The sequence below is a fragment of the Cydia amplana genome, chromosome 26 (assembly GCF_948474715.1).
Source record: "Cydia amplana chromosome 26, ilCydAmpl1.1, whole genome shotgun sequence".
NCBI classification, from domain to species: Eukaryota; Metazoa; Arthropoda; class Insecta; order Lepidoptera; family Tortricidae; genus Cydia; species Cydia amplana.
Window position 1 is genome coordinate 2680033 of NC_086094.1, and position 144179 is coordinate 2824211.

General features: G+C 40.0%; 10 protein-coding genes and 1 long non-coding RNA gene across 11 annotated transcripts; 5 read left to right on the forward strand and 6 right to left on the reverse strand.

Annotated features, from left to right (window-relative positions):
- Positions 1-871: 871 nt before the first annotated feature.
- Positions 872-12474, reverse strand: LOC134660174 (uncharacterized). Its single transcript, XR_010097846.1, has 2 exons — positions 12396-12474; positions 872-1263 (listed from the first exon to the last, which is right to left on the reverse strand). It is a non-coding gene; the product is annotated as an uncharacterized LOC134660174 (long non-coding RNA).
- LOC134660312 (zinc finger protein 808-like) lies at positions 2387-4245 on the reverse strand. The gene is made up of 2 exons (XM_063516057.1): positions 4012-4245; positions 2387-2939 (listed from the first exon to the last, which is right to left on the reverse strand). The coding sequence occupies exons 1-2, from the start codon at positions 4218-4220 to the stop codon at positions 2387-2389; spliced, it is 762 nt and encodes a 253-aa protein (XP_063372127.1). The 5' UTR covers positions 4221-4245.
- On the forward strand, positions 5109-9113 carry LOC134660157 (UPF0547 protein C16orf87 homolog). The gene is made up of 5 exons (XM_063515888.1): positions 5109-5255; positions 5532-5699; positions 6210-6276; positions 7396-7529; positions 9035-9113. Exons 1-5 carry the CDS (start codon positions 5205-5207, stop codon positions 9080-9082), a joined length of 468 nt encoding a protein of 155 aa, XP_063371958.1. The 5' UTR covers positions 5109-5204; the 3' UTR covers positions 9083-9113.
- Positions 12475-13134: 660 nt separating the features above from the next.
- On the forward strand, positions 13135-39271 carry LOC134660149 (spermine oxidase-like). Its single transcript, XM_063515867.1, has 10 exons — positions 13135-13193; positions 23610-23786; positions 24734-24937; positions 25716-25932; positions 28700-28878; positions 34797-34945; positions 35442-35563; positions 36182-36291; positions 37558-37697; positions 39126-39271. The coding sequence occupies exons 1-10, from the start codon at positions 13135-13137 to the stop codon at positions 39251-39253; spliced, it is 1485 nt and encodes a 494-aa protein (XP_063371937.1). The 3' UTR covers positions 39254-39271.
- A 2626-nt stretch (positions 39272-41897) lies between these two features.
- LOC134660030 (gametocyte-specific factor 1-like) lies at positions 41898-46703 on the forward strand. Its single transcript, XM_063515730.1, has 5 exons — positions 41898-41905; positions 43003-43171; positions 44375-44500; positions 45279-45335; positions 46587-46703. Exons 1-5 carry the CDS (start codon positions 41898-41900, stop codon positions 46662-46664), a joined length of 438 nt encoding a protein of 145 aa, XP_063371800.1. The 3' UTR covers positions 46665-46703.
- A 2473-nt stretch (positions 46704-49176) lies between these two features.
- LOC134660031 (uncharacterized) lies at positions 49177-50705 on the reverse strand. Its single transcript, XM_063515731.1, has 3 exons — positions 50348-50705; positions 49928-50158; positions 49177-49403 (listed from the first exon to the last, which is right to left on the reverse strand). The coding sequence occupies exons 1-3, from the start codon at positions 50703-50705 to the stop codon at positions 49177-49179; spliced, it is 816 nt and encodes a 271-aa protein (XP_063371801.1).
- A 7509-nt stretch (positions 50706-58214) lies between these two features.
- On the forward strand, positions 58215-68369 carry LOC134659928 (4-hydroxybenzoate polyprenyltransferase, mitochondrial). Its single transcript, XM_063515624.1, has 6 exons — positions 58215-58510; positions 59466-59641; positions 60915-61062; positions 63412-63605; positions 65580-65768; positions 68187-68369. The coding sequence occupies exons 1-6, from the start codon at positions 58222-58224 to the stop codon at positions 68367-68369; spliced, it is 1179 nt and encodes a 392-aa protein (XP_063371694.1). The 5' UTR covers positions 58215-58221.
- A 4366-nt stretch (positions 68370-72735) lies between these two features.
- LOC134660322 (zinc finger protein 521-like) lies at positions 72736-74463 on the reverse strand. Its single transcript, XM_063516070.1, has 2 exons — positions 74192-74463; positions 72736-73491 (listed from the first exon to the last, which is right to left on the reverse strand). The coding sequence occupies exons 1-2, from the start codon at positions 74408-74410 to the stop codon at positions 72736-72738; spliced, it is 975 nt and encodes a 324-aa protein (XP_063372140.1). The 5' UTR covers positions 74411-74463.
- Positions 74464-75033: 570 nt separating this feature from the next.
- LOC134660032 (uncharacterized) lies at positions 75034-100508 on the forward strand. The gene is made up of 16 exons (XM_063515732.1): positions 75034-75174; positions 75798-75887; positions 76006-76128; positions 77588-77684; positions 78435-78518; positions 86786-86909; positions 87403-87529; positions 88654-88809; positions 90438-90595; positions 90722-90875; positions 91606-91717; positions 92950-93084; positions 94339-94467; positions 96980-97201; positions 98062-98711; positions 99417-100508. The coding sequence occupies exons 1-16, from the start codon at positions 75148-75150 to the stop codon at positions 100506-100508; spliced, it is 3480 nt and encodes a 1159-aa protein (XP_063371802.1). The 5' UTR covers positions 75034-75147.
- On the reverse strand, positions 79183-83376 carry LOC134660257 (uncharacterized). Its single transcript, XM_063515999.1, has 3 exons — positions 83068-83376; positions 79987-80165; positions 79183-79320 (listed from the first exon to the last, which is right to left on the reverse strand). The coding sequence occupies exons 1-3, from the start codon at positions 83338-83340 to the stop codon at positions 79230-79232; spliced, it is 543 nt and encodes a 180-aa protein (XP_063372069.1). The 5' UTR covers positions 83341-83376; the 3' UTR covers positions 79183-79229.
- Positions 100509-108611: 8103 nt separating the features above from the next.
- Positions 108612-112073, reverse strand: LOC134660033 (uncharacterized). Its single transcript, XM_063515733.1, has 3 exons — positions 111985-112073; positions 110288-110454; positions 108612-108874 (listed from the first exon to the last, which is right to left on the reverse strand). The coding sequence occupies exons 1-3, from the start codon at positions 112071-112073 to the stop codon at positions 108612-108614; spliced, it is 519 nt and encodes a 172-aa protein (XP_063371803.1).
- Between the last annotated feature and the right edge of the window lie 32106 nt (positions 112074-144179).

Below are 144179 nucleotides of genomic sequence, written 5' to 3' on the forward strand. Positions count from 1 at the left end.
AAGTACCTACCTATTTGTCACAAATCAAATAAAAATATAAGAATTGACATTCATAATGATCAAATATTTACAAATAAAAATAAATACTATACTTAAACAAGATATTGTAAGAGTTTAGTTAAAAGCAAACGAAAAACATTTAGTGAATACTAAATTAACCCCCAAACTATCTAGTAACACTCGTGTGATACTAACTCAAGTTGGCTCGTAGCGACTCAATATAACACGTGTGATTGTGGTGATACTAACTCAATTTGGCTCGTAGCGACTCAGTATCACACGTGTGGTACTGTAGAGCAATTTGCTTAGCATTAGTTTATGTATGGTTTTTTTTTATTCGGGTGAATCAACTTATTATGTCGCTCTTTGTCGTGGTTTTATACGTGCCCCTGGACAACTCTTAAAACACCGATTATTATTGTATTTACATTTACGAAACGGGTAGTAGTTAGTCTATGGTAATCAAGGTTTGCAACCGGTTTTCTTCATACAAAAAATACCGCTATTCATTACGTTCTTTTTCGTTCTTTGATTTATTATTTAATTTTTAATGGGACAATCTAATAATACGAAGTTGTTAACTAAATATATGATTCAGCCCTACGTAAAGAGCATAAAATAATTTAAAATATTGGGCTAAATTCCGAGCCCTGATGGTAGTTATAAACAAGGCTCGGAAACCGGTTAAATTTCCAAACCGTTATCATGGGTACATGACGCAAAAACTTTTAATTACGGTTTCGCTCGAAAAAGTGTTACTTTTAAACCGGTTTGAGGAAAACATTTCCATAAAGTTATTGCCAGATTAACCGGTTTAGAACAATCAAAACCGGTTTCTTCCTATGTCGGATGTTTACGTGACACACAATAAAGGTTACAATAAAGTTCTTAAAACGTTCGCGTTCTTATGAAAGTTCGGAGGAAAACCGAAATAAACCGGTACTTTCTAAACCGGTTCCGAGGCTTGGTTAAAAGCCATTTCCAGAAGAAGCCATGTCCCTTGGGAAACGGGACAGAAAACAACACAAGAAAAAACAACACTTAAAAGTTGAACCACCCATTTACTTAGTATATTGTGATGTGATGAACATATATTATGTATTACTAATTCTGATGCTTCTGTTATTTATAAATTATAACTAGTATAACTAAGTGGATAAACCCGTTGTCAGGGGGGCGAAACTAATCCTTTCGGCCATTCTCGGCTCCGTTCGGCTCAGCATTGCTCCGAGCAATTATTAGGGTTGGCACAACTTGACGTCCCTTTGTGTGCACGACCACAACAATAAATTTGATCCTAGTATTTCCATTATACACATTTCAAAGTGCATAATAAATTAGAAGATTATTAAAAGTAAATTGAATCTGTTGTGTGTGGCCCATTAGCGGATACTATAAGCACAGAATAAATAATAGTACTACCGTACAGAAAGGAAACTTCGTACAAAACTGAAGTTTGACAGCGGTTCAGGGACGAATCATGCTGTCCCTTATCTTATTGTTTTCGGGGGCCCTTGCGGATACACTTCGACCCATAGGGATCTTTTGTGCAATTACCCCCTAGAGAAGATCTGTCAACTCCCAATGTCCCTTTCTAATCATCATCATCATCATCCTGGCGTCAATCCCAGCTGTGCCCCCGCGCGGGGCGCGAGGACCCGGGGTCCGCCTTCCGACTCCTTCGTGTCCACTTTGCCCGATCTTCGGCGTCCCTGGTGGTGAGTCCGTTGGCACGCATGTCCTCCTTAACGACATCAAGCCATCGCTTCCTGGGCCGGCCTTTTCTTCCCGTACCGGGAGGAGGCGGCATGGCCAGGCATTTGTTACCCACGTAACTTGCCGGTCTGCGCGAGACGTGGCCATACCAACGAAGGCGGCACTCTTGCAGTTTGTCCCAATGTCCCTTTCTAATATATGGCACTATCCGTTTCGGCTATTTAGGGTTGTCAAAATTCAAGTATGTGGTCGTGCACGCAAAGGGACGTCAAGTTGTATCAACCTTAATAATTGCTCGGAGCAATGCTTAGCCGAACGGAGCCGAGTTTGCCCGAAGTCAGGAGTTTCGCACCCCCGGTTGAGGGTTCAAAACTAACTGTAAAAAAACCGGCCAAGTGCGAGTCGGACTCGCGCACGGAGGGTTCCGCACCATCAACAAAAAAGAGCAAAAACATCGTGTTGTTGTATGGGAGCCCCCTTAAATATTTATGTTATTTTATTTTTAGTATTTGTTGTTATAGCGGCAACAGAGATACATCATTTGTGAAAATTTCAACTGTCTATCTATCGCGGTTCATGAGATACAGCCTGGTGACAGACGGACGGACGGACAGCGAAGTCTTAGTAATAGGGTCCCGTTTTTTACCCTTTGGGTACGGAACCCTAAAAACTATGATATTTCGATAGGCTTTAAACTTTGCACACTCTCAATTACAATGGCTTTCTTTCCTTTCCTTTTAGGTACTTTATTACACACGTGCTGTAAAAAGAAATAAGCTCGTTTAAATGTTCTCTTACAATTATTACACTCATAGTTCCTACCATAGTTATTAGTGTGTTTTTCTTCCATATGTTTTTTTATTGTGATTTTCAGATACATTTTTCTACATATATGACATTGTACTTTAACTCTAGACCTATTATGTACTGGATATATACTAGATAGATCTGTTATTTTTGTCTTGGTATCACTGACTTTTATACCAGTGTTCTCGTCAAGTTTTCTCATAACTAGAGTGTTGTGGCCAGTCTTTTTGATTTCCAGTACACTATTTGAATTTAGAACGTTCTCGAACCATACTTGGTTTATTTTTTTTAATTCGCAGTACGGAGTCTTGGCTTGTAAGTTGAAGTGTTCCCTCCGTATGTGGTATGTGAGTTGGAACCTCTGGTTAAATGTTTTCTCGCACACTTGACACTTGAAGTTTGAGGCAGCTTTGTAACTGTAAAAAAAAGACAAATTTAGTTTGAGTAATTCATATTTTGACAAGTTTTGTTTTAGCTTAGCACCCCTGCATACAAATATGTATGCAGGGGTGCTAAGCTAATAGTTTTGTTGACTGTACACAGGAATCTTAAGTCATACAAAAAAGTATTTGCATACATTTTTTTTTATTTATTTATCATACAGTACACAACAATTTTTAACAATGTTATTTCTCGCCAAACTGCGATTGCGGTTTGTGGGCGAGATGGCGCTTATTAACACGCTTTTATTAGGTCGACATATATAATGGAATCTAAGGTAACTAACTAAGTTAACCATCTTCCAAGGATCGTAGCGTCATGAAAATTAGCAGCTGTATGTTCTGATGACAATACAATAATATGGTACTGTCGAACTGATCTGATGATGGAGCCGGAAGATATGAACTGGAACTTCATGATGGAACATCGTATCATAGCTGTGTTTGGATTTGTTAGAAAAGTCTTGTAATAAACTTTCACCACGATTAGGTTTCAAGGTCTGAACCGTGTTTTTCTAGTGTTTTTTAAATTTTTACATTTTAAACATACAATTATGCTATGCACTATGCACTAAATACTAAATTATGTATATGTTCTTATCTGTCCCTATATTTCAACCCAAACAACTAACTTTTTATCAAGCACTTCTTTATTGTGATCCATAGTGTGATCTCCACTGTAGACTACAGTTACATGCACATGTTTCAACGTAATTCGCGTTTTAAATGGCCAGAAACTTTAATAGCTATTTTATAACACAATGATCATAAATTCTGGTAGGTATTTTTTATGGCTAGGCCAACTAGATAAGGCTATTCCGTTAGTAACGGCGCATGTCGTTGCACATGCGCTGAAAACATAAATTTAATGCACTTTGCTCATACAGAACCAAGTAGATCAATAGAGTTCAACCTGGCCTGACTTCTTAAAACTTAGTGTTTAATGCACACCTTGTTTTTGATTTGTAGTAGTTTTTTACGTGATATAATTGTATGCGTCGAAACAAATATGACTTTTCATGCTTATTTTTAATGGATTAATATTTACCTGTAATCGCCATGGATGCGAGCAGCGTGTGTGACTAAGTTGCCCCGATTTTTAAAAGTTATTTTACACCACTGACATTTCAACGAGTTCGCCACACCACAAGTCCGAAGGTGTTTCGATACCGAGTATTTTGCAGTGAACAACTTATTACAGACATCACAAATAAAATGAGATTGGAGGCTGCTTGTTAAATCGTTATTTTGTGCCATATTGCAACATAATCAATCGGTCCGTTGGTTTATTTTACCACTATAATACCACTTTCGATGCATGCACGTGATAAGATAATGAATATTCCAAGTAAAATTACACTTCAAGGTCGCGAATACAGTAATTTATTTACCATTTATTATTTACAATTTGCAAGTTGAAAACAACTTTCGATTGGTGATTTGGATTGACTGGGTGACAGCTCACAGCGACGGTGTTGCTATTATCTTTGTTGCTACGCTTTGAAAAACACTGCCAAGACTGTTGGGCCAAACCCTTCCAAACCAGCAAAGCCATTGTCACAAAAGGTCAGTCTAGACGGGATGATCAAATTGACCGATTTGATCAGGAAAAAATTCTAGCGTCTATACGTCCACAATTTAATCAGTAATGTCCCGTTCGTGGTTAATAACCCATTTGTCCGCACAAAACGATTTGCCTCGTCTTTTTTGGTAAGGACGGCTAAGGAATGGAATGCGCTCCCGTCATCTGTATTCCCTGAGAAATATGACCTCGGCATGGGCGTACCCAGAATTTGTTAAGGGGTGGGGCAGAAGTAAATAAACTTATAAATCTTAGTCCAATTTTTAAAAATTCTTAACTTCGGGTCGGACAGCAGGGTGGGGCAGCTGCCCCACCGTGCGTAGGCCAATGGACCTTGATCTCTTTAAAGCTGGAGTGAATAGGCTATTACTGAACCGGTGAGCTCCATCTTAGGCTCTGTCTTCTCTTCACTTTCCGTCAGGTGTGACTAGAGCTTATATTTCGACCGCACCAGACCGCGTCCAGAGCGGTAGTCTGTTATGGCTCTTAGATTTATGGTGACATTTTATGGCTGTACATTAACTACTTTTGTACTCTGGCAACTTTTGTTGATGTTTGACGTTTTGACAGCTGCTTTGCTGATATTGTTTTCCTTTATTGGTTATATTGTAAAACTAAATTTAGATTTTATCCGCAGCTTTTTATTAAGAAATTGCAAAATGGTGAAAAATAAAATGATTGCTAAGAGCTGCCCGAAGTGTCATTCTCAGGTAAGATTTTTGACTCTTCATTTTAACCTATTATTATATTATTAATACCTGGGTGACCGAGCTTTGCTCGGAAAACATATAAAAACTCAAAAATGTGCGTTTTCCCAGAGATAAGACCTAGCTAGATCGATTTTTTGCCTCCGATAACCCCTCATATAGCAAATTTCATCGAAATCGTTACAGCCGTTTCCGAGATCCCCGAAATATATATAGATATAAATTAATAAATATACAAGAATTGCTCGTTTAAAGGTATAAGATGATATTTGTTATCAGGTGGCAGTCGCCTCGAAATCCTGTAAGTGCGGCCACACGTTCTTCGCGGCGCGGCGCGCGGCCGACGCGCTGCCCGCCGTGGAGGAGATGCGCCGGCGCACGAGCCGCGTGTGCCGCGCGCAACCGCAGTTCTACGACGCGGTGCATTACGAGAAACAGAAGAAACGGGTAAGACCGCGGTCTGGGGGCCATTTCTCGACCAAATAAATAAATATTCAATAAAACCTGTGTGTCGCTCCAAAAGTTTTATGGTTAACGCTGCCGCCGCAAGTCGCGCAATGTCGTGGCGGGCCGTATGTCATTGTTGTGAATAATGAAGGATGGAACAATACTATTTATCCGCTCTGTGCCAGTGGGGAGACAATCCTGACTTCGTGCAAACTCGGTTCCGTTCGGCTCAGCATTGCTCCGAGCAATTATTAGGGTTGGCACAACTTGACGTCCCATTGCATGCACGACCACAGATAAGATAATTACTTGATTTTTGATAACCCTAAATAGTCGAAAGGGATAGGCATGCCATAAGTTAGAAGAGGATATCATGATTCAACCCTGAATCGCTGTCAAACTTTGGTTTTGTAGGAAGTGCCTTTTCTGTACGGTAGTACTATTACTTATTCTGTGGTAAGACCGAGGTAAGATTTTTTTTTAAAACGAAATGTGTTGTTTTGTCCACAGTCACCTAAAAAGAGATCCTTGTCGCGGTCAATAGATGAAGAATATAAAAAGGAAAAGAGTGAATCAGGTAATTAAATTATTTATTATATGTATTTTTTAGAGTTGCACCGGATATCCGGTTACTATCCGGTATCCGGCCTATCCGGCCGTTATTTTAAAATCCGGCCGGATACCGGATAGTGACCTGCTATCCGGCCGGATACCGGATAGTAAAATTAACATATTTTGGGGTAAAAAATGGAATCTAAAAAACAGTCACGGTCATAATGCTAACGACACAGTAGATAGAAATGAATACGTAACCAATGTCACTTATTTGTTTACACAAAAATACGCGCGCGCACTTGTAACTATAAACAAACTTAGAAATGTTACGATCCTAGAAATGTGTCCGCGCGAACGTTCACTTCGAAACAGAGGGTCTACCGCGAACCACGTTCGAAATGCTACCTCCCTGTCACACTTACGTACGAATTTACACGTGCGACAGAGAGGTAACACGTCGAACGTGGTTCGCGGTAGCCCCTCAGGTCGAAACCTGCACGACGCGCACCTGCAAAACTCAAAATATAGGTATAGTTCCGCCGCCGGCCAAACAACTATCCGTTGCATCTCTAGTATTTTTACAGTACATTATGGTGCTACTTTACCGCACTATTGGGAATAACCACTTTCTGTGTCTATGTCGAAAATTAAAAGGGCCATATGTACTGTAAAACGTACGATACACGTGCGAATAGGTAATTCGCAACTAGTGTCGATCTAAAACACTCTTCGGTCGTGTGTTAATTTATCACAACTCGTTGCGAATTTCCTACTTTCCCCACTTCATCATCATCTTCCTCGCGTTTTCCCGGCATTTTGCTCATGGGAGCCTGGGGTCCGCTTGGCAGCTAATCCCAGTAATTGGCGTGGGCACTAGTTTTTACGAAAGCGACTGCCATCTGACCTTCCAACCCAGAGGGTAAACTAGGCCCGTATTGGGATTAGTCCCGTTTCCTCACGATGTTTTCCTTCACCGAAAAGCGGCTGGTAAATATCAAATGATATTTCGTACATAAGTTCCGAAAAACTCATTGATACGAGCCGGGGTTCGAACCCGCCTCCGGATTGCAAGTCGCACGCTCTTACCAGCGCTGTTTTCCTACTTTCCCCACTTGTATCGTAAATAAGTAGATATTTCCAGCGACGGCGCGCGCTCGGCGGCGGCGGGCGCTCCGGCGCGCCGCGCGCGAAGCGCCGCCCGCCGGGGAGCGCCCCCGGGACCCCACGCCGCAACTCCGGCCCGCGCAGCTCGCTACTTGCGCGCTCATACTACAGGTTACATTTTAAGCAGGGATGTTGCGAATATCCGCATCCGCAACCGCGGAACTTCCGCATTATTTTCAACATCCGCATCCGCATAAAATCGATGCGGAGTTTAATGCGGATGCGGATGTGGAACAGGTCGGTACAGGAACGTCTTAGCATCGGCGTAAGTGCTAGACTGCTAGGTAATTTAGTCATTAGCCAAAAAAACCTATTAGAATGAGCAGCCAAGCGTAACTTGTAAGTGGGACTTAATGTACGGATACCTTGGAAAGCGAGTCCGACTCGCACTTGGCCGGCTTTTTGAAATAAAAATTACTAAAATGTAATATTTGACGTTTTTTATGTATCTATCTTCACATCCGCATCCGCGGATGTAAGCCTTTAAAAATTGGCATCCGCATCCGCGGATGTGAGCCTTTAAAAATTCGCATCAGCATCCGCGGATGTCAAAAAATCGGCATCCGCAACATCCCTGATTTTAAGTTCTAATTCTTCAACTCGAATATCTTTGTAAACGTGTTACTAAAACATGCGGATTTCGTGTTTATAGAATAAACATTATAAAATTATTGCATTTTATACAATCGTGATATAATGGAGAGCTTTTCAGTCGAGTACCGTGTTAAGGCCACGCAGCTTGCTGAGTGGCCTTATTGGGTACGAGATTGAAAAGCATGATTATATCACTATTGTATACAGTACTTTTTCTACGAATCAACAAAAATAATAGTTTAAAATAGTAGAATCATATAGGTAAACAAACCAAAAGTATACAGTTAAGATACACGAGCAGATGCGATACCTTCATACTTGTACGCGCCCCGCGACCCCGGCAGGTTGGTCAACGACACCTTCTCGTAACTCATGAGGCCCTGGTACTTGCTCCTAGCTAGCCTAATCAATTTTTAGGGTTCCGTACCCAAAGGGTAAAAACGGGACCCTATTACTAAGACTCCGCTGTCCGTCCGTCCGTCCGTCCGTCCGTCCGTCTGTCACCAGGCTGTATCTCACGAACCGTGATAGCTAGACAGTTGAAATTTGTAGCAAACAGATGATGTATTTCTGTTGCAACAAACACTAAAAACAGAATAAAATAAAGATGTAAGTGGGGCTCCCATACAACAAACGTGATTTCTGACCGAAGTTAAGCAACGTCGGGCGGGGTCAGTACTTGGATGGGTGACCGTTTTTTTGCTTGTTTTGCTCTATTTTATGTCGATGGTGCGGAACCCTCCGTGCGCGAGTCCGACTCGCACTTGGCCGGTTTTTTTAGACAGTTTTTTTTTTTAGATTTTGGCGAGCTGTGATTGGTCAATTTCATTATAGTTGACTAAACCGTTTTGAAATGAATATTATAATTGAGTTGGGAGCTCATACAACTCTGATAGCGCTCAGTCAGAGCGGGACTCCGGTTATTAAATGCTCTAAGAGTGTACCTAACATGAATGGTGGTCTATCCAAATATATGATCCATTCCTCCATTTATGTAGGTAACTAATAATGCATTGTTTCAGGAGATCAACCGTAAAATGCAGTGCGTCACGTGGCAGCCGCAGCCTTAGTTCCTGTCGTGCCAACAACGACAACAACGTACCAATTATCTGGGCTATAATCTATAACCGTATTTTTTTTTTTGACGAATAAAATAGTTATTTGTTTTACAAGGGGGCAAAGTTGTTGTTTAACTGCTCGTGCTAATATTGATACCCGAGTAAGCGAAAGATTCCAAAATTGAACCACGAGCGTAGCGAGTGGTTAAAAAAATGGAATCTTGAGCGTTGCGAGGGTTTCAAAGCACGAGGGTTAAACAAAATTTTCCCCCGAGTGAAACACAAAATTTTTCACCACACCAACCCGAAGAAAATATTAACTGTGAGATATCAAACAAAATCAAACCAAATCAAATCCAAATGAATGTTATTATATTTATCATTCAAAATCATCATTTAAAAGTCAATTCTACCAGCAAACGTAAGAAAACAACTCAAAATTTGCATCTGATTACTTTGCCTCACATGTTAATAAAATGGAACTTTGCTATCCGTTTTCGAACAATCAGGACAGCCTTTACCAGTTGGTGTGGTGAAAAAAATTTGAGAAAGTTGCCCGAAAATTGCGAACTTCGTAGTTGGTGGTAGGCCCTCTGAGGCGGTTGGTAAACAAGGTGCGTGTGTAGATTTTGCTTCTGACTGTACATGTAAATATAGTTATTGTAATTATATGTTTAGTTTATTTTGTAATTGTATACTTTCATGTCAATGTCATTAAGTGTGATGGTTAATGATAACAGATGTAGTGCATAATTATTTTCCATCGTATTTTCACGGAAACGTACGAGCGTGTCTTGCTATTTCAGTCAGTCTCGGTACAAAAAGTACTGACGTTGGCAGAAGTAGCATGACTAATACGAACGTTTCCGAGAAAATACGATGGAAAACAATTGGCTACTTTCCTACTAGTCAAATCAGCTTCTTTTTTAGAACTGTCAAAACGATTTTCTAATATGGAATTTATATCGGTGTTCTACAGATTGCACTTTGGGGAGTGTGCTCAAGAGCTACACGAGCTTATTCCACCGTCCCCATTCTACCATCGGACTTTTAGACGCACGGCCGGTTTCCATCCTTACTTGGTAGATATTCCACGAATCCGCACGAAGCGCTTTGCTTCCTCTTTCCTTATGCGCACTGCCAAGGAATGGAATTCCTTGCCGGCGTCTATATTTCCGAGCTCATATAACCCGGCAACCTTCAAATCAAGGGTGAACAGGCACCTTCTGGGCAGACTCGCTCCATCATAGGCCACGTCTTCGCCCCGGCTAGTCTGTGGCCATGAGTAAGCCCATTTTTAATAAAAAAAAATATATATATGAATGCGTGTGTAGTGACGTCACGGTCAACTCACCTACTTTTTATATATCAATTCAATTTATTAAATAGAAATAGTATTTAAAAAGAACTGCTATCTATGTTTTTCTAATAATTATCTCGTGCTTTATTTCGTGCACGGTGTGAAATAATTTATTTTAAGTAGAGGAAAGTACCTACCCAATTATGCACTACATCTGTACCAGGGATGTTGCGGATGCCGATTTTTTGACATCCGCGGACGCGGATGCGGATATTTAAAGGCTCACATCCGCGGATGCGGATGCGGATGTCAAGATAGTACCATAAAAAACGTCAAATATTACATTTTAGTAATTTTTATTTCAAAAAACCGGCCAAGTGCGTCCTTCTTTACATTAAGTCCCACTCACGCTTGACTGTTCATTTCTAATAGTTTTTTTTTGGTTAATGACTAAATTACCTAGCAGTCTAGCACTTACGCCGATGCTAAGACGTTCCTGTACCGACCTGTTCCACATCAGCATCCGCATTAAATCCACATCGATTTTATGCGGATGCGGATGTTGAAAATAATGCGGCAGTTCCGTGGTTGCGGATGCGGATATTCGCAACATCCCTGATCTGTACCTAGATTAAATAATACGTACGTGTTTGTAAATATATTGTTAAATTCATGGTATAATAATATACTCCGCCTGGTACTCTCTTCCGAGATTCGCGAATGACCTAACTGTCACTTGCCTACGTCATCATGCTGTTTACAGATTCTCAAACTTTAAAATGTGGGAGAATTTTAAACAACGGTGAAAATTATTTTAACGGCATTAATTTTAAGTTATTCATGTAGAAACATAGTAAAATAAAACAAATCTATACTGCACTTTTCACTCCTACTCTTACAGTTCCGAATAGAGCAGCCAACCATTTTCGTAACAAAACATTAATTACCAAGCTTACGACGTGAAAAGTTTGGAAAACACTGCGACTGCTGACACTGAGCGAGAAGGAAATAACAATTAACACGCGTTGGACAAGGATGACGGTCAGGGACAAAATGGCGGATTGTCAAATGTGACAGCGCTATCCTGTGTTGCCAGTAGTGTAAACAGAATTACCCGAACGTCTGAAATTTCTTTCGTGAATCGGAAGATATTGCTAACGAATAATTAAAAATGACGTGTTATTGTAAAATTTAAGATAAGATACATATAAATGAAAATTATAAAATTATAAAGAAATATTTTAACTTATTAACCATAGATATAATGTACCCATGTAACATGTTATGTTGAAATAAAGTGGCAATGTTATTGTGACGTAGGCAAGTGACACTCTGGGAAGAGAAGACCATGTTTTATTAGACCATGGTTAAATTGAAACATAATACATGACCATTGAGATAACATGATTTATTATTATTGTATTGACCTTAGCTACTTTCTACTTATCCTGTTCAGATTTTACTTAACTGACCGAGCGTTAGCGAAGGTCTCTATTTCAGGAGTAGAATAGAATTCATTATTTATTTTTAGGGTTCCGTACCTAAAGGGTAAAAGCGGGACCCTACTACTAAGACTTTACCGTCCGTCTGTCTGTCACCAGGCATCTCATGAACCGTGATAGCTAGACAGTTGAATTTTTCACAGATGATGTATTTCTGTTGCCGCTATAACAACAAATACTTAAAACAGAATTAAATAAATATTTAAGTGGGGTTTCCATACAACAATCGTGATTGATTTGCCGTTTTTTGCGTAATGGTACGGAACCCTTCGTGCGCGAGACCGACTCGCACCTGGGCCGTTTTTATTTCTCGTTTGGCGTTGCCCCATGTACGTAGTCATGTTTGCTAAGCGCCCAAGTAATTTCGAATTATGTATGTAAGTTTTTCGCAAGTAGGTCTCCGACTTTATTAATATGACATGTTGCAAAACCACAGTGGGTAGACACTCCTGACTTCGGGCAAACTCGGCTCCGTTCGGCTCAGCATTGCTCCGAGCAATTATTAGGGTTGACACAACTCGACGTCCCTTTGCCCGACCACAGATAAGATAATGACTTGAATTTTGACAACCCTAAATAGCCGAAAGGGATAGTGCCTTAAATAACAAAGGGATATGATATATGATTCTTCTCTGAATCGCTGTCAAACTGGTTTCGTAGTAAAAGTGTCCCTTCTGTGCGGTAGTACGTAGATGGTAGGATCCTATTAGATGTGGTATACGCGTGCGTCCGTGAGGGACTAAACATAGGCAATGCGATACTGATTGGTCGAATTTATTTGTTGCCCACCATAATACATACTAATTTATGGCGGGGAATAAAAAAAATGTGAAACTGTGACAAGGACAAACAATAATAGCGCTTTCGCTGCTACTCCTACTGAAAGATACATAAGACTATCCCGTTAGGTCATTTCCCCCACCCCTCATGCCTGATCCAGTTAAAATACTAGATTCATGGTAGTACCAGGCATGGCTCACTCCGCGATTTCGTCGCTTTGCTACAGGTAGCTAAAAGTACAACCGTTCCACACCAATTTTGGTGCCTAGCCATAAGCCGCGCGTGGCGCTGTCGCCACCTAGCGGCCATATCTGTGCTGATCGTAACAGACGAGTTTTGTTAGAGAGTGAGTCTTCTGTACCTAGTACTATTATTTTATTATGTGGTATTACTATTATTTATTCTGTTGCATAACCCAGTCCCGAGATAATGTCCACTATAAAGGTCACTTGTGGTCTCGCGGCAATTTAGTTAAGTACATAATGCAGCTCCCACTACTCCTGTGTGTGTTTGGTTTGGCCGTCGCGGCGCCAGCCGACGGGTAAGTGATAATAGACATTAAGTCATTGTAATAAGGTTTAACTGGTTTAAGGTGCGTTGGGGTAAGGTTGAAGGGTTTTTCATGAGACTATCAGTTCGCCGGACGATATCAGCCTGTCGGCTAACCCTTAATGCATCATTTTTTGTATAATTTCCTAACAAATTGAAATAGATGGGTAATGTTACTAATGTTGTATAGATTGTGGGATAAATAAAGAAAAAAAAACAGTAGGTAATTAAAAATAATATATGCATATTGGGCCACGGACCTTGTAACCTTTTCTGCCACTTTTGTGTTATTTCTAGTCACGATCGCGAGCCCTTTTCATCCTTATAGGAGAAAAAAAGTGTCCTGGAATTTCCATACATTTTTCAAACTTTCCTTTTTGTTACCGCCACACAAAGTATGGTGAAATGGTAACACAATAGGAAAAAAAGTCTGGGACATTTTTTTATCCCATTAGGATCGATAGAGCTCGTGATTCGTAATGTTCAGATTCAATGTACGCCCTAGCCGTAAACTATGTCCGCTAGGGCCGTCTTAAACTATGCTGGGGCCCCAAATTCTTGTGCCCTTTTGGAAAGTACAGAAAGCTATTAAACTAACATTTTTTTACTATGATCTGTTTATTATAGGTAATCAAATATCCTGTTACTGTCTGTCTTTGGGGGCCTCCTGAGGATGGGGGCCCTGGCACAGAATAAATAATAGTACTAGGTACAGAAAACTCACTCTCTAACAAAACGCGTCTGTTACGATCAGCACAAATATGGCCGCTAGGTGGCGACAGCGCCACGCGCGGCTTATAGCTTTCCCCAAAATTGGTGTGGAACGGATGTACTTTTAGCTACCTGTAGCAAAGCGACGAAGTCGCGGAGTGAGCCACGCCTGGCCCTGGGCACGGGCCGCGTGTGCCCTTAGCCCCTTACGGTAAAAACGTGTACGCCCTAGCCGTAAATATGTCATTTTCCTCCCTTGTGACACAATCTAGGTAATACTTACTATTTTTTAATGACTGTATTGTATCATTTGTTATACCTAGGTATTTTTGGTTATCAATAAAAGCAAATCGGAGACATAATAACGTGTTATGTAAATATGCAAACAGGGTTACGGTACGGTCACATGTTTATGTAAGTTGATAACATTATATGTTATAAGTACCTAATAATTAAGCAATAGGATACCTAAAATTGCCTATTAATCTAAATTATAACAGTATACCTAGGTCACGATTTATGACGCCGACCTACATTCATAAAAGATATAAGTAATAATATTAAGTTAATGAATTTTTACTGTGGGTACGTAAAATGGGGTGAGTAGGGTTCGCGGGGAGAGTTGGGTTATGAATGGGGAGAGAAGGAATGAAGGGGGGGTGAGATGGAATTTTAAGGCTACTGAAGTATTTTAGGATGTACTGGCTATCTAGGAACTTCTAGAAGGGAGAGAAAGCACAAGACGCGTCCACTTGGTAACAATCATTTATTGAAAGAGAGCGAATAGAGCGATGATATGTAGGTATACATTAATCTGTCGCCGAGAATTGGTTCTACCCTCTTACCTAATTATACTCATATATTACAGCTACTACTACAAAAATAATGTCTTCCAATTTAAAATGGAGCTACTCATAATAAAAAAAAAATCGATCCAACAATCTTCCAAAATCACCTTTGTATGAAAAGTTGAAAACCCCTCTCACCCCAAATACGAGGCACTACGGGGGTACGGGGTGAGGTGGGTTTTCCTCTTTATCGTCAAAGTTATGAAATGGAACTACCCAAAATAAAATAAAAACTAAAATACAAACGTCCGGAACACTTATATACACCATTCAGTTTTCATATGTAAAAATAAAATGTTATCGAGGTTTGAATTTCAGTTTTGACCCAGTCATATATATACTTTCATATGTGTGGGTAGATGAATAAAGAGTCAGTCTTACAGCCAGCCTACGTGTGTCATTTATTCCTCCGTCACCATACCAAAGACAATACATATTTTACATGGCGCAGTCGAGTAAATCTATATAGGTACGTGAAATCGGAATTATATTGTACTAAATTACGGCCCGTATCCGGTGTAATAAGAAAATTGAGTGCGAAGTGTACAAAATAAGTGTATTTCCTATGTAAAATTAAACTAACCTACGAACAATGGAATACCTATACATAGCGGATACCTTATCTCGGGCGTGTCATAACAATCCGGGTGCTGACCTTGACACAGACCCGCGCGATCATCTGGAAGCGCAAGCGCAGGTGTGTGCGTTGACCGCATGCAACCCGCTCACAGATACACATTTTTATTAATACAGAAATGCACGCGCGAAGATAACGAACTCCAACACCTGATGAAAACGATAAAAAGCGGCCAAGTGCGAGTCGGACTCGCCCATGAAGGGTTCCGTATTTAGGCGATTTATGACGTATTAAAAAAAAACTACTTGCTAGATCTCGTTCAAACCAATTGTCGGTGGAAGTTTACATGGTAATGTACATCATATTTTTTTTAGTTTTATCATTCTCTTATTTTAGAAGTTAGGGGGGGGGGGGGGGGACACACATTTTACCACTTTGGAAGTGTCTCTCGCGCAAACTATTCAGTTTAGAAAAAAATGATATTAGAAACCTCAATATCATTTTTGAAGACCTATCCATAGATACCCCACACGTATGGGTTTGATGAAAAAAAAAATTTTGAGTTTCAGTTCGAAGTATGGGGAACCCCAAAAATTTATTGTTTTTTTTTCTATTTTTGTGTGAAAATCTTAATGCGGTTCACAGAATACATCTACTTACCAAGTTTCAACAGTATAGTTCTTATAGTTTCGGAGAAAAGTGGCTGTGACATACGGACGGACAGACAGACGGACAGACAGACAGACATGACGAATCTATAAGAGTTCCGTTTTTTGCCATTTGGCTACGGAACCCTAAAAAGGGATGGCCTATTAATAAAAATGATGTTGATTTAAATATACGTAGTTATTGGGACGTAAGAGATGAGTTGACCTTGTCTTATGGATTAATTTGAAAAGGCACTAGAATAGTAATCTAATACCTTTAAACGAGCAATTCTTGTTTATTTATATATTTATTTATATATATATATATATATATATTTCGGGGATATCGGAAACGGCTCTAACGATTTCGATGAAATTTACTATTTGGGGGTTTTCGGGGGCGAGAAATCGATCTAGCTAGGTCTTATCTCTGGGAAAACGCGCATTTTCGAGTTTTTATATGTTTTCCGAGCGAAGCTCGGTCACCCAGATATTACCTAAGTACTTGTATGCGCACTGAAATGTTAAAGAAAATTCATTTGAATCACTTAGGCGTTGAGAAGTGCAAGTTAAGGGCTAGAGAAACGATTTACTGGCCTAACATAAATTCGCAGATTGCTGATATGATTTCACATTGTCAGGCTTGTTTATCCTATAGGAGGTCAACTGTAAAGAGACGATTCCGCACGAAGTATCAAACAACCCGTGGTATAAAGTTGCGGCAGACATTTTCCATTATAATGGTGAGTCATACTTATTATGTCTACTCTACACGATGGGCTAACGCCGGCCACTCCAAGGGACGCAGCCATGCGGTAGAATGAGATAGCAATATCACTTGCTCCCTCTAACGCATAAATGCGTCCCTTGGAGTGGCCGGCGCTGGCCCATCGTGTAGAGGAGCCATTAGTGGTTGACTACTATAGTAAATTTATTGAAGATGGCAAAATTAAATCTTTAACATCAGAAAAAAATATTAGTCATTTGAAAACGATATTTAGAAGACAGGGCATACCGGTTATCTTCGTATCTGACAATGGGCCAGAATTTCGTTCTGAACTTTTTGAGCGTTTTTCAAGTGATTGGAAGTTCCAACATATTACATCATCTCCAAGATACGCTCAATCGAATGGTCTTGCGGAGCGAAGTACCTACCTATACAGACGATAAAAAACATATTAAGAAAAACAACTTACACTAATTCGGACTTCAATCTAGCACTTCTCGAATTTTTAAATACACCTATGAGTGACATACCTTCACCTGCAGAACTTCTAAGTATATAAAAGAAAACTTCGTACTCTTCGTAGCATAGTACCATGTGCGTCTACTATGTCTAAATCTAAATTTCAGCAAAATATTGTAAAAAAGTTGCAAGATAGACAGATAACTCAAAAACATTATTATGATAAACATGCTCATGATCTTCCAAATGTTATAAAATTAAGTGCCGATACTACATCTTTTATGTAGGTATATTATATTGTTGTACTGTTTAAAGTTTAAAAAAAATTGTTTTTGTTGTTCTCAACGAGTGTGATAGTTTGTCCATGTCGTGACGTCTATACATATGCAAGGTTGACAACCAAAGTAATATTATTTATTACCTTAATATCAAACCGTGCCCGAGTTCTAACGAGACATAACGACAAGATATCTCTGAAAATACACAACACAATACTACAGAGTGAGAGATGAAGTGATTTCAAGATTTATACTCTGATTCAGATTCTAATACAATGTACTTTCTATTCTGATTGTTTGGCGGAGATTCTGTCTCCGCCGCGGGCCTCCACAACTCCCCGTATAGCCCGACCCTGTCCACTCACAACCATTTGGCTTATTCTTGGCTGTTTCTATTCTAATTCTCATTCTTCATTCTTAATTATCCCTTCATCTCTCTAATCCAATTACTGGTGAACTACATTTCTAACACTCACCGATTTAAACCCGCAGGTCTTCTTTCTTTCTATGCAACTTACTTCCCGCCACGCGAACATTGTTCCGTTGGGAAAAAACGTCTTCTTCCTCCTACTGTCAAAGATTCGTTAACCGTTTTAAAAACATTCTGTCAGTGCTGCCAGTGTAAACAATTAAAACTGTCCAAGGCATACACTTACCTGCTATTTTGTTGAGGATCGCGTTCGTCGCGACAGTCCAAAGCTTAATAAATGTAATGCTGCTGTACAAATGTGACTAATTACAATTAGATTTTATATTAATACATATTTTTAGCGTCTGATCTCACATAATATAAATATATTATTATATCTCATAGGTTTAGTTAGATATACGAACTTTCGTTTTTTTTTTTTGGAAGGGTTTCCACGGAAGACCAGCGTCAAGGTATTCATAAGATACCTTGACATCAAGCTGAGTGGAAACCTTTTCAGTGACGTTTTAAACCGTTTTTGTGACATGTTTTTGGAAAATGTTGTTGTATATAAGCGTCCTGAATAAATTTTATTCTATTCTATTCCATCATTAAAAATAGGCCAACAAGTAAAAGCACTTATAAATAAAAAGTGGAAAAGTGGGATTATAGAAAAAAATGTCGGAATAAGATCATACCTAATTCGTTTGGAAACCGGAAATGAAATAGTTAGGAACCGTAGGCACGTGATTACCGATTCTGAACGACGCAACAATAATATTCAACACCGGTCCCAATCATACGATGATATTGTCATCCCGAACAAGCAGAATAATTTAAATTCTAGCTTATCCAACAATCCGTGTAACCAAAACAACAACTTATACACTGACCATCCAGCCTCACTTATACATTACTCGTTGAGGACAGTGAGACCGCCTGATCGCTGGGGTTACACCGACACACGCACCTACATGTACCTACACATACTTAATGTTCCACATGTTTGCGTGGATTATAAATAGTGATTGGGAGTTTTAGATGCCACACCGCGGTATATCAAGTTAAAATAGTAACATGGCTACACCTTATTTAAACCCGCGATACCTTTGAAACTGCTATTTAGTGTAGTTAATATACATATTCATATTTATAAAATATAATACAATTAATTAAATAAATTTTGGTAATTTTTCCCGAGTGGCAACCAAAACCCCAATCAATTTATAAATTGTATGGAGATGACACCTGTCACTGTACACAAGTTATGTAAAATGACTTTGGGAACCGATTAATGAACATTTCTCAAATAATTTGTACATTTTGATCACATCTTAGATTTCTATAAAAATTGGTATGCTGGTAAAGTACATGAAGCTGAACAATTTCCACCATATTTCCCAAAATGTCCGAGAAAGTTTGTATGAAACATTCCTTTTTAAACGGTTTTATTTAGCTTGACCCCGTATCTTCTTTGTATATACGTATATATCTACATATATGTGCTTCAAATCTTGCAATCGATTTTTCGACCACTTCTGCTTAACCGATTTCGATGAAATTTGGCATGCGTATCAAGTCCCCGTGATAATGACTTTTCTCAACCTTTGGTCTTCAAATCCTGATGCTGCAGAAACACTGCTTACCTTAACCGAGAGTCGTACAGATTTGCTAGTTTAACTATATTATTGTTGCTATGAAACAAATCCTTGGTGACTTACTTATTCCTGACCCCCAACTCTTCAGTTCTGATGCTGCACAGTTACTGCCTGCTTTAACCACCAGGATTGATACAGTTCTGATTCTAGAGTAGCATTTTAAGTATTGGGCAGGGGCACTTGCATTTAATAATGACCTCCAACTCCTCAATCGTGATGATGCAAGGTTATTGCCTGCCATAACCGACCGGTTGGAGAATGTGTCAATTTTAAAGTAGTGCTCTAAGTTTTAAGTAGAGGCATTTACGTTTCATATTGACCTCCTAACTCATCAGTTCTGATGCTGCAGGGTTACTGCCTGCCTTAACCAGCAAGATTAATAAATTTCTTATTTCAAAGTAGGATTTGAAGTATTGGGCAGGGGCATTTGCATTTAAAAATGACCTACAACTCCATAAAATATTATTGACAACTCCTCAGTCGTTGATGATGCAAGGTGGCCTGCCCACACTATATAACCCCTAGCTTAGAAAATATGCGAAGTCCCAAGTAATCATTTAAGTATGAGAGCGCCGAAGAAACTTAAGTTCCGTGTTTAAGAACTAACCTTCCAGACGCTTCGGGCCTTCGACCTTACGCGGTGCTCGGCTTTTAGCCTTCGCATTTAGATACTTATACTATAGTTCTCTTTTTTTCTGCGTTAGTATACTAACCTTCAAGACGCTTCGGACCTTTGGCCCTACGCGGATGTTAGATTAATGAATATATATATTTTTTTAATATTAATAAAAAATCAAAATCAATAGTCAACATTAATTGCAAAGGCATAACTTATCATTAAATTATTTATTTACCTTGATTCATAATTATGTAAAACTGCTAAATCAATAACTATTTCAGTTTTAAGTAAAGATAAATGAAATAATAAACAGATGTAATTGAAAGTAAAACTGTTTTATTAAATTAAATACTTAATCCAATTTATTCTCCTTATCATCAACAAATAAATACAATCACTATTAGTTTATAATTCAGTAAGAGACGATTTAATTAAGTAATTAATTAATCCATCTAATTAATCAAGTAAGTACATAATTATTACAATAATTACCAACATAGTAAATACTTAACTTTCAATATTCATTTGGCGATGATCAACTCAGTGCCGCCGCGCAGAGCAGAATGCTCAAAGTAGAATGATCAAAGCAGAATGATTCAATAATGGATCGGTCGGTCCCTTTTATACCCATTTCTACCTGGCAACTGGTTGATCATGCCACTTGTCATTCGATAAGTGACGTCACAGAAGTAGTTTCTCATGTACCTCGTCCATTTATCGAATTATGCAGAATAAAACTATTAGAACATCTTTTCAATAAACTCCGTTATAAATAGGTAATTATTAATCAGTAATATTAACACAAAATATAATCACTTCAAAGTAGTTTACAAATCTTAGTAGTAGGGTAACTTACTGTTTCTCTTGTCAACCGTGGTTTCGTATCGTAGGTACCTACCCACATAAATAACAAATTCTGCAAAATTCACGTGATGTTGTGTTAAGTGTTTAATTAGTGTAATATATTATCAACATTGGACGTCAAAGAGAAACAGGTCAGTTTTATACGTAATACAATTTGTACATAGAATAACAATATTCTAACACGGAGCTCGGCCTTCGGCCTTCGCAATTAAGACACTTGTACCATTGTTCTCTCTTTGAGCACTAACCTGCCGGACGCTTCGGACCTTTGGCCCTACGCGGAGCTCGGCCTTCGGCCTTCGCAATTAAGACACTTGAACCATTGTTATCTGTTTGAGCACTAATTTGCTGGACGCTTCGGACCTTCGGCCCTACGCGGAGCTCGGCCTTCGGCCTTCGCAATTAAGACACTTGAACCATTGTTCTCTGTTTGAGCACTAATTTGCCGGACGCTTCTGACCTTCGGCCCTACGCGGAGCTCGCGGCCTTCGGCCTTCGCAATTAAGACACTTGAACCATTGTTCTCTGTTTGAGCACTAATTTGCCGGACGCTTCGGACCTTCGGCTCTACGCGGAGCTCGGCCTTCGGCCTTCGCATTTCAGACACTTGCACCATTGTTCTCTGAGCACTAATTTGCTGGACGCTTCGGACCTTCGGCCCTACGCGGAGCTCGGCCTTCGGCCTTCGCATTTAAGACACTTGAACCATTGTTCTCTGTTTGAGCACTAATTTGCTGGACGCTTCGGACCTTCGGCCCTACGCGGAGCTCGGCCTTCGGCCTTCGCAATTAAGACACTTGAACCATTGTTCTCTGTTTGAGCACTAATTTGCTGGACGCTTCAGACCTTCGGCCCTACACGGAACTCGGCCTTCGGCCTTCGCATTTAAGACACTTGAACCATTGTTCTCTGTTTGAGCACTAATTTTCTGGACCCTTCGGCCCTACGTGGAGCTCGGCCTTCGCAATTAAGACACTTGAACCATTGTTCTTGCAGCGGAAGCGCAATCGAGTATGTTTATTTACTCGTAATGCTACTAAAAACTTAAAAATAAAATTAAGGTAAAAAAGTTTTAAGTTAAACGGTTTCATTTTAATCAGAAAGTGTACCAAAAACTAGAAAATAAAAATTATTATACTAGTCGGAGTCCTATTATATACTACCTACTTATGTCCCTTTCTGGACAGTAATCATGCAAGACGTGTAGCAAAATGTAGTCTTCTCGAGTCGGATTCTAAACGCCACTTTTCGACACTATATATGTCAGTGGATTAAGTATTAACATTTTTAAATACTAATCACGTTTTTATTTTAGTCTAAGATAAAATTCCGATTAATCGAAAAGTGGCGTTTAAAATCCGACTCGAGAAGACTACATTTTGCTACACGTCTTGCATGATTACTGTCGAGAAAGGGACATAGGTAGTATATAATAGGACTCCGACTAGTATAATAATTTTTATTTTCTAGTTTTTGGTACACTTTCTGATTAAAATAAAACCGTTTAACTAAAAACTTTTTTACCTTAATTTTTTTGTTACCAAATGTGTAAGGAAATCTGGTAACAAAAAACCGGCCAAGTGCGAGTCCGACTCGCGCACGGAGGGTTCCGCACCATCAACAAAAAATAGAGCAAAACAAGCAAAAAAATGGTCACCCATCCAAGTACTGACCCCGCCCGACGTTGCTTAACTTCGGTCAAAAATCACGTTTGTTGTATGGGAGCCCCACTTAAATCTTTATTTTATTCTGTTTTTAGTATTTGTTGTTATAGCGGCAACAGAAATACATCATCTGTGAAAATTTCAACTGTCTAGCTATCACGGTTCGTGAGATACAGCCTGGTGACAGACGGACGGACGGACGGATAGCGGAGTCTTAGTAATAGGGTCCCGTTTTTACCCTTTGGGTACGGAATCCTAAAAAGGATGTTTCATACAAACTTTCTTGGACATTTTGGGAAATATGGTGGAAATTGTTCAGCTTCATACTGTACTTTACCAGCATACCAATTTTTATATGTAGAATTCTAATATGTGATCGAAATGTACAAATTATTTGAGAAATGCTCTAATGATAGACCCATTCAATAGGTTTCCTTCACACGGTCTAAAGAAGGTTTTTTATTATTACACACTTTTATTTAGCTTCACTGCGTATACCCCTTTGTACAGTCAGCACCAATAGTTGCTAAGCGGGCGAGGTGTTCAAAATGATCTTGACGCGACTTTATTGGTTATGAGAATAAGAGCGTGTCAAGGTAATTTTGAACACCCCGCCCGCTTAGCAACTTATCTGCTGCTAACTGTATATATGGTGGTTCAAATCTTATTGTAACTTAACCACTTCCAGGTGTTTCATTGTGCTGAAATTTCGCATACTTCGGTATTTGTGAAGACAATGCAATAATATGCTAACATGGAGCTGATCTGATGAGGCAGTCGGAAGGTAGCAAACGGAATTCTTCGATGGGAAGACATAAACATTAAGTTTAGGCTCATTTGAAAGGTCTCGAGTCGTACTTACTTGATAGACATGCAATGTAGGTACAGTCGGCAATAAAAGTGTGTATCAAAAAATATTTTTGACGGTTACATGTTTGTTCTTGCAGTCCAAATTCCCCATACGACACGATAGTCATCGGCCTGGGCTCGGCCGGCACCACGGCGGCCACCGAGCTGGCCCGATCTGGTCACAAGGTGCTGGCGCTGGAAGCCCAGGCCCGGGTCGGGGGCAGGGTCCACACCGTGCCGTTTGGGGACGGGCTGGTGGAGCTGGGTGCTGAATGGTAAGAACCATCAGTGTTGGCTGAATGTTAATTGCAATGTACAAATTGAACCGTAAACCGTAAACGGACAATTATAGTTTACGGCTCAATTTATAATGGTTATTGGTCGGAAATAGTTAATTGCATTAACGTTTCGGCCAACACTGGTAAGAACCACCTTTGTACCCCGGTAGCTAGACTAGCCAGTTGAAATTTTTACAGATGATGTATATTTCTGTTGCCGCTATAACAACAAATACTAAAAACAAAATAAAATAAATATTCAAGCGGGGCTCCTATACCTACAACAATAGTTATTTACGATACAAGTGCGGAAAAGAGGAAATTCTAAACGAGTGGCGATACATTAAACCACGACCGAAGGGAGTTATACCTATTCGTACGTGTACCTATCGTACAACGTTTTACAATACCATAGAGAAATATAGTAAGACAAGAGTGCTCACTCCATACATCAGTTCAGACTATTAATTTCAGTGTCTACATCTAGCATCGAGTAGCGGAACTATCAGTACCTACTGCTACTTGACAATAGATAGCACCGACCGGAAAGTCTTATCTCAACAGCATAAGACTTTCCGGTCGGTGCTACATCTATTGTCAAGTAGCAGTACTGATAGTTCCGCTACTCGATGCTAGATGCTAATAGTCTTTTTGGTACTAAAACTGATGTATGGAGTGAGCACTCTATGTATTTTTTTCTCTATGACAATACCTATATATGGCACTTTAAACTTTCGTCATACGCACAGAAAGTGCTCTTTCCCGCACTAGTTCGGGAAAGTAGCACCATTATTGTACTGTAAACGTGATTTTTTTGTCGGTTTTTGCGTAATGGTTGCGACTCGCAGTTGGTCGGTTTTTTTCAATAAACTTTCGGAATTTCCACGCACTTACGTGAGTAATAATTAACATATACTAATCTATGCTTACGTGTTTTCCTCCAGGATCCACGGCAACGTCAGCAGTCGCACGTACGCGCTGGCCACCAAGCACAACATCGACACCAAACCCCAGGCCCTGATGCTGGACCCTTACTGCTCGGACGGCACTAGACCGGACGTGGCGCTGGTGAGAGAGCTGCTGGATTTGGACTTTACGGATGAGCATCCTAATCCGCCAGAAGCTTTAGGCACATTCGTCACTAAGAAGTAAGTATAAGGCTCAACAACATAAGACTTTCCGGTCGGTGCTACATCTATTGTCAGCTACTCGATGCTAGATGTCGACACTGAAAATAATAGTCTTTTTGATACCAAAACTGATGTATGGAGTGAGTAGCACTCTTGTCTTACTATATGTATTTCTCTATGCTAATACCACAGAGAATTTGAAATAGAGGCGGATTGTCAAAGTAAATTATGTATAGCCACAGTAAATTTACTGCCATCTTTCGATAGAAGATTAAAACTGTTAGAACGCCATTTGTCTTTAGTCCTTATTCTTTCACTGATATGTGTCAATTGTCAAAAGTGTCAAAAATTCGAGACTAAGCCAAAGGTGTTGGTGCAATATGGTGCAATATTTTCGAGCGATGGCGATGACCTTTGGCCCACTGTCGAGTAGATGGCGTTAATTTTTGACATTTAACAAATTGACACATATCAGTAAAAGAATAAGGATCTAAGTCAAAGCGCGTTCTAACAGTTTTAATCTTCTGTCGAACTAACAGTTTTAATCTTCTGTCGAAAGATGGCAGTAAATTTACTGTGGCTACATAATTTACCATGAAAGTAAATATCTATGCACTCTATTTTCTTTGCTCTAAACTTAAAGCCCCTGCCACACTCGTACGCGAATCGCGGCGCGAAGCCGCGGATGCGAGTGTGGCGTCGATTTCGCAGATCTATAAAATCGACTCCACACTCGCGTTCACGGCTTCGCGCACGAGTGTGGAGGGGGCTTAACGTTGCGTTCCCATATTTCTAGGTTCATGGAATACATCACCAAGAATAAACCAGGCCTGCTCAAAGACCAGGACTTCATCACCGAGTTCCTCGCGTTCTCGAACCTGCTCACGAACAACCTGGAGGCTTCAAACGATTGGAATGACGTCTCGACTTGGGATTTGTACGAAAAGCTGGGCGGGCCGCAGACTATCAGCTGGCATAGGCATGGATACACGACTTTCTTTGACATTATGTTGGTAAGCTCCAATTGAGGGGGGATTTAAATCACGGGGTGTAGGGTTGGAGCCGGTGTAGCTTTATTTGACGTTCATAAGCGCATTGGAATATGCCTACTTGAATTAACTATTTTTAGGGTTCCGTACCTCAAAAGGAAAAAACGGAACCCTAATAGGATCACTCGTCTGTCTGTCTGTCTGTCTGTCCGTCCGTCCGTCTGTCACAGACTATTTTCTCCGAAACTACTGGACCAATTAAGTTGAAATTTGGTACACATATGTAAGTTTGTGACCCAAAGATGGTCGTGTAACGTAAATAAATGAATTTTAAATATGGAGGCCATTTTTGGGGGGTAAATGAGAAAATTAAAAAATAAAGTTTTTCTAACTATATCGTGTTACATATCAAATGAAAGGGCTCATTGTAAGAATCTCAAATATATTTTTTTTATAATTTTAAAATAAATAGTTTAGCGGTTATTCAAGAAAATAGGCAAAAAATGACCATTCCCCCCCCCCTTATCTCCGAAACTACTGGGTCTAAAATTTTGAAAAAAATACACAAAATAGTTCTTTACCTATAGATGACAGGAAAACCTATTAGAAATGTGCAGTCAAGCGTGAGTCGTACTTAATTACTTAGTCTTTGACCCTACCCCTACGGGTTTTTTTTTATGTTTTCTCCGAAACTACTGGACCAATTAAGGTGAAAATTGGTATACATATGCAAGTTTGTGACTCAAAGACGGCCATGTAACGCAAACAAATGAATTTTAAACATGGGAGCCACTTTTGGGGTGTAAATGGGAAACTTAAAAAATAAAGTTTTTCAAACTATATCTTGTTACAATTCAAATGAAAGAGCTCATTGTGAGTAACTCAAAAATGGGGGGAAATGCCTCCGGCGCGCCTCACTCTAAATTTTATATCTGCATACATCTAGCAACTATATCAAGTTTGGTGTCTTTTTCGTGTAATTCGAGGATAAGGAATTCATTTCTGTGACTAAATTTTCACTCACCCATACAAAAAATACGAGAAATTCATAATTCATAAAAAATCTTTACACTTTTTTTTACGAAACTCCTCTACAGAATTAAAAGTATGGGGATTTGCTCTAGAAAAAAAAATACCTGTGAATAGCCCAGTTATCCTACTATGTATATATAATAGTAAACTTATCAAACATTTTTCTTTTATAACCCTCTTAAATAACCCTATTAAAAAAATGTTTTGTGTCTCACGGCGTACCTGCATTGTAAGAGCGGTAAGCAGCTTTTAGGATTTTTAAGTATGTTTAGATAATTTCTGATAATTTGTTATGCTTCTCTACGGCTACCATCAGTTTGGCACTGACATAAACGCCATCGAGAACGTAACTTACTTTCTATGCATCTCGCTCGTACTCGCATATTAGTGCGAACGAGATGTATTATAGAAAGTAAATTACGTTCTGGATAGCGTATATGTCAGTTTTGACACTGTCAGTGACTCATGGTACGGGCTCTGGTTGTAGATAACATTAATAAATTACTTCTGGACTTGATATATATACACATACAATTTAATTATTTTTTTAAGAAGCAGAAATGTCTGCGACCGATGCTATTATGCTCAGAATAAATTAAAAATTGGAAAAAATACTGTCTTGGGTGACACTTGAGCTCCAGACGCCGTGAGTTCAAGTCTCACCCAAGAGAGTAATTTTTCCACTTTTAAATTCATATAAATAAAGATGTTGGGAACACTTTCGCCAGTAGAGTTATTATAATTGTGATAAAATTAACATATTTAGTTCTTAGGATATGTCTGACAAAAAATGCACATAATCCGTGCAATTGTGCAGTCAAGCGGGAGTTGGACTTAATGGACGGAACCCTTAGAACGCGAGTCCGACTCGCACTTGGCCGGTTTTTTTTATCTTTATCTTTAGCCTGTGTCTATTGCACGGTGAGGTTCTTTAATTGTTCAGCCTGCCGAGAGGATATTGACTGAAACCTAAATTATCCCTAGAAGAGTGAAAGTGTTGGCAACTGTCAAAGGTTTGCATAGATGGCGCCATCATAGCTTGCTCCTATTGAGATTTGTTTAATGCCCTGGATGCCAGGGCATTAAAAAAACATAAATTTGACACAACTCTAGGGATTGTCAGGGCAAGCTATGATGGCGCCATCTGCTAAATATACTTTAACTAGCCAACCCCATTAAAGGATATTTCATCACTTAAGCTTTGAAATTTGCTTTATTTCCCATTTTTCACCCTCCCTAATACCTAGATTGTGTCACAAGACATATTTACTACCTATTTACGGCAAAATTTCCCCTTTTGTGGCGTGGGCGTGCATTGAATCATGAGCGTAGTGAGAGCTTCAAAAGTGTTACCGCCCAAGGTGAAAATAATTTTTCTAACATGTGACACGTACTGCCCCTACCCTATTACCTTTTCTTAATACCAAAATCGCATAACCTGACAGATGGATTTACCCGAGTTTGAAGTTAAGCGACTCATTTACGCTAATAATGCAAAAAAGTAAAAAAAAGTGTTCCAGAACAGAAAAGTGCCTTTGATACCTCCTAGCAGGGAAAAAAAGGTGATGTGAAAATTATGGGTATTCATTTTGTTATATTCAAAATTCAACTCTTTCATGTAGGTATTTGGTGCCATAATTGCTTTACATAATAATAATCGATGTACCTACTTTTTATTATAAATTGAAGTACCTACATAAATAGTATTCATTACCTCTTGTATTAATTAGTAATGACATATTACGCTGTTGGTCAACAGAACAAATACAACAACGGCCCCGGCCTCCCGAACCTGGACATGCAGCTGAACACGGAGGTGACCCGCATCACCACTCCGCAGCACCCCAACGAGACTGTTACCGTGGAGTGCAAAGATGGGAACACCTACACCGCCAAATATGTCGTAGTGACCGTGTCTCTTGGAGTGCTGAAAGCCACGTAACTATCTCATTATTATTTTCATTTCTCATGCTCTGAAAGAGGGTCATTGTTGTTCTAAAAGGTGTGCAGAAAATTATACGTTTCTGCACTAGAGCATTTTACGTTCCAAGTACGACTACACAATTTTTTTAACGATAAGCAATAGAAATTTGGGGTTAAATACTTAAATTGATTCGTTATTCGCTACGTGCACGACTGGTGCTGCCCTCATTTTGTCGGACTTTCTACGTTAAATCATAATTATGGAGTAAAGTTAGTTCAAGCGGCTGCCGCTAGTACTAATATCGGAGAGTTAATCGCGTATCTAAGTTTTAAGATTTACCTCCGACGTTGTCCCCGTGGTCTCGGAGAAGACTGGCTTAAGTTGACATCAGCATCGTCTAACCGCGCGAGTTTTTCGAACTACCCGCACTTGGTCTTGTTTATCCGCTTGAACGTTTTGCGCACTAGGGATGTCACTCTGTCGACACACAACACTAACGATATTCGATTTATCGACTGTCGATATTCGTTTACGCTTACATTTACTAATGACTGGATTCCATGTGGATGAGATCTTGAAACCCTCGTCCCGATTGAAATTACTATGTTTTTTGATTTCAATGGCTTCCCGTACTTTCCTGCTGTAGAAATGACGAAATGACGACGATTAGGCTCCCTGCTAAAAGGGGTAAAAGGGGTAACCGATAAAGTTGGCACGGTACTTGGAAAGTACTCTATAAAGACGGTGTACACTCCTTTATTCAAAGTAGCAGAGAGCCTAAGGTCGTTATTCCGTATCAGTCACCTGGCGTTTACAAAATTGATTGCAGTTGTGGTAGTTCCTATATCGGAGAAACAAAGCGCACAATAGCAGAAAGAGTTAAGGAACATATTGCAGCTGTCAAAAATCGTCAGGTGAACAAGTCTGCCGTGGCTGAGCATTTACTGGAGTCAGGACCAAACCACTGGATTGAGCTGCATAATCCTAAAATCCTGTCCACGGATCGTCATTTCTACAGCAGGAAAGTACGGGAAGCCATTGAAATCAAAAAACATAGTAATTTCAATCGGGACGAGGGTTTCAAGATCTCATCCACATGGAATCCAGTCATTAGTAAATGTAAGCGTAAACGAATATCGACAGTCGATAAATCGAATATCGTTAGTGTTGTGTGTCGACAGAGTGACAAAACGTTCATAATCATAATCATAATCATAATCATTTAATCGCAATCCATGGTATTCAAGCGGATAAACAAGACCAAGTGCGGGTAGTTCGAAAAACTCGCGCGGTTAGACGATGCTGATGTCAACTTAAGCCAGTCTTCTCCGAGACCACGGGGACAACGCCGTCCTCGAAACGTCGGAGGTAAATCTGAAAACTTAGATACGCGATTAAGTCCCGTTGTATAATTTAATAATGTGTAAAAATCGTGAAAGTTTAAATCAGTGTAATATCGGAGATTCCATAAGATTAAAACCTGTGTTTGTGACGATCAGCGCCACTTCCCCCTCCACCGACTTCACACATTGCCAATACAATTTCCATTCTGATATTTAACTCCCCATTCCATAAATAAAGATACTTTTGCCTAAATTGTTAATTGTAATTACCCTCAAGATTTACTATAAAAATGCTAAACTACCTCGGCAGCAGTGAGTGCCTTTCATCCCTTGGTTAACAATCTACTATTGTATGTCTTTCCATATCTCGGGACCATGGGATCCCGGACCTTTGGTAGGCGTGCGTGGGACCGAAGCCAACAGCGCAGAGGCCCTTTAAGAACTTTAATCTAAAAGCAAGGGATACACGTGGCGGATACCATCCCCGAACGCACAATGTGATACATCCGGAGATGGTCCCCGCCAGGTGCAAAGACTATTTCAGCACTTTTGTGCTGCGATGGGAGCTAAGGTCATGGGCTATAGATTTGAATGTTGGATGGACTGGATAATGGACTAAGGAGACTAGCGGACACCTGCCGTGACAATCAGTCTCAAAATTGTGTAAGACAGGTGGTGACACGCCTATTATTGGGGTGTAGTAGGCCTTAGATTGCCACGTCGACCAAGCAGTGATATATTGTGACGGCCCTTTTAAATTCACTACTAATGCCCGTTGAATCCATGAAATTCCAGATTCTTTGGGCCGTAATGTTATGTACCTCATAGGGTTGCAAGTACTAAGACCTAAGTACTTCTTTTTGACATTAGTGGTCCACAGGAACAGAGAATGACGAATGTGCAACGCAGTCTCCACTGACTCCTGGCAGAACCTGCATGTCGTGTTTCTTTCCAGTTTGAAACTGTTAGCGGAGTGCATAGGCGCAGGAAGGTTTTCTAGTGGTGGCGGACACAAATCAAACAATCATCATCATGCACATTTACTGTATTGCAATTAAATTAGGTATTACAACAACTGACTGACTGTACTGACTTCAAGCTTGAGGATATTAACTTTCAGTAATTTCACATTAAATTAAATTAGGACGACACAGGTATGACCACGGACCTAGAGAATAAACTGGATCGAGTACACGGGCCAAAAAGTGTGTCCACATGAGAAGTCAAACCAGAGCCTTGCATCTCGTTCTAATTAGGGTGACCATAAGTCATATGTATGTGGGATATTAGGATAAGTTTAAATGTATAGTTTGGCCAAAAAATTTTCTCATTCGTGCATAGTCGTAGAGAATCATACTGTCTTTTCCCTATGCTAGTATAAATGCTCCAGAAAAGGGATGGATATAGATTTTTTTCTCTTCTGTAAAACGCTTCACACAACCTTACTAAAGTGGTATCCAGACAAGACAATTTTTCGCCAATCTGATGAAATTCTCCAATCGAATCAGCAGGTGCAGACACATAAATTCCAATTTTCATAGTAATTATCTATGGAATGCAAATTTCCTGATCAAATCGACTGATTTGATCAGTCCCGTCTGGATACCACTTTAATTAAGTAAGTCAGTTATAAAAGCTGTTACAGATGGGATGAGCGTAGTGGATCGCGATCATTGTTGTACTTGGTCAACCAGATCTTGACAGTAGAAAAAGGGCGGCAAATTTGAAAAATTTAGGCGCGAAGGGATATCGTCCCATAGAAAATTTGAATTTCGCGCCTTTTTTTAATGACAAGATTTGGTTGACCAGCTATAATTGTGACGAAGGTGGTCCGCCGTACGTCCATTAAAAACACAGCTATATGTGAGAGCGAGACAGATGTCCAGGGTCGCGGACCGGTATACCCGTCTATTACAGTTTTTAACTAAGGCGCTTGTCACTAAGATAAGCATATTAGAGTTAGATCAAAGAGAATTCTAAATTCTCTTTAGCCCCCTCTAGACTATGTGCGTGAATCGCGGCTTCGCGCCGCGAATCGCGCCCGGGTGTGGAGTAGGGTTTGCTCCCGGGAAATACCGGTACCGAAAGTACCGGGAATTCCCGGGATTTAGAGCCAAGCAAAGAACCGGGATTTCAAAATTAAAATCCCGGTACTCCCGGGATTTTCGGGACTAAAATTTCCGGTACAATATTTGACTGCTTTCTGTTACTTAGCGTGAAATATCATGTTTTATAAAGAAAATAAATATATTTTATCAATCTAAGGCTGATGGTAATACTTTTACGGCTGACCAACTACATTAAAATAAATTAAAAAAAAGTCAATGGGTTTGACAATGCCGACAATATAAAATTGCATAATTTGATACTTTAAGGCAGCGGTCGGCAACCTTTTACCAGCCAAGGGCCACATAGTAGTTAACGAAGTTGACGCGGGCCGCACTTTGTTAATATTTATGACGTTATCTGACATTGTCGTTTGTCAATATTACATACAAAATAGCCAGGGAGGCTCGCGGGCCGCAAGTGGCAGGTTCACGGGCCGCGGGTTGCCGACCGCTGCTTTAAGGGCATAAATGTTTGTACGATAAATAATTTTATACGAACAATTAGTTATTTCATATTTGTATACTAACTAGAGACAATTTTGTAATTAATAAAATACTACTTTTAATTCAAATTCAAACACGGTACTTATAAGAAACTCACATATGATAATGATATTTTAAATGAATTAATAATTCTGGCTGAATAATTTCTTGATTTGTCGTATTGTAGTAGTAGTAGTAGTTCTGTTATTATATGTTCGAAGGTCCACATCCCATTTTGAACACATGCGAAAATTATCATTTTTTTTATCCTTTTTCACAAAACGTCTTACATATTTTAAAAAAGTGATGATATTACTGAGCCACAATTCAGCTTTTGCCAATCAACAAAGATAGTAAAAATATCATGTAGTTTAGGAAAAAAAAACAAATTATATTAATGATTGTGTGACTTAAAGACACATATTATGGTACAAAAGAAGTGTGTACCTTCACTGTGCTACTTTTTTATTGTTTTAAGAAAGATTCGTGGTCGTTTTACCCTTTTTTTTACTGAAAATTGATGTGAAAACTGATTTTTGAAGGCAGTCCCGAAAGTACCGAAAATACCGGGAAATCCCGGTTCCATTTTTGCCCGGTACCGAAAATCCCGGTTCTTTTAAACAGTACCGGTTCTGCAATCCCTAGTGTGGAGGGCCCTTTTGGTTCACTATTTATGCTCTTAATAATTTTACAAACTACCTATCACTATCAATATCATACTCATGGTGTGTTCATATACGTGATGGCTTCCCTTTTCCACACTTCAGCTATTCATTAAGCGTAAGCGTCATCGTACTCATCGTAGATCTGTGATTGCAACAAAATTTTCAAATTTGCCGCCTTTGTCTACAGACGGAAATGTGTGTTCAGTCTATATAGAATCGATTACATATATGTAAATAGTTTGAACCAACGTTTCAGTAATTAAATATTATGTTTAAATCACATAAATATGAATCTGTAATGTTTAAGGACTTTGGATTTAAATTTTGGCAATTATATAGCTCTCATTACGTCACTCAAATAATTAAACATGCCGAAATAAAGATATACCTATTTATGTAAACTTTTTTTACATTAAGTACGTAATAATAATTCTGCAAGATCGATCCACATCGTGCCGACATCATAGTCACCCTAATGAGTTTGACAATATCGTTTTGTATTTTTATCGTAAAATTGAATAATTGTGACTTACCTGTGAAAAGATATTCCACAATCAGCATAGCTTTCACTTCTACAACCCCTCACACAACATTTTATTTAACAATTTTTTTTAATATTTTACGAATAAATTCTGAGCGGCGCCATTTACGTATTTTGAAAATACACGAAAAGTTTGGGATACCAATTCATATTCAAAGTTACTACGATTTCTACCATGTTAAATTTAAATGCTTTATTTGTTGTGCGCATGTTTGGTTTAATCAGTTAATAATATTGACATCATAATTATTTACAAATTACTTAAAAGTTATCAGAACTGTAATCTGAATATAGCACTAAAATTGTATAAGAAGGTAATTAATTTCAGTAGTATATTGATATGATTTCTACCACAGTGGTATCTTTTTAACATTGGCAACATGTGCGAGTGAGACACAGGGCTCTGGTTTTTCTATCTCAAGTGGACCGTTTTCTCTAGTCTGGTACGAACAACTTTCTGTCTCGGTGATAAGGTTCAAATTAGTATGGCAAAAAAAGTGACAGTTCCCCAGTTTAAAACATTATAACTTCATGGGTATGACTTACAGCTATAGGCGGGATAAAAAAGAGACCTAGTCTATGGTCACCCAGCTTTTTATAGAAAGGGAGCATAGACAATCATGAAAGTGTATTTTTCTAACAGAAACATGTGTTGGTTCAACACTGGTTCAGCCTATCTGTCCAGTCAGATTTGGCATTAAATTTACCATTTTGTAATTAATGTTTCCTTTTCTCCTGTGAAATTTTTGCAAACTTTCCACATCTTTCCTACGGCTGATTATGACTTTTCAGACATGCCACGCTCTTCTCACCGCCCTTGCCTCTAGAAAAACAGACGGCCATAGAAAAAGTCAGCATAGGCGTCGTCGGCAAGGTGATCCTGTCGTTTGAGAAGGCCTGGTGGCCTAAGGATATCGCGCTGTTTGGCTTCATCTGGAAAGGTGATTCCAAACATTACATTAGCCGAAGGTGTAGGTCCTAAAACACGGCGTTGCGTGAACAAAAGATTTCCAGGATTGGTCCTTAGGACCCAAGGATGGATTTAAGAAGTTGAGCCACCAAGATTAAGATAATTTTAAGGGGGCTCTCAACTTTTATCTTGATATCTACCTATATAATTTAAGCTACTAATAAGCCAAGTTTGGTATCGTTTTCGTGTAAATCGGGGATGCCGAATTCATTTATGATATCATAATGACACCATTCCGAAGTAAAAAAAACATGAAATATGAAATAAATACTTTTCTTAAAATTCCTCTCCACGCTTAAATCGCTGAACCAATTTAGTTGAAATTTGGTATGGAGATACTTTGAAACATACAGCCAAATGATACCCCATTTGACCTAGTCTAGACTTTGAAAATTTGCTGTTATTTATTAAGTTGATCTAGTTGGCCTGGTAGAATAAACATCTTCAACTAATTTTTATTTTTTTAGGAGATGACAAGAAAAAAGTTCCCGCTGAAGACTACTGGACGACCAGGATACTTGGAGGTCACCCGCCCATGGGGTCCAGCAACACGCTGACCCTCTGGACCAGCGGCGAGGTCGCTAAACAGGTAAGGTCGTAAATCCTGCGACCGCCAAAGACGTTAACTGACGCGTGCAGCTGCAGCCTAATATAAACCTTCGTGCATTCCGACAAGGTTCGCAATGCCGCGCCGCGCACGACTGGCGTGGTGTCAGTGGTGTTTAAAATTGTAGCATACCTATATAGGTACCTATATATTGAATTCTTATACGTTTTAATCAAGGACAAATGCCATGAAACAATCCACATGGAAACTAGACTATTTTTGCAAGAGGAAACTCCAATCAAATCCTTATTAAAAGGTTAAAGTTGTCTCGATAGAAATAAATCACGAAAACATGTTTAATTTTCATTTATTTTCAGTTGTATATCGTTCCTGTATACTATAGCAGTATAATTTTACAGTACCTATAAAATAGCTAGTGACGTAGCCGAGGGATATGACGAGCAAAATTTAAAACAAGGAAATTTTCAGAGTAATTGAGATAAAACGTAAAAAAATGCGCAACGGCCATATCTGCCGTCGCAAGTTTCGCGCGTCTCCCGACTTTACGTCATTTCGAGGACCTTATCGGGTTCTCGAGTGAGTTAATTCTCAAACTGCTAAGTCTGATTGCTTGACGTTCAATTGTTATCTTCCTACCAGGTTGAGAAGTTGCCTGAAGACATCGTGAAGACGAAGTGCGTGGCGCTGCTGCAGCGGTTCATGGGTGACGCGCTGAATATCACCGTGCCCGCTCCCACCGGCTTCCTTAGGTACCAACCACAGAGAAATATAAGTAAAGAAAGAGTGGTATTATATTTGTATCTCCTTTTTTTTTTTAATTAAAAACCATTGTATTCTATTATTTCAAAAAATACAGTTTTTATCCTTGTCTCCTTTTTTGGGATCACGGGCCTATAAATCCCGGTCTTTTGATAGGCTTGCGTGGGGATATAGATCCAACACGTAGATGCCCTTTGGAGAGCTTTAATGTCATGTAAAACGCCTGCTGGGACCCGTTCACAGGTGCAACAATAGACACCCATGAACCGGTCTCAGCAGGCATTGGGACTATTGTAGAAAAAGTGAACAGAATACCCGTCTATGGATTATATTATTATTGTGAGCCTATTGTGTCCCGCTGCTGGGCAAAGGCCTCCCCCCTCTTCCTCCATTCATCCCGGTTCTGAGCTATATCTGGCCAGTCGCTCAAAAAGCAGTCCAAGTTATCCCACCATCGCCGACGAAGTCTGCCGGATCCGCGGTCTGACTCGTGGGGTACCCACTCCGTGCTTATCTTGGCCCACAAGTCATTCGGCATGCGGCAGACATGACCCGCCCAGTCCCACTTTAACTTTGCCGCTTTTCGAGCTACATCTTTTATTTGAGTTTTTGAGCGCAGCGTGGTGTTCCGGATGCGATCCCTTAGCTCTCTGGCAAACCCCGTAAAAAGTGGTATAGTTTGTCGATTTGTAATAGGCCCCGACGGCTAATCCTTTGTCTATTGTTAAGTAAAACCGTACGTGCTACTTACCTGCAAAAAATGGCCTTGATTTATTCTAATTGGCACCTGAGCGCGGGCTATTCCAAGATTCCAACGCTCAAAAAACCAGTGTAAGTGCGCTCTCCGATAACGCGCCTCTGTTACGCATCTCGATGACACATTTTAGACTGGTTCTGTAGCGTTCGACTCGCCGGCACTCAGTAACCGTAGTACTGAGTGCCGGCGAGTCAAATGGACCACATACAGCCTAGAAAAATATTTTTCCATTAGTACATTTTGAACCCTATTGCAATCTCCATAGAGTGGTAATTCAGTAACCGGTAAAAACGGTCCAACTATATTTTTAGGCATGTAGAAGCACGAGCGGTTACACTTAACAATAGACAAAGGATAAGCCGCTCGGGGCCAGTTCCAAATCGACTTACTATAACTCCATACATCAGTTTTCTTACCAAAACGCGAGTTAAGTATTTCGTTCGTTCATCACGAACAGTTTTCTCTAATTTCAATCATTCAATACATACCTGTTTTCCAGGTCGGCATGGTACTTGAACCCGTACACGCGCGGCAGTTACACGTACGACAACCTGGACGCCCCGCAGTACCCGCTGGCGCGGAAATGGCTGAGTTACCCGCTCCTGGACTCGGCGGGCGAGCCGCGTGTGCTGTTTGCAGGTCAGTGTGTGAACTATAGTGTTGTCTGTGTCGTGTATACGCGGCTACACGTGCAGTCTGCACGCCTCGTGGTACCCGCTCGGAAATGGCTGAGTTACCCGCTCCTGGACTCGGCGGGCGAGCCGCGTGTGCTGTTTGCAGGTCAGTGTGTGAACTATAGTGTTGTCTGTGTCGTGTATACGCGGCTACACGTGCAGTCTGCACGCCTCGTGGTACCCGCTCGGAAATGGCTGAGTTACCCGCTCCTGGACTCGGCGGGCGAGCCGCGTGTGCTGTTTGCAGGTCAGTGTGTGAACTATAGTGTTGTCTGTGTCGTGTATACGCGGCTACACGTGCAGTCTGCACGCCTCGTGGTACCCGCTCGGAAATGGCTGAGTTACCCGCTCCTGGACTCGGCGGGCGAGCCGCGTGTGCTGTTTGCAGGTCAGTGTGTGAACTATAGTGTTGTCTGTGTCGTGTATACGCGGCTACACGTGCAGTCTGCACGCCTCGTGGTACCCGCTCGGAAATGGCTGAGTTACCCGCTCCTGGACTCGGCGGGCGAGCCGCGTGTGCTGTTTGCAGGTCAGTGTGTGAACTATAGTGTTGTCTGTGTCGTGTATACGCGGCTACACGTGCAGTCTGCACGCCTCATGGTACCCGCTCGGAAATGGCTGAGTTACCCGCTCCTGGACTCGGCGGGCGAGCCGCGTGTGCTGTTTGCAGGTCAGTGTGTGAACTATAGTGTTGTCTGTGTCGTGTATACGCGGCTACACGTGCAGTCTGCACGCCTCGTGGTACCCGCTCGGAAATGGCTGAGTTACCCGCTCCTGGACTCGGCGGGCGAGCCGCGTGTGCTGTTTGCAGGTCAGTGTGTGAACTATAGTGTTGTCTGTGTCGTGTATACGCGGCTACACGTGCAGTCTGCACGCCTCGTGGTACCCGCTCGAAAATGGCTGAGTTACCTGCTCCTGGACTCGGCGGGCGAGCCGCGTGTGCTGTTCGCAGGTCAGTGTGTGAACTATACTTATAGTGTTGTCTGTGTCGTGTATACGCGGCTACACGTGCAGTCTGCACGCCTCGTGGTACCCGCTCGGAAATGGATGAGTTACCCGCTCCTACATGGAGGCGTCGGCGGCCAAGCACACCTATTTTTTATACATACCTAACACGCGATCCGCCCGGGTTTGCACGGGTTAACAAATTATACATAAACCTTCCTCTTGAATCTATTAAAAAAACCGCATCAAAATCCGTTGCGTAGTTTTAAAGATCTAAGCATACATAGGGACAGACTGACAGCGGGAAGCAACTTTGTTTTATACTATGTAGTGACGCGCCATCGTAAACCTTAGAAACCGAAATGAACGAAGTTTAGTTTATATACTAAATTAAAACCTTGCCAATCCATATAATTATGTAGAGTAATATATTTATCTTGTTTGACAGGCGAGGCCACGAACGAGCGGCACTTCAGCACCGTGCACGGGGCCAGCGAGACGGGCCGACGCGAGGCCGAGAGACTTCTACTAATGATCCGTGGCGAGGCCGGAAACTATAATGTCAAAGACTTTTAAATTTAATGTCAAACCCACCGAATTTTGGAATAAAACCGGTATCATAAAGATGAATTTTCTTTATTTGACTTTGCAAGGCTTCAGTGAAAATGCTTACTTATGGCGTGAGAGAGTAGATTTGGGAACCTCAAAACAACACACATCTCAAAACTTTTTTGTACTATTAATACCAATTCTCCCCTATAGATCAAAAGTAAAATTAAATACCTAAATGGAAAAATTATACTTAAAGCATATTAAAATTGGAACGTGAGAAGTGAAACAGTTCTATTTATCTCTCAATATTGTATTTAATAAATTATCTATCTGTTCTTATGATAGGCTCTGGTGACTTCAGTCTTGATAGCGCTTAATTATTTTTACTCTGTGGTACGGGTGCTAATTTACCTTTAGTTACAACTAGCGACCCGCCCCAACTTCGCACGGGTTAACAAATTATACATAAACCTTCCTCTTGAATCACTCTATCCATTAAAAAAACCGCATCAAAATCCGTTGCGTATTAGTTTTAAAGATCTAAGCATACATACAGACAGACAGCGGGAAGCGACTTTGTTTTATACTACGTAGTGATACGCGCATATAGCTGGTCAACCAAATCTGGTCAGTAAAAAAAGGCGCGAAATTCAAATTTTCTATGGGACGATATCCCTTCGCGCCTACATTTTTCAAATTTGCCGCCTTTTTCTACTGTTAAGATCTGGTTGACCAAGTATATGTCGAAAATTTAAAGAGCCATGTACTGTAAAATGTTGTACAATACACGTGCGCAAAGTTGAATCGCTGTCAAACTTCGGTTTTGTAGAAAGTGTCCTGAAGCAGATCTTGTCAGTAGAAAAAGGCGGCAAATTTCCAAAAATGTAGGCGCGAAAGGATATCGTCCCATAGACAATTTGAATTTCGCGTCTTTTTCTACTGACAGGATTTGCTTGACCATCTATATTTATTCTATGACCGCACCAAGATCGCGGTCCGGTGCGGCCGTCTGTAATGGCCTTTATGAACAACACTATTTAAGTCTGTTATGTTGGGACTGTTCTTTGACAGTTCTTTGTCCATGTTGGTAATGATTGGAGAACCAAACAATACACAAGCTGCAAAAACTGATTCAAATCATTGTATGGAAGTCCCGTCTCTTAAAACGTAGTGATTATATTCTCTTTGAACACGTCATTCAACAACGTCAAACCCAGTGTTGCCAGATCGTACCTTTTAGTACGGTTTTACGTACTATTTTTTGACCTTGCGTACCTTTTTTGTACGCAGCGTACATCGTACTAAAACCGTACCTTTTGATGTACAATTGTTTATCAACTTTTTTTTTTCGTTATATTGGTTCAGGATGGTTTGTTCAGGGCAAAATATCTAATCTGACAACAATAGCCACCATAAAAAAGTACCATGTACTATAGAAAATACACGTTTCTTTAGTTGCAGTCGGCAGTTGTGTCTTTCTTACCTGTGCTTTGCTAATAGTAATAGTAATATCGTTTATTGCAAACCATGGTACAATAGAATAGATGTTACAATGGAAAAAGATGACATGGCACCCTGATAGATTATTGGCAATTATCCATAAAACTACATTAAATAATTTATGTGTAATATTATTCATATTGCTTTATGATTGCTTCTAATGCAGTTGCTCGAGGAATAATAAAAACGCTAAAAGAAGTTAAAAAAATGATAAAGAATTTGTTCTCGGGCTGTCAGGTACCTAAATCCTACTTTTATTATTAAAAAGGGAAGTTACATAATTATTGTTACTTACCTGCCAACTTGTTTATCTTACCAATCTTATTCAAATGCATTTCTTTTTAATTTATATACTTATGTACATTTGCATATCCAGTAGAAAGTTACTTATACTTGGTCAAGCAGATCTTGTCAGCAGAAAAAGGCGGCAAATTTGAAAAATGTAGGCGCGAATGGATATCGTCTCATAGAAAATTTGAATTGCGCGCCTTTTTTTACTGACAAGATTTTCTTGACCAGCTATAGTCATCTGAGTGTATTTCGTTTTATTTGGCATTATTATCCAGATTACAAAACTCAGGTAGTCAAAATTCAGCCAGCCATTTATAGCCGGTCAAACAACTTAGTCAGTATAAAATGGCGCGAAATTTAAGTTTTCTATTGGACCATAACCCTTCACACCATTTTTTTTTAGATTTGCCGCTTTTTTCAACTAACGGAAATGGCTTGACAAATTTTATTTTTCATGTACCTATATCAATGTAAACAAAATTGGTTAACTATGACGTGTACACTACACTTATAGTTGGTCAAGCCAATTTGTCAGTCAGTAACAATCAGGAAAACTATACTCATCCACCCACCATACCCCCCACCCACATAGAAATATTGTTTCTGTAAGAAAATTTTACTAATAAAAAAACCGTACCTTTTTTATCAAAATCGTACCTTTTTTGACGTACGACTGTACATAAGCTGGAAGCGTTCTGGCAACACTGGTCAAACCATGAAGTTATAATGTTTCTAGGTCCGTGCGTCAAACCCATACAAAATTACAAACTGCGTCGCGAAAAAATTTTCTGAAAAATTGTTCATTGTGCAGTCGAAATCAAAGAGAAAAATTATAATCACTACTTTTTTTGTATCCACGTCACAAACGGATTTAGCAATGTACTCGTAAGTAACACGATCATTTTAGAAAACGCTTGTTTTGATAGTACATAGTAATTTTTTCTTAATTTCCAATTCGTTTGTGAATTTCAATAGCTATCAACTGCTTGTTTTTTTCTTGTTATAACTGTATTTACTTGTGGAAGACTTCTTAATATTGATAATGCAACATTCATTAAATTCAAGGTGACTCAGAGGCCCGTACTCAGAGGGTAAAACTGGACCCTACAAGGGCGTAGCCAGCCAGTGAACTAGGGGGTGGCGAGTTTATATGCCTAGGGGGGGCAGAGGCCACAGAGGGGCATGCATTGTATGTAAAATTTGAGCTCCAGGGGGGCAGCTGCCCCCCCCCCCCCCTCCCCCTGCCTGTACTTGCCTACGCCCATGGGACTCTATTACTAAGACGCGGAGTCTTTAGTCCGTCTGTCTGTCTGTCCGTGATAGCTAGACAGTTGAGATTTTCACAGATGATGTATTTCTGTTGCCTGCGTAATGGTACGGAACCCTTTGTGCGCGAATCCGACTCGCACTTGGCCGGTTTTATTTAAATTTTAAGATTTTGAACAATCACCATGTGGGATGTGTGGCATGTGTTTTTTGCAAATAACAAAACGTGTTATCTCCAAATGGATATCTCAGAATGGATAATAGTACTATACTTAGATAGAATTTTGGTGTCTAATAAAAGCCATAGAAATTACAGTAATAAAATAAATAAATTAAAAAGCCTTCTATATTTCCTGTTTGGTTAGATATTAGTTTTTGTTTTTTAATTAATTAGGTTTTTTATTAGTATTTTTAATCTTATAGTTCGTTTTTTTTTGCATTAGAAATAAGGTAAACAATCTTGATGTGTCTTTTAATTGAAAAACACGTTTTAAAAATAAGTCAGGCAAATATGTAACAATTATGAATCTAATACAATCATTTATATTATTTTGCTTTCATAAGTAATAGTTGCTGATTTTTAAAAAGCGTTATTCAATTCAATGACATGTCAAGATCGCTTACCTTCTTTCTAATGCTAAAAAAACGAACTATGTAATGATTCATACAAAAGTCAGTATATAGACTTGAACGCTTATTTTCGTTATCTTCCCCAGCACCATAAACTCGCACCAGATGATGACGTGCCCTTACAATAAGGCGCACCAGGTAGAGCACTACAGGATGCACATCCACCTGCAGAAGTGCAGGAAGCAGTACCCCAAGTGCTCCAAGACCACGTGCCCGATCAATGCGACACATGTTGTCAACGATGCGGAGTTGGATGTAAAACTATTGACTAATTATACAAATTTTTTGCACCATCACCCACAGTTACAATCAATACTGTTAAATCATACTCTCTCTCTCTTTAGCCCTTTTCTACCCTTCGGGTGTAGGCCTCCTTCATTTTACGCCATTCGTCACGGTTCTGTGCAACCTGGGGCCATCTCATCCCCGCAGTCCTTTTGATGTCATCTTCCCAACGCATATTGAGTCTACTTGGAGGACGTTCTTCCCCCCATGGTCGCCTCTCGAGTATTCGTTTACTCCACGAGTCGATCTTTCGTGCCATATGACCAGCCCATTCCCAGATCAGACTGGCTACAACATCTGTGACCTTGCTTTGCTGTCTTAGCCATTTATTCGTTTTACGGTCTCTCAATGTGATCCCCACCAGTTTTCTCTCTAGCGTTTTTTATCAGTTACTTTTTAAATCATACAAAGACCAAAAACTCCTAACAATGGTCGAAAATTAACTCTAATTGCGCCAATTCTTGGCATTAGTTGCCAAACGGACCCCAGGCCCATGAGCCGAGGCAAAAAGCCATATCCGTTCATTACACTTTTGAAAGTATGAGCCCACAGTGACCACAGTCTAATTTTTTTACACATAGATACACATCTTTTTTCGTTAAACTTGATACATAATTTTTTATGCTGGCTGTTCTTTTTAAGATATTGCCGTCAAATGTCACACCCTCTTCTTCTTCCTTGTCGTAACCTCATGGCTGAGGGACGTGACGATTGGCCACTCTTCACCAGTGCTCTCCACGCCGCTCTGTCACAAAACAGATACAGTACAGAAGTCAATCACATGTATGTACTTCACTTTTCATACCTACGCTCGGCGGTCGCTCTAGGGTTGTCAACTATGACTTATGCACAAAAAACTATCGTGGTAGTGGCACTCGTATCTAGTAGTGGCCGGGGCGGGGTGCTTATAATTATATAACTTTGTTTTTGTTTCTCCATTATTGCACAAAAAAGTTCACAGACGCGTGTCTCAAGCGGATGGCACTCGCGCTCGCACTGGTCCCAACCGGTCCGAGATATCGTGTCCGTGAGCAGTGTCTATGTGTGCGTTGCTCGAGCGCACTTTGTATGTAGATTGATTTCTGTACTGTATCTGTTTTGTGGCTCTGTCCTGGGTGGGCCCAGATGCTAGCCTGCAGTGTGGCGTGGCTCACACCTTACAATATATTTCAGTTCCACGTGTCGTCATGCCCGGATCGCTTCCTTTTCGACAACCAGAAGTACTTGGTGGAAGATGAGGTGCCGCAGCGAGAACTGCCTCCCATCCCCGTCGTAGAGTGCGAGGAAAATTGGGAAACTGTAAGTATTATTACTACTATGAACATGCACATGCAGGCATCATCCTTTGGGGTATTTAAGTACTCTATAGTAATATAGATCAGTTTTCTTACCAAAACGCGTGTTATTTCGTAGTCGACATCTAACTTCAAGTAGCGGACATTAACAGTTCTGCTAGTTGACAATAGATGTAGCGGCAAACAAAAACTCTATTATTCAATGTTAGTATGTCTCACAACAATTTAATTTCGATGATATTCGAAAAACTCTATAGCTCGACAATTTTTAGCTAATCTTATAACCGGATTAACTGGAACTTTCTGTTGAAAATTCAACCCCTGCTTATAATATTAGTTGTAAATTGTTTTAGTAGTACATTTTTCGTCAGTAGCGAAAGTTATGCCATCTGGTGTCAAGTACCGGTACTGATAGTTACACTACCTTGACGTTAGATGTCGACTACGAAATAACTCGCGTTTTGGTAAGAAAACTGATGTATGGAGTTACCACTCTTTCTTTACTTATATTTCTCTATGGTACTATGAGTATTTACACTCTTTTTGGGATTTGACGGCCTGGACTAGCATCCAGCATCTTTTAAGAAAAATCTCGTAGGCAAAAATTAGAGACGGCTTAATATACTTTGGCAAGCCATTTCCGTCAGTAGATAATAGACAGCAAATTTAAAAAATGTGGGCACTTTGTCAGAGTATATATGCTGGCGCCACCTATGCAAACCTTTGACATCAACCTACCCCATTTAGTTAACTATAATAACTTAATTATTAACTATTTTCAGGAGCAAGCGGCGTCATACGTCCCAGACACTACTGCTAAATCTCACATCATTTCTAAAGTAAGTATTTTCTTTACAAGCCGTTATTTAACTTGCCATGTTATTTAGTATGTTAGTCTGGGCAGGCGTGGCTCACTCCGCGATTTCGTCGCGTCGGTACAAATACCTACAAGTACATGCGGCCGACACCAATTTTGGTGTCTAGCCATAGTAGTTGCCGCGCACCGCTACGAAACGGACGCCTGCTCGCGCTTGCGCCACCTAGCGGACATATCTGTCGTAATAGTCGCGTTTTGTTAGAGAGTGAGTCTTCTGTACCTAGTACTATTATTTATTCTGTGGTCTGGGTTAAATCTTGCAAGCTAAATTCGAATCAGTTCCCATTATTCAATTGAGCTGAAACTTTACATACCATAGTCCATACCTATGTAAGTTGGGTGACAATGCAATATTATGGTACCATCGAGCTGATCTGATGATGGTCACAGGAGGTTGCCATAGGAAATCCGTGATAAAACAACGCTAGCTCGTTGTGTTTGGGTTTGTTAGAATTGTCTCGATGAGTATTAGTTGCCTGTGGAAAGAAAAGTACAGTCAGCGATAAAAGCTTGTATCAAAAATTATTTTTTTACCAAAAACTTATTCCTTTACATAGGGTAATTCGCCAGTAACGCCACCGGCCAATAACTGGCCACCCTAAACTAAAAATTAATTCTATTCAGTCGCCTATAAACCGAATTCATTTCAGTATAAGGTTTCAATAACTGGCCAGTCTTCAATAACTAGCCACCTTATACTAAAATGAATCTTACACCTTTAAACGAGCAATTCTCGTATATTTATGTATTAAGTTTTAAGTTATAATGTATTGGTTTGCCCACATTTTCGTTAGTCATAATTTGGTTTTTCTCAGAAACGCGTAACTTTTCAGGATTGCCATAAAACAAACCTAACCTAACCTATCTATAAGACAACCTTAGGAAATTCCTGAAAAGTTAACGGTTTCAGAATTATGAGTCATGATAATGATAATCTGACAATCATTACATTATTATGTCAAACAAAGGCATCCGATTTATATGTCGGGGATATCGGAAACGGCTCTAACGTTTCGATGAAATTTGCTATATGCTAGTTTTCGGGGGCGAAAAATCGATCTATCTAGGTGGTGGTTCTATTATAGGTGAATATATAATTCATTTTTAGTTTTTAGTTTAGGGCGGCCAGTTACTAACAGGTGGCCAGTTACTGGCGGATTACCCTACATAAATAAAAAAAAATTTTTTTTTTGACAAAAAGCTTTATTTGAAGGTGAAAGGCGCCACGCCGTCGGAGCGGCGCCGCGCGCGCCTCGAGGGCGTGAAGCACTACCGCCCCCTCGACCACTAAGCCACGGAGCTTCTTGCCCGTTCTTCTCAAGCCATTCCCGCTTTGACCCCACTTAAACCCGTAACACACTATCGCACCGCACTTCGACCTTGGTGCGTCGCACGGGACGCACCAATACCTAAGTGAGAGCGAGAAAAAGACATCTTTTACTCACTTATGGGTGCGGCGCATCGTGACCTTGAACGGTGCGACAGTGTATTGTGACTATTAAAGTCGTAACACACTATCACACCGCACTTCGACCTTGGTGCGTCGTACCAATAAAAGAGCGAGAAAAAGATATCTTTTAAGTAGAATCCAGACGGGACAATTTTTCGCCAATCTGATGAAATTGTCCGATCAGGACGTGCGGATTCAAACGCCAATTTGGCTCGCCGAATTCGACCGCCGATTATGACCGATATTACCGATAAAATGGGATGCGGACGCAAGAATACCAATTTGTGACGCTAGTATTTTCGGTTTGGAGCATTTCTTTAACTTAGAGGGCTCAAATATCACCACAATAATCATAAATTGGTGATTAAATTGGAGATTGGCGCCAATTATTTTCCTGATCAAATCGGTTGATTTGCCCAGCTCGTCTGGACTCCACTCACTTATGGGTGCGATAGTGTGCATGACTATTAAAGTCGTAACATAAAATTAAATATTGACACTCGTTTGCGATTGCTTAGTTTCCACTTTTTTTTTAAATTGCCGGTTTTATGCTATATTATTTTCTCTTGTTTATATTATCTGTGATAGAAGTTACCGAATACGAACAAAGCTCTTGGCTTAAGTTCAACATGTTATGTTTTTTTTTTAAATACTATGCTAAATAATTGTAATCAATGTGTTTATTTTAAAAATAAATCTGGGTGTGATTGTATTTTTGCTGTTTCGATCTTAAAACATTAATTCTTGGTGCCACTCTTAACCTTTTGGACGCCAGTGACCGATATATCCGCACCGTAGACCGTAGGTTCAACGCCAAAGACCGATTAATCGGTCATAGAGCAACATAGACCTACGTGCATATGCATAAAGTTCAATTTCAGTTTTGACACTTCGGTGACGTGGCGTCAGCGTGACAGCTTTTGTGTTTGACACGGCGTCGAAAAGATTAACCACAGACATAAAATTGTCGCGCTCGTGATTAATCCGGGCGGTCGCGAGTGTGGAGTCGATTTTCGCAGACAGCGAAATCGACCCCACACTCGCGTTCCCGGCTTCGCCCGCGATTCACGCATATAAGTGGAGTCCAGACGAGACAATTTTTCGCCAATCTGATGAAATTGTCCGATCGAATCAGGCCGTGCGGACGCAAACGCCAATTTGATTCCCCGATCAAATCGGCAGGTGCGGACGCAAAAATGCGAATTTTCGAAGTTAGTATCTATGGAATGAAAATTGGTGATTAAATTTTGTACGTGTGGACGCTAGATGAGATTGGCGACAATTATTTTCCTGATCAAATCGGTCGATTTGCCCAGCTCGTCTGGACTCTACTTAGTCTGGTAGGGGCTTGAGGATTTAAAAAAAAAATATTATGTCCAGATAATTATATAAAATCAATTATAAAAAATATGGAGAGTTCGTAACTTCGTACTTATTAAGCAAGTTCTAAAAGAAGAAAAACCAAATAGAAACTTTCATTTTAATAATGACTTAGTTACACAACGGACGCTAAACAACAATCACAAAATAGTCCCACGTACAGTCAGCAGCAGAAGTTGCTAAGCGGGCGAGGTGTTCAAACCTTGACACGCTCTTATTCTCTTCACAATAAAGTCGCGTCAAGATCATTTTCACCTCGCCAGCTTAGCAACTTCTGCTGCTGACTGTCTTTCTGTTCATAGAGAAATATAAGTAAAGAAAGAGTGGTAACTCCATACATCAGTTTTCTTACCAAAACGCGAGTTATTTCGTAGTCGACATCTAACGTCAAGGTAGTGGAACTATCAGTACCGCTACTTGACACCAGATGGCATAAGTTTCGCTACTGACGAAAAATGTACTACTAAAATTAATATTATAAGCAGGGGTTGAAAATATAGTTCCGGTTATTGGGAAGGTGCAAAGTCGGTGGAGGGGGAAGTGGCGCTGATCGTCACAAACATAGGTAATCTTATGGAATGTCCGACATTAGTACTAGCGGCAGCCGCTTGAACTAATTTTACTCCATAAGATTTAACGTAGAAAGTCCGACAAAATGAGGGCAGCACCAGTCGTGCACATAGCGAATAATATTAGCTAAAAATTGTCGAGCATTAGAGTTTTCGTTTGCCGCTACATCTATTGTCAACTAGCAGAACTGATAATGTCCGCTACTTGACGTTAGATGTCGACTACGAAATAACTTGCGTTTTGATAAGAAAACTTATGTATAGAGTTACCACTCTTTCTTTAAGCCCCCTCCAGACTATATGCGTGAATCGCGGGCGAAGCATGTGAAACCGACTCCACACTCGCGTTCGCGGCTTCGCGCACGAGTGTAGAGGGGGCTTTACTTATATTTCTCTATGGTCTGTTAACTGGTGGTGAAGTTAGCGTTGGGCACGCACGACACGACATGGTCCCAGACGTCACCGCGGCACCGCATGTACCGGAAGGGCCCGCGGTGCGCGTGGCCGGGGCGGCACGCGGCCGCCACCACGGCGCCGTCCGGCTGCCACGTAGCGCACGCCAGGAACTCGTCCTTGAACGCCTTCAGGCACCGGTACTCGACGGTCGGGTCGAAGGTCAGCTTGCAGTGCCCTGTAATCAATAGATATAGCTTTAAGCCCCTTTCGCACGAGCGCTTTTTCAACGCGCGTTAAAAAAGCGCTTGAATCTGTCTGCACTCAAAAATTCGATTTAACGACCAAGGCTTAAAGTCGAAAATCCAACAACACTTGATAAAAAGCGCCACCGCTGTCATGTGAATACATCCATGGCTATCCATTTGTGTCATTCAAACGCTTTTTTAACGCGCGTTGTAAAAGCGCCCGTGGTAATGGGGGCTAAGCCCCCACACACATTCACACCACACACATGGGGTTATTTATTCACACGACAGCGGTGGCGCTTTTTATCAAACGTTCTCTATCTGCACACTAAATTCAATTTAATGACCAAGGCTTAAAGTCGAAAATCCAACACCGCTTGGTAAAAAGCGCCAACGCCATCGTGTGAATAAATACACATGTATCCATTTGTGTCATTCAAACGCTTTTTTAACGCGCGTTGGAAAAGCGCTCGCGATGCGAATGAGGCCTAACAATCTACTTATTAATACTCACTTAGACAGTTCGGCGGGCCGTGCCTCCACCGCCCCTCGACACAGATCACATACGGGTCCACGGCGCGGTAGGGCTCGTCGCACGTGACGAGTAGCACCACGTTGTCGCCGGCCACGCGGTCGCCGGGCCGCGCGCGCGCGTGGTCCGCCACGCGGTACTCGCCGTGCACGGGGTACCCGGGCAGCACGCAGCCGCCGCCGGGGAGGGGGAGCGGCGGGGGAGGCCTACGCTCTGGAATACAGGTACATTAGGTAACTTCTGTCTATTGTCTTGAGATAGAATTATTATTATTTAATCGTATGGCGATATGGTCACATAGGCAAAATTATATATACAGTATTGTTATTTATAAGGCAACATCCAAGTTTTGCAACCACTGCACAGCATCGGGCGTCAAGTCTAGTAAATCATCCGGGCTACCCGAGTATGCGCGGAGTGGGCACCGCTGGATGATGTGCTCCATGGTCTGGTCCTCGATGCCGCAGTCGCATAGCGCGGAGTCACTCCAACCCCACTTATGCCGGAAGAAGTTGCATCGTCCGTGCCCGGTTCTTAGGCGGTTTAAGCGACACCATAGTTTCCTAGGAAGGTCGGTCCCCTTGTACATTATAGTCGGGTCGGTATTCACGGCCGGGGTACCGTCAGCTTGCCTCTTCCATTCTTGTTTCCAGAGCTGCTGTACGTCGAAGGAACTTTGTGTGAGTGTTGCAGCAGCTGCGTATACCGAGCGACGGGACTTAAGTCTCGCCATAGGCGGGTTGGTAAACTCCTGATGCATTGGGAGAGACGGACATGCTCTGATTTTGCTAGTCTCTCTTAGCAGCGCCTGTTTCCTTCTCAAATGTGGAGGTGGGATTCGACTGAGCGCAGGAAGCCAGTGGCAGGGTGTAGATTTCACTGTCCCAGTAATGCATCTCATGGTGACATTGAGCTTCGAGTCTACCAATTGCGTGTGTGCACTTTGTAGCCAAATTGGAGCACAGTACTCTGCAGTGGGATATACGAGTCCCAGAGCCGTTGAACGGAGACAGTCCGCAGAAGCTCCCCATGAGATAGAATGAGGAGATAAGATAGGATGTAATGAGTACGCAATGCGTGGGGTAACTGGGTAGGAGGCAGCCGCCGCCGGGGAGGGGGAGCGGCGGGGGAGGCTTACGCTCTGGAATCCAAGGGTACATTAGGTACTTCTGTCTATTGTCTTGAGATAGAATGAGGAGATAAGATAGGATACATATGAGGAATGAGTACGCAATGCGTGGGGTAACTGGGTAGGAGGCAGCCGCCGCCGGGGAGGGGGAGCCGCTCCCACTCTCTGAATACAAGGGTACGTTAGGTACCTATCTCTGACTATTGCCTTGGGATAGAATGAGTAACTAGTATAACGTCGTGCGCGGGGTATACGGGCAGCAAGCAGCCGCCACCGGGGAGAGAAGCGCGCGATTCAGAGCTTCGCGCGCTCCCTATTAAGCCCCCTCCACAAGTCCACACTTCGCAGTTCTGCAAACTTGACTCCACACTCGCGTTCGCGGCTTTGCACCGCGATTCGCGCACGAGTTTAGAGGGGGCTTTACGCGATGTTCCTTGGGCCCGACATTCAGAACGTGTGAACCTACATTCAGGGAACCAGCAGCTCTGATAACCTAGAATGGAACCTGTAAACCAGCAGCTCTGATAACTATTACACTATGTACTTACTCCTGCACTGCGGGATGGGGCGGTCCCACCAGTTGTACTTGCACTGGGTAGCGGCGGAGCTCTCCCTGTAGCCAGGGTCGCAGTGCAGCGTCAGCTTCAGCACGGCGCTGCGCCTCCCGCTGGACTGCAAGTGCCCGTGCGCTGGCTTGCGAGGCCTGCGGCACTCGTTGCTGTTGATCAGTAGCTCTGATAACCTGGAATGAGGATATGGATTAATGAACGATTTTTGAGAAGAGACGCGTTTCGATATCAGTACATACGAGGGGTGTTCAAAATATTCTCGGTATGAGAATGAAAACAAACAAGTACGAAAAGTTTGATATTTTTATTTTTCAATATACTCCCCCCCTATGTTCATACACTTAAAAGATCGATCAATTATTTTTTTTAATCCTGCATAAAAATATTTTTTATCTTTGGTGTAAAAATGCTCCTCCACTGCCGCCTTCAATGCTTCATCATCGGAAAATTTATTTCCACGCAGATCCTTTTTAAGATTGGGGAACAAAAAGAAGTCGCTGGGGGCTAAGTCCGGACTATACGGTGGGTGAGTAACAGTTTCAAACCCACATTCAACAATAGCTGCCTTGGCAATATGAGCAGTATGGACGGGGGCGTTGTCATGCAGAAGCATAACACCTTTGGTTAACTTTCCTCGCCTCTTTTCTTTGATTGCATCCTTTAATTGACGTAGAATGTTAGCGTAGTACTGTCCTGTGATATTTACACCTTTTTCTTTATAATCGATCAGTAATACTCCTTCACAATCCCAAAATATCGTGGCCATGACCTTGCCAGCTGAAGGGATGACCTTGAACTTCTTGGGATGAGCTGAACCCTTAATGTGCCACTGCATGGACTCTTGTTTACTCTCTGGGTCATAATGATGAACCCAGGTTTCATCTCCAGTAACTATTCTTTGCAGCACCTCATCAGGATTTTCACCGCACAGGTCAATAAAATCGGAACAACAAGCTACACGCATGTCTTTTTGAAGCCGAGTCAGCATTCGCGGAACCCATCTTGCACTTACTTTTGACATATTAAGATGGTCATGGATAATATCATGTACGGTACCAATAGAGAGATTGGTTACTTGTGCTATAGATTTTACCTTCACTCGACCATCTTCCAATATAAGTTTTTCCACTTTATCAATATTTTCTTGTGAAGTAGCTACTACAGGCCGGCCAGGTCTAGGGTCGTCTTCAAAACTCTCCCTTCCACGTTTAAACTCGCTTGACCACTTTTGAATGGTAGATAAAGAAGGAGCAGACTCACGGTAAACACAATCCATTTCCTCTTTTATGGTTTTTTGATTTTTACCCTGTTTTGTCAAGAATTTTATCACGCATCGATGTTCTAATTTAGTTAACATTGTCAATTCCCACATGATGTTCATGTTTGTTCAGCAATTGCAGAAAAACAAAAGAACATCTCGGTTCGAATTATACTTTTTTTTAATGTCAATGAATAAACCTTAGCGGCCAGTAACGAAAGAAATTTTAGAAGAGGTTGTAAGATATCAATACCGAGAATATTTTGAACGCCCCTCGTAGTATAAAACAGTCGCTTCCCGCTGCCTGTCCCTATGTATGCTTAGATCTTTAAAACTATACGCAACGGATTTTGATGCGGTTTCTTTTAATAGATAAGAGTGATTCAAGAGGAAGGTTTATGTATAATTTATTAACTCGTGCGAAGCCGGAGCGGGTCGCTAGTTTACATTATAGCACTAGCGAGCTAGCGACCCGCCCCGGCTTCGCACGGGTTAACAAATCACAATTATTGATAGGAGAAAACCGCATGAAAAACCGATCAGTAGTTTTGAGTTTCTCGCGAACATACAAACAGACAGACGCGGCGGAGGACTTTTTATAAGGTGTAGTGATATATATCAAACTAGTTTTAATTAAGTATACTTACTCGTAGCTGTGCTCTTAGTAATTTGTGGTTAATGGTTATACAGTACTCGACTCGGTTGCTCGGGACCACTGTAGTCCGGGTCCGGTCCGGACGGACCCCTCTGTCCATGTGCGCGTCGGACAATCCGAGTGGGGGCTCTCTTCATCTATGTACACTATCTTTACAATATTTATGTGGTATTATGTATACAGTACCTCGCGATAGCTTCGACCCGGTCGCTCGGGGTCTCTGTAGTTCGGACCTGCTCCGGGTCCGGACGGAGCTCTGTCGCTATCCACGTCGGTCGATCCGTGTGTGGGCTCTCTTGATCTGTGTACATGTAGAATAAGTTAAAGCCCCCTCTAGACTATGCGCGCGAATCGCGGCCTCGCGCACGAGTGTGGAGGGGGCTTAAAATATTACTTAGCAACACGTAGTATCTTTTTATCTACAAGAGTGGTAAAGTGATTTAGTGCCTATTTTGAGTTGTTTTCTTGTAGAATTGACTTTTATGTGATGATTTAATACATTTTAGATTTTTTTAAAGACAAACTTCAGGGCTATAACCGCGAAAATCGAAGTTCGCAAATTGCTGGCATTTTTCTCTGTTACGCCTTCATTGGAGTAAAAGAGAAAGATCCCCGCAATTTGCGAAAAACGGTTTTCGCGGTAGCCCCTCTGTTTCAGTATTTTTTCTGTTTGGTTGGCACCAAGGTCGCGGTGTAGTGCGGTAGTCTGTTAGGGCTTTTAGTGATTTTACCTTCGCCACCCCCCCCTCCAGCCAAGAACGCCGCCATCGCTGGACTCATCTTCCTTGTTACACTCGTGGTGGTTGTCAATGCAGTTGTCGTTGTCGTTACAGTGGTCGTCATTGTCGGGGGCGTTGCCGCTGTTTCTGTAGGGGCGAATATTAAAAAAGCTCTTTAAATTCTCACGTTTTGTACACATTTAATTACACAAACGGGTCTACACAATGGGGTGTGGTCTTTCCGTGACCACAGCTGGTGCAACTCAGCTGAAACGTCGGAATTTAAGGTAAAAACAATGAAACTATATCGCGATAGACCCGTTTGCGTAATTAAATATTAAATAAAAAACTATTAGTAAGTTAATTAAACCTATTGACTCTAAGTACAGTCAGCAGCAATGCTAGACCGATTTTTCGCTCCAGATACACCCCATATAGAACATTTCATCGAAATCGTTAGAATCTGTATCCGAGATCCCCGAAATATATACATAAATATACAAGAATTGCTCACCCTGTATGTTATTATCGGTCCTCATCGTTCGATAAACTATATACTGCGTGGTTGAGATAGGCATCTGTTTTTGATCGAGGGCGGCTTCCCCTACAGCGGGAAACACATGTTTGATGGCATACGACTCACACGTCGCCTGCAGGCCGAACACCTCCTTCCTCTGCTGATTTACTACTATCACGAAGTATAGGGTCACTGTAATAAACACATAGTCAATCACTACATAGTATAAAACAAAGTTGCTTCCCGCTGCCTGTCTGTCCCTTATGTATGCTTAGATCTTTAAAACTACGCAACGGATTTTGATGCGGTTTTCTTTAATAGATAGAGTGATTCAAGAGGAAGGTTTATGTATAATATGTTAACCCGTGCGAAGCCTGGGCGGGTCGCTAGTAATATGTATAATACATTGGTTAAAAATCCTGTAGGTAGGTACGTGGCATTCCCAACTTCCATAACTAACAGATGTGAATGTTGTAGAAAGTTTCCAAGAGTTGGAAACGTTCTCGGAAGTTTACTGGATAAAAGTAAATGAAATGCAAATAGGCGGGTCCACACAGAACGAGCGAGGAAATTGCCGCGCGGTCTGCGTAGACGTAGACGTGCCTTGGCCGCATTGCCTCGCGAGGCGGCGTAGATCGAGCTTCACGTGTGTGGCCTAGGTATTATGGTCTATGGGATAGTCACCTAAATAATAGAGGACGCCCACCAACGCCACGATAGACTTGCGACGCATGGCGAGCACGCAGAACCCGAAAAACAGAAGCAACATCAGCCCCGCCATCGCAAGGCTGAACACTATCGTGTACCAGATCCAGAACGCGTAGATGCAGTGCGATTCCTGAAACACCAGGTACCCAGGTACACTTAAAGCCCCCTCCACACTAGTGCGTGAATCGACGGCGAAATCGACTCCACACTCGCGTTCGCGGCTTCGCACCGCGATTCGCGCACGAGTATGGAGGGGGTTTTATATTCTAATACACACCTCGATAATGGCGTAGAGAAGCGCCGCGCTCAGCACGGCCCAGAATACAATGAGCACGTACATGAACACGAACAACTCGCTCCGGTACACCTTCATGACCTTACTCCATAGTAACGGGTGGATCTGCAACAACCATTGAACTACATATTATTACTAAAGCCCCCTCCACACTCGTGCGTGAATCGCAGCGCGAAGTCATAGCCTGGAGCAAGCATAGTCTGGAGGGGGCGTAAGTAGAGTCCAGACGAGCTGGGCAAATCAACCGATTTGATCAGGAAAAAGGACAATTTCATCAGATTGGCGAAAAATTGTCTCCACTTAAGGATTGCGCCAAGCGAGACAAGCACGCCTTCAACATCCCTGTTCACAAATGGGAGGAACTTGCCGAGGACAGAGTCAAGTGGCGCAAAATGGTATTTGACGAGCGTAAAATTCACGACGACGCTTGGTTTAAGGTATAGTCGAGTCTTTACGGCTTTAACTTTTGAGAAAATTGACAATGTAATAATCACAACATACTTACGATACCCAGCGCTGTTATGCAGTAAACGGCCAATGACATGGGAAAACAGAAAAACCATTCACTATCCGGTAATTTATCTAGCAAAGTCATTTTGAATTTTGTGTAGTTTCAGTCTTGGAATGTTTTTAATTTGGATTGAGCCCCGGGACTGCGCCACTGCCCTCTTCTTTTGGGCAAAGCGACACAGCTAGCTTGTTTTTTCTCCAAAACATAATATATTTTTCAAGTTATCTGATAATTACACGATATAATTTACATCTTTATTATTCCAAAATAGATACACATGTCAGAGTAATGATTGAAAGTCTAATTATGATTTCGTCATGTCAGTGGCTAAGGCGGCCAGATTTGGCGATGGAAGAACTATTTAAGAAGGTTAGAATAAAAAAAGAAATATTTGTTAAAACTACTAGAAAGCTAAGCGGTTAATATTTTACTATTCAACTGTAAAGACTATAAAGTATAAATATTAATATTCTAGGAGGATGCACGGACCTAGGTGGTCTTTAAACTGTTGCAAAAATATTAAATAAATAAAAAATAACCGGCCAAGTGTGAGTCGGACTCGCGCACGGAGGGTTCCGTACCATCAACAAAAAATAGAGCAAAACAAGCAAAAAAACGGTCACCCATCCAAGTACTGACCCCGCCCGACGTTGCTTAACTTCGGTCAAAAATCACGTTTGTTGTATGGGAGCCCCACTTAAATCTTTATTTTATTCTGTTTTTAGTATTTGTTGTTATAGCGGCACCAGAAATACATCATCTGTGAAAATTTCAACTGTCTAGCTATCACGGTTCGTGAGATACAGCCTGGTGACAGACGGACGGACGGACGGACGGACAGCGGAGTCTTAGTAATAGGGTCCCGTTTTTACCCTTTGGGTACGGAACCCTAAAAACCGTAGAACTGAAAAGAGAAGTTTGGATATTGCTATTCAGTTATTTTAAAATAATTTTAAAAACAGCGCCATCTCTGTTAGATGTAAAAAAATATATCCAAATACGACGAAAGTTGCTTGCACTTCGGATGTGAGTATACAAAATGCTAGCAACTGCTACTACTCGACACTAGAGGGCAATATAATAGTAACCAATCATTATCACGTGAGGGCTTGGAGCAATCTTTACAGTGAGTATTATATTCTTTGATCTTTACCTTTACCCTCTTTCCGCGAATAAATTATTGTTTGTTTATTGTTTTAATCTGAACGTCATAAGTACTTTAATAAAATAAAAATACATAATGCAACATGCAACCCTTGGAGATGCTTGTAGGGAAACATTATAGCGTTAACAGACTACCGCACCTCACCTGAGTCGCGGTGCGGTAGTCTGTTATGGCTATTAAATTTCTAAACGGACTCCAACTGTCAATGTCACATGTCTTACCTCAGTCTTATGTCATGTGCGGTAATTTTATTCCCTAATTTCCCTTGTTTAATTTCTTAAGTAAAAATAAATATTTATTTGTATTTAGGTTGTACCTAATAGTATTAAATAGAGTCCGCACATGTTAAATATATTTTACGCCTTACAGAATCCAAAAATTTTAGAGATACGTACAATCGTATCTTACAATCATACTTTAGAATCTTTAGATATCGTAGTTATCCTTGAAGAAGGTTAGAAAACTTGTTATGCGAAGGGTTTTTTATGAGTAATAAACTAACTTAACTACTTAGCATAAAACTTAATTTGGCCGTGGTAAGTATACAAACAATACTATTTTGGTTTGTTTTTACTTATAGGTTAGAATTATGTCATCTTGATGATAATATTCTTAGTAATATACCTATTTTATATCTTTCACTTTATAAATTTAATCTATTAAAGATAATTGGCATTTGTTTTACACATCCACTCATGACAAATACAATTTTCAGATTATAATGTTTTAATACTGAGAAAAACCAGCCAAATGCTAAACATGTCGCTCCGAAACTACCACAGACTACGTATACCATTAACACAAATACAAAACCTCCAAGCAAATATACAAAAATCCTGTTTATGCGGGAATATTTATTTAAATAAGTACAAATATGATATAAAGCGGGTGCACTCCACACATAGTGACCATAGACAGAAGGCTGTGATAGAAACTACTAGTGTCATAGACAAGTTAAGTATAGACAAGAGAGGTCTGGAGCTCTGGAGGGTGAAGATAGACCCATATGTAAAGCTAGCAAGATGGGACAGACCTATAGGTAAGTTTTTGCAGTATAAATATTGCTTATATTTAATACTAGTTTCTGCCTGCGATTTCTGTGTAGAATGATGATTTGTATGTAAAAACTGGTCTATATCCTCTGGAACTCGAAACTACATACAATTTTTTTAAAAATTATAAATGAGCTTACTCATGGCCACAGACTAGCCGAGGCGAAGATGTGGCCTATGGCGGAGCTCACCCAGAATGTGCCTGTTCACCCTTGAATTGATTACATCTAAATTGGTTCAGTGGTTTAAGTAGGCAGAGGAAACAGACAGACATAGTTAATTTACATTCATTTAGTAGGGATATCCTATGGTGATAAATTGGCATATAGCTGGCAAAAGTTTTTTAGCTAAGCAGGCCATGTGTTGGAAATGAACTGTAAACTTTATTACTTTGAACAAATTCCCCAGGGGCAGGGGTCACCAAATCGCGGAACGCGGTGGGTGCACATCCAGACCGCCAACCTATTATTATTTTTTGCTGATTTAATAAACTCAAGCGGAAACGGGACCGTGATGGTCATTTTATTTTAAGAACTGGACCCCTGAAGAAACTGATTGCTGACCCCTGAACTACTTTTGTTAGGTACCAACTGTATGGCTGCAAAAAAATTGAGGTAGCATGGGATTGCAAGGGATCAAGGGAAGATAGTTTTCTAAGTGGCGCCCCCTCGCCCTCACTATTAAGCTGGATCCGCCCCTGTGGGATTGGGACCTATAGTCCAAACCCTCTTGTAAGAGAAGACCTGTGCCCAAAGGGGGGTCATAGCTTGCCCTGTCAGTCCCTAGAATTGTGACAAATTTTTGTTTTTTTAATGCCTGGCAGCCCTTTAAGCCAAATCTCATAGAAAAAGGGGCAAGCTATGATGGCACCATCAAACCTTTGACATATGCCAACCTCATTGGCTGGTCATTAAGCAAAACATGTATCAAACTAATCCGCAGGTGTCCACCTCCTCTACTGGCCATGCTCCTGGTCCATAGCGCTCGGTTCACTCCCCGGGACAGTGCCCTTAGAAACCTCAATCAAGATGGCGGGGCTGTTCCTGGTGGGTGCGGGGTTGATGCGGGGAGCGGGGTGCACCATCAACGACATGTGGGACAGGGACATTGATGCTCAGGTCAGTTCTAAATACTTGTTGTGTTAAATTTGAACCCTATGCATGCATGTTCAATTAAATTCCTGCCTTCTCTTTCTATGTATATCTATCCTTTAGTCGTCTAATAAACCCGTACAAGATCACACGTCTTTCTGTTTTTTTTTTTATCTTAATTTTTAAAGGGGTTTTGTCACACAGTGACTATGTCACCCCTGTAGTGAGATCCAGATTTATTTAAATACAAAAATCCAAAATAGTTAAAGTGAACGTTATTACAACCATCAATACTGTATGCCTTGTTTTTAATTCCCTCAGAAAAATTTCAGAGGAATTTTAGTCTGAAATAAATTATTTGAATTTAATCCTAGATATATGACAGTTTGTTTACCCCAATTTATTTGATAAATCTGTTATTTAGTACAAAATTGGTACAGAAGCAGAATTGGTTAGTAAATTAGCCATTAATCTGTAATTCTAGTTTCTGTGATTTAAAAATAGAGTAAATTTAAAAGTGGAAAAGTCTTGAGTGAGCTTGAACTTGAACGGCCTCTGGATCGATTATATTGGGAACAAATAAAATTATTTTATTAAATATTTTGATTTGTGTTTTTTTAAGTAGTCACACAACTATATAAATTATAAACTGAAATAGATGTCATATATTAAAGAAAAAGTGACGAAGCCCTTCAGTGGTGAAGGCCGGATTCGAACCGGAGTCTTTAGCAATCCGGGCTAACGCCCTGAACCCCTTGGCCTCCCCCACTTTTTCTTTAATATATGACATCTTTAATTTGTAACAAATTAAAGATAAGAACATGCCAGAGAGCAATGGAAAGGAGCATTCTCAGCATAAAACTAAAGGACAAGGTTAACAGCAAGTACATCCGATCCCAAACAAACATCATAGATGCACTCGAGTTTGCGCTGAAACAGAAGTGGAGATGGGCCGGCCACATAGGAAGATTGACAGATGACAGATGGACCAACAAAGTCACAAAGTGGCCAGGACCCCATGGCAAAAGGAAGGCGGGAAAACCCATAACAAGATGGTCCAGGGATATCATAGCCACAGCTGGAGAAAATTGGCTAATCAAGGCTAAAGACCGAGAAAGGTGGAAAGATATGGAGGAGGCCTATACCCGACAGGGGTCCTTAATATAGTAAAATAAACAACAATAATAATAGAAAACTTTTATTATGCAAACTATTTAAGGAAAAATAAAAGGCTTAAATAAAAATAAAATAAATATGACGTCTATTTCATTTTATAATGTACATTTTGTATATTTCAAAGGTGGAGCGTACCAAAGACCGCCCGCTGGTGTCCGGAGCCATATCCACGAAGCAGGCGGTGGGCTTCCTGGCTGTTCAGCTCTCGTTGGCTCTAGGAGTGTTGCTGCAGCTAAACTGCTACAGCGTGGCGCTCGGCGCTAGCAGCATGTGTAAGTATATGACACGTATACATAATCAGGCCCCGTAGACAACATAGCAATCGCTAACGCTCCGTAGCCTACCTACACAATTTATACAATAAATGGGTGAATCAACTATTTCTTGTCACTCGTTGCCATGGTTACGTTCTCCTGGGTCACTCTTTAAAACCTGATTTTTATGCATTTAAATTCACCAAACACGCTTTTTGGTGATACATATAAACCCTTTCCATTGAGGGTCGTCTACCAAGCGTGTCAGAAGAAGGTGGTGTACAATGTCTTCTAACAAACTATGTTACTATTGTCTCTTGGCTGACCGGACAGAATAACAACAAGAAATAGTTGATCCACCCAAATACACTCGGGTGCAAAGAAATCGGACCACCCCAGCATTTTCAACATTTTTTCAATTTGTGTAAAAACTGTAACCTCGATCATGATAATTTAAATACCACGTGGTAGATAATTTTCTGCCCTATCAAATGACATCAATATTCAGGAGTGGGGATGGATATTGTGCAAAATATGGGCCTGGAAATCACCCCCCTCCAACTGCCTCATTAGCGCATGCACTAATTGACCACTTATCATTAGGTATAAAAACAGTCATTATCATTGTTTATGCATCATTCGTGATTGGTACGTCTTCCTGAACACTACTCTCATCGCCTGAACCTGGAAAAACTGGAGAAAAATGGATACTACCTCGACTGAAGCCGGCCAAGCAGTTGCCCTATTGCAGGGAGGGCTTAGTCAACGTGCAGTGGCTCGACAACTCAACCTATCGAAGTCATCGGTTCAACGTGTCTTCCAGAGATTCCGCGTAGATCAGACGTTATCCAGAAGACCCGGAACTGGCAGAACTCGCATCACTTCTGAGAGAGATGACCGTTTCATCGTTCTTACCTCGCTACGAAATCGTCGACTGAATGCCGTTCAGCTTCAGCAGAAGCTCCTAGAGACCAGGAATGTGTCTATCAGCCGATGGACAGTTAGAAGACGACTGAAGGAGAAGGAATTGACAGCTCACAGAGCTGCAAATGGCCCAAAACTCACCCCAATACATCGTGGACAACGACGCGTCTTCGCTCGCGAACATGAAGAATGGACCCTTCAGCAATGGAGTTCCGTACTTTTTTCCGACGAGTGCAGGATAACTTTGTCTGGCAATGACGGACGGGTACGAGTCTACCGAAGACCTGGGGAGCGGTTCTCTCAATGCTGCATCGAGGAACGTGTTGCTTATGGTGGGGGGTCAATCATGGTCTGGGCTGGTATTTCTTTGGAAGCGAAGACGGACATTGTGTTCATCACAGGGCCAGGTACCAGACCGAATTCAGGCGGTTTGACTGCACGTCGGTACGTGGAGGAAATCCTGGCTGATCATGTGGTCCCATTTGCGGGTTATATCGGCGATGAGTTCATCCTCATGCAAGATAACGCTCGGCCGCATACAGCCCGGATCACTAAGGAGTACTTGGAGGAGGTCGGCATCAGAGTCATGGAGTGGCCAGCCCGCAGTCCTGACCTAAACCCGATCGAGCACATTTGGGACGAGCTGAAAAGAAGAATCCGGGCCAGAAATCCCGCCCCTGAATCCTTACTGGAGCTAAAGACTGCGATCGAAGAAGAATGGGCGGGCATCCCTCAAGACACTGTAAAAAAATTCATAAGATCAATGAAAAACCGAATGACTGCATGTCGTAGGGCTAGAGGAGGCAATATACGGTATTAAAATGCTGAAAATTGTTTTAATTTTTACTTGATATCTTTAGAATCGCAGTTTTCCCATTATGCATAAGTTTCACTCCAGTATGCATTTTTAGGGTGACAAAGTTCTTAGCCCTGAAAGCCTGAAAATATTGGAAGTAAACCTGTGAAAAGCACATCAATTTATAGAGGAAAAGCCAACCTTTCATTAGGTATATAATATGTCACAGTAGCACATACAGTTTTTACAGAAATTGAAAAAATGATAAAAATGCTGGGGTGGTCCGATTTCTTTGCACCCGAGTGTATTTCTGATTTCTGATAGCGAACGAAACGCAACTGTCACTGTCACACTAATATGCATAGAGAAATATAAGTAAAGAAAGAGTGGTAACTCCATACATCAGTTTTCTTACCAAAACGCGAGTTATTTCGTAGTCGACATCTAGCGTCAAGCAACGGACATTATCACTTCTGCTAGTTGACAATAGATGTTGTAACCCTAAAAAATCAATAATGTTTAAGAAAACGCTCCTAGTCTGCTCGTTATAGCTGATTATTAAACAAAGAGGTTCTAATTTTAATTACGACAAAATAATTTGTAGCAAAGACTAAAGTTAGTTTTTTTTAACTATCTTCTTGTTCCAGTGTTAGTAATAACGTACCCGCTAGCGAAGCGTTTCACGAACTACCCGCAAATCTTCCTGGGCGCCACGTTCAACTGGGGCGCTTTACTGGGCTACAGCGCCCTACAGGGCGCAATAGACCCGGCGGTGTGCTTGCCGCTCTACTGCGGCGCTCTGGCGTGGACGGTGGTGTACGACACCATCTATGCGCACCAGGTCGGTACTGGGCTACAGCGCCCTACAGGGTGCCATCGACCCGGCGGTCTTGCCGCTCTACTGCGGCGCTCTGGCATGGACGGTGGTGTACGACACCATCTATGCGCACCAGGTCGGTACTGGGCTACAGCGCCCTACAGGGTGCCATCGACCCGGCGGTCTTGCCGCTCTACTGCGGCGCTCTGGCGTGGACGGTGGTGTACGACACCATCTATGCGCACCAGGTCGGTACTGGGCTACAGCGCCCTACAGGGTGCAATAGACCCGGCGGTCTGCTCGCCGCTCTACTGCGGCGCTCTGGCGTGGACGGTGGTGTACGACACCATCTATGCGCACCAGGTCGGTACTGGGCTACAGCGCCCTACAGGGTGCCATAGACCCGGCGGTCTGCTCGCCGCTCTACTGCGGCGCTCTGGCGTGGACGGTGGTGTACGACACCATCTATGCGCACCAGGTCGGTACTGGGCTACAGCGCCCTACAGGGTGCCATCGACCCGGCGGTCTGCTCGCCGCTCTACTGCGGCGCTCTGGCGTGGACGGTGGTGTACGACACCATCTATGCGCACCAGGTCGGTACTGGGCTACAGCGCCCTACAGGGTGCAATAGACCCGGCAGTCTGCTCGCCGCTCTACTGCGGCACTCTGGCGTGGACGGTGGTGTACGACACCATCTATGCGCACCAGGTCGGTACTGGGCTACAGCGCCCTACAGGGTGCAATAGACCCGGCAGTCTGCTCGCCGCTCTACTGCGGCACTCTGGCGTGGACGGTGGTGTACGACACCATCTATGCGCACCAGGTCGGTACTGGGCTACAGCGCCCTACAGGGTGCCATCGACCCGGCGGTCTGCTTACATTGTTTTTTACATGGGTAAATGTAAACACTGTAGCTTCGCTAGTGATTCAAGTTTCATAAGTGATTCAGTAAATTACTTTATTGATACTTATAGTAGTGCAAAATTATATAACAGCGGCTTTGCCAGCTGAAGCAGATGGCGCTTTCGTGTCCTGTGTATTGTGCGGTAACTAAGTCAAGCATTTTTCTTCGATAATTTAGACAGCTCAAAACGTACACTCACAAGCAGAAGTTGCTAAGCGGGTGAGGTGTCCAGAATTACCTAGACGCGCTCTTATTCTCTTAACAATAAAGTCGCGTCAAGATCATTTTGAACACCTCGCCCGCTTAGCAACTATTACTGCTGACTGTATGTCGCCGTAGAGCGCTAACTACAATATTTTCGAGTACAATCCGTGCCCTAGTAACTCATCACTACATAGTATAAAACAAAGTCGCTTCCCGCTGTCTGTCTGTCCCTATGTATGCTTAGATCTTTAAAACTACCCAACGGATTTTGATGCGGTTTTTTTTTAATAGATACAGTGATTCAAGAGGAAGGTTTATGTATAATTTGATAACCCGTGCGTAGCTACCCTAGTTGTCAATAACTCTCAAGTATCGGGTATTAAATTAAGACGAAACAGGAGCTGAGATTTAAATATTTTAGGTGAATATACCCGTCTCGCTAACGGAAGCGGCTCCTAAAACTAGTGCGATAAGGACAAGGCGAAAAATCCTGCGTAAAAATCTCAAAAATCGAGGTTTCGTACTCGACTGTTTCCTCCTCCAAAACTTAACCAATCGTAACCAAATTTGGAATTCTAAATGACTATGAAATTATCTGTGTCGGACCGTTTTGATTTTTGGCTAATTGATATCAGTTTTGAATACCACGCGTCTCATTGCGGCATAGTTAATTAGGCCATTTTGGCCATTTTTGAAGGGCTCTAGCGCCTTAAAAAACAAAAATATCAAAAAAAGCAAAACGGTCCGACACAGATATTGACAATATTAATCTGTGTTGAAAAAATCATTGCTCTTGCTTCAAAACCCACGGAGGAAACAGTCGAGTACGTTTCTATGGAGAAATGACCACTCCTGTTGGCTCTTAATGCTATATAATAATTCGCCTTTAGGACAAAATGGACGACGCGCGCATAGGCATGAAGTCCACCGCGCTCACGTTCGGCCCAGCCACCAAGCCGGCCCTCAGCGGAGCCCTGGCGCTCAGCGCCGGCTGCCTGCTGCTGGCGGGCGCCGGCGCGGCGCTCCAGTGGCCGTACCACGCCGCGGTGGGGGCCGCCACGCTCCATGCGGCGAGGCAGGTGGGTGCGATTCTAAAATGGCGGCCGTTTACATATTATTGAATAATCGGGTCACTCAAATATTTCAAACTTCAAACATTTTATTGCCACAAAAAAAACTTACTAGCTGATACATAAGTACTTAATAATAATTATTGTTATTTATTGTTGATATTCTGTCCCATAAGCGAGGAGACAATAGTAGCATAGATTGTGAAGAACTGCTGTGCCGTGTTCTACTAACATGCTCAGTAGATGTCCCATTATGGAAAGGTCTTATAACTACCATAAAATGCAAGTTTGGTTCATTTAAATACGGAAAGCCTAGAGTTTTAAGAGTGACTCAGGAGACCGTAACCATAGCATAGAGAAAAAAATACATAGAGTGCTCACTCCATACATCAGTTTTAGTACCAAAAAGACTATTAGCATCTAGCATCGAGTAGCGGAACTATCAGTACTGCTACTTGACAATAGATCTGAATAGATCGGAAAGTCTTATCTCAACAGCATAAGACTTTCCGGTCGGTGCTACATCTATTGTCATTATTTCAGTGTCAGTTTATTATTGAACAATTACATCCCTTTGGACGCCAGGACTATAGTGTGCGGCGCGTCATTATGAACCTTGTTATGAACCTCAGATATCAAACACCGAGTTATCGCACCGCTGACTTAGTTTGTCCGAACCCTCAATATAGTACTTGACTGTATTTGAAATAAATTATTTCACACCATACATGAAATAAAGCACCATATAATTATTATAAAAACATAGATAGCAGTTATTTTTAAGCACAAGTCCTATTTAATAAATCGGATAGAAATATAAAGAGTAGGTGAGTTAACCCTTTGACCGCCGTTGGCATGTATACAAGACAACGATAGAACGATACACTGGCGCCGCTGTCTTGTATACAAGACAAAAATTCAACCGCTCGGTAAATGTGGAAAAAATATCAATTATATTTTTTTTACACTCATGTTCATGTTTTAGGTCCTTGTTTAAAAAAAAAATTGCATTTATTGCAGCTATAGAAATCCATTCTTTTATAATAAGGCTCTCAAAAATATTGCTCCAGATTTCAACGTTTTTCTTGTTCCTTGTCGCCGTTGTCCTGTATACAAGACAGCTAGGGATGGGAATGTTAACTCGATATGAGGATATTCAAAATAAATATCAAATCGCAAATCTGGTTTTATTTAATCATTTGAACACTTGTTAAATGCCAATTGGTGGTAACTAGTAACTAGAATACGTAAAACGAGACGAGAGAGACAGGCATTAACTATAGCTGAAGTTCAGGGAGCTTCTTCAGCTGTTGATAGTAGAGTCAGACAAGTAAATCTGTCATTGTGGTTTATTTGCAGAACAAAAGATTCATTTTAAAATGATAGTGTAGTGGGGAGTGATACCCTGCAGTGACCGCTTCGCACAAGAATGGTAGGTACAGGCGGACGCTAGGACTATATAGTCAGTGTCGCCTAACTATGAGAATGTTATATATTTGAAATTGACGAAAAATTGTCATGGTAGGGAGGATGTAATACGGAAACTGATAAGCTCATCTAAGGAACATGTCGTATGTGAAACATGCATACCCGAACGTTTCCGATCCCCACCCTTTTCCAATATTATTGTTCTTCACTCATTGACAATTCAATTAACCCACGTGCAATTTTCCCCAATGCAGTTCCGGTACTTACATTTATATTATCGACACACGATGCGCGGCTCTAACGTTACGCTTATAAAGTTTACGTACCGACAAGCGCTTACGCCGTTGACCTAGAGACTATTATTACTTAATCCGCGCGGAAACAGTCCTTGTCGGTCTGCACTGCGGACAGTCCATGCGCGCCGTTGTCTTGTATAAACGACTTCTTGTACAGCCTAGTGCGGTGATATTACATCATGAATCGATATTGTTTAGTGGTTGTTTTTAATGATAAAGACCTTTATTTTTAACATTGTCGTGTGTAAAAAATATGTTAATTTTGGGCATTTTCGAAATAAATTAAAGTTGGATAAGAACAAAGCCAAATTGAGAAGATTTTTACCATAAATTGTAAATATCGATATCACTATTTGCAATCCCTAAACTTTTTATTAGTTGTTTACTTAAAATTTGCTCTGGCGTGTGAGTGAGCGTCTTTGCGGACTAGGTCCGGCGGCCAAAAGGTTAACCGTGACGCCATTGTGTAATGTTTCATATAAATTCCATATTAGCCAATCGTTTTTGACAGTTCTAAAAAAGAAGCTGATTTGACTAGAAACACTGTATTGTTTTAATGTAAAAAAATATATTTTTGTTTGATCTCGTCTCAAAAAAACCCACATTTCCATTACCCGAACTAGTCTCTGTCCCAGTAAGATCGGTTTATCGAGGTTCTACTGTAAAAAATCTACGTATCTCAATATGTTTCTTCAAATTTCAGATATACACCCTCAACCCGGACAACCCCACAGACTGCGCGATCAAATTCAAGTCAAACACTCTCATTGGTTTAATCATCCTTCTAGGCATTTTAGGAGGGGGTTATACACAATACATAGACAACAGAGCGAGGCATAGAGGTAAGGAGGACCTCAGTGTTGCCAGCAGCTGTTTATTTGGGTAAATATAGTCTGTCAAGCCAGAAAAAAGCGGCAAATTTAAAAAATGTAGGCGCGAAGGGTTGTCTCATGGAAAATTTTAATTTCGCGCCTTTTTATACTGACAACGTTGTTTGACAGACTATAGGTAACTAATCATTCTGCTGGGCATTCTGGGCGGGGGCTACTCGCAGTACATCGACAAAAGAGCGAGGCATATAGGATATAGGACATTTGCTGTGTCCAGACGAGACAATTTTTCGCCAATCTGATGAAATTGTCCGATCAAATCAGAACGTGTGGACGCAAACGCCAATTTGGCTTGCCGATTATGGCCGAAATTACCGATAAAATGGGGTGCGGACGCAAGAATACCAATTTGTGACGCTATTTTCGTTTTGGATTAGCATTTTTTAACTTAGAGGGCTTATCACCATAAATCTTAAATTGGAGATTGGCGCCAATTATTTTCCTGATCAATTCGGTCGATTTGCCCAGCTCGTCTGGTCACGGCTTTTAAAGCCGTAACACACTACCGCACCGTTCAGGGTCTCAGTGCGTCGCACCTATGAGTGAGAGTAAGAAAGATATCTGCATCTCTCTCTCACTTATGGGTGCGGCGCACTAAGGTCGCGGTGCGGTAGTGTGTTATGGCTTTTAGTGTTGCCAGCAGTTGTTTATCTAGGTTAAAAAGCTAGCGCCAATGAAACTACTATAATGTGGAATATTCGGGTAAATACTTACACATCTGTGTAATAATAATCATATTATTAGTACAAGTTATACTTGGTCAACCAGATCTTGACAGTAGAAAAAGGCGGCAAATTTGAAAAATGTAGGCGCGAAAGGATATCGTCCCATAGAAAATTTGAATTTCGCGCCTTTTTTTACTGACAAGGTTTGGTTGACCAGCTATAAGTACATATTATTATTATTACTTATTAGGTTGACCTAATTTTTCTATTTATTTAAATTGTACTTTCTCTCGGCAAATGGACAACTGTTTCGAGTCAAATAGGTAATAAGGTTTAGTTTAGGCATAGAAACATGGGTGTCGGAGTGGATGCCAAAGACTAATAAAGTATATAAACTCCTTAAAATATCATGCCAAGTTAATTTGTAAAGGGATGTACAGATGTAGCTGTGGTGTTCTACTCTATATGATTATTTTTATATAAATTTCTACAAGCGCTAAGACTTATGCAATAGCAAGCAAGCGAATAGGTTGCGTTTAGCGTAAGCGCGAGCGGCGGGGCTGAGCGGCACAGGTTCGGCGTCGAAGGCGATCGGATGCGCTCTGAGGCTCCGTGCGGCGATCTGGGAGCCGGTCCGCGGTGGTTTCCCCCGCGCGTCCTCTTCAGCCCGCTGTCGCCTGGACGGGTTTGCGGCTAGTGATGTGCGCATGTAGCTTGAGTGATGCGCCACATAGCAATTGCTTCACAATTTATGGACCAATAGACAAGCAACTATCAATCAAGGCCATCGTAAGTTTTTTCTAAAAGTGGTAACACACTATCGCACCGCTCCGCGACCTTGGTACGTCGCACCCATAAGTGAGATCGAAAAAGAGATATCTGTGTTTCGCTCTCACTTATAGGTGTGACGCACCAAGGTCACGGTGCGGTGCGATAGTGTGTTAACACTTTAAAACTGCATTCATTAACCGACGAAAAAAATGGAGGAGGTTCTCAAGTCGACGCGTATATATTTTTTTTTACGCATAACTTTTTACAGAGTAGTTCGATTTTGAAAATTCTTTTTTTTTATTGTTTCATTTGTAAATTCCTTAACTATATGCGAAGAACAAAGTTCCATTAAATTTATTGCCGAGTGGCAATAGTGGTTAGTAAATATCTTTATTTTATTTATACTAATGGTACAATATTCGGTCTTAATAGACTAAAGTTCAAAAGGAAGTTTCCTATAGAATAAAATATGTTTAGTGTCAAGTAAATTAATTATATTTATCCGATTACAGTTATGGTGCATTTTTGAAAACTTCAGTCAATATATTTTTATTAGCTTCCTAAGAACTCAATATATTATATCCAGCAAAGCAAATTCAGAACCTTCAGCAAATTGCAAACTTGACACATAGAACTATGTCAAAATGACGATAACAATCGAATTGTACCTATAAAATGTTTTAATAATTGTCAATTTGACATGGTTCCATCTTGTTGACCACTGACCGTAGTCGATAGTTAACTGAGATTAGACCTTATTGCGACTACCTAAGGTCTACTCTTGGTTAGTAGTAAAAAGCCTTGCCAAAAATATGTAAACACTACTACCGTATGGGCAATAAGGTCGAGTACACATATTTTTGGACACTTTGTCCGTGTCGATATTTAATAACTTGAATGTACAAAGTGTAGGTTTATCTGTTTTGAACCTTAAAGTCATTGGAATAGAGTCGAGCCTTTCATCGAATCGACTCAGTGGAATTTAGACCTTTTATAACAGGGTTAAAGTTGAATATGGTTTGGCATTATATTGTGTTTTTTATAGGTGTTGTTGTGTATTTAAAAAAAAATCAAAATCAATGATTGGATGTTATTAATGTTATTATAACCTTGAAATAAACTTTCTTGCCAATAGATAAGTGTTGTTTTATTGGATAACCTCCGTTTTGACCTTTTGTACAGTCAGCAGCAGAAGTTGCTAATTAATGCTATGCTAAAGTGTTCAAAATTACCTTGACACGCTCTTATTCTCTTCACAATAAAGTCGCGTCAAGATCATTTTGAACACCTCGCCCGCTTAGCAACTTTTGCTGCTGACTGTAACTTGAACTTGATAGTGCTAGACCAAGATAAGTCTGCAACGTTTTTGATAGCACACGCAGTGCAAGTGTTATTGTCAACGTCAGACTTCTATAAAATTATGACGTATAAATAACACTTGCACTGCGTATACTATCAAAATCGTTGCAGACTTATCTTGGCCTAAGTCTAACCCACACATCGCCTCTACTACATACTGAAAAACAAAACCTGTATATGATTGTCAACTATTTAATATATAATAAAAATATATTATCTCTAGTACAAATAAAATGTTTTATACAGTTCACACGGTCCTTGCTACATAATATAACAATGAGTTGATTTAAAGTCTTAGGAAATATTGATCTTAGTTTGACAGCTGAAGTAGATCGCGCTATATGGTGCCATGCAGTGGCAGAGTAGGCCCGGGCCTAGGGCGGCCAGATATTTGGGGTGGCATTCTATATTATGGTTTCTGAGAAAGGGGCGGCTAGTGCTTACTACAGGCACAGAATAAGTAATAGTATTATCATACAGAACGGCCACGCACCGCCCCGCCCCGACTTGGATTACCTCGCCCCGCGACCATCCCGCGACATGAATCTGATAGACTTCTGGCGTGCTCTCAGTAGAGCGACTTACGCACACATACACAATGACGCGTGTACAGACGTGCCGCGCACACATATAAATGCAAATCATTTTTGATGTATGGCGTGTCCGCCCTGTGCTACAGGGCCTGGGGCCTAGGGCGGCAGACTAAATCCACCGATGGGTAGAAAAGGGCTAATGAGAGAGAGGTGCCATGCCTTGTGGCCAAATAAACTTTTGGCAACCAGAGTCACCACATAATGCATGGAGACACCATCTAAACTTGTGGGTTTCCATCACAGAATGGTAGTCAACCTTCAATGGCATGGCAGATGAAAATAATATTAAAAAAAAACCTTCAAGTACAATAAGAATATTTCCATCTGAAATTCGAATAGTAATTCTGATAAAAAGTCCTTACTGCAGGTGATGCATTAGTGTAAGGCCTGAGTGGACGCTCGTTCGGCGGGGCGTGCAGCGTGGCTGTGGGCTCACGCGTAATGTGAGCAGCGTGCACTAAGGCCGCTCCTATATGCTTGCATTTGTTTAACATGCACGCAGCATGCTCCGCCCCGCTGCACGCCCAACAAGAGCGTCCACTCAGGCCTTACACTTAGTACCCTGAAGCCACATTTATTATCTGTTAAATTTGGAACACAAAGTCTGACCACCCCCTCATAAAACTTTACGCCTGATTTAGTTAAATTATGTTTTATCCCTTTCTTATAATGTATAGGTAGACTGGCATTTGTTTTAATACATTAATTCAATCCTATTTACTAACATTTTGATTTGCATTAACTACCAATATTAATTATTGTAAGGTGGGCGACTATTGGATACCTATACCACAGAATAAATAATAGTACTAGGTACAGAAGACTCACTCTCTAACAAAACGCGTCTGTTATCGTGGCAGGTGCAGGACAGATATGGTGTGGAACGGATGTACTTGTAGCTACCTGTTGCAAAGCGACGAAATCGAGTGAGCCACGCCTGCCTATACTACAAGTCAGAGCCACTCCTGCCTATACTACAAGTCACTTGCTCTGTGCTCTCCTTTCAACTTGAATACGTGATGCTTCAGCAACACATTGTTAAAAAACTGTTCACCACACACACACATGTACAGTTTCTTCGAAGCCACTATATCCACCAAATGATACTTGGCTATGTGTGCCGCTTTCTCACCTTCTTTACATAGCCCTCTGCATAACACACACACAAACAAATCTTTTAAACATAGACCTTTAACCCCAATATTACAAGTGCTCCTCGTCGTGTTCTTCCTCGGAACAAAGCATTTCCACAGAACGCTCTCGTTGATAGCAATATTTCCACTTTCATGTAAGTTGCTGTCATGCGCTTGCATATGCGCCGTAAAACTGTCTTTAACTTTACTTTCGTAACCACAGATCGTGCAATGGTAGTAATTCGGATGTGTTCTGAGATGTTCGCGTAAATCTGCCAGGTTTCTACACTTTTTCAAACATATTTGGCAGCAGGCGACGCTTTGAATCAGGTGACGTTGAAAATGAGACCAGACGTGTTTGATTTTGATTTTTTTGTTGCACTTTGGGCATGTTCCGGAGAGTTTCTGCTTGTGTTTGGGGTCGTGCATGTACTGCATGTGGATCTCGAGCATTTTTTTGTTGAAATACATCAGGTTGCAGAAATCGCAGATGAAGATTTGACGGTGAACGTGCTCAGCGTCTTCGGAGCTGAATAGATGAGTGGATTTAGTATGTTTCAATAGTTCCTCAAAGTCTTTGTGCTGCCTGATGCATATCTGGGAAAATAAGAAGACAATCATTTTGTGAAAAACATGACACATAAGGGCTCTTACAGACAAGCGACAGCATGCCAGCGACCACCCGCGACAGCGATCACCGGTTTAAAATACAGCATGGATACTGATCGGTCGCTGATTGCTGTCGCGGGCGGTCACTCGTCTGTAAGAGCCCTAAACGATATCTATCTTAGGTAATCCGAGCTCGCGCAGCGAGTTCCATAGGCCTGTCCATACTGTATAAGAGGTGTAAGATTGACTCTCACTAACAGTAAGTGTATTAATGTTTCAGAAGTATTTCTGTTATAAATTTGGTTGTAACTTGTAAAAGTTTAGTACACATCTGGCAACTGGGATATAATAAGCCAGTCTCCATATCGCGCGGCAAACCATCGAATATTGGCTCGCGTGGCAGCCGCTCGCAATGCCACGCCAACTCGATGCGCCCGGTATCCATTGCGCGCGGCTGCCGCGCGAGCCAATGTTCGATGGTTTGCCGCGCGATATGGAAACGGGGCTTTATATTTTTCACCATGAAACCAAACAGTATTTTTTCAACCGGCATAAAGCGTAGCAAATATATTAATATTCACAGAAACGGAAGTACACAAATTGGAGGATGGAGGCAAAATTGTTTATCATTTTTCTAATGCTAAAAAACGAGGTATAGTGTAAGTTTTATAGTAATATGCGTATTTACCTTGCAGCTTGTATCCTCTGTTAGTATATTAGCCACCTGCTCGCGATGTTTCACCTTCCTGTGAACGTGGAGCTCCGTTTCACTGTCGTATTCGTCCGTGCAGAAATCGCAGGACTGCATCTGACCTAACTCTTCTTTAACGCCTGCGTCGGACATTTCTTTCTTCCGCTTTCTATCATCTATCATTCGCACCTCTCGGTTTGTGTAAAATAACGACATAGTTGTAGTTACTATAATAACTTTATTGGAAATTAATTATCAAATTATATTGATGCTAAGTGACACCGACACCGTAGAAAAGACCATAAAAAAAATTAAATGTCAAATCTAGGGTTGCTACACCTTTGAAACACTATACGAGTTTGATAAATATAGTTGGTCAAACCAAATTGTCAGTAAATAAGAACCAAAAAAATAAACTCATCCTTTTGTTTTGGGTCACTTTTTGGGTGCTAATACTAGTGTAAAACAAGGACAGTATGATTCTCTCTGTCTATGTTTGAAATGAGACAGTCCTTTGACAAACTATAAACGGTCGTGTGCAATAGTTGCAACGACGAAATATAGGTCTTTATATTCTGCGACACAAGACTATTATTATAAAAAATGCATTCTACGAATGCTGCAGCACGCTATTAATAGGCTATTTACATATCGCAGAGTTCCACCTCACTCATACAAATTCATACAATGTACTGTCCCAGACAGCTGTGCTGGGCCTTGCTGGACAAAAGTTGGACAAACATGCATGTGGCACGAAAATACAAAAAACACAGGTTCAAATTGTCAAATCAATATTCATTCAATATTTCATTCGTTCGTTTCACTCAGTCAAAACAAAAACAAATTTTCAGCTTTAATTTAATGCTTTTTGCTATGCAAGCGATTATTTAATGAATATAAGCCTAAATATTGTAAAACTACACCATGCCACGTCTTGTAAACTACAAAGTTAAATGTTAACACAAAATCGATGTAATCTGGTAAGTTAGAATAGTTGTTTAGTTTTGTGGTTCATGGGCATCACAACTATTTTTTTTTTTAACTAAAAATATTAATATTACTTCGTAGTTGTTATGTGTAAGTAAATTCTTAGGTTGATCTTTTTTATCTGTAGGTAAACTACATTTTGCAATTTTTTTATTATTTGTATGCTTACCAAACATCCTACCCTCTATATTCTACGCAAATAGGTACCTAATATTGTCCTGAAGATTAGTTATTTTATCGCAATTTTAATCGGAGACAGTAACTGGTTACTTATACTTGTGATACCATGGCTATATATGGTATCATATAGAAGCCAAGTCAGCAAAATACCAAATCAGTGAAAAATCAGCAAAAAAACGTGGATGTTGCTGACTTTGCTCATTTATAACAGACTTATAGGACACATGCGGCTTGCTGGAATTAATAACAAGTAAATTATTTTCAAAAATCTTTCCAGCAATGCATATAAATATCTTTGAAGTTTACCAGTAAAATAGTACTATATTTAATGGGTATTTTACCTACTTGTTTTCATTGTATAGTACTTTGAGATTTGACTGTCAAAACTATGATTTCTATTATGATATAAGGTATTTGTTTTATTTTATATTTTCAGTTGAACATGAGTTCGGTCAAGAAGATTGATAATGCCAAAAAAACTACAAAAAGAAAAAAGTTGGTGTACAAGTGTAATTTGTGTCCAAAGGTATGTAATAATTTACAGGAATATAATATATTATTTAATTTAATTATTTTTTAACTTATAATTATTACTTATGGGATCATTTCGGTCTGGCAAATCGGTTAAATGTGTTTTTTTACAGAGATTCGGCGACAAGAGGGCATTAGATAGCCACGGCTACTCCCACACCGATGAGACTCCGTTCCAGTGCACACTGTGTGATTATTCGGGCAAGACGAAGAAGTACCTCAGTCGCCATATCAGGGTAAACAACAAGAGCAGATCAAGTTTTTGTGTCACAGACAAGACATCCTCTAGTCCAGTGGTTCCTAACCTCGGGGTAATTACCCCCGTGGGAGTAAAACTGGTATTTTACGGGGGTAATAAACTAACCTAATATAACAATACAACAAACGTACACGTTTTATTTTTTATTACCATTGGGAGGAGGGGTAAAATCAGGTTCCCTAGTTAGTCATAGGGGTGACCGGACTGAAAAGGTTAGGAACCACTGCTCTAGACTGAGCATAGTAGCGCTACCCCCTCTGCCACAAATATACGGTATTTTTACTCCATTCTCGAGTCAAAGTGTCTTTGTGTGACGTCCGTGTCTTTGAACAGATCAATCACGGCACGGGACTCGCTCACCTCGTCCCCCGCACCCCAGTATTTTTGGCAGCATCGGTTTCATGAAATAGTTGTTCTAAACTCCGTCTAGAGGATTCCTAGTCTATGTTTTGTGTTAACAAATTATTTAAACATGAAATTAACACACTTGCTGCCAGCGACCCGCTAGGTGGATTCCATGTTCGTAGTCGTTTTTCGCTACTTTCGATTTTTCCCGTGCTATCGGCTACGTTCGTAGCGCGTAGCTGGCGCTGGCACTGAATTTGCTTAACACCTATTCAATTGCTACACATTCAGTGCCGAAATCAGACTATCGGGTATTTTATGATTTCGTTCCCAGGCCGGACAACCCGATAGTCGGGATCGTGGTACTACAGCTTTATATGACGAAATTTTTGTGGCCTGGCGCGAATGTCTATTTTGGCTGGGTGGCAATGTGTTAAAGTAGATTTTCGGAATCACCTGACATTTGAGCAAGTTAGTTCATCACATGTTGGCTACCTTGCCTGCGTCACGTATAACTTACTTATTTATTATATAATTATTCATTATTTTAATTAATTTTAATTTGATTATAAATTTTGATCTCATTGTCAAAGGTGTTATGTTCATCGTTTAGGTATATAATGTTATGATTAATTTTAATGTATTTTACTAACATGCTTTCGTAGGAAACCAAAGCTTTAGTGTTATGTATTTACTTATGTCGTCATGTTAGTATCTCTTTTTTGTATTAGTTGTGTAAACTGTGTGTAATTTTATTTTTCGGCTCATTTTATGTTTCTTCCCTTTATGTTTCTTTTTTTTTGTCTGTTACCTTCCGTGATTATTTCTCACTTGATGGTCTCATCGGAAGATCAGCGCTGGAAGTCGCCAGCAACATGCTGAGATGGGGCCATTTTGTGACACTTTATTTTTCACTATGTTATTTCTATGTATGTCTTTTGTCTGTGTGTTTACGAATAAAAAACTATTCTATTCTATTCTATGTAGCTATAGTGATAATGGTACTAACAATTTTTTATGGAATTTTTAAGATTCTGAAATAAAGATATATATATATATATATATTTTTTTATAACCCTCTCTTTCCTCAGGCGCGGCACATAGGAGACAGAAAAGTCGGGTGTGAGGTGTGTGGAAAGTCCTTCCAATTCGAGTCCAAGCTGAAGCACCATATGCTGGTACATACTGGTATGTTTTTGACAGTTTTATTACCCCTTATCGCTAGAAAATTTGCCTTTTCTATTTCTAGGCGGTTTGGCCTTATATGGCCGCGTATCTTAAGCTACCTAACGAACCTACCTACCTACATATTTATTGACTTGAAATAGGGTATTTGACTACTACTCAAATCAGTTTCGTTTTTCGACCCGTCAAAACGATATTGCTACTATGGAATTTATATGAAACACTAGCATGTGACGTCACAATCAAATTACCTACTCTTTATAGTTTTATGGGGGTTTTAAAATAGAAATTGTGTCTAAAATTAACTGCTGTCTACGTTTCTCTATTAATCTTCTGGTGCTTTATTTCATGGATGGTGTAAAATAATTTATTTTAAATATGTACAGTCAAATGGGCCATTTTATTTAAAGTTGTCTCCTACACTTTTTTTAAAATTTGTGAAGGTATATGTTATTTCTACTCAGAATCACGAGCTTTTTTTATCCTAATAGGAGAAAAGTGTCCCAAGGTTTTTCCCATTCCGTTACCATTTTTTCATAGACTTTGTATGGCGGTCACGGAATGGGAAGATCGAAAAATGTATGGAAATCTTGGGACACTTTTTTTCTCCTATTAGGATCAAAAGAGCTCATGATTCTGAGTGGAAATAACATAAAAAACCCAATTTTGAAAAAAAAAGTGTAGGGGACAACTTTAAATAAAATTGCCCAAATACCCTATATGTATAAATAAATAAAATGATTTATTTTCCAGGCGAGAAACCATACAAATGCGATATATGCGAGAAGGCATTCAATTCCTCCTACTCTCTCAACACGCACAAACTCATACATACAAGTAAGTGAATAAATTTCATCAGATTCATTCATTCATTCAGAGACCAGCAAATGCTTTGATATAACACTAAAGTCTATTTTTTATTCGGCAGACTAAAATGACATTTCATAGTATGAAATGACATTTTATGTTCATACTATGAAATGTCATTTTAGTCTACCGAATAAAAAATAGACTTTAGACCCTACTCATAGTGTTGTCCTGCCGGTGAGTTAGGTTGCCAGAACTCAACGAGGTTACGGGGTGTTAGGGTCGGCAACGCGCATGTGACACCTCTGGAGTTGCAGGCGTACATAGGCTACGTAAAACTGCTTACCATCAGGGCCGTATGCTTGGCCACGTATAAAAAAATGCCTTGGTAGCCTAGCGGCAAGGGCGTGTGACCCGGAGGTCGCGGGTTCAAACAGAGGTGAGTTTTTCAGAACCTATGTCAGGCGTGGCTCACTCCGCGATTTCGTCGCTTTGCTACAGGTAGTTAAAAGTACATCCGTTCCGGCCCCAATTTTGGGGAAAGCCATAAGCCGCGCGTGGCGCTGTCGCCACCTAGCGGCCATATCTGTGCTGATCGTAACAGACGCGTTTTGTTAGAGAGTGAGTCTTCTGTACTTAGTACTATTATTTATTCTGTGCCTATGTACTGTAATTAATTTTACTAAACAGGTTATGTCTTAAGTTTTTATTGATTATTCGTGTAAAATTGTCTTATGTATACTATAATATATTTACTCGGGATATGTATTTTAAATCTCCTTCCGTCAAACAGTCGTTAGGTTGCACGCACTGGCCGGAATGCTCGACGAATCTACAACAAAGTAACATTATTTATTAATTTCCATTTAAAATTTAAATTCAACACATTTATTCATATATTATAAGGTACAAAAACATGACACTAACAAAAAATAAAAACAACTTAAAATTACACTTAAACTAAACCCAAACTAGTCTAAAATTAAAATAAACTAAACCAAATCTAAAAAAGGCCCCTGCGGCAATGTCCCTAAGATGCTGGCTGCGTTACCCCGCTGAACAGCTGACTAAGAGCGGTTTCGCACTACGTCCGATCCGAATCCGATCCGAATCCGTGAAAATATGGTCCGAAGTAGCCGTAGAACTATTTCTATGGTAATTTACGCACTAGATCCGTCTGATTTCTTTCCGAAATCGGATGACGGAGATCGGATCTAGTGCGTAAATTACTATAGAAATAGTTCTACGGCTACTTCGGACCATATTTTCACGGGTTCGGATCGGATTAGGATCGGTCTAGGGTTTGCAATCCGGATCTGAAATGTATGGGAAGATCCGTGGATCCGGATCCAGATCCGGATAATTTCATACATTTCGGATCCGGATTGCAAACCCTAGATCGGACGTATGGCGAAACCGCTCTCATGCGTTACTTATTAGTCTAGAAAACTTATTCTTTAGTATATGACATCATACACAGTTTATATAGTAAACATACCCGGACCTACAGTAACAGCCCGGCACACTCGTGGACAGGCAGTGTTTGGACTGGAGGCTGATGACCTCAGCGTGCGCCACCGTCTTATGCTTAGTCAACGCTTTCTTGAGGAACTGCAGCAATTTCGATATGTCTAATTTGTTGTCATCTGATTCCCCTACGATCTTTTCTAGGATCAACTGAAATTGAAAGTTGATAGGTTTATTATTGTTCTTTCTCGCGTTATTTCGGCATTTTGCCACGGCTCATGGGAGCCTGGGCAGGCGTAGCTCACTCCGCGATTTCGTCGCGTCGCTACAAGTACCTACATGCGGCCCACACCAATTTTGGTGTCTAGCCATAGTAGTTGCCGCGCTCTGCTACGGAACGGAACGGACGCCTGCTCGCGCTTGCGCCACCTAGCGGTCATATCAATTCTGTCGTACTACTCGCGTTTTGTTAGAGAGTGAATCTTCTGTCTAGGTACAGAGATTCTCTCTCTTAACATGTAGGTACTATTATTTATTCTGTGGCCTGGGGTCCGCTTGACAACTAATCCAATTAGTAGACATTGTAATCTAGCAGAGCGGCGAAGACAACCAGTGGAACGCAGCCTAAAATCTTAAAAAAAAACTACTTGACACTTTGACGACTGGTCTGGCCTAGTGGGCAGTGACCCTGCCTGTGAAGCCGCGGTCCTGGGTTCGAATCCCGGTAAGAGCATTTATTTGTGTGATGAGCACAGATATTTGTTCCTGAGTCGGGTGTTTTCTATGTATGTAAGAATTTATGAATTTATAACATATATTATATACAATGATCGGAATAGGTAGTGCCATTTGTGTTCGAATCCCGGTAAGAGCATTTATTTGTGTGATGAGCACAGATATTTGTTCCTGAGTCGGGTGTTTTCTATGTATGTAAGAATTTATGAATTTATAACATATATTATATACAATGATCGGAATAGATAGTGCCATTTGGGGTCATTGACCTCAAACATTGTACTTTACATGGATAAGACTCGGGATTCCAAGACTCTTATTTTTTGACGAAAATATTTCTTGGCATGTCTTTAATAGGCTACATGACTAATTTTCATTTATGGTATCAATCGATCGGGTTTGTTTGATAGGATCAAATGTCTATATGGGACCCATTGTTCGACAAAGTCCGACAGTCGCACTTCACTCGCGAAACGCCTCTCACAAAAGGGATAAGTGAACGTGACGTCAAGGTCATTGAGATCCCATCTTGAAGTATGGACAAAACAAGAAAATTGCGTTTTTGTCCGTGAAATATTGCGTTTATGTACGAGGGGCGTTCAAAATATTCTCGGTATTGATATCTTACGACCTCTTCTAAAATTTCTTTCGTTACTGGCCACTAAGGTTTATTCATTGACATTAAAAAAAAGTATAATTCGAACCGAGATAGTCTTTTGTTTTTCTGCAATTGCTGAACAAACATGAACATCATGTGCGAATTGACAATGTTAACTAAATTAGAACATCGATGCGTGATAAAATTCTTGACAAAACAGGGTAAAAATCAATAAACCATAAAAGAGGAAATGGATTGTGTTTACCGTGAGTCTGCTCCTTCTTTATCTACCATTCAAAAGTGGTCAAGCGAGTTTAAACGCGGAAGGGAGAGTATTGAAGATGACCCTAGACCTGGCCGGCCTGTAGTAGCTACTTCACAAGAAAATATTGATAAAGTGGAAAAACTTATATTGGAAGATGGTCGAGTGAAGGTAAAATCTATAGCACAAGTAACCAATCTCTCTATTGGTACCGTACATGATATTATACATGACCATCTTAATATGTCAAAAGTAAGTGCAAGATGGGTTCCGCGAATGCTGACTCGGCTTCAAAAAGACATGCGTGTAGCTTGTTGTTCCGATTTTATTGACCTGTGCGGTGAAAATCCTGATGAGGTGCTGCAAAGAATAGTTACTGGAGATGAAACCTGGGTTCATCATTATGACCCAGAGAGTAAACAAGAGTCCATGCAGTGGCACATTAAGGGTTCAGCTCATCCCAAGAAGTTCAAGGTCATCCCTTCAGCTGGCAAGGTCATGGCCACGATATTTTGGGATTGTGAAGGAGTATTACTAATCGATTATAAAGAAAAAGGTGTAAATATCACAGGACAGTACTACGCTAACATTCTACGTCAATTAAAGGATGTAATTAAAGAAAAGAGGCGAGGAAAGTTAACCAAAGGTATTCTGCTTCTGCATGACAACGCCCCCGTCCATACTGCTCATATTGCCAAGGCAGCTATTGTTGAATGTGGGTTTAAAACTGTTACTCACCCACCGTATAGTCCGGACTTAGCCCCCAGCGACTTCTTTTTGCTCCCCAATCTTAAAAAGGATCTGCGTGGAAATAAATTTTCTGACGATGAAGCATTGAAGGCGGCAGTGGAGGAGCATTTTTACACGAAAGATAAAAAATATTTTTACGAGGGATTAAAAAAAATAATTGATCGATCTTTTAAGTGTATGAACATAGGGGGGGAGTATATTGAAAAATAAAAATATCAAACTTTTCGTACTTGTTTGTTTTCATTCTCATACCGAGAATATTTTGAACACCCCTCGTATATAGTTGCTGTACAATATTTTTTTGGATAAAATGTAAGGAATCGAATGGTACCTTTACTTTTATGGGTTTTTAGAAGTTAAAAAAAAACCTTAATTTTGAAACTTTCAGGTCCTGTATTTTTGTAACATTTCCGTATTTTATTTTAATATCCACATTATTATGATAAATTGCTCATTTGCTATAAAATTCAACATGTGTCATCATCCCTATTGAAGTAGGTAATATGAATTTCACCCGGGGTGAAAAGGTATACCCATACTAAGCTTACGCACCGAAGTCCCGTGAAATGGCACTACCAATTCCGATCACTGATTATATATATCGTTGTCTGAGTACCCACAACACAAGCCTTCTTGAGCTTACTCTGGGACTTAGTCAATCTGTGTAAGAATGTCCTATAAACTTTTTTTTTTAGTTAGGATTTTTTCCAGCCATTATTCTATTGGGATTTCATTCTAAAACGCCTGAAAAAATATGAAAATCTTACCGACGTCATCTCCGCCGTAAACTTATACGTCCCGTGCGCGTGTTTATTCAATATCATCGTCACAACCCCCAAGAATTCCTTCTGGTAGCTTCTCCTAAAGCATTTACTCGCCTCGAAATCCATAGATTCGTTTTGTAAATACAGTTTACAGTTTTCGTGGAACTGTCGTATCTCTTTAAGTATTTCCTCGGCGGCCATTTTGTTTGTGAAGATGGTTTCGCACGTTTTGTAGAATCTTCGCGTGTGTGTGTCTCGAAGGGCCTTTTGGGGCATGTAACTATTTCGGATGCTTTGTTCGTCTAGTAATTTTAACCTGTAAATATTAATTATATTAATATAGTTGGTCAAACCAAATTGTCAGTAAATAAGAACAAAACAAACTATACTCAACCTTTTCTTTTTGTTTAGTGGGCGTTATTTTTTTTGTTGTCCCCTACACTTTTTTTTCAAATTTGGGATTTTTTATGTTATTTCTACTCAGAATCACGAGCTCTTTCTATCCTAATAGGAGAAAAAAAGTGTCCTAAGGTTTTTATTTCCGTTCCGTCACCATTTTTCATAGACTTTGTATGGCGGTCGAGAAATGGAAAAATCGAAAAATGTATGGAAATTTTGGGACACTTTTTTTCTCCTATTAGGATAGAAAGAGCTCGTGATTCTGAGTAGAAATAACATGAAAAATACCAAATTTAAAAAAAAAATGTAGGGGACAACAAAAAAAAACGCCCTAGTACTAAAGTCTATTTTTTTATTCCGTAGACTGAAATGACAGTTAATTGTATGAACATGAAATGTCATTTCATACTATTAACTGTCATTTCAGTCTACCGAATAAAAAAATAGACTTTAGTGTACGACAAAAATAGTATGATTATCTCTATGAGACAGTCCTTTGACAAAGTATAGAAAAGAATCTGACGTTAAACTGACAAGACCTTAAAGGATCCCGCAGCATAGGGAAAAAGTGGTTTCAGTCAAATCTCACGAAATTTTAGTATGGTATTAGATAGATAGAATACTCTTTCTTGGCACACCTCAGTAAAAAGATACAAAAGAAAAGAACAATTGATTAAATGTAGAGTCAGGCAACAGCCGATCTTACCGCTAAAGAGCGATCTCTTCCAGACCTTTGGGGATAGATTTAAGTCTCCTGATTATTTTTTATAAGGGCACAAATCTCTGAGAAGTATACATTCCGAAATAATCAAGTTTATATATTTCTATGAGGTGTTTCCTATAGCCAAGTTGAAGAACTCCGCGGCGTGCGAGTACTGCGAGTCTTGGCAGTAGACGGTATTACTGTCAAATAAATATAAATAAATATCTAACAAGGTAAACGGGCCTTTTCACGGCTGCCACGACGTTGTTGCAGCTAACAGGGCAAGATAAGCCCAAGTAGAAAAGTTCCGTGGCGTGCGAGTCTTGGCAGTAGATGCGTCCGTCCAATAAATATAAATAAATATCTAACAAGGTAAACTGGCCTTTTGACGGCTGCCACGACGTTGTTGCAGTTAACAGGACAGGAAAAGCCGAGGTAGAAATAATCGGTGGCGTGCGAGTCTTGGCAGTAGACGCGGGCTTCTAAAGATAAAATAAAAAAATAAGACATTTATTCGTGGTCATTACAAAACATGTACAGTCACCTGCAATAATATGTTACACAACGAAGGCCGCAAAAATATCTCACACGATCTTATTTGTAGAGCCATAAGAGCGTGTCACATATTTTTGCGGCCTTCGAAGAGTAACATATTATTGCAGAAGACATTAGCAGAAAAAACATAACATGAAGTGTGTAATTGTGTATCGCGAAATAGACCTAACTCAGCGTAATGTTGAACAAATATAAATTAAGATTGTGAAAAATATCTGACATAAAAAACACGAAGGTGATATATGAAATGAAATGAAAAAAAAGTTTTTCAGGCAACTAGTGCCCCATAGATAAATATCTTAAAACTAACATCACTTCATAGTATCACTTCATATAAAACAAAGTCGCTTCCCGCTGTCTGTCCCTATATATGCTTAGATCTTTAAAACTACGCAACGGATTTTGATGCGGTTTGTTTTTAATAGATAGAGTGATTCAAGAGGAAGATTTATGTATAATTTCTTAACCCGTGCGAAGCCGGGGCGGGTCGCTAGTAAAATATAACTTTAAACTATAAAATACACATAATGGCTGCGATGCATTATGCAACCTCGGTGTCAGGAAGCCGATAACCTATAACCCCCATGGACGTAAAATAATATATGGATTGAACAGTAAACACTCCTATTCATTGATAATAAATAAATGGAAAAAGAAACTATTTCTCAGCATAAATAGGTTAAGAAAACAACCTTGATCGGATAGACGAGAAACGATTGTATTTTACCTGCGTAATTGTTTAAAATTACTGCCATAATCAATATCAGCATCGCGACTGGCCAATCATTTAGCCGTCTAGTGATACGTAATTTTATAGTACACACAAGGACGTATATACTTACACTGCATAATGGCAGTGCGGATTATCGGTGCGGTTTTGGAGGTATCGTTTTACCTCCGATGGACGGACGGATGGCGGGATGTTTATGTATCTCCATAGAGAAATAAGTAAGCATAGAGTGGTCACTCCGTACATCAGTTTTGTTACCAAAACGCGAGTTATTCCGTAGTCGACATCTAGCGCCAAGTAGCGGATTTATCAGAAAATCATAATAGCAAATGTGACTCGTCCTTAAAGTAAACAGTGTCCCCGCTGGGTATGAGAAATGGGATTTATAAAAAATAATTGTGAAAAAAATACTGTGACATTATTAATGTGTTTTACAGGGAATTCCACGCGGCATCATTATAGTGGCGTAGTAACTTACAGTAAAATAATTACTACTATTTAATGAGGTCGTAAATTTACTATTTAAAAATTTGTTACATGACTTCAGAGTCAGTGGTTGAAATTGCTTTTGGTAGAAGAGCCGACTGCAAAATTTCGAACCGACTTAATACCGCGATGAAATGCACAATGGTTTCCCATTAAAGTGATGCTAAGTCCGAATTTGATAGTCTGCCACGGCGGAACTTGCCTAAAGTACGAAAAAGAAGACCACTTCCGGTGTGAAAAAGGGCGGCTGATTTAACCCATCTGATACTGAAATAATAAATTTATGGCAGCAGGTAGAAATTCACTAGTAGACGCAGAAAAGTTTTTTTTTTTGCCGGAAGTGCTTGGCAGACGCTCTCAATGGCCATCGGGACCCCTAAGTTAACCCATCTGTAACATCTGTTATCACCATGAAACCAATTCCAGTCTGTATGTATGAACCCTCATTTCAGGAATATATAAGTCTGCCAAGGCTTTTCCTGCCGAAACACCTTGACAGACGAGATTATCACCTTGTTTACAAAATCTCGTCTCGGAAGAGGACCTAAGGTTCCAAAAAATATGAAAAAAATCGTGATAGCTCTAAAGCTAAAAATTAAATGAAAACTATAGCGAACATGAGTTATCATGCCGTTTTTGAGTTAGCGCAAAAGTCAAAAACGTCATATAACTGATGCAAGAAAAAGATGTAAAAAGACGTACAAAGCGCTGCGAAGGTACTCCCGTTTCCTTGTTATGTACATGATACTTACTAATAGCCCCCGTTTAAGGCAGCCTATTGTGACGCACAGTGTCATTGATCGCCGGCATTATCCTCGTCCTTATTTTAACTCTTTATTTTGTTACAGATTCGAAACCCTTCAAATGCACGTTCTGCCCGTACGCCTGCCGCGACTCGTCGACGCTGCGGAAACACAAGGAGAGACACATGGGCAAAATCAAGTGCTACACATGCAGCGTGTGCAATTTGAGGTGAGTGTAAGGGCTGAGTGGACGCTCGCTCGGCGACGCGTGCAGCGTGGCTGTGTGCTCACGCGTGATGTGAGCAGCGTGCACTAAGGCCGCTCCTATACGTGCGCATTTGTTTAACATGCACGCCGCACGCCCCGCCCCGCTGCACGCACAACTCGAGCGTCCACTCAGGCCTTACACTACGAAAGTCGAGAGAATTTCATGGTTTCTGAACAGTGTATAACTATAATAGTCAGACTAGAGCTCAAACATTTGTATAGGGTATTTGACTGTGTGCCGCGAGCGACTCAACTGTACCACGCGCAGCGAACTTAACAACGTCAAATATTGTACTGCGCAAGATGTTTTGTTTTAGCCAATCAAAACTTTTAGCGACCAATCACACTTTTTTTGATAATGGGAGCTTTTTTTATGTCTTAAGGCATTTTACATATTTTCATTTGCACAAACGTAACTAGATCTCGTGTTTTCAGTGTAAAACGCTTATTTTCAGCTGCTCAACGAGGGCCTCATTAAAAGTTCACATAGCGGAGAAGCATTTCAACATCGACATGAAGAGGATGGAGTGTGACGCGTGCGGCCAACGATTTAAACACAGGCAGACGCTGGTTAATCATATTGTAAGTAGGTGTACCTCAGGGAGCGTACAAACTATTCCTTTAGGCTTGGTGTGTCAAATGCTTCTGATAAAACTAAGCTTCTGAAGCTATAGATACAGAAGCATTTCGACATCGACATGAAGAGGATGGAGTGTGACGCGTGCGGCCAACGATTTAAACAGAGGCAGACGCTGGTTAATCATATTGTAAGTAGGTGTACCTCAGGGAGCGTACAAACTATTCCTTTAGGCTTAGTGTGTCAAATGCTTCTGCTAAAACTAAGCTTCTGAAGCAATAGATACCGAAGCATTTCGACATCGATATGAAGAGGATGGAGTGTGAGTGTGACGCGTGCGGCCAACGATTTAAACACAGGGAGACGCTGGTTAAACATATTGTAAGTAGGTATACCTCAGGGAGTGTACAAACTATTCCTTTAGGCTTAGTGTGTCAAATGCTTCTGCTAAAACTAAGCTTCTGAAGCTATAGATACAGAAGCATTTCGACATTGACATGAAGAGGATGGAGTGTGACGCGTGCGGCCTACGATTTAAACACAGGCTGATGCTGGTTACTCATATTATAAGTAGGTGTACTTCAGGGAGTGTACAAACTATTCCTTTATATACGTTTCGTGTCAAATGCCTCTGCTAAAACTAAGTTACTCTGATGATATCCATAATGTAGCATTTAGGTATTGACATGGAGAGAATGGAGTATGATGCGTGCGGCCTACGATTTAAACACAGGCAGACGCTGGTTACCCATATTGTAAGTAGGTGTACCTCAGGGAGTGTACAAACTGTTCCTTTATATACGTTTCTTGTCAAATGCCTCTGCCAAAACAAAGTTACTCTAATGATATCCATATCGTAGTATTATTTAGGTATTGATACATATGAAGAGGATGGAGTGTCCGCGTGCGGCCAACGGTTTAAACACAGGCAGACACTGGTTACCCATATTGTAAGTAGGTGTACCTCAGGGAGTGTACAAACTAATTCTTTAGGCTTAGTGTGTCAAATGCTTCTGACAGAACAGATTTACTCTGAAAGCATATTTAATTACGTGTACCACAGGGAGAGTTAATATGAAGATTAACGTAACATTAAATCTTAACCTCTTAATCGACCACTATTTTGCAGCAAACCGTCCACGACAAGTCCAGATCGGCCAAATGTGACATATGCGGCAAAACGCTCAGCAACAGAGGTAACATGCGCTCGCATATGCGGACCCACGTCGACCAGAGACCCTACAAGTGCACGTTCAGGGGATGCGGGTGGAGGTTTAAAGATGCTGTAAGTATGCAAGCTAATCTAATACGGCCAAATGTGACATATGCGGCAAAACGCTCGCATATGCGGACCCACGTCGACCAGAGTCCAAATGACCTTACAAGTGCACGCTCGCGGGATGCGGGTGGAGGTTTAAAGACGCTTTAAGTATGCGAACTAATCTAATACGGCCAAATGTGACATATGCGGCAATACGCTCGCATATGCGGACCCACGTCGACCAGAGACCCTACAAGTGCACGTTCAGGGTTTACGGGGGGAGTTTTAAAGACTGTAAGTATGCAAACTAATCTAATTCGGCCAAATGTAACATATGCGGCAAAACGCTCGCATATGCGGACCCACGTCGAACAGAGACCCTACAAGTGCACGTTCAGGGGATGCGGGTGGAGGTATAAACACGTTGTAAGTATGCAAACTAATCTAATACGGCCAAATGTGACATATGCGACAAAACGCTCAGCAACAGGGGCAACATGCGCTCGCATATGCGGACCCACGTCGACCAGAGACCCTACAAGTGCACGTTCAGGGTCTACGGGGGAGTTTTAAAGACGCTGTAAGCATGCAAACTAATCTAATTCGGCCAAATGTGACATATGCGGCAAAACGCTCGCATATGCGGACCCACGTCGACCAGAGACCAAATGACCTTACAAGTGCACGCTCGCGGGATGCGGGTGGAGGTTTAAAGACGCTTTAAGTATGCGAACTAATCTAATACGGCCAAATGTGACATATGCGGTAAAACGCTCGCATATGCGGACCCACATTCACTCTACAAGTGCACGTTCAGGGCGACTGTATACGGCGAAATCACCGAAATAATATAAACACCACATTAGTTGCGAATTTGTACACCTCTCCGGGGTGTGAGCTATATACGTGCGTAGCGCTGTCTCGCTCACGTACTGGAGCTGCGATCGGATCCCAATCAGTGTAATTTTTTCAGTGCATTTTCAATTCAATCGAACAAAAATTACGAAATATAAAATGGCGCTCAGTTTTGCAATTTTAAGCACTGATTCTATGTGTTTTAAGTTCAGATCGTGACTAGTTATTTATTCTATGCTGTGAAAGTAGAATGGAAAAGATAAACTGAACTTTTTGGAACAGTTATCTAATTTTAACATGGCGCACACGTTGTCTCGTACAAACTTATTAGAAAGAAAAGGCATGATAACCGACGGCAGAAGCGCGGCCATCTTATACCCTCAAGCACAGAATAAATAATAGTACTAGGTACAGAAGATTTACTCCCTAACAAAACGCGTCTATTTTATTTTTATTTTCTTTATTGGGGAAAAAAACAGATACAGGCCAATAATATTTACAAGGAACATTACAAAATGATAGATATAGCCTACATCCTAAGACAATTCCCACTAGGAGGAGTGACAATAGTTTTGGGATAGCATTGTGATCGGAACTAAATAAACAGACTTATACTATACTTACACTATGATTTAACAATGCGACTTTTGACACTTCCAAAGACAGATATGCCCGCCAGCCATCTGGCAAGCGCGAGTAATCGACGACGCGACGAAATCACGGAGTGAGCCACGCCTTCCTCAAGTCGATTTTGCTCGATTTTCCAATGACGTAATAATTTTATCATGTTTCCACAGAGCGGTCGCAGCAAGCACGAAATTAAACACTACCCGGAAAGACAGTTCCAGTGCAAGATATGCGACAAGCTGTTTACCAGGGAATATCGCATGCATACACATCTGAACACGCATATGGCTAAGGTTAAGAAGGTGGAGTGTGACTATTGTGGGGTCCGGTGAGTAAAGCTCTCGTACCTCACTTAGGCAACTCAGCAAAAGACTGAAAAGCTCTCTATTATATTATGATTGTATAAAAATACTATTTAGGCAAAAAAACTTAATTAATCTATTTTTTTTTACAGTTTCTACAACAAAAACTACCTAACCACCCATATACAACGTAAGCACGGCAGAAAGAGACAGAAGTACGTGTGCGACCTCTGCGGGTTGGTGACTACCAACAAGCCTAGTATAGTCATGCACATCAAATACGGACACGACACTGACAAACTTAAGGTACAGGCAAATCTATAGCACAGAATAAATAATAGTACTAAAGTGTCATTCAATAGAACTTGCTAACTATGTAAACAAAAGTTACTAGTAAATTGACATTCAGTGTCAATTTTAGTATGGCGGTTTGTTTACATAGTTAGCAAGTTCGATTGAATGACACTTTAAGTACAGACTCACTCTCTAACAAAACGCGTCTGTTACGATCAGCACAGATATGGCCGCTAGGTGGCGACAGCGCCACGCGCGGCTTATGGCTTTCCCCAAAATTGGGGCGGAACGGATGTACTTTTAGCTACATGTAGCAAAGCGACGAAATCGCGGAGTGAGACACGCCTGGTACAGGCCAATCTATAGGGAATATTACGCGAAACTCTGCGTAGGTGGCGCCACTCCCACAATAATTCACAATCTAAGGGTCTACCGCAAACGAGAGAGTCGAAATTTTATTATCTAACCTCTCTATTACTCTTGCATATTCGAGCGATAAAGAGGCAGATAGCTGAGTTTCGATTTCTCGTTTCCCGGTAGGCCCTTTGTAATCAAACCGCCTTGATATATCTATGACATATTTGATTGTCTGTGCAAAACTTGTCAAAAAACAGTTTAAGGTACAGTATTTATAAGTTACTCTATGGTATACATACGTCGCTAGTGCTGCACTCTGGCGGCAAAACATACTACGTTGCGAATTTCCTACTTTTCGCACTTGTATCGTAATGTACTATTTCAGGAGATAATATGCAACATATGTGAGAGGACATTCAAGAGCGATTTCAACTTGAAACTACATTATTGGAGAATACATCAAATGGAATACATGATTCCACGCAAATTCAAAAGGTAAGTTCTACCATAGAGAAATAAGTAAAGAAAGAGTGGTAACCCATACATCAGTTTTCTTACAAAAACGCGAGTTATTTCGTAGTCGACATCTAACGTCAAGTAGTGGAACTATCGGTACTGCTACTTGACACCAGATGTCGCAAGTGTCGCTACTGACGAAAAATGTACTAGGTACTAAAACAATTGAAAACTAATATTGTAAACGGAAGGAATGGAAAATAGAGTTCCGGTGAATCCGGTTATAATATTAGCTAAAAATCGTTGTAGAAGTACATAGGTATATCAGTTTTCTTAAAAAAACCCGAGTTATTTTCGTAGTCGACATCTTGCGTCGAGTAGCGAATTTATCAGTACTGCTAGTTGACAATAATAGATGTCGCGAGTGTCGCGAATGAAAAGTGTAATGCTTAACAATTTTTCTGTTGCCGCTATAACAACAAATGCTAAAAACAGAATAAAATAGATATTTAAGTGGGGCTCCCATACAACAAACGTGATTTTTTGATAATGCTACGGAACCCTTCCTGGGCTTCGTGCGTGAGTCTGACTCACGCTTGGGTTTTAAAACCTGTACACTCCTTTGTTAAAATCTTGAACATTAAGTTTGTTTTGTTGATGGGGTTGGCCGGTCGAAGCATTTAGCAGATGGCGCCATCATAGCTTGCCCTGTCCCTAGAAGACTTTTTTGTGTCAAATTTTTGTTTTTTTAGGGTTCCGTACCCAAAGGGTAAAAACGGGACCCTATTACTAAGACTCCGCTGTCCGTCCGTCCGTCCGTCTGTCACCAGGCTGTATCTCACGAACCGTGATAGCTAGACAGTTGAAATTTTCACAGATGATGTATTTCTGTTGCCGCTATAACAACAAATACTAAAAACAGAATAAAATAAATATTTAAGTGGGGCTCCCATACAACAAACGTGATTTTTGACCGAAGTTAAGCAACGTCGGGCGGGGTCAGTACTTGGATGGGTGACCGTTTTTTGCTTGTTTTGCTCTATTTTTTGTTGATGGTGCGGAACCCTCCGTGCGCGAGTCCGACTCGCATTTGGCCGGTTTAATGCCCTGGATGCCAGCCCTTTAAGCCAAATCTCATAGAAAAAGGGGCAAGCTATTATGGCGCCATCTATGCAAACCTCTGACGGTTTCCAACCCCATTGTTTGAAGATATTTTTTATAATAATATGTATATTAGTTTTAAGGTATTTATATTTATAGACTGAAATTAAAGATTTTCATTCATTCATTCATTCCAGAAAATGTAGGAAAAAGGAGTCTGCAGTAGAAGTTAAGGAGGAGCCAATAGACAATGTGTACGAGGGTGGTAACTATTTCACAGTCACCCCCAAAATGGAACCCGTTGACGGTAAGATTGGTAAGTAATACCATAGAGAATAAAATACATACATTGCTCACTCCATACATCAGTTTTGATACCAAAAAGACAATTAATTTCAGTGTCTACATCTAGCATCGAGTAGCGGAACTATCAGTACTGCTCTGCTGGAAAGTCGTATGTTGTTAAGCATAAGACTTTCCGGTCGGTGCTACATCTATTGTCAAGTAGCAGTACTGATAGTTCCTCTACTCGGTGCTAGATGTAGACACTGAAATTAATAGTCTTTTTGGTATCAAAACCACTACAAATCCTCTTTATTGCACAACCTCAATAAAACATTTACAGTGAGACACATAACACATGAAGACAGAGGTAACAACAGGCGGTCTTATCGCTAAAGAGCGATCTCTTCCAGACAACCTTGTAACTGAAGGTTACTTATATTTCTCTCCTCTCTCCATAGATAAATATAAGTAAAGGGGCCCACTGATGTTCAGTCCGCCGGACGATATCGGCCTGTCAGTTAAACGCAAAAGGTGACAGTTCCGAACAACTGACAGGCCGATATCGACCGGCGGACTGGTAATCAGTGGGCCCCTTAAAAAAAAGAGTGGTAACTCCATACATCAGTTTTCTTACCAAAACGCGAGTTATTTCGTAGTCGACATCTAGCGTCAAGTAGCGGACATTATCAGTTCAGTATCACGAGATATCACTCTTTCTCTACTTATATTTCTCTATGGCCTATTTTTTCCTTTTAATGCAATTTCCGCATACTGTTATTTTCTATCAATAATTTTATAATATATATTCTTCTTTAAGAGGAAACGGGACGCCCGTAACGTTGCTCCATCCACACGTAGTCCCCTTTTTCCTCTCTGGATATTGACATAATGGAAAATATTTGTATATAATTTGATGTACCTATATCAAACATAGCTATGCATGTGTATGTTTGACTTTTTGCAATTTTTTGATTATTGTAAAAGTTATAATAATTCGATCAAAAGTAGCGGTATACAACAAATTGTGTCATATATTTACAGTAATGTTAACATCCAGAGAGGAAATGAGCAATAAGTTTGTATGAAAAGGCTATTTCGCCCGGTTCCTCCACTTTCGTCTTAGGGCCACTTGCGCCAGCCAGAGTTAACCACTAACCCGGCGTTAACCATTAACCCAGTGTTAAATTGTGGTAACTCCAGGTTTAACCGTTTAACCCCGGGTTAGCGGTCTAATCCTTGATGGTACAAGTCGCTTAATGGTATAAATATTTTGTAGAAGAACAAGAACTATCGGACATGGTTCCGGAACCGGAAATCCCGATTGAACTGGAAGATATCCCGAACGATGTGCTGGAAGAGTTCATTACTCCCGTAGAGAAAAGCCGCGAGGAAAGGAGGCTGAAATGTAAGTACTAGCATAGAGAAATATAGTAAGACAAGAGTGCTCACTCCATACATCTGTTAGACTATTAATTTCAGTGTCTACATCTAGCATCGAGTAGCGGAACTATCAGTACTGCTACTTGACAATAGATGTAGCACTGACCGGAAAGTCTTATCTCAACAGCATAAGACTTTCCGGTCGGTGCTACATCTATTGTCAAGTAGCAGTACTGATAGTTCCGCTACTCGATGCTAGATGCTAATAGTTTTTTGGTACTAAAACTGATGTATGGAGTGAGCAATCTATGTATTTTTTTCTCTATTGTACTAGAAGACTATAGGCGTGCATGAACTGTAGGGGGCAGCACAGGAGCCCAAAGGTATGGCCAAAGTATGCCTACAGTCGGGTAGATGGCGTTAATTTCGATATTTAACAAATGAACACATATCAGTGAAAGAATAAGGGGCAACTGAAAAGAAAACTCTCAATATGGTTGCTAGAGGAATGCTTCTACTCTGTTAACGAATTCCTGAAGAGAGATGAAATTGCTCGTAGCTATTAAGGACCTATGTTAAATGTTAATTAATGTATTGAATTATGGTTTCGTAAAGATAGTTTAGTTACTAGAATAAGTGTGAATATTTGCATGTCTCTACTGACAAAGCATGTGGAACTTAATACCTCTGTATACCTTTGTACTGACCGTGTTTTAAGCAAATAAATTTCAGATTTCTGATTTCAAATGGCGTTCTAACAATTTATTTTGTCAAAAGATGACAGTAAATGTACTGTGGCTAAATAATTTACGATGACAGTAACACTCTATAGGGAATATTACGCGAAAGTCTGCGTAGGTGGCGCCACATCAACAACAAGTAAACAATCTAATGGTCTACCGCAATCGAGAGAGTCGACATTTTGTTATCTAACCTCTCTATCACTCTTGCATATTCGAGCGATAAAGAGGCAGATAGCCGAGTTTCGATTTCGCGTTCACTGGTAGGCCCTTTCTAAGCAAACCGCCTTGATGTATCAATGTCATATTTGATTGTCTGTGAAAACTTGTCAAAAAACAGTTTAAGGTACAGTATGTATAAGTTACTCTATGGTATACTTAAGTCACTAGTGCTGCACTCTGGCAGCAAAACATTGCAGTAATACTCCCTATTCACTCTATTCTCTTTGCTATTACGGCTTAACCCCTCGTATGCGGCCTGTCAAATTTGATCATTGAAAATGTGACCTGACATTTAAAACAATAGATTTAAATTCTCACGCACGGATCCGTGTTTAAGCGTACGAAGTGTTAACTCACATTTTTTTTGTTTTTCGCGTGACATGTTTTGAAGACCCTAAGTCTTCTTTTTCAAGCACTAACAGTGCATGAGCAGCGGTCACGATAGCCGCATGATTAAAAATACCGTAAAATTAGCTTAATATCAATAGGGTATTTGACTACTAGTCAAATCAGTTTCTTTTTCCAACTGTCAAAACGATTTTGCTACTATGGAATTTATATGAAACACTAGCATGTGACGTCACAATCAAATTACCTAGGTACTCTTTATAGTTTTATACGGGTTTTAAAATAGAAATTGCGTCTAAAAATAACTGCTGTCTACGTTTATCTATTAATCTTCGGGTGCTTTATTTCATGCATGGTGGACAATAATTTATTTTTTCTACTCCCGTACTTTTATTTGTCATTTAAAGGGTCGTGCACACATCTTTAAAACCCTATCTTAAAGTTGTCAAGACAAGTCTTTAGTCTATTCCCTAAAAAAGCATTTGTGCATACACGCAGTATCTTTTTGGCTCTTTTACGATACTTCGTGTAATGGCCACTTAAAAAATATATTGATGCCAACCTTATAGTCGTAACACACTGTCGCACCGCAACGCGACCTTGGTTCGTCGCACCCATACGTGAGAGCGAGAAAGAAATATATCTTTCTCGCTCTCGCTTATGGGTGTGAATGTCATATCTGACAAATAAGTGAACCATAGACATGTTTTTTTTTAATTTCTTTCATTCTTTTCCCGCTCGTACCCTCCATTCTTTGCTACTTCTTAAATATTGTGAATCTTGAATATGAATACTATTGTGCCTGTCGAATGAAAACTTAACTTTTGTGTTAAAAAACAGTGTGTCTTTCAAGTTAAAATGGATGAAGACAAAATCTTAGTGTCTACGCCTGAAGAAATATCAGTAATAGCACAAGAATAACTAAAAACAGGTAGATACCGTAGGTAGAGTTCCACTAGATGACATGAAAAATATTTGTTAAATTTACAATTTTATTTCAAAGTGTTTGGTCGTAGAAAAAGTATTGTATGCAACGTTGTTTAACTGAGTCAAAAAATACTCGTGGCGTCTTTATTAACAATTTTCGGCTTCGCCTCAAATTGTTACTCACGCCACTCGCCTTTTTTGACCCCTCTTAAACAACGGTTGCATAAAATACTATTAAATAATGTCAAATACCCTATTAAAGGGAAATTTTATAATTTTAATTAATAAAATTAATTTTAGATACTGAACATGTTTCCGTCGACAAAAAACTAGAGAAAAAAGTAAGGAAAAGAATCGACGGCCTAATGGAGGAAAGAAACAGAAAGGCAGAAGAGAGAGTTCAGGAGGTACGAAAGAAGTATGAGGAAAGAGCGAGAAAGATGGCCAGCAGAACGCTGGAGCGAACGAGAAGGAAATACAACAGGCTGATACAGAATGCCATCAAAAACTCGGCGAAGAAAGGTAAAAACTATACAATAAATCTAGCGGTTTAACTAAGAAATAATTCATTAATAGGGAATATTACGCGAAACTCTGCGTAGGGGGCGCCACTTCCACAATCCGTCACAATCTGAGGGTCTACCGCAAACGAGAGAGTTGGAATTATGTTCTCTAACCTCTCTATCACTCTTGCTTATTCGAGCGATAAAGAGGCAGATAGCTGAGTTTCGATTTTCGCGTTTCCCGGTAGGCCCTTTGTAAACAAACCGCCTTGATGTATCAATGACATATTTGATTGTCTGTGAAAACTTGTCAAAAAACAGTTTAAGGCACAGTATGTAAAAGTTACTCTATGGTTTACGATGGGTACTAGTGCTGCACTCTAGCGACAAAACATTGCAGTAATACTCGCTATTCTGTTATCACAATACATGGTGCCGTACATCGCATTTTTTCTTAGATTTAACGCATAAATAAAAAAAAACTTCAAATCCTAATAAATATTTACATTATAAACATTATTAAACACTTCTAGACGTGTATGAGTAAAGAATCTACAAATAAGTCAACGTTAGTTAACAATCACAGAATAAGTAATAGTATTATCATACAGAACGGCCACGCACCGCCCCGCCCCGACTCCCATTACCTCGCCCCGCGACATGAATCTGACGGACTTCTGGCGTGCTCTCAGTACAGCGACTTACCCACACATACACAATGACGCGTGTACAGACGTGCCGCGCACACATATAAACGCAAATCATTTTTGATGTATGGCGTGTCCGCCCTGTGGCACTGGTTAATATAGTACTTATCCTCGTATTTATGTTTTACTTTTGTGAATATATGTGTTTCTGAATTTATTGTGTAATTTTCAGATAAAATTAAAATAAAACACGGCGCTATATCTGCACAAGAACAGCATTCGGATTCGTTGTTAGAAGCAAACTTCTTCATCAAGAAGACCATAGACAACAGAGATTGTATTGTAGATGAACCGGTCAGAGTCAATATAGAAGAGCGACTAAGAAATATAAACGAAATTATGAGAACAGAGAATAATTCTTTATTACAAGAAGGATATATAATGGGAAACGGAATAGATAGTAAAGAAGAACGAATAGATATTAAGGAAAATGAAATAGATCATAACGAAAATGAGAAACACGACGAAAATGAAAAACATGACGAAAATGAAAAACACGACGAAAATGAAAAACGCGACGAAAATGAAAAACACGACGAAAATGGTGTAAGCAATATTGAAGAGCAGTCTACAAATGGTATCGATGAAAATGGAATTAGTACAGTAGATGGAACAGACACGGACGGACGCGGACGGACAGAAGAAGGAATAGGTAAAGATGTGAGGAGAAAATCTGGAAGAAATAGGAAATTAAACTTCAAGTATATCGACGAAAGTGGATCATTTGCAGGAGACAAACGGGAAGGAAAAGATTTGGGAAGTAAATCGGACCAAAACAGGAAAGTGAAGTTTAATACGCACCAGTGCTATGTCTGTTTTAAGGTAACTCCTATTGTTGCTTTGTATACAAAAAAAAATCTTAAAATTATACTATGCATATACCAGCATTTATTCATCATCATCTGCCTCGCGTTGTCCCGGCATTTTGCCACGGCTCATGGGAGCCTGGGGTCCGCTTGGCAACTAATCCCTGGAATTGGCGTAGGCACTTGTTTTTACGAAAGCGACTGCCATCTGACCTTCCAACCCAGAGGGTAAACTAAGCCGTATTGGGATTAGTCCGGTTTCCTCACGATGTTTTCCTTCAACGAAAAGCGACTGGTAAATATTAAATGATATTTCGTACATAAGTTTTCGAAAAACTCATTGTGACGAGCCGGGGTTTGAACCCGCGACCTCCGGATTGCAAGTCGCACGCTTTTACCGCTAGGCCACCAGCCCTTCAAAAATACTATGCATATACCAGAATTTATATTAACACATATCAGTGAAAGAATTAGGATCAAAGTCAAATGGCGTTCTAACAGTTTTAATCTTCTGTCCAAAGATGGCAGTAAATGTACTGTGGCTACAATTTACTTTGACAATCCGCCTTTATTTCAAATTCTCTTTGCCTATATCGTATCAATCGTATCGTTCCTATCAATTTTGTATCGTGATCTTAAAGTAGTAGTATTACAAACAGTAAATGAAATATAAATATTTAATTCCTTATGCACCTCACGGCACAGTGTTTCTTTTTTACAGTTGTATCAAACCAAAGAGGAGCTTTTAGACCACTGCAAAGAACACTTCGATCAATGCGAGATGCAGACCCTTAAGAAATGTCCACTCTGCGACTATTCCACCAATCTCAGCATTACCAGACACTTGAAACTAAAACACAAACTCAAAGTCAAAGTTCCATACGGATCCTTCAAAGATAATAAACAAAATAATGGTACAAAATACTATTACGAAGTCAACGATGAAAGAATAAAGAAATTAGAAATAATACCGAGTATAAAGAGACTTAATAAAAGAGAAAGCTGCAAAATTGATAAAAGGAATAAAGAGAAGAAGAACAAAGATGTACTGAAGAGTAAGCTGGTTAAGAAAGGTAAGGAGTGGGTAGTTATGCAAGAAAAAGTAAAAATTAATTTTAAAGATTATTTGCTACCCAAGTTTGATAAACTTGAAAGTATAAGTGTTAAAGGTAGGTATGTAGATAGACTGAAAGAACTTTATAAACTAGCAAAGAAGAGTGGTAATAAAATGGTGTTCCCTTGCGATTCTTGTGATAAAGTTTGTCAATCGCTCGCCGCTTTGAAATTACACAGTAGAAAACATGAAGAAAATCCGAAACCGTTTAAGAAAAAAGTTTGGAAACATAAACTTGGAGGAGATAATAATGTTGATAAGAAAAAAGTAAGGGTAGTCACAAATTTAGATAATCGTACAGCGAATCCGAAACCAGTAGTAAATAAGCATAAATGCGATAAAGAACTGATCGAGTTCTATAAACAGAATATAAAAGGTAGCGATGTTGAATTTTGGCAGTTCCTAAAAATATATAACAAAATGGAACGAGAAAATATCAATGATTTTGAGGATTTGCAAAAAAGTACGCATTTTGGACTACATTGTAATGAACCGATAGAAAATACTAGTGATTGCAATCAACCTAATGATTCTTTCAATAATGGTTTGAGGGAAGAAAATAGTAATATTAGGAACAGAACTGTCAAAAATACTGTAAAAAATGCTTTTACAAGAGTAGTAAGACTAAGCAAACGTGAAGCGATGAAAAGGGATGAAGCTAGGAAAAAATTGAGAGAAAAAATAAATTGTAATAGCTAAAATAGTAGATACCTTATTATGAGTAGATACATATATCTAATAACAAATTCTAGGTTAATAGTGCAAATGTTAGACAAATTGCCAATAACTGTTTACCTAAGTCGGGTAAGGGCGAGGTGTTCAAAATGATCTTGACGCGACTCACGCGACTTTATTGTTAAGAGAATAAGAGTCAAAGGTAATTTTGAACACCTCGCCCGCTTAGCAACGTCTGTTCTGCACTTAGTTGTATTTAACTAATCGTAAAAATAAAAAAATGAAAATTACATGTTTTTTAAATTGATGATTGTACAGATGTAGTGCATAATTGTTTTCCTTCGTATTTTATCGGAAACGTTCGTATTTGTCATGCTACTTCAGTCAACCTCAGTACTTTTTGTACCGAGACTGACTGAAATAGCAAGCAAAAAAAACGGTGTATAGAGTGGCTTAATTTGTCCAACGCTTTTAAGGGCCAGTTGCATTACCTTACCCGGGATTAAGCAATTAAACCGTTAACCCAGTGTCAAATTTTGCTGGTAACTCCAGGCGGTCTAGCATAAGTTGCGTTCTCGAGTCGAGTCGCGCGCGAGAACGCAGCTCATGCTAGTCTGCTAGACCGTCAGGTATAACCGGTTAACCCTGGGTTAGTGGGATGGTCTAGCACCATGGCGCTAAGGTTTTTAGCGTTGGAAGGGTTAAAAATGCCGCAGGAAGGCACCTTTATGTTTTATATTATTACTACCAATTTTATATATGTACGAGGGTGAATCAAAAAGTCCTTAGAAATAGGGTCAAAAAGAAACGAATATCATTTTTATTTGTTTTACTTTTCAACATAATTTCCTTCTTGTTCTATACATTTATTATACCGTTTTTCAAGTTTTTTTAATCCATCATAAAAAAACGATTTTTCTTGAGCCTCAAAAAACTCCTCTCGGCACCCATGACCGCGTTGTTGTCGTCAAATTTAGTTCCGCGAATGTGCTCCTTTAGTTTCGGAAACAAGTGGAAATCACTAGGAGCTAAGTCTGGCGAGTAGGGCGGATGATCAAAGATCTCAAAACCAGCTTGGCGGATTGCAGTGAGAGCCATTTGTGATCGATGAGCCGGAGCATTATCATGGTGAAAAAGCACTCCCGCACTCAATTTTCCTCGACGTTTTTCTTTTATTGCTTGACGCACTTTTGCTATCAAATCGGTGTAATAGGCACCTGTAATGGTTTTTCCTTTAGGCAGATAATCAATAAAAAGGATTCCTTCTACATCCCAGAAAACTGAGGCCATAACTTTACCTGCTGTCGGAAATACTCCAAATTTCTTTATTGGAGGGGAGGATGGCCGTTTCCAGGACATGCTTTGCTTTTTTGTTTCAGGGTCAAAATGGTGAACCCATGTTTCGTCCATTGTTACGAAACGACGATAAAAAGTGTCCGGATCATGCAAGATTTTCTTTAGATTCCGCATCGAAACTTCTAAACCCAAGTCTTTGTTAGCCTGCGTTAACATTCGCGGAACCCATCTTGCTGACACTTTTTTAAAACCCAAAACATCGGTTAGTATTGAATGTACGCTACCAAACGAAATCTTTAGAGTCTCTGCTATGTATTTAATTGTTAGTCGCCGGTCGTTCAAAACCATTTTCTCAATTATTTCAACGGTTTTTGCGTTAACTGAGGTAGATGGCCGGCCGGAGCGGGGGTCGTCTTCGCAGCTAGATCTGCCTCTTTTAAACTCGGCAACCCAGAAAGCGACGGTGGAATAGGGTACAGCACTAGTGCCTACGGTTTGCTGAATATCCAAAAAAAAATCCTTGGTAGTAATTTTTTTCATACACAAGTACTTTATCACGGCACGTAACTCATTTTTTTCCATAATGGGACGTTTTAGTCGACTTATTTCGCAAAATATTGATATACCATGTAACGGCGGGAACAATTCGAATGAAACCAACTGTCAAATATTACGTTATAATGACAGTTCAAAAATAAAAAAACTTCATTTAAAAACTTTTTATAAACAGCCAGTTCTAAGGACTTTTTGATTCACCCTCGTATATAGAAAAGTTACAATCACAAGGCCTAGACTGGCCATCGCAAATCGCGGGTATCTTTCTCTGTCACCCTAATTACGCCTTGATTGGAGTAAAAGAGAAAGGTGCCCGCAATTTGCGAACTTCAGTATTCGCGGTGTCTCGCCATTGGTCAAGCGTGCCTGTCAGATTTAATGTTGCCAGTTTTTACCTGAAAACTTTTAATTTTGTGAAATAGGGTTGTGTTTTTCTTGGTTAAAGCTTTGGTTTCTTAAGATCTTAAGATCGGTTTTCCTAGGATAGCGGTGCCGTCATATAGCGGCCGTCTCCATACTAAATAATACGGCTAAATACGGATGTCGTAGTATTTGTATGGAGACGGCCGCTATATGACGGCACCGCTATCGGAGGAAACCAAAGCTTTAGTTATTTTCTAATATAAAAATAGTAGTTTGTGTTACAAGGGATCAAAATGATATATTTCCGTCAAGGGCGTACATTGAATCCTGGATGAAGCGATGGATTCTAAAGTAGAATCCTGAGCGTGATGAGGGATTCAAGTGTTAACGCCCAAGACGAAATTATTTTGATACCGTGTGACACATATGTATACTGTTTTCACGTCAACTATGAGGAAAATAAAAAAATCTTAGTGTTGACACAATCTGATGCTTAAACAGATTATTTAAGCTAATGTGCAAAAAAATGTAAAAATAGTGTGCTAGAACAGAAAAGTGTTACTTTGATCCCTCCTAGCAGGGAGGAAAAGTGCCACTTTGATCCCTCCTAGCAGGGAAGAAAAAGCTCTTTTCCGAATAGGTGGTGTGAAAAAATATTTGCGATAGCATCAGAAGTGTTTTGTTTATTATAGTTAGTTATTTTCTAATATCTGCCAGCATAATATTTTCCATTGATTTATTTAAAACCTACCTTTATATAAGAAGTTATTACTTAGTTAAGATTTTTTGTTGTTTTTTTTTAATAATTTAATAGCCTCTATACTATTTTATTTTTTAGCCTGTTAGAGCCAATTCGAGTTTTAAATATCCGATCAGATTCCGATATGATACTGATGTGTCACTGTCAAAAGTGACACTTCTAACAAAACGTCACTTTGGACACTGACAGAAACAGATCGAATAACTGAACCTCGAATTGGTCTGTAAAAGAGACTAACTGTAAGTTAATAGTATGTAGGTACATAATAGGGTATTTGACTACTAGTCAAACATAGAAGGTAGTATCCTATAGAAGTGGTCTATGCGTGCCTCCGTGAGGGACAAAACATACGCAATGCGACACTATGGTTGGTCGAATTTATTTGTTGCCCACCATACTAATTTATGGTGGGGAATAAAAAAAAATGTGAGACTGTGACAAGGACAAACAATAATAGCGCTTTCGCTGCTACTCCTACTGAAAGATACATAAGACTATCCCGTTCTGTCAGTTATCCCCACCACTCATGCCCAATCCAGTACTAGATTCATGTAGTCAAATCAGTTTCTTTTTTCGGACTGTCAAAACGATTTTCCTGCTATGAAATTTATATGAAACCTAGCATGTGACGTCACAATCAAAGTATTTACACTTTATAGTTTCATACAGGTTTTAAAATAGAAATTGTGTCTAAAAATAACTGCTGTCTACGTTTCTCTATTAATCTTCTGGTGCTTTATTTCATGAATGGTGTAAAATAATTTATTTAAATACAGTCAAATACCCTATTACTCATTCGTTTGTTTCTTCTGTTTAGTGCCACTTGCACCATTCCACTAACCTGGGGTTAACCGATTAAACCTGGAGTTACCATGTTTCCAGTACAATTTGACACTTGGTTAACGCTTTAACCGCTAAACCCCGGGTTAGTGGGATGGTGCAAGTGGCCCTTACTAGATTAAGTTGTTAATTTTCAAATAAATATTGTTTACTTAAAATTTGTTTTATTGTTAATATTTTTATAAGTCCGTCTAATCGTCCGCCGATTTGAACAGAACAAAGTGGTGGAGGGTCATAATAAACGTCATATTTTCATAGAATTTTGACATTGTAACCTTGGGTAATCTTTAGATCCACGTAATATAAAAAAGTAAAATTCTGATCTGGCGGCCTAGCCAAGGTGACAATCGCTTGCGCTCGTCGTCGATCGTCTTGGTGAATCCTGCGCATCTCACAACTTAAATTTCAGTCAGCGTGCACCAACCAGCGTGAGCGATTTTCAAGGTCATATCAAAACAAAATAAAAATACATATAAGGGAATAGGGTAGGTGCGTTAGTTCTCGTCCAGCTCTAGTTTTCGTCCACTACACGATATTTGAATACAATACAAACCTACGAGGGGCGTTCAAAATATTCTCGGTATTGATATCTTACAACCTCTTCTAAAATTTCTTTCGTTACTGGCCGCTAAGGTTTATTCATTGACATTAAAAAAAAGTATAATTCGAAGCGAGATGTTCTTTTGTTTTTCTGCAATTGCTGAACAAACATGAACATCATGTGGGAATTGACAATGTTAACTAAATTAGAACATCGATGCGTGATAAAATTCTTGACAAAACAGGGTAAAAATCAAAAAACCATAAAGGAGGAAATGGATTGTGTTTACCGTGAGTCTGCTCCTTCTTTATCTACCATTCAAAAGTGGTCAAGCGAGTTTAAACGTGGAAGGGAGAGTGTTGAAGACGACCCTAGACCTGGCCGGCCTGTAGTAGCTACTTCACAAGAAAATATTGATAAAGTGGAAAAACTTATATTGGAAGATGGTCGAGTGAAGGTAAAATCTATAGCACAAGTAACCAATCTCTCTATTGGTACCATACATGATATTATCCATGACCATCTTAATATGTCAAAAGTAAGTGCAAGATGGGTTCCGCGAATGCTGACTCGGCTTCAAAAAGGCATGCGTGTAGCTTGTTGTTCCGATTTTATTGACCTGTGCGGTGAAAATCCTGATGAGGTGCTGCAAAGAATAAAAAAAAAAAAAAAAAATAAATAAAACGTTTATTCAGAGATCTTTCTTATAACTAATTACATATATTCTTCTGCCAAACCACAGAGTGGTTTGTTGGCAGACGAGGCTCCTTTATGTATTTGCAAGCTAGGTAGTTGATAGGTAACTTAAACTTAGGTATCTACTTAACCCTTTACCTCATGCGCAGCCCTATATAGCAACTATTAAAGTTCATTTTTAAACAAATACTTTTTATTTATGACATGAAGTAAGGGGTTAACTCTATATTCTTAGCATACAGTAAAAGAAAATCAAAATAAAATTAAAATGTAACGTATTATTGACTAATAGTCACTGGCTGACTGAATAGTATGATTATTGTAATAGTTACTGGAGATGAAACCTGGGTTCATCATTATGACCCAGAGAGTAAACAAGAGTCCATGCAGTGGCACATTAAGGGTTCAGCTCATCCCAAGAAGTTCAAGGTCATCCCTTCAGCTGGCAAGGTCATGGCCACGATATTTTGGGATTGTGAAGGAGTATTACAGATCGATTATAAAGAAAAAGGTGTAAATATCACAGGACAGTACTACGCTAACATTCTACGTCAATTAAAGGATGCAATCAAAGAAAAGAGGCGAGGAAAGTTAACCAAAGGTGTTATGCTTCTGCATGACAACGCCCCCGTCCATACTGCTCATATTGCCAAGGCAGCTATTGTTGAATGTGGGTTTGAAACTGTTACTCACCCACCGTATAGTCCGGACTTAGCCCCCAGCGACTTCTTTTTGTTCCCCAATCTTAAAAAGGATCTGCGTGGAAATAAATTTTCCGATGATGAAGCATTGAAGGCGGCAGTGGAGGAGCATTTTTACACCAAAGATAAAAAATATTTTTATGCAGGATTAATAAAAATAATTGATCGATCTTTTAAGTGTATGAACATAGGGGGGGAGTATATTGAAAAATAAAAATATCAAACTTTTCGTACTTGTTTGTTTTCATTCTCATACCGAGAATATTTTGAATACCCCTCGTACATTGCTGCACAAATTTGGACTAAATGCAATCATTAATGTTTAAACAATAATATCTGTCTACATAATAAGTTTTTGACAAAAAATTAATTTTTGGTACAAGCTTTTATCGCTGACTGTACTTTTCTTACGACAGACAAGTCAGACAACTAATACTCATCGAGACATTCTAAAAACCCCTAACACAATTAGGTTGCGTTGTTTCATCACAGAGTTCCTATGGCCACCTCCTGTCTCCATCATCAGATCAGTTTGACAGTACCATATTACTCTTTGGTACCATATTATTGTATTGTCATCAGAACTACATACAGCTGCCAATTTTCATGACGCTACGATCCTTGGAAGATGGTTAAATTAGTAATAAAAGCTTGTTAAAAATGATATTTCGCCAGTAGCAAATTTATTTCCTAGCCTATCTGAGTGTCCCACGTCCCCACTGCTGGGCAAAGGCCTCTTCCCTTTATTTCCACAACTCCCGATTTGGTGTTCCCTAATTAAATTAATTAGCAAATTAATAATCGAATAAATAGTTATGTATAAGTATGTACTTAAGTATCTTCTTCCTTTTTTAAGCCTTTTGATAGGTAATCAAATATAATTATTTGCTAATCTGTCAAGTGGACGAAAACGAGAAACTACAGTGTTTCTTTTCTAAGATCACATATTTGACAGTTATGGATTCACCCTTATAGATATGATTTAACTGATACCGTTTAACTGATAGCCTTAACCTCGTAAGTCCCCGCGTACTTGTACGAGTACAAATTAAGGATAGCACTTCAGACCTGAGATTTTAACTACATAGATGGCGTAACTGCCTAATGTACTTACTCAAGTACAAATTTTTCATTCCCCATTTACCGGGTAGTTTCTTTACAACGGCAACACTGACACGGTCATTCTCATTCTATATTCTATGGTCAATTTCGCCATGTTAAACAGGTAAAGTCAACTGTCAGTGTCAGTGTCACTTTTTCGCAAGATGGCCACACAGTCAGGTCGCTGGCCAGCACGAGGTAAGATAATCGGTTTATATTCAAGTAATCACTAGTTTTTTCTATTGTCATACGAATGTATTAGTATATTTAAATTATAAATATTGTAAAATAAACAATATTTCAAAGAAACCTGTATATTTAAGGAGGGTTGTGATTGGTCAAAATAATTTGTACTTACGGTAGTACGTTCGGTCTAACTTACATGTATTTTTTTCTTATTCTTGCGTTTGATGAAAAGCAAATATCACAACTTCTCAATAACTATGACTTCAAGGACTCGGATAATGAAGATATGTTTATATCTGAACCCGACCAAGAATCAAATAGGGACTTTTCTTCGTTTTCGGAATATGAAGATGGAGAATTAGAAGTTGTAGTACGCGCACGTGTATCTAGTCATCGATTTCAATGTGCTCGTGGTCAATGAAGTGGGCATAGCCGTAGTAGAAGCAAAAGTGCACAAGGGCGCGACGTGGGCAAAGTGCAAGGGGTAGGTCTGGAGATCTAGTCCAGATTTTGAACACCCGAATCCAACCTTCGTAGATGTAGTATGGTATTAAAATAATGAAAAGATGTTTTTTAATTCACCTTTTTATAAGAAGAAGATTAGTTATGTTGTAATAAAGGAAATTTTTTACTTTTGTGATGCTTAGAGAAAATATATGATTTAATTTTAATATTAAATAAATCCTTTAACTATTTTTATTATACTGTGTAAAAACCCAATGTACTCACACAAGTACAAAATATTTTGAATAATTTCCTTCTTAAAGAGGTGCTATACATAATAAACATACCATAAAAAATACTGAAAATAAGACCCCACTTCAAAAAATCTCTAAAATCGACATCTTTTTGTTTCGGTCTGAAGCACTATTCTTGGTTTGTACTTGGTATAGTACAGCCGGCAGATATGACTACTGCTGTTGGAAAAACACAGGACTTACGAGGTTAAACTCATATATATAAGAGTTAATTTGTAACTGTCAAATATGTGATGTTAGAATAATTTCACTGTAGCGCAATGACCATAATAATTGAAACAAAAATTCCGAATAGATATTTATACCCAATAGTGATGGTTGTCACCATGGTTACCAGTAGTAGTCTATGTCCCAGCCGTAAGCCACGGGCCACCAGTTGGTAGTGGTCTTAATAGTCCCCGGACTAACACTTCCCCACTTGTAGGCCTCTAGGAGCCGCTGCCGCTTCTCTGCGACGACCTTCCTCTTTCTCTCTCTCACCCGGGCCTGTCTAATGTCGTCCAACTCTTTCGTGTAATAAAATCCGGAGGTGTTGTAGTGAGATGGCGTTTGGTCGTGGAAAATATAGTTCAGATTCATTTTGGTTATTTGACCTGGGAACGAAATAGATATGGTGTAACGAATGGCCCCATGGGTTCGTGCTCTCTCACTCGCACCATAGAGAAATATAGTAAGACAAGAGTGCTCACTCCATACCAGGTTTTGGTACCAAAAAGACTATTAATTTCAGTGTCTACATCTAGCATCGAGTCGGTGCCGGCCCGAGCCCTTGATCAGGGTAGAGCAAAATCGGGTTTTGGCGCCCTTCGTTAAAGTTTTCAAGCGTATTTTCTCCCCCCCCCCCCTCGCTACACTCGCGTCTTTTAAACTTTTTTTTTCTCATTTGCCATTTTGGCGCCCCCCTTGCCATCCGGCGCCTAGAGCGGCCGCTCCACTCGCTCTACCCTAGATATACTCCGGCCCTGCATCGAGTAGCGGAACTATCAGTACTGCTACTTGACAATAGATGTAGCACCGATCGAAAAGTCTTATGCTCAACAACATACAATCTATGTATTTTTTCTCTATGCTCTCACTGAGCGTGAGCATGAGCGAGATGGATGTGCGTGCATGTTTTTGAATAAATATTACAAAAAAGTGATCGATATTTCCCTCAAAAATAAACGCGCATTTTTAGAAGCAGTTTTCATATTTTTTTATCTTTTGTGCATAAATGGTTACAAATTATTAAAGTGCGTCTAGATTAGACCTATATTCATGATTTTTTCTATCGATCTAAAGTCAAAAAATCAGGATTCAAATAGTTGAAGTCACTAGAGAAAAACCTCAAATTTGCTAATTACATTTTTGGCAGCCGTATTGTGATCTAAAAAACCGGCCAAGTGCGAGTCGGACTCGCGTTCCAAGGTTTCCGTACATAAAATCCTACTCACGCTTGACTGCACATTTGTAATAGTTTTTCCTGGTACAGGTAAAGAAAAATTTTGTGTTTTTTTTTTCAAAATTTTAAGGAATTGAAAATTAAGGTTCCGGTTAATCTGGTTATAATATTAGCTAAAAATTGTCGAGCATTAGAGTTTTGCTGCGACATCTATTGTCAGTTAGCACTACTGATAATGTCCACTACTTGACGTTAGATGTCGACTACGAAATAACTCGCGTTTTGGTAAGAAAACTGCTGTATGGAGTTACCACTCTTTCTTTACTTATATTTCTCGACTTTTACTTTATGATGCAGGGGAGCCAATTTGCTGATACATCATGTACCGGACCCGGCGGGTCGGTACCCGGTACCGTACCACAGAATAAATAATAGTACTAAGTACAGAAGACTCACTCTAACAAAACGCGTCTGTTACGATCAGCGCAGATATGGCCGCTAGGAGGCGACAGCGCCACGCGCGGCTTATGGCTTTCCCCAAAATTGGGGCCGAACGCGATGTACTTTTAGCTACCTGTAGCAAAGCGATGAAATCGCGGAGTGAGGCACGCCTGACCGTACCTACCTGTATTATCGGTGCCGTACTTAGGATCAATTTCATGCATCATATGCGTGAGGTGGTACGATTTGATATATGCGTTTTGGACGTACATCAGGTACCGGATTCGTTCGGACTCTAAATACCGCTTCTTTGCCATCTGCTTTTGGGTGAATACTACTGCTTTCCTGTAACTATAAAATAAATCAATATTAGGGGACATATTACACAGATCAACCTAGCCCCAAACTAAGCAAAGCTTGTACCAAGCGACGATGTACATAGAGTCCGACCAGTGAGTCGTGTCTGTCACAAGCTATTTTTTAAAATTCTTTATATGCCTACTTTTTTACCTATCAAATAAGCTGTCAGTTTCAAGCTGTCATTTAATTTCATAGTAATTTTATTGCCAGGTGCGGTTTTTACTGAAATTCCCGCGTTTTTTTTATGACACGACTCACTGGTCAGACTCTACTTTATATAGATACCTAAATATATACTTATATACATAGAAAACACCCATGACTCGGGAACTAATTCTGTGTTCGCATCACACAAATAAATGCCCTTACCGGGATTCGAACCCTGGACCATCAGCTTCACAGGCAGGGTCACTACCCACTAGGCCAGACGGGTCGTCAAAAGCGTAGGTATTATTTGGGGCATTATCTATGAAAAGGGACCTTATTGTCGATGGCGGTTACGCCCAGTGTTGGCCGAAAGTTAATGCAAATTGAAAATGCTGGCCATTAACCATTATAAATTGAATCGTAAACTATAATCGTCCGATACGGTTTAAGGTTCAATTTATAATGGTTAATGGCCAACATTTTCAATTCGCATTAACTTTCGGCCAACACTGGTTACGCCGCATAGCGTCGCGCGGCAATGGTATTTATATCGGAGCATCGTTAATAATGGCATAAGCGCCATCGACAATAAGGTCCCTTTTCATAGATAACGTCACATTTAATTGATGGCAAAAAGCTACCCCAGCAAAATGTGGTACTTCTGAATTCAAAGTCACAAGAACTCGTGCCCGTGAACCAAAAGCCACCTGCGAATCTTAAAAAAAGGCGTTATTATAAAGATGAAAGATCTCTTATATAAGATGTCATCTCCATACAATTTATAACTTAAAAACGCCAAATCACGCAAAATTGTATTGAGACATAGTGAAAAAAAATCATACATTGCTTACTCCATACATCAGTTTTAGTACCAAAAAGACTATTAGCATCTAGCATCGAGTAGCGGAACTATCAGTACTGCTACTTGACAATAGATGTAGCACCGACCGGAAAGTCTTATGCTGTTGAGATAAGACTTTCCGGTCGGTGCTACATCTAGGTATTGTCAAGTAGCAGTACTGATAGTTCCGCTACTCGATGCTAGATGTAGACACTGAAATTAATAGTCTAACAGATGTATGGAGTGAGCACTCTTGTCTTACTATATTTCTCTATGACAAAGTATAATGCATTTAAGTGTTAGAAGAACAATATCCCCCATGATGCATACTTACGTCTCAACAATATCCCCCATGATGCCTACTTCCGTCTCAACAATATCCCCCATGATGCCTACTTACGTCTCAACAATATCCGCCATGATGCCTACAAACGTCTCAATAACATCCCCCATGTTGCCTACTTACGTCTCAACAATGTCCCCCAATGATGCCTACTAACGTCTTAACAATATCCCCCATGATGCCTACTTACGTCTCAACAATTTCCGCCATGATGTACCCCTTCTCGAACGCTCTCCTCTGGTCGGGGTTTGACTCATCTATTTTCGTTTTTATTGGCATTATATCTCTCCATCTGTGATTATAGTCATTTAATTGTAAAGGTTAGGTAAAGAAAACAGTCATTATTAAGGCCTATTGATGAGTCATCCTTAACGCTGCGTCTTACGTAGTAAGCGAACTCGGGAATGCGTTGCGGCGCGGCGGGCCTACGGCGTTCGCGTTCGCGACGAGATCGCCCACGTAGGACACTTCTATAGTATCAAAGGATTGATTTACCCCGCGCAGCATCGCTTCGCTTCGCGTTCGCGTGTTGTTCGCCTACGTAGTACGCTGCGTTAGTGTAAGGCCTGAGGGGACGCTGGAAGCGGAGCGTTCGGCGGGGCGTGCAGCGTGGCGTCGGGCTCACAAGTGATTAGAGCAGCGAGCACTAAGTCCGCTACTATTACTTGCGCATTTGTTTAACGTGCACGCCGCACGCCCCGCCCCGCTGCACGCACAACTCGAGCGTCCACTCAGGCCTTAGGGCCTTACACTTACGCTACGGCTTACGTAGGCGAACAACGCGCGAACGCCGCGCGGCCGCCGTGCCGCTTCGCGTCTAAATCGCTCACGTACGAGTAGGATATACCTATAGGTATCAACGGTTTGTTTCATCCTCGCCGCGTCGCGCCGCCACCGCGCCGCGTTCGCGCGTTGTTCGCCTACGTAAGCCGTAGCGTTACACATACCGTCTTTCGGTCCGCTCCACGTAACCACGCATCAACTGAGCTAGGCGTTGCACTTGCCGCTCATCCTCGATAGTGTTTAACTCGTGCACCCAGAATTCATTCCTCTTATCCTCATCCTCAGCGGAGTACTGGACCATCAGCAAAACTAAAATAAAAAAAGATCAATGATCCATAGGATGCTAGAAACAATTTTGACTTCAATAAAGCTTTGGTTTCCTCCGAAAGCGGTGCCGTCATATAGCGGCCGTCTCCATACAAACAAATACTACGACATCCATATTTAGCCGTATTATTTAGTATGGAGACGGCCGCTATATGACGGCACCGCTATCCTAGGAAAACCGATCTTAACTAAGTTAGTAGGTACAGAAAATATACAACACGACAAATTGGCTCGCCATTGGTCGCGGCCTTATCCTATTTGGCCCTGTCGATGGCCATTTCGACCGAGTATTTAGTTATAAAGCATTACCATTTAAAACCAACTTCAAAATACAATAAAAAAGTTTGTGGTCAAAATTTTATTTTTGGTAGGTACAAGCTTTTATCGCTGACTGTACTTTTCTGTCCACACAACTAATATACTCAATAAAACAATTCTAAAAACCCCCAAGCACAATTAGGTTGCGTTGTTTTATCACTGAGTTCCTATGGCCACCTCCTGTCTCCATCATCAGATCAGCTCCATGGTACCATAATATTGCATTGTCACCCGACTTACACACGTACATATTCAAATTTTCAGCTTCGTCGGAAACCGGGAATTGGGTCAAATTTAACTTGCAAGATTTGACCCGCAACAATGCAAGTTAAGCTTGTAAAAAAACCAACAACGCAATTCAATTCAATCAATGTATCAATTTTGTTGAAAAGACAATGCATTTTAATATACCTACCTATTGTAAATAAAATTTGAGTTCTCTAAATATGACTTTATTTCTTTACAGGGGGTAAAATTGTTGTCGTACTAATATGATACCCGATAAAGTATTCCAAAATTTAAGGATCGAAAAGTGGAATCTTGAGTGTTGCGAGGGTTTCAAAATTCTACCAGACCACCAGTTAACATGAACACCACTAATATTTGCATCTGAGGGTCTACCGCGAAAACCGAAATTCGCAAATTGCGGGGCTCTTTCTCTTTTACTCCAATGAAGGCGTAATTAGAGTGACAGAGAAAAATGTCCGCAATTTGCGAACTTCGATTTTTGCGTTTATACGTATAGAACAGATTACTTTGCAATTCTTGCCTGTGGATAAAGTGCAACTTTTTCATCAGTTTTTGAAGTATAAAGAGAGCCTTTCATACTGCTTTCATAGCTGGTGTGGTGAAAAAAACTTACATGCCACTAGGAAAATACTGCAAAGATGTTTCATATTTGATGTTTTTGTAAGTAGGACTACCCATGTAAGTTTATGTGTAATGACTATGTTTTATCGCTATAAAAAGAACAAAAAGCATTTAACATAACTAATATATATTATTGTCATTAAAATCCGACATAATAAAATTGCTATAATACTAAAAAATCTAATTAATTAATTGAAGTTTTACGATCTTTTTAAGGTTTATAACAATAAATTTGTAATTAAATACGTAATTCTTTCAGAAATGTTATTAGAAATGTTGTAAGTAATAGTAATCACTTTATTGTACACAACACAGGTTTACATAAGAATTTTAGTAATTAAGAGTTTTTTGATTATTCTTAGTAGGTACACAAATGAAATGACTACGCTTGTTTTTAATATATTGAGTAAGTTTTAGATTATTTAAGTACGGTTGTCAAAAATACGTACCTACCCTAAATTCGCCTTTAGTACATAACTTCGCCGTAACTAGCATTAAACCATAATAACACTGTAAATTATAATGTATGTCTTCTCCGAGACCACGGGGACAACGCCGTCCTCGAAACGTCGGAGGTAAATCTTAAAACTTAAATACGCGATTAAGTCCCGTTGTACAATAGTTTAAGATTAAGAGCCCATCAACGTGCACACTAGCGCCACTGCTAAATAATCGTGATTATTTAAATTTAACGAAATATATTTAAAAAAGGGGGCCGCTACGTACTCTACCTTGTATTAAAGTACCTTTTGAATACATCAAACTTAGTTTCTATGTTGCTGGATTCGTCAATCTATGCGTCCAAAGTTAAAACGGCCGTTTTGGTTTTGAGTTTATAGATTGACAAATCCAGCAACATAGAAACTAAAGTCTATTTTTTTATTCGGTAGACTGAAATGACAGTTAATAGTATGAAATGACATTTCATGTTCATACTATTAACTGTCATTTCAGTCTACGGAATAAAAAAACAGACTTTAGTTTGATGTATTCAAAAGGTACTTTAATACAAGATACAGTACGTAGCGGCACCCTTTTTTTAAATAATCATTCGTTAAATTTAAATAATCACGATTATTTAGCAGTGGCGCTAGTGTGCACATTGATGGGCTCTTAAGGTACAGTATGTATAAGTTACTCTATGGTATACTAACGTCACTAGTGCTGCACTGGCGGCAAAACATTGCAGTAATACTCCCTATTTGAATAAAATAAGAAATGGCCCATCTAACCTCATTTTAGCAGGCGTGACTCACTCCGCGATTTCGTCGCTTTGCTACAGGTAGCTAAAAGTACATTCGTTCCACGCCAATTTTTGTGGCTAGCCATAAGCCGCGTGTGGCGCTGTCGCCACCTAGCGGCCATATCTGTGCTGATCGTAACACACGCGTTTTGTTAGAGAGTGAGTCTTCTGTACCTAGTACTATTATTTATTCTGTGGTTCTAGTGGCGCGCGTGGCGTGGTCTCAGGAGAACAGAGGCTGGAAAGTTCAGGAAAATGGAGACGAGGACACGTACATGCAGTTCAGCGCACACTGGAAGAAAGAGATCATCACTTGGTCGAAGGAATGTATATTTGAAATCAAAAACAATGTATGTACAGTTATTAACCTTTTGGACGCCAATGACCGATATATCCGCACCGTAGGTTCAACGCCAAAGACCGATTAATCGGTCACAGACCACAGAGCAACATCGACCTACGTGCATATACATAAAGTTCAACTTCAGTTTTGACACTTCAATTATGTGGCGTCTGAGTGACAGCTTTTGTGTTTGACATGGCGTGGAAAAGGTTAAGTAAATATCTTGGAGACGTGCGAACAATGCGAAAAAAATGTTTCCCAGAAATAACACTATATTGATTTTTCGCCCCCGAAAAATTGTATGACTTCATCGAAATTGTTAGAGCCGTTTCCGAGATCCTCGAAATATATACATACATATAACATAGGCTAGTTGATAAGTTTATTAATGGTATCAGTCGATAGACTGTGATAGGTTTGTTTTGAGGATCAAATGCATATTCTATTCTATTCTAAATGTCTACATGGGAAATATAAAAGTCACAAATGATAGTCAAATTCTGACAATCGCACTTTACTGACAAAACACTCCTAACAAAATGGCAAGCAATAATTATGATATACAAAATATAATAATTATATAGAATTTTTTTGTCGATTAAATTTTTGGATTTTTTCAAAATGGTGGCGTCATCGATGTTCGCGCGCGTATCGTTTTCAACAAAAGCCTTATAGAGGTACTTGTATACTTAACCATACATTTCCGCTGTTTTAGATGTATCAGATGGACCAAATCAACTGGGCAGCCGCTGATGACTTACGACACGCTATGGGTATGACTATGGGTAAGGATTTTAGGGTCTCCCCACACCTATCTACGTAGATTCGGCAACCGCTGATAGGAAAAAGCTTTATGTCTACGCAATAGGAACGAAATAGTAGATTATACAACTAGGGCATAAAGGAACCCATTTTACTTTAGGCAATTTAGATATAGGTCGAGGATAAAATGGGGCATATAATTTATATACCTAGTAGTGTTTCTACCTGAAATAAAAACAAATTAAAAGCGGAAAGGAGATATTTCCAGATAGATCTGGGGGCACGGCACTGCCCCCGCCAAGTCGAGTATTATATCTACAAATACTGGGGTATTAAGATAGGTTTAGTTTAGTTTTAATTTGTGACAAGTGTCTGATTCTGGAAATAATTGTCTTTATTAAGTATTTGAATAAAAAATCCTAGTAAATATTATTTGAAATAAAACCGGCCAAGTGCGAGTCGGACTCGCGCACGGAGGGTTCCGCACCATCAACAAAAAATAGAGCAAAACAAGCAAAAAAACGGTCACCCATCCAAGTACTGACCCCGCCCGACGTTGCTTAACTTCGGTCAAAAATCACGTTTGTTGTATGGGAGCCCCACTTAAATCATTATTTTATTCTGTTTTTAGTATTTGTTGTTATAGCGGCAACAGAAATACATCATCTGTGAAAATTTCAACTGTCTAGCTATCACGGTTCGTGAGATACAGCCTGGTGACAGACGGACGGACGGACGGACGGACAGCGGAGTCTTAGTAATAGGGTCCCGTTTTTACCCTTTGGGTACGGAACCCTAAAAATAACTAAATTTGTTCTAATATTTCTAATAATATTTGTAATATCCAGGTCGCATTCTCGAGATGCACCGTCAGCAGGTAGACATGTTCCGCCGTATGAAGCGCATCGTAGACAACAGGTTTAACTGGTTGCGACCCGAGCTAGCCGGCATCTACCCCCAGCTGACCGGCCAGAACGGGGTCGCGGAGCCGGGGGCAGGCCACTTCGACCCCCGTGACCCCCGCTTGTACAACCGGGACCCGCCGAGGGGCGGGAAAAGAACTTACCTAGATTATAAGCCACACGTGTATATGCTGGCTTTGGAATATATTACGAAGAGGGAGACTGAGATTGAACATCTTGTCAAGGTAAAGTTTAATAGGGTATTTGATTGTATTTAAAATAAATTATTTTACACCATGCATGAAATAAAGCACCAAAAGATTAATAGAGAAACGTAGACAACACCAAAGCAGTTATTACAAGCTTTTATTTAACTTGCAATATATACCTATGTATGTAAATACCTATGTAGTTAACTATGTTTGTACGGGTCAAATCTTGCCCAATGAAGCTGAAATTTTGCATCAATATATAAGTCGTATGACAATGCAATATTATGGTACCATTGAGCTGATCTGATGCCATCATCAGATCAGCTCAATCTCCATAGATAGGAGGTGGCCATAGGAACTCTGTCACACTCTGTGATGAAACAACGCAACTTACTTGGGGTTAGGGGTTTTTAGAATTGTCTCGATGAGTATTAGTTGTATGTTGTAAAAAAAGTACAGTCAGCGATAAAAGCTTGTACCAAAAATGATTTTTTTGCCAAAAAAATCATTTTTGTTTTTCATCCTTCAGGATGGGCAATGCCACGCCATCGCCATTGTGTACAGGGGGCAATGGTATACAATGGCGGACGACTGGCCGTCAGTTGTCAGCCGTGATGGGCAATCGGGAAGTTGTCCGTTTTTTCGGCACACTTCAAAGGAATTGTGGCGTACCGTGGCCTGTGGTGTTCACACGGTCGCCATTGTTTGTTTAGTTTGACGTAAATACGCTGTCAGTGTGACAGCTGGCTGGAGAGACCTGCTGTATATGCACCATTGTGTGAACACCTATAGCTGGTCAACCAAATCTTGTCAGTAAAAAAAGGCGCGAAATTCAAATTTTCTATGGGGCGTCATCCCTTCGCGCCTACATTTTTCAAATTTGCCGCCTTTTTCTACTGTCGAGATCTGGTAGACCAAGTATACGTGATGTTTTACGCATTGCAAAGTATGGCTTGGCATGGACCATCCTTGACCACTGTGTATTAAGGTGGACCAGACCAGACCGACCGGAGCATATACGACCGCAAATCACCGATCCCACTATCTCCATCCCTTTCAGCTCCTAACGACCTACACGGCAGAAGAAGAGGTGGGACGCTTCAAGCCAAATTTACTGCCGGTCCAGCAGAAACATTGGTCCGTGTGGACGGGATACACCTTCAGCAGGCATACGCCTGTACAAGGTCAGTATTCAATAAATGGGGCATTATCCATGAAAAGGGACCTTATTGTCGATGGCGCTTACGCCGCACAGCATCGCGCGGCATTGTATTTGTAGAAGTGGAAGGTAAACGTGCCTTTAATATACTTCTATGAATAAAATTAGGAAGGAGAAAGAGCGAAAGCAAAACTAGCGGAATAAAATATTTTATATTGACAGCAAGAATAACAACCATCCTTCTCTAGGGACTCAAAGCGCCTGCGGCGGGCGAGTGCAGGGCTATAACCGTGAAAATCGAAGTTCTTCAATTGCGGGCATTTTTCTCTGTCACTCTAATTACGTCTTAATGAGAGTAAAAGAGAAAAATCCCCGCAATTTGCGAATCTCGGTTTTCGCGGTAGTCCCTCAGTTCATCGCTGTCAGCGACGCAGCCGAGGGCCGGTCGTTATGGCTACACGATGGGCCAGCGCCGGCCACTCCAAGGGACGCATTTATGCGTTAGAGGGAGCAAGTGTTATTGCTATCTCATTCTGCCGTATGGTTGCGTCCCTTGGAGTGGCCGGCGCTGGCCCATCGTGTAGAGGAGCCATTCCCAAGTAACAATTTGTGGTACTATACTAGTCAATAGAACGTTTTCAATACCACCCATTGGCCCTATAAAAGACCTAAGAAGGCTCTATAAAGCCGAAATGGCACATCTTATGTGCCATTCAGTGACATAGCAGACCTGTAGCAGTGTCAGTCGTGACGTTTTAGGTCTATAAAAGTGATATAATAATGACTCTTGTGCTAATTTGTTGTCAGTAACGCCATTATAGTGTTAATTTATACTATAGTAGCATTTGTGATTCCATTATATCACCTTTTAATGCTATAATAGAATTTATAGTTCCTTTACAACGCAGCAAGTCGTCAGTGGTTTTATGCGTGGGTTTATTTAATAAACAAAAACGGTTCAACACAAGGAAACTTGGAATTGTATAATAAGCGGTAAGTAAAGAGTTTATAATATGCATTATTTAGATGTTGATTAAATTCATCTTTACTGCAAAAATGTGTATGGGACGGAAGTTTTACCGTTAGAATAGTATTAGTTTAATGAAGTATTTTAAATGCGCCCTCGATTTATATATGTTTTTAATAAAATAATTTAATATAATTTAATAAAATAAAATGAATGGCACCATAGTTACAACTATGGAGCCAATAAGTAAAACATACACTCCTATAGGCTAACTATAGAACTTACGACGAAGTATTCACCGCCATAATGAAAAAAATAGGGTTCCAAAAGAATTTTACTGTGACCCAGCTACACCTACAAACTCTTTAGAAGGACATAGGATATTTATTTAATTTAGATGTAGTCATTACTGTTGTTTTCTTTTTCAGTGTCATTGGTAAAAAAATGTGCTAATAGTGGATGTCGATAAATATCTAAACTGTCACATCGTCGTTTTGTGTTGTTTGTGTTTTTGTATTGTTGTATGTGTGATTTGTCATTGCTTGATAAATCTAAACTACAATGACTAATATCACTGGGAACTTTTTTATCAATTCATTTATATAAAAAATATTTTGTACGGAACCACATTATGTGGCTTAGGCCTGAACTGATATAAGCAAGATATAGCCATTACAGGTCAAGTTTATCATTTAAAAGTAGTCGTTTTCTACCTTTATTTATCTAAATGGGTTTATAAAAGACATAAAAACTCGGCTATAACGCTGTTATCTTTTAAAAGAAAAATCAAAACCACTATACAACCTTTTTGTGATATAAATAAATATAAATAATAAATATTGGGGGACATCTTACACAGATCAACCTAGCCCCAAACTAAGCAAAGCTTGTACTATGGGTGCTAGGCGACGATATACATACGTATATAGATAAATACATACTTATATACATAGAAAACATCCATGACTCCGGAACAAATATTAGTGTTCATCACACAAATAAATGCCCTTACCGGGATTCGAACCCAGGACCATCGGCTTAGCAGGCAGGGTCACTACCCACTAGGCCGGACCGGTCGTCATAAAAGAGTCATTGTGACGTTTATAGCGATGAGATATAATAAGGGATTTGAAAACTACTATAGCGCTTTTTAACGCTATAAATATGTCCCAAAAACGCTACTATAGAGCAAAACAGTTCTATAATAGTGTTCGTATCACTACTAAAGTATTATGTACTATAGCAGTAATCTCTAAAGCCACTATATCCTAAAATCGTTGTATAGTTGGGTTTTTTGTCACTGTTAAAACACAAAATTATAGCGGCTTGCAGGGAACCTTAATAGCGCAAATTAGTTGAATAAAAGTGATTCTAAGTACCATTATACAGTAATATTGCTCTATAGTAGCTATATTTGAACCTACTATAGTACATGCCTATAACGGCTCTATAAAATGATGATGTAAACCTTTACATCAGTTGCTTATAGAATAGTTGCATAAAAGTGATTCCAAATACTATTATACAGTAATATTGCTCTATAGTGGCTATATTTGAACCTACTATAGTAAACGCCTATAACGGCTCTATAAAATGGTGAAGTAAACCTTTACATCAATTGCTTATAAAATATATTAGCTGTATAAGCCTATAGAGCAAAAAAGTGTTGTCAAACACTTTTATACAACAGGTGGTCACCTCTGAAACCTTAATACGACGTCTATACAAGCTTTTAGCGATAGAAACTAAAATTATAGGACTAAAATGTTACTTGGGTTAGACCGTCCATACAGCGCGCAGCGCTTACAGCTGAATTTACAAAATTTGTTAGTTATAAAATACAAATTCATCATCATCGCCACATATTTATATCGGAGCATCGTTAATAATGGTGTAACCGCCATCGGCAATAAGGTCCCTTTTCATAGATAACGTCACAAATAAATAATAAAGGACATTCTTAAGTTACACAGATTGACTAATTCCCACAGTAAGCCAAGAAGGCTTGTGTTGTGGATACTCAGACAACGATATATATAACATACAAATACATAAATACATAGAAAACGCTCTAGACTCAGGAACAAATATCTGTGCCCGCGCTGAGAAAACTGGTTGAGGGAGTGACTTAAAAAGTTAAAACAAGTGAGTCTAAACCGTAAAATTATTCTATGTCCTATAGGGGAGCCGGGGGTTTAATGTAACAGGGGTAAGTAGTAACGCTCAATTTTGACGGGGAATTAAAAATATTATAATTTTTTTTTTGCTGAATGACTTTCTTATAACTCGAGGAATAACGTAAACACTGCCATTACCCCGCCAGACATCGAAGCGAGTGGATGTGCATACGAGCTCTGTTTCGACCAGGTATTGAAAAAAAATGACGAGGTAAGTTGTAACAACTCCCAGTTTTTCAAAGTGTCTGGTGTAAAAGATGCGTAAACATTTAAAATTGTTTTGTAATCGGAATTAGTGCTTACTTGCTTAGTGCTTAGATTACAAACCCTCATACTCAGAATCATAAAATTATACATATTCTAGACAATACAGACCTATTTCCTAAAACTGTTACAACAAGCCCCAATTATGGGGTAAGTTGTAACAACTCCCAGTTTTTATAAAAGTGTCTGGTGTAAAAGATGCGTAAACAATTAAAATTATTTTGTAATCGGAATTAGTGCTTAGATTACAAACCCTCATACTCAGAATCATAAAATTATACATATTCTAGACAATACAGACCTATTTCCTAAAACTGTTACAATAAGCCCTAATTACGGGGTAAGTTGTAACAACTCCCAGTTTTTCTAAAAGTGTCTGGTGTAAAAGATGCGTAAACAATTAAAATTATTTTGTAATCGGAATTAGTGCTTAGATTACAAACCCTCATACTCAGAATCATAAAATTATACATATTCTAGACAATACAGGCCTTTTTCCTAAAACTGTTACAACAAGCCCCCCGCTCCCCTAATATTTATTGATTGGTGTATGATGGAATATATAGAATATTATTCTAGGTCCATGGCGTCGACACGACGACCCCAAACAGAATGAAGATGACAGAAAACACGCAGAAGAAGAAGCGTATAAGGCAAACATGCGGCAGGAGTATTATAAAAAGAATAGAAATAACAATAAATAAAGGAAATAATAATCCGCTCTATTACCTATATACATGCATATTTATGCATCTAATACGTTTAAAAGTTTAAACGATCAATTCTTGTTTATCTATTTATACAGTGTGTGGCCTATAACTATAAAGCGGGCGAAAAATTAAAACGTAGATTCTACTCCTCAAACTAGACAATGTTTGTTCAGCGACTTTTAAAAATAACTTGTGGTTTGTATTTTAAAACACTTTAAAATTTAATCGAACACGCAATGTATTACAAAATTGATTATGCCTGTACGGTGACAAGACTGACAGGCAATGTCAATTAGACGGAATTTAAAGTACTTTGAAAATATTATTTAGTTTGTTTGAAAAAGGGACAATTTTAAGACTACATAATTTTAAAAAGTTGTTGAACAAAAGTTTTATTGTTTGAGGAGTAGAATCTACGTTTTAATTTTTCGCCCGCGTTATAGGCCACACACTGTATATATATTTCGGGGATTTTACTTAAACTGTATACCAATAGGGATCACCCACTGCCAAGTCATATGACAGGCTTTTCTTAACCTTTTGGACGCCAATGACCGATATATACGCACCGATTAATCGGTCACAGACCACAGATCAACATCGACCTACCTGCATATAAATAAAGTTCAACTTCAGTTTTGACACTTCAATGATGTGGCGTCTGAGTGACAGCTTTTGTGTTTGACACGGCGTGGAAAAGGTTAAATAGTTTTTTTTCTCTTTATTTGAGTTTGTCACAGAAGTGAGCATGTCGCTCCATAGAAAACCACAAATTAATATACAGGGTGCTTCCTGTAACAGGAGCAATAAATTAAACTAAAGGCTGTATTACTCAAACTGACCAACATTTGCTCAGCGACTTTTAAAAATTATGAATCCTTTAGACTTCCTCTTTTTCATACAAAATAAATATTGCCTTCAATGTATGCTGACATCAGTGTCTTTGACGTTGCTTGTCACGCTTTAAACAAAAGTTGCTGAACAAATGTTGGTCAGTTTGAGGAGTACAGCCTACAGTTTAATTTATTGCTCCTGTTACAGGAAGCACCCTGTATATTCTTAAAATCAACTTATTCTACGTACAGCCTTACGTATTCTTTTAATAGTTAAAACCGTATCAATTAGATATCTTAATTTTTTAATACATAAGTATAATGACATGGCAATTGGAAACAATTCCAATTGTTAATTTAACATTTTAGCGACTGTCAAAACCAACGCCATCTAGTTCTCCGGACCACTTCTGGGTGGAGTCCGCAGCCGCACCCCTGTCTCTCACCCATCTTCTGCCTATGTCGGGGTCCTTCGTCGTCTGGAACTGTTTGTCATCATGTTCCTGTATAGCTACGAACAGAAAACATTACAACTATATATTACAAACTAGCGACCCGCCCCGGCTTCGCACGGGTTAACAAATTATACATAAACCTTCCTTTGAATCACTCTATCTATTAAAAACCGCATCAAAATCCGTTGCGTAGTTTTAAAGATCTAAGCATACATACAGACAGGCAGACAGACAGCGGGAAGCGACTTTGTTTTATACTATGTAGTGATGTATTTACTCGTATTAGGTACTTAAGATGAAACTGGAGGACCCGCGCGAAATCGCCTTTTCAATACGAACGTAGTTCTCATTTTCCTCAATGAATATAAACAGTTTTGAAAATATTTTTGACATTAAACGCGCATACGCGTCACATATTGGTTTTCTTGCGTCCGCACCTCCATTTTATCCATTTTTATCTGCCATAATCTTACAATCGAATGAAGCGGAATCGGCGAGCCAAATCGATGTCTCCACACCACCGGATTTGATAGGACAATTTAATCTGACTGGCGAAAATTTGTTCCCGTCTGGACTGGCCTTATACTCGTAGTATTTATAGACGGCCGCACCGGGCCGCGCAGGACTTTGGTGCGGTCTGGCGCACGTTCGATCGTGTGTAAGGTGGTCCGCCGTACGTGCGTTGACGCAGTTATAAGTGAGCGCGGGAAAGAGATAGTTTGACCACACCAAAGTTGCGGTCCGGTGCGTTCGTCTGGAGACAATATTATGTAAGTAAGTTAGGGGGGTCTCTATTGTTTCCCAAATAGTTTTAAGCCATAATGTATTGTTTGCCCGCATTTTCGTTAGTCAATTCATTTGGTTCAGAAACGCATCACTTTTCAGGATTGCCATAAAACAAACCTAACCTAACCTACCCTAGAAGCACGGTCGCATTTTTATCGTTTATCACCATGCCTGTCACGTTCTAACAAGTATGTAAGTGCGAAAGTGACGGGAATAGTGATAGTCGATAAAAATGGAACCGTGCTGAGCCCGCTAGCCTATCTATAGGATAACCTAACGAAAATCCTGAAATGTTAACTAAAATGACTAATGATAATATGACAAATACTACATTATGACTTTAACTTAAAAATTGGGAAACAACGGGACCCCAAGTAGGGTGTACCTGGGGGTCTAGAGGGGAGGTTCCCAAATTTCTCCATCTGCTTCTTGATGAGGTCTCTGCTCTCATCGTCGTCCGCGCCTTCCGACATATGCCTCTGCTCGACCTTCAGCAGTTCCATCAGCATCAGGATCTCGTTGTAGTCGCTTACTAACAAAACAAACTAAAAATTAGATGATTTATTTGACTAAAGCGTTAGCGGAGGTCTGCGTTTCAACTCGGGAAAACCTTAGAGCATTTAATAAACACATACATATTTAGAAGACAATATGGGTTCACCCAAAATTTTCTTCGCGTCGCGCCGCTGACATGTGGCCCGGCCCATATTTTTTGTACAGGGGTCTACCTATTACTTAGTAAAATATCTACAAAATTAGCTCTTTAAAGCGTTTGAATGCGAAGACGGAGCAGGAATCCTGTACTGAAAATTATACTGAAGAGTGAAGATCCCCGAAGAAATATATATTTTTATGTAACTCTTACTGTCTCCTCCATATATTGTTTACTCTGTCTGTTTAAGCTAACACGAATATATTTAGTTACTTTATTTTTTAATTTAATTGCAGTGAGACGCCTCATTCGGTTCTCGTATGTTTCTTTTCTCTTAATGAATGTGTTAATCATACAGGATTCTGACTCTTGGAGACCCTATGCATCTCTAAGGATAATTTGATAAACTATGTTATTTTTTAGTTCTGACACTTAGAGACATTATTTACACCTCTAAATAAGATTAGATTTTTTTTCTCTTGTACCTATCTGTTTTGTTTTTATTTTAATATTATTATTATAGTTTTTTTTATGTAATTCGACATTAAGAGACCTTATACATCTCTAAGTAATTGTATTACGTTAGTTTGATTTGGTAGTTGCAGTTGTATTTAATAATTGTTGATGTATTATTATTATTATTTTTTGCTTGTATGTAAATTCAATGTTGACGTAAAAGTGCCCTTGTAGCCTATTTGCTGAATAAATGTTGAAGTTTGAAGGTTGAAGTCGAAAAAAAATTAGCTTGTATTTTCTATGCAATATATAGCATAGCTCTATGGTCGCACATATGCTTGAAACGCGTCTGTAATGTGTTCTACTCACACATGACCTGATACAGCACGACCACATCCCAGTTAGGCGCCGAATCGTTGAGTTCATTGCCCAACACGTATCGCTGCACGGATGCATACTGCTTGTAAAGGTCGCACACATTCTTGAAACGCCTCTGTAATGTGTTGTACTCACACATGACCTGATACAGCACGACCACATCCCAGTTAGGCGCCGAATCGTTGAGTTCCTTGCCCAACACGTATCGCTGCACGGACGCATACTGCTTGTAAAGGTCGCACATATGCTTGAAACGCCTCTGTATATCGTTGTAACTGGCCCCGATCACGTAGTCGGCTGAAGCGTCGTAGTTGCGCTCTATGCGCTTTATGATCACCATTTTCTGTTGCATTTCTGGAAATATACACGATTAACAATAACAACAATAATTGGCCGTCCAGAGAGAAGTCGTTAGAGCTATATGCTCCAGTGGTGGAAGTGAAAGATGCATAAGACGCGAGTTGGCACAGTGGCTGTTAACAGCCACTGTGCCACGGCGCACACCTCTCGACACCCCTGAGCCGCTCACACCGATGTTGCTCCTGGACCTCTTCACGACGGCAGTTTCAGGAGCCCATCTAGCCAGCGGCAAGTCACCACCTGCTTCGATAACGTGTGTTAGCATTGTATGGCAGGTGTCCGGATTACTTTACAATAGCTCAGTATCATGTCTACCCAAACTTCAATCCATAGACCGGTATACTGTTCACTTTTTCTACAATAGTCCCAATGCCTGCTGCGACCGGTTCATGGGTGTCTATTGTTGCACCTGTGAACGGGTTCCAGCAGGCGTTCTACATGACATAAAAGCTCTCCAAGGGGCATCTACGTGTTGGATCTGTGTCCCCATGCAAGCCTATAAAAAACCGGGATTATAGGCCCGTGATATCCAAGGAGATGCAACAATAATAATAATAAGATCTTTATTGTCAGTAAAAGTTTAACGGGCACATTATAGTGAAACCCGAACTAGGAATGACCTGTATCGTGGGGGTCAAGGTCATCACGAGTTACCAATAATAGGTTAAATATATAGGTTCACGACTCTGTAGAAAGATTTTTGGCATAAAAATCATTTTTGGTACAAGTTTTTATCGCTGCCTGTACGTTTCTTTCCACAGACAACTAATACTCATTGAGACCATTCTAAAATCTCCAAACACAATTAGGTTGCGTTGTTTCATCTCAGAGTTCCTATCGCCACCTCCTGTCTCCATCATCAGATCAGCTCCAAGGTAGCATAATATTGCATTTGTCACCCGACTCACACACACATATGCAAACTTTTACCTGCATTCGAAACCGGGTGGGTCTTTAACTTGCAAGATTTGGACCGTACAAACATACATACAATGCAAGTTAATAAAAGCTTAATCTGACAAAAGTCCGAACATCACCCTAAAATCCTGACATTCGTTCTGTATACTAATCATCCCATGGTCCCGAGATTATTAATGTGGAGTCCAGACGAGACAATTTTTCGCCAATCTGATGAAATTGTCCGATCGAATCAGCCCGTGCCGACACAAAAATGCCAATTTTCGAAGTTAATAGTAGGTATCTATGGAATGCAAATTGGTGATTAAATAAAATTGTGTATTACGTGCGGACGCCAGATGAGATTGGCGCCAATTATTTTCCTGATCAAATCGGTCGATTTGCCCGTTTCCTGTGGCCCAGCCATAGAGGTAATATAACAAGAGACGACATCTCGAACACAATGTTTCCGCACCTCAGAGAAGTGCATGCATGCATGCGAAGCCGAAAATTGTTAATAAAGACGCCATGAGTATTTTTTGACTCAGTTAAACAACGTTGCATACAATACTTTTTCTACGACCAAACATTTACTTTGAAAACTAAATAATAGTAAATCAACAGTTATTCCATTGCTTACCGGTGAAATGTTATTCCATCCCTTTTATTATATTTTCTTGTGTTATTGTTGCAACTTTTTAACACCCACGAAGGGATTTTATAATTTTTTTTTTTTTTTAATTTTCTGTACATGTGTGGCATCTCGTCAGTGGTCGGTGACGTACTAAAATCAAAGAAGTGCATGCACTTCTCTGAGGTCCGGAAACATTTTGTTCGAGATGTCGTCTCTTGTATATATGGGCCCAGCTCGTCTGGATACAGCTGTAAATGACCCACCTTTAATGAAGTCGGCCGACATTTTAATAACTAAATCCGCGTCTTTAGTAGTTTTATCCATCCGCCATTCGCGATACCGTTCCTCGAGAGATTTTGTAGTTGTTGTTGTCGGCTTCGTTGCGTTCGTTGTGTTTGTGCTTGCCTGGTTTAACACAAATATACATTAGGTAATACACCGAGTATGTGTAAGGCCTGAGTGGACGCTCGAAGCGGAGCGTTCGGCGGGGCGTGCAGCGTGGCGTCGGGCTCACAAGTGATTTGAGCGGCGTGCACTGCACTAAGGCCGCTCCTATACGCTTGCAGTTGTTTAACATGCACGCCGCACGCCCCGCCCCGCTGCACACCCAACTCGAGCGTCCACTCAGGCCTTACACTTACTCTGCCGTGGCCGACGAGGTGGTGGAGTACGTCCGCCGGAAGACTGGCTACACGCTGAGGGTGCACCAGCTACAGTCGCATCACTATGTGCACTTCAGTTCATTTGTGGTGCGCGTGCCGCGGACAGGACACCATCGCAAGCGCGGACTTCTGGCCGAAGGGGGTGGTGTTTCGACGGTTCCGGAGCAACTTGCCGAACCCTACACCAAGTCAGACGACGCAACGGAGTCACGCTGTTATGTCGTCCCCCAAGCCCAAATCTAACATTTAATTTGTTTTTCTTGTATTCTTGTTTTGTAGTTTCACATTGCATTAGTTTTTCATAGACTTTGTATGGCGGTCATGGAATGGAAAGATCGAAAAATGTATGGAAATATTGGGACACTTTTTTTCTCCTATTAGGATCAAAAAAAAAAGGGTAGGGGACAACTTTACAATGGCTCAGGTACCGCTGCACGCTGGCTGGAGAGACGAAGTGCAAACATACCTCAGCGAACTCGGCGCCGTCGACTGGACAGAAACGGCTTTGGACAGAGTAGCGTGGCGGTCTTTGGTGTCCACTTCCAGATCCACTTCAAGTCGTTGCGCCACAGCAGTGAGTAGATACACATACACTTACGACTGAAATGGCGAGCTGTACTGCATGTCTTTCCGTAGGTGTAAAAATAAACTCGGTTTCGCAAGTCACGTTTGAGGCTTGAGCCCATGCACGTCAAAACTTAAGTATGACTCACGTTAGACCGGGCCGTGTCCGGGCCGGAGCTTCCGGCGCTTACTTTTTCATGACCGACGATCACGTGATGCTTTCCATAGAAAACGAAGCTCCGGAAGCTCCGGCCCGGTATTACGTGAGTAATCCTTACTCCGTCTTGTAGATACATTAAAGAACGTCTCACGCTAGACCGGGCCAGGGCCGAACCCGAGTTTCCGGCGCTTCATTTTCAATGAAAATCACCACGTGACCACCGATCAGACGTCATAGAAAATGGCATGTCGGACGCCTCGGCCCGGGCACGGCCCGGTCTAGCGTGAGTCATCCTTAATACCGTATATCCGTACCGTATGATCCGTAGGATTCTGCGAGTACACCACGAGAGCATATGCCACTAAAACGATTCATAAATTCAGATATAATATAGATAGGTACAGTAGGTGTAAGTATAGTCTGTCAAGCCATTTCGGTCAATAGGAAAAAGCGGCAAAAACTTGTAGGCGCGAAGGGTTATCGTAGCCGTAGGCCGCGTAGCCAACTTGGCAATCGCTTAGTGTAAGGCCTGAGTGGACGCTCGGAGTTGTGCGTGCAGCGGGGCGGGGCGGGCGGCGTGAATGTTAAACAAATGCAAGCGTATAGGAGCGGCCTTAGTGCACGCTGCTCAAATTACTTGTGAGCCCGACGCCACGCTGCACGCCCCGCCCAACGCTCCGCTTCGAGCGTCCACTCAGGCCTTACACTTACGCTTCGTAGCGATCGAAACGTAACTGTTACTTCGCACTAATATAGAAGAGTGATAGAGAGACGCAAAGCGATTCGTTGTCGTAGCGATAGCGATTGTCACCTTGGCTAGGCCGGCAGGAAAGAAAGGATTGGCTTCTCCACCGACAAGAGCAAAGCTCAGGCCCGTAGACAACATGCCAATCGCTATCGCTCCGTAGCGAACGAAACGCAACTGTCACTGTCTGTCTGAGGAGTGATAGAGAGACACAAAGCGATTCGATGGGGAAGCGCAAGCGATTGTCACGTTGGCTAGGCCGCCTGCTTTATTTAATTATCAGCTAAGTATTCTTGAAACTTACATAAAATTAGCCCTTGTTTTATTAAGTTCATATTGCGTCCTTCCTCCTATAATAGGTAAGGCTTTGTTTTTGCTCCGAAGTGCGAAGGAAATATATTTTTTTACTTGTGTTGTATTTTTTAGGGTTCCTTATTAGCGAAACATGTCGAGCAATCATCGACTTTATATACGTGAGTGACCCGGTTTAAAATCACTACATAGTATAAAACAAAGTAGCTTCCTGCTGTCTGTCTGTCCCTATGCATGCTTAGATCTTTAAAACTACGCAAAGTATTTTGATGTGTTTTTTTTTAATAGATAGAGTGATTCAAGAGGAAGGTTTATGTATAATTAGCTAACCCGTCCGAAGCCGGGGCGGGGCGGGCCGCTAGTACTTAATATGTCAGTGTCTCACGGAAGGTTTTTTATTAAAATTGCGATGACGACTCAATAAACTGAAGTATTTTTCATTTTTACATTATCTAAGCTTAAAGATATATGTACGTACAGCTTACATAGCCACTAGTATAGGTACTTATAGGGACAATCGTTTTCCAACGGTAAAGCTATTAAGTTTACGTCACCCGCCCGTAGGCTACGTGAGAAGAAAATCTCACTTCCTGGCCAAGGCAAGACGTAAAACTTTAGACAAACCACGGGCGGTAATTCGTAAAGCCCCAGATCGCATATTTATGGCCCTCACCTTTAGTTCGGGCCACAAACACCTCCGATCTGGAGCATTTACGAATTCACCTCCCTAGGTATGTAATGTACTATTGTCCCTCATAAGTCTCAAAAGTTATGAGTATATAAATATTACCTATGAGTCAAAACATACTTAATAGTTTATGGTTTCGTTAGAGGTACGGAACCCTCGGTGAGCGAGACTAACACGCACTTTGACAAGCTTCTACATTTTAATTACTGGGTATTACTTATAGGTCGTTAATCAAAGCAATATTTACATTTTACAACCATTTTCGTATTTTAAGTACTTTTTAATAAATTAATTTTAATTGAATGGTAAACATTTCGTTTTTGTTTTCGTCTTGTCTTAGGTAACGTATAACTAAGTGTAACTGTAAGGCCTGAGTGGACGCTCGAAGCGGAGCGTTCGGCGGGGCGTACAGCGTGGCGTCGGGCTTACAAGTAATTTCAGCGGCGTTCACTAAGGCCGCTCCTATACGTTTGCATTTATTTAACATGCACGCCGCACGCCCCGCCTCACTGCACGCCCAACTCGAGCGTCCACTCAGGCCTTTTTCCACTTTTTATTCTAAGCGTATATGCGGGATTTTTCTCTGTCACTCTAATACGCCTTCATTGGAGTAAAAGAGAAAGATCCCCGCAATATGCGAAATTCGGTTTTCGCGGTAGCTCCTCTGTACTTGGAGTAATGGAGGAAAGGACCTTTCGAAGGACCTTAGGAAGGAGGAAAGGAAAAATGAAAATGAAAATGTTTATTAGGGTAACAAACAAATAACAGGAAATAAATATTCGCTAGGTGCACGACTGGCGCTGCCCTCACTTTGGCGGACTTTTTACGTTAAATCTTATGGAGTAAAATTAGTTCAAGCGGCTGCCGCTAGTACTAATGGCGGACATTCCATAAGATTACCTGTGTTTGTGACGATCAGCGCCACTTCCCCCTCCACCGACTTCGCACCTGGCCAATATATGGCTGGAATTTCCTAGTAGATGAGCATACATCTGTATCAGGAAACCCCGCTCATCTTCCGTTTGAGGTTTACAATAGTTGTTTTCGAAATAGACTATTTGCAAATTTTATTACATATCGGGACAATTTCACATTACATGCATAAATTCAATAATTCAGAGAGCGTACGGGAGGGAAGGAGGAAAGGAATTCACTTCCCTGGCTTTCAGTACCTTTTTCAATTCCCTGAATTTTGATATAACATGTAGGTATTTTAGGCCGCAGTTAGATTATCATAGAAATGCGAGTATGATCCTAGATATAGGAGTCAACTAAATATAAAGAACCTATGATGGTGTATCTTATAACAACAATTTTAACAAGTTTTGTAAATGATCATAAATCCATAATTGTAGGATTGCTGTCAAATAGGTACCCTTAATATATGATTATTTCTATGATAGCAAGGTAAACGTACTAGTGCTCGACATGCTAATGCCCAATAGATGACACCCTGCTGTCACCTCTATTGACAATGACTTAAGTTTCAAGATGACATGTACTGGTACCGCATCGAGGACCAGTACGTTTACCTTAATTGCGGCCTTACATATAGTTTATAGTAGTTTGTATTTTAATATTTGTATTTAATATTTTAATATTACAATTACATTGTATTTAATTTTTTTTAGAATTTATTTTTATTCTAAACAAATATTAATAATAAATAACAGATGCAGAAGGCGGTGATCTTGGACACGGCGAGGATAGTCCGCCGGTTCCTCTCTCTGCGGCCCTGACCACCGGCAGCTTGGGCCTTGCCCCGCTGCCGGCGGTACCCTAGGTTAGGTTTTTTATAATGTGTTTATATGTTTTTTTTTATTGTTTTGTAAGTGTTTTTATATTTTCCTTTTATATTCATATTATAAATAACCTAACTTAAGACGAAAAATAAATAAAGTGAATAATAACATAATAATTAAAACTAATAAAAAACTATTTCTATTTTATTTTGTTTGTACCTAATTGTAATTTTAATGTATGTTACTATGGACTTTGTCTGAAATAAAAGAATTTTATTTTATTTATAAGTTTTTATTTTAAGTGTTTTTATTAAATAAATAATTTAAATCGTTAGTAAAAAATAGTTAATGTTTGTATTAGTTATTTTAATAGTTAATATTGCAACCATAACCATTTTAGCACAGATTAGAATTCTTAGAAAAATATTTGTTAAATTTACAATTTTATTTCAAAGTAAGTGCTTTTGGTCGTAGAAAAAGTATTGTATGCAACGTTGTTTAACTGAGTCAAAAAATACTCGTGGCGTCTTTATTAACAATTTACGGTTTCGCCTCAAATTGTTACTTACGCCACTCGCCTTTTTTGACCTCTCTTAAACAACGGTTGCATAAAATACTATAAAATACAATATAAAAACTACAGTTTTGCGTTATCCCCCTTTTAAAGTATATGGAGTTTAAGAAATCTTGTGCTTCGAATAAACCAAAATTAGCGCCATTCGTCTTCCCCTGAAAAAAAACACTAATCCAGCACTAGTTCATACACACTTAAATATTTTTAATATTATATATTAGATATATTATAATATTAGAACAAACCTACGAATAAAAAAATTACGAATAAAAAGGATGTAGGTATCGTTCCCCATAAACGTGTAAACCCCTTCCTCCCCATAAAACTGTGACATAATTTATGGATGATTCCTTAGTAGAGCAGACTTTGTTTTATAACCATGTTTCTATTATGAATGTACAGTCGACGTCAAAGATATTGTTTACATTTTTCGCCTTATTACAAAGGCATAAAGTGCAAAAGTGTAAAAATATCTTTGACGTTGACTGTACCACAGAATAAAGAATAGTACTAGGTACAGAAGGTTCACTCTCTAACAAAACGCGTCTATTACGGCAGATATGACCGCTAGCTTGCGCAAGCGCGAACAGGCGTCCGTTCATTGGATTTAGATCAGGCGAGTAGGATAGCCACTCTTTTGAACTTATGAATCCGGGAAAATTAGCAGTACTACTAGTTACGTAACTTCTTAATAAAATAATTAGAAAAAAGCGGCCAAGTGCGAGTCGGACTCGCCCATGAAGGGTTCCGTATTTAGGCGATTTATGACGTATAAAAAAAAACTACTTACTAGATCTCGTTCAAACCAATTTTCGGTGGAAGTTTACATGGTAATGTACATCATATATTTTTTTTAGTTTTATCATTCTCTTATTTTAGAAGTTACAGGGGGGGGACACACACATTTTACCACTTTGGAAGTGTCTCTCGCGCAAACTATTCAGTTTAGAAAAAAATGATATTAGAAACCTCAATATAATTTTTGAAGACCTATCCATAGATACCCCACACGTATGGGTTTGATGAAAAAAAAATTTTTGAGTTTCAGTTCGAAGTATGGGGAACCCCAAAAATTTATTGTTTTTTTTCTATTTTTGTGTGAAAATCTTAATGCGGTTCACAGAATACATCTACTTACCAAGTTTCAACAGTATATTTCTTATAGTTTCGGAGAAAAGTGGCTGTGACATACGGACGGACAGACAGACGGACAGACAGACGGACAGACAGACAGACAGACATGACGAATCTATAAGGGTTCCGTTTTTTGCCATTTGGCTACGGAACCCTAAAAACGTTGTCAACGTATTTTTGGGCAGCCCTGTAAAATTGGTGTGGGTCGCATGTAGTTATAGCGACGCGACGAAATCGCGGAGTGAGCTACGCCTTGATAAGGCCTGAGTGGACGCTCGAAGCGGAGCGTTCGGCGGGGCGTGCAGCGTGGCTGTGGGCTCACGCGTGATGTGAGCAGCGTGCACTAAGGCCGCTCCTATACGCTTGCATTTGTTTAACATGCACGCCGCACACCCCCCCCGCTGCACGCACAACAAGAGCGTCCACTCAGGCCTTACACCTGTACTTACGCAGCTCCCATCTTATAGGGAATTTCTGCTTGGAAACCAGGTACTTCTCGATGGTGTCGCGATGCTGCCAGCGGACTGAGGTCGTCTTCCAGTGCGTGTAGCGCTCCTTAAACAGGTCTATCAGTGACAGGAACTCAATGTAGTCGCCCACTGTCAAAGAGAATAGATAGTATTAGTGTAAGGCCTGAGTGGACGCTCGAGTTGGGTGTGCAGCGGGGCGGGGCGTGCGGCGTGCATGTCAAACAAATGCAAACGTATAGAGCGGCCTTAGTGCACGCTGCTCAAATCACTTGTGAGCCCGACGCCACGCTGCACGCCTCGTCGAACGCTCCGCTCCGAGCGTCCACTCAGGCCTTACACTTAGAGGGTATAGGAATAGTTTAGCTATGTCAGCTCCTATCCAAGTGCGCGTGCACCGCGATATGAGCAGACTAGCCAAAAGCTTAGGTAGCTTTAAGGAAGTACGGGACGCCAGTCCCGCCTCAACCTTTGTACGATAAACTTGGTTGTTTTAATATACGGAGTTACGGAGTTAATATTCCATACCAAATAGGTCACCCAGCTACTATTTATATGTAGAAGTACGACATACTTCTAAAGTGGTGACCCCGACGTCCGACGTGATGTTACTGTCATAATAAATTGTGTAGTCACAGCATGTCACAGTAAGTTTACTGCCATCTATCGCCACACGATTAAAATTAAAAATGAATAAGTATAAAAATATCAATATAGGTATTTATACAGGGTGTCCCAAGAAGTAGTGATATACTGAAGCTGGGAGGTAGAGGACCTAGAGGGCTATCTGAATCACCCCCAAGTATGTTCCGCGATTTTTCGTTTTTTAGGAAGTATGATTTTTTTTAATTTTTCACCTATCGCCGAGTACGATGAGATTTTTATTTATGGTGACGTGAATTATTGCGGTAGATGCTTGATTTTTTTTGTGTGCTAAGCTGATAGATATGCCAATTCAGTATGATAACATTTACTATCGTTAGATCTCTGAATGGAATTAAAAAAAAATTAATGCCAAGAAAGATAAAATTACCCAGTATGTTTTATTTTTCTAAGCGCCCTTGAAGTTGTGAAGATACTGGGTAATTTTATCTTTCTTGGCATTAAATTTTTTTTAATTCCATTCAAAGATCTAACGATAGTAAATGTTACCATACTGAATTGGCCTATCTATCAGCGTAGCACACAAAAAAAATCAAGCATCTACCGCAATAATTCACGTCACCATAAATAAAAATCTCATCGTACTCGGCGATAGGTGAAAAATTTAAAAAAATCATAACTCCGAAAATACGAAAAATCGCGGAACATACATGGGGGTGATTCAGATAGCCCTCTAGGTCCTCTACCTCCCAGCTTCAGTATATCACTACTTCTTGGGACACCCTGTATAAGTATATGGATAAATTATTTTTTATTATTTTTATATGATTTTGACCCATGTTCTTTCACTGATATGTGTTAAAATTGTTAAATATCAAACGGTGTCGTCAACGCCATCTAGCAGAGCATAGGCCAAAGGTAATGGCGCCATCTATCCGGGAATGACTTTTTCTTGATTTACGGAGTTATAGATGTCTCCCTACCCCCCCCCCCCCCTACCCTACCCTACCCTACTGGGTGGTGTCTGACCCTATTAATGAAAACAGTAACAGTAACAGTAACAGTTTAGCTGTTGTTTAGAATTCTAGAAAGTAAAACAACTAGTACATAATAAAAAAACTATATTAAAAACAAAGAAAAACGATTTTGTAAAAATATCTAAAGTTGAGGGTAGGTAGATTAGTAGATCTCAGAGGTGGTTCTTTATACAATTTAAAGCGAGCCCGTATTCACTTGCACGCACTTATGAACGAGTGCCACTTCCCTGCTGTGCGCTTGGTGCTGTGGTGGTTGCGCATGTAAGTGGTGATGACGTCTTCACGGGTCAGCAGGGCAGCAAGTGGACTCCGGAGCCAGTGTTGGTAGTGTAGGTGGTAGGACCCCTGGAATTTATCATTATTGGACATTTAGTAATATGTCCGATTTTGCGTTACTGCCTGCAACATTTCGCCGCGTGAAGGAAAAGCGCAAGATGAAAGTGCAGAAAGCAGGAAGGCAAGCTCAAAGCATTAAATAGTGATCAGTGATGTGGTAGAAACATACAAAATCAACTCAGTACTATGGAGTAAGTACTTATGCAGTGAAAACTATTAAATTCAAAACATGTAAAGTGGAATTTATATTGAAAAACAATAATGTTAAACTATAGCAATTAAGTTATACTCTAGTTGTATTTAATCTACACATTTATTTGGAAATTGCAAATCATGATTTCACTTTTTAGGCAAGAGGGTAGAAATTCATTACGTTACAAGGAACAAAGGAAACCAATTGTACAGAATTACAGCGGCGAAGCGTAATAAAAGGATCTTAACTACAAATTAAGCTAGGCACACACCTTATTAGGAAGAAATAACTATCTAATGATATAATTAGCACATAGTAGCTATAAAATATAATTTTGCAACACTCACCAGAGCGGGGGAAAACACTAACGCACAAAATATATTTAGAACATGATAGTTTCTAATGCAATTAATTAATTTTCCGACGGCACATTTTGGAAAGGTTGCATGAGCCCATTATTAAAGCTGGAGCGAACACATCGCGCCGCCGCGGAAGTCCAAATGGCCGAGCTCCATGCACGGACACCCCTCGCCCCCGCGATGACGATACACACGTCACATACGTGTTTCGCGCTGGATAAGCGCCTACATCACCACACGAGCAAATATTACTATAGAATTATTTATTTAGTTAGGCACTTATATTTTAGTTTTACCTAATATAATTTATTTAGTTTTAAGATTATTCTTAGTGTATTTTTATGACAAAATTGATCATTCAAGGAGCGTCAAGACGCTAACGTTACAGTATCCGCAAGGTATTGTACAACGAGCACATGTGTGTGTGCGCGTGTGACTCACACATTATCTGTAGCTTCATGACGACCTGCCGGCGGAGTGCTGTCGAGTTGAAATGCTCCTTTATCAGGTAATCTATTCGCGAGATGTTTTTGTACAGTGCGCACATGTGTTCAAACTTGTTGCCTATTGCGGTGAATATGCGCCCGGCGCCGAAGTCCATAGTGCCATAGTAGAAGCGTTCGACGCGACGAACGTCACGCATTTTCATGTCCATATCTGGAAGCAAGACCCAAATTTATGCATCATCTTCCTCGTGTTCTCCCAGCAGCTTGATGCTGTGTCCAGACGAGACAATTTTTCGCCAATCTGATGAAATTGTCCGATCAAATCAGGACGTGCGGACTCAAACGCCAATTTGGCTCGCCGAATTCGACTGCCGATATTACCGATAAAATGGGGTGCGGACGCAAGAATACTAATTTGTAACGTAATTACGTACGTACGTACGTAATTTTGTACGTGTAATTTTCGTTTTGGAGCATTTTTTTTATTTAACTTAGAGGGCTCAAATATGACCATAAATCTTAAATTGGAGATTTATGCCAATTATTTTCGGCTTCGAGCGGCTCAAATTGGTATTCTTGCATCCGCACCTCCATTTTATCGGTAATATCGGTCATAATCGGCGGTCGAATTCGGCGAGCCTAATTGGCGTTTACGTCCGCACTGATTTGATCGGAGCATTTCATCAGATTGGCGAAAAATTGTCTCGTCTGGACACAGCGTTAAGTGTAAGGCCTGAGTGGACGCTCGAGTTGGGCGTGCAGCGGGGCGGGGCGTGCGGCGTGCATGTTAAACAAATGCGCACGTATAGGAGCGGCCTTAGTGCACGCTGCTCACATCACGCGTGAGCCTACAGCCACGCTGCACGCCCCGCCGAACGCGCCGCTTCGAGCGTCCACTCAGGCCTTACACTAGGGGCTAACCTTTGACGAACTCCAAGGTCATCTGGATGACTGCGCTGACCTCCTTACGGATCCAGTCCTTGCTGTTGGGGTCGATCCCGAGTCTCCCGACCGCGTCCCTGTGCATGGTGGTTGTGGGCGGGCCGTTCAGCGTCTCCCCACACACTGTACACGTTCAATTACACATGTACCGTAAAATGGGGTGAGTAGGGGCAAAACTGGCATTCAAACCTCGATAACATTTTATTTTTACTAACTGAATGGTGTATATAGATAGCTAGATAGAATACTCTTTATTGGCACACGTCAGTAAAAAGATACAAAAGAAAAGAACAATTGATTAAATGTAGAGGCAGACAACAGGCGGTCATATCGCTAAAGAGCGATCTCTTCCAGACAACCTTTTGGTAGCGGAAACAGAGAAATAATCGAAAAGGTAGGTGTTCCGGACGTTTGTATTTTAGTTTTTATTTTATTTTGGGTAGTTCCATTTCATAACTTTGACGATAAACAGGAAATCCCACCTCACCCCGTAGTCCCTCCTAATTGGGGTGAGATGGGATTTCATACAAAGGTGATTTTGGAAGATTGTTGGATCGATTTTTTTTCATTTTGAGTATTACTATAGCTCCATTTTAAATTGGAATACATTATTTATGTAGCAGTAGCCTTAAAATTCCATCTCACCCCCCTTTCATCCCTTCTCTCCCCATTCATAACCCAACTCTCCCCGCGAATCCTACTCACCCCATTTTACGGTAATGCATAATTATATTCCTTCGTATTTTCACGGAATTTATTTTTAATAATGATATTCCTGTATTTTACTTACGTAAAAGTAGTCCCAGTGTTAGAAATTTCATTTCGATTTAGTTAATAATAAGAGTTAATTTTAATTCTGCATATTTTGAATTTCAAACTTGTTTTTATAAATTTGAGTCAAGAGAATAGGGAAAACTTAAATTAAGTGTTGGGTTATTTTTTTTTTTTACAGTTTTCAATTATTATCAGTAGGTAAGTATACATAAAATTTCATAATTTAATGTGGCATATTAAATTTTAATGCTTGGTATTAGTTAAAGTATGATGCATTAAATTCGTAAGTGGTTAAATTTTGATAAGAGGTTAGGTACTTCTAATTGGATAGACTTCAAAATTAAATGCTTTCAAAATCTAAACTCAAAGAAATGTGTGTAAGAGCGTTCTCTCATCTTAAAGGCCGGCAACGCACTTACAACCGCTCCGGTGGTGGGTGTCCATGGGCGACGGTAATCGCTTACCATCAGGCGATCCGTCCGCTCGTTTGCCTCCTATATCATTAAAAAAACTAAATAAGTAAGAACCTCAACAAAAAATTTAAAATAATATTCTTATAACGGTTTAGAACACTCAAAACGGCCGTTAAAATATTTTTACAGTACATATTGGGCTACTTTTCCGCACTAGTGCGTAAAATAGCACTTTTCGTGCGTATGTCGAAACTTTAAAGTGCCATATGTACTGTAAAACGTTGTTCGATACACGTGCGAATAGGTAATTCGCAACTCGTGTCGATTTAAAACACTCCCTTCGGTCGTGTTTGAATTTATCGCCACTCGTTTCGAATTTCCTCTTTTTCGCACTTGTATCGAAAATAACTATTCTACCTACTCGTCGATTGTAATGGTTGAATTAAGATTTCGTATACCAAACTATAATTGCGTACGATTCATGTATGGGCTCCAAACTCAACTATAATATTCATTACGATACGCTGTAGTCAACTACATATAAGGTAAACGTACTGGTGCTCGATGCGGTCCCAGTACATGCCATCTTGCAACTTAAGTCATTGTCAATAGAGGTGACAGCAGGGTGTCATCTATTGGGCATTAGCATGCCGAGCACTAGTACGTTTACCTTATCAAAAGTCCATCAATCACGTAAGGCCGCTCTCCCATAGAAAAGACTAACGGGCAACAATAGCCGCGCGTTGATGTCTTTTGTGTTTACTACATTTTTGTTTTCACTAATTATTTAGGTTTTATAGTAAAAGCTAAGTATTATTTTAGACTAGCTGTTGCCCGCGACTTCGTACGCGTGGATTTGTATATTGGTGGTTATATATTCTACATTAGCTTAGAACATTATGCAGCAAGAGATTGCGGTAGGACGGTTAATCATTTCTTAATTATTAATATTATACGACGCATGAGACTTGTCTTTCACAACCTACGAAGTTTCAAGCCCCTAACTTTACCTAACTACCTATTTACGAAGTTTCAAGTTCCTAGCTTTAAATAAAATTTGCACCCTAAGACGAACTTTCATCCCCTTTTTAACCCCCTTAGGGGTTGAATTTCCAAAAACGTTGCAATTACTTTTTTTTGTTATCGGCTATTATGCCTTTCTAAGAAGTTTCAAAGCATTTGTAATGGATTCAAATATTCAACCCCTGTTTAAACCTGTTAGGGGATGAATTATACAAAACGCTGAAATTACTTTCCCTGTATTTTAATAATATCCCGAAATACAAAGATTCAAGTCCCGCGTTCGAAAAAATGTTTGATATCCATACAAACTTTCAACCCCTTTTTCACCACTTTAGGGGATGAATATTCAATAACGCTGAAATTAGTTTTCTTGTATTTTAATAACATATATATTTACGAAGTTTCAAGTTCCTAGCTTAAAATAAAATTTGAACTCCATACCAAATTTCAACCCCTTTTTAACCCTGTTAGGGGATTTACAAAACGCTGAATAACTTTTCCTGTCTTCTAATAATATCCCCAAATACAAAGATTCAAGTCCCGCACTCTCAAAAATATTTGATATCCGTAAAAATTTTCAACCCCATGTTTTACCACCTTGGGGGATGAATTTTTAAAAACGCTGAAATTTGTTTTCTTGTATCTTAATTCAATACCTTTTTGCAAAGTTTCAAGTTCCTAGCTTAAAATAAAATTTGCACCCTAAGACGAACTTTAATCCCCTTTTTAACCCCCTTAGGGGTTGAATTTCCAAAAACGTTGCAATTACTTTTTTTTGTTATCGGCTATTATGCCTTTCTAAGAAGTTTCAAAGCATTTGTAATGGATTCAAACTTTCAACCCCTGTTTAACCCTGTTAGGGGATGAATTTTACAAAACGCTGAAATTACTTTTCCTGTATTTTAATAATATCCCGAAATACAAAGATTCAAGTCCCGCGTTCGAAAAAATGTTTGATATCCATACAAACTTTCAACCCCTTTTTCACCACTTTAGGGGATGAATATTCAAAAACGCTGAAATTAGTTTTCTTGTATTTTAATTACATATATTTTTAAGAAGTTTCAAGTTCCTAGCTTAAAATAAAATTTGAACGCCATAAAAACTTTCAACCCCTTTTTAACCCTGTTAGGGGATGAATTTTACCAAACGCTGAAATAACTTTTCCTGTCTTCTAATAATATCCCCAAATACAAAGATTCAAGTCCCGCACTCTCAAAAATATTTGATATCCGTACAAATTTTCAACCTCATGTTTTACCACCTTGGGGGATGAATTTTTAAAAACGCTGAAATTTGTTTTCTTGTATCTTAATTCAATACCTTTTTGCAAAGTTTCAAGTTCCTAGCTTAAAATAAAATTTGCACCCTAAGACGAACTTTAATCCCCTTTTTAACCCCCTTAGGGGTTGAATTTCCAAAAACGTTGCAATTACTTTTTTTTGTTATCGGCTATTATGCCTTTCTAAGAAGTTTCAAAGCATTTGTAATGGATTCAAACTTTCAACCCCTGTTTAACCCTGTTAGGGGATGAATTTTACAAAACGCTGATATTACTTTTCCTGTATTTTAATAATATCCCGAAATACAAAGATTCAAGTCCCGCGTTCGAAAAAATGTTTGATATCCATACAAACTTTCAACCCCTTTTTCACCACTTTAGGGGATGAATATTCAAAAACGCTGAAATTAGTTTTCTTGTATTTTAATTACATATATTTTTAAGAAGTTTCAAGTTCCTAGCTTAAAATAAAATTTGAACGCCATAAAAACTTTCAACCCCTTTTTAACCCTGTTAGGGGATGAATTTTACCAAACGCTGAAATAACTTTTCCTGTCTTCTAATAATATCCCCAAATACAAAGATTCAAGTCCCGCACTCTCAAAAATATTTGATATCCGTACAAATTTTCAACCCCATGTTTTACCACCTTGGGGGATGAATTTTTAAAAACGCTGAAATTTGTTTTCTTGTATCTTAATTCAATACCTTTTTGCAAAGTTTCAAGTTCCTAGCTTAAAATAAAAATTGAACCCTAAAACGAACTTTAATCCCCTTTTTAACCCCCTTAGGGGTTGAATTTCCAAAAACGTTGCAATTATTTTTTTTTGTTATCGGCTATTATGCCTTTCTAAGAAGTTTCAAAGCATTTGTAATGGATTCAAACTTTCAACCCCTGTTTAACCCTGTTAGGGGATGAATTTTCAAAAACGCTGAAATTACTTCTCCCGTCTTATAATAATATCCCCATATACAAAGTTTCAAGTCCAACACTCACAAAAATATTTGATCTCCTTATAAACTTTCAACCCCTTTTTCACCACCTTGGGGGATGAATTTTCGAAAACGCAGAAATTAGTTTTCTTGTTTTTTAATATAGTACATTTTTACAAAGTTTCAATTTCCTAGCTCAAAATAAAACTTGAACCCCATACAAACTTTCATCCCCTTTTTTACCCCCTTAGAGGTTGAATTACCTAAAACGTCGCAATTACTTTTTTTTTGTCATCGGCTATTATGCCTTTCTAAGAAGTTTCAAAGCATTTGTAATGGATTCAAACTTTCAACCCCTTTTTAACCCTGTTAGGGGATGAATTTTCAAAAACGCTGAAATTACTTTTCCCGTCTTATAATAATATCCCCATATACAAAGTTTCAAGTCCAACACTCATAAAAATATTTGATCTCCATATAAACTTTCAACCCCTTTTTCACCACCTTG

Bases quoted from the DNA above. Each gene is read 5' to 3' on its own strand.
- LOC134660312 (XM_063516057.1), bottom strand. From the start codon at position 4,220: ATGGCACAAAATAACGATTTAACAAGCAGCCTCCAATCTCATTTTATT. The intron at 2,940-4,011 runs GTAAATATTAAT...TTTTTTTTACAG, and splicing joins CGCATCCATGGCGATTACAG to TTACAAAGCTGCCTCAAACT.
- LOC134660157 (XM_063515888.1), top strand. From the start codon at position 5,205: ATGGTGAAAAATAAAATGATTGCTAAGAGCTGCCCGAAGTGTCATTCT. The intron at 5,256-5,531 runs GTAAGATTTTTG...ATTTGTTATCAG, and splicing joins GCCCGAAGTGTCATTCTCAG to GTGGCAGTCGCCTCGAAATC. The intron at 6,277-7,395 runs GTAATTAAATTA...AGATATTTCCAG, and splicing joins AAAGGAAAAGAGTGAATCAG to CGACGGCGCGCGCTCGGCGG.
- LOC134660149 (XM_063515867.1), top strand. From the start codon at position 13,135: ATGCAGCTCCCACTACTCCTGTGTGTGTTTGGTTTGGCCGTCGCGGCG. The intron at 35,564-36,181 runs GTAAGGTCGTAA...TCTTCCTACCAG, and splicing joins GCGGCGAGGTCGCTAAACAG to GTTGAGAAGTTGCCTGAAGA. The intron at 36,292-37,557 runs GTACCAACCACA...CCTGTTTTCCAG, and splicing joins GCTCCCACCGGCTTCCTTAG to GTCGGCATGGTACTTGAACC.
- LOC134660030 (XM_063515730.1), top strand. The intron at 43,172-44,374 runs GTAAAACTATTG...AATATATTTCAG, and splicing joins TCAACGATGCGGAGTTGGAT to TTCCACGTGTCGTCATGCCC. The intron at 44,501-45,278 runs GTAAGTATTATT...AACTATTTTCAG, and splicing joins GCGAGGAAAATTGGGAAACT to GAGCAAGCGGCGTCATACGT.
- LOC134660031 (XM_063515731.1), bottom strand. From the start codon at position 50,705: ATGCATCAGGAGTTTACCAACCCGCCTATGGCGAGACTTAAGTCCCGT. The intron at 50,159-50,347 runs GTAGCCCGGATG...CCTGTATTCCAG, and splicing joins CCCACTCCGCGCATACTCGG to AGCGTAGGCCTCCCCCGCCG. The intron at 49,404-49,927 runs GTGAGTATTAAT...TATTGATTACAG, and splicing joins CGGCCCGCCGAACTGTCTAA to GGCACTGCAAGCTGACCTTC.
- LOC134659928 (XM_063515624.1), top strand. From the start codon at position 58,222: ATGCTAAACATGTCGCTCCGAAACTACCACAGACTACGTATACCATTA. The intron at 58,511-59,465 runs GTAAGTTTTTGC...ACTAATCCGCAG, and splicing joins AAGATGGGACAGACCTATAG to GTGTCCACCTCCTCTACTGG. The intron at 59,642-60,914 runs GTCAGTTCTAAA...TATATTTCAAAG, and splicing joins ACAGGGACATTGATGCTCAG to GTGGAGCGTACCAAAGACCG.
- LOC134660322 (XM_063516070.1), bottom strand. From the start codon at position 74,410: ATGTCGTTATTTTACACAAACCGAGAGGTGCGAATGATAGATGATAGA. The intron at 73,492-74,191 runs GTAAATACGCAT...TTATTTTCCCAG, and splicing joins CAGAGGATACAAGCTGCAAG to ATATGCATCAGGCAGCACAA.
- LOC134660032 (XM_063515732.1), top strand. From the start codon at position 75,148: ATGTTAACACAAAATCGATGTAATCTG. The intron at 75,888-76,005 runs GTATGTAATAAT...GTTTTTTTACAG, and splicing joins AGTGTAATTTGTGTCCAAAG to AGATTCGGCGACAAGAGGGC. The intron at 97,202-98,061 runs GTAAAAACTATA...TGTAATTTTCAG, and splicing joins CAAAAACTCGGCGAAGAAAG to ATAAAATTAAAATAAAACAC.
- LOC134660257 (XM_063515999.1), bottom strand. From the start codon at position 83,340: ATGCCCCAAAAGGCCCTTCGAGACACACACACGCGAAGATTCTACAAA. The intron at 80,166-83,067 runs GTAAGATTTTCA...TTTCAATTTCAG, and splicing joins TTACGGCGGAGATGACGTCG to TTGATCCTAGAAAAGATCGT. The intron at 79,321-79,986 runs GTATGTTTACTA...ACTTTGTTGTAG, and splicing joins GGCTGTTACTGTAGGTCCGG to ATTCGTCGAGCATTCCGGCC.
- LOC134660033 (XM_063515733.1), bottom strand. From the start codon at position 112,073: ATGCCAATAAAAACGAAAATAGATGAGTCAAACCCCGACCAGAGGAGA. The intron at 110,455-111,984 runs GTAAGTAGGCAT...TTTATTTTATAG, and splicing joins ATGGCGGAAATTGTTGAGAC to TTACAGGAAAGCAGTAGTAT. The intron at 108,875-110,287 runs GTAGGTACGGTC...TTTCGTTCCCAG, and splicing joins GTACGGCACCGATAATACAG to GTCAAATAACCAAAATGAAT.